General features: G+C 44.7%; 5 protein-coding genes across 8 annotated transcripts; 3 read left to right on the top strand and 2 right to left on the bottom strand.

Moving 5' to 3' along the window:
- Positions 1-5,648: 5,648 nt before the first annotated feature.
- Positions 5,649-11,559, bottom strand: LOC119466001 (adenosine 5'-monophosphoramidase HINT3-like). Of its 3 annotated transcripts, none has more exons than XM_049657154.1 (6): positions 11,420-11,559; positions 8,857-8,978; positions 8,610-8,727; positions 7,650-7,716; positions 6,811-6,937; positions 5,649-5,741 (listed from the first exon to the last, which is right to left on the bottom strand). In XM_049657154.1, the coding sequence occupies exons 1-6, from the start codon at positions 11,553-11,555 to the stop codon at positions 5,691-5,693; spliced, it is 621 nt and encodes a 206-aa protein (XP_049513111.1). In that variant the 5' UTR covers positions 11,556-11,559; the 3' UTR covers positions 5,649-5,690. The 3 variants fall into 3 exon arrangements, with proteins under 3 accessions (XP_049513111.1, XP_037582411.1, XP_049513112.1); XM_037726483.2 differs by having other exon boundaries at positions 11,270-11,540; XM_049657155.1 differs by lacking the exon at positions 7,650-7,716 and having other exon boundaries at positions 11,420-11,557.
- Positions 11,560-11,828: 269 nt separating this feature from the next.
- On the top strand, positions 11,829-14,093 carry LOC119466000 (protein SREK1IP1). The gene has a single exon (XM_037726482.2). The coding sequence runs from the start codon at positions 12,013-12,015 to the stop codon at positions 12,574-12,576; it is 564 nt and encodes a 187-aa protein (XP_037582410.1). The 5' UTR covers positions 11,829-12,012; the 3' UTR covers positions 12,577-14,093.
- A 2,158-nt stretch (positions 14,094-16,251) lies between these two features.
- On the bottom strand, positions 16,252-49,168 carry LOC119465999 (acetyl-coenzyme A synthetase). The gene is made up of 15 exons (XM_037726479.2): positions 48,702-49,168; positions 43,740-43,831; positions 41,671-41,774; positions 39,224-39,296; positions 37,681-37,756; positions 34,884-35,096; positions 32,711-32,903; positions 30,568-30,701; positions 28,476-28,608; positions 27,392-27,448; positions 26,879-26,959; positions 24,758-24,866; positions 23,799-23,998; positions 21,224-21,269; positions 16,252-19,647 (listed from the first exon to the last, which is right to left on the bottom strand). Exons 1-15 carry the CDS (start codon positions 49,064-49,066, stop codon positions 19,448-19,450), a joined length of 2,076 nt encoding a protein of 691 aa, XP_037582407.1. The 5' UTR covers positions 49,067-49,168; the 3' UTR covers positions 16,252-19,447.
- Positions 49,169-73,737: 24,569 nt separating this feature from the next.
- On the top strand, positions 73,738-99,868 carry LOC119431127 (THO complex subunit 1). 2 transcript variants are annotated; one of them, XM_049657147.1, is made up of 20 exons: positions 73,738-73,964; positions 74,584-74,666; positions 74,972-75,029; positions 75,518-75,584; positions 76,274-76,395; positions 78,087-78,135; positions 79,609-79,704; positions 80,094-80,211; positions 81,599-81,707; positions 83,329-83,466; positions 86,698-86,798; positions 89,067-89,133; positions 89,834-89,884; positions 90,061-90,158; positions 90,939-91,004; positions 91,874-92,023; positions 93,779-93,938; positions 96,201-96,248; positions 97,085-97,199; positions 99,513-99,868. In XM_049657147.1, exons 1-20 carry the CDS (start codon positions 73,908-73,910, stop codon positions 99,833-99,835), a joined length of 2,076 nt encoding a protein of 691 aa, XP_049513104.1. In that variant the 5' UTR covers positions 73,738-73,907; the 3' UTR covers positions 99,836-99,868. The 2 variants fall into 2 exon arrangements, with proteins under 2 accessions (XP_049513104.1, XP_037554532.1); XM_037698604.2 differs by lacking the exon at positions 96,201-96,248 and having other exon boundaries at positions 73,740-73,964; positions 99,513-99,867.
- A 2,422-nt stretch (positions 99,869-102,290) lies between these two features.
- Positions 102,291-107,579, top strand: LOC119431308 (ribonucleoside-diphosphate reductase subunit M2). The gene is made up of 7 exons (XM_037698780.2): positions 102,291-102,446; positions 103,330-103,374; positions 103,803-104,081; positions 104,719-104,852; positions 105,850-106,078; positions 106,616-106,834; positions 107,321-107,579. The coding sequence occupies exons 1-7, from the start codon at positions 102,375-102,377 to the stop codon at positions 107,471-107,473; spliced, it is 1,131 nt and encodes a 376-aa protein (XP_037554708.1). The 5' UTR covers positions 102,291-102,374; the 3' UTR covers positions 107,474-107,579.
- The last annotated feature ends 7,298 nt before the right edge of the window (positions 107,580-114,877 follow it).

Below are 114,877 nucleotides of genomic sequence, written 5' to 3'. Positions count from 1 at the left end.
CCCAAACTCTCTTCGTCGTCCCTGCGCATTTTATCCAGCAGCGTCTTCGACAACACACTTTCATGCGAGTATTCTTGTAAGTATGCGCAACGCTTCTATCGTATAGCTGTGCTTGTGCAAACATTTTTAAACTGCAGAAACAGTTGATTGTTGCCCGCGGCCGAAGTCTTGCGTGCGTCGAGGCATTGAAAGGTTGGCGAAATCGCCACGCAGCGACGACATTAATTATATAGCGAAATAATGTACACGCTGGATCGTTACGAAGCAGCTTCTTCGCAATCAAAAGCAAAATAAGAAAATGAAAAGAAGGCCTGAGCTTACGTGGTTGCAGCATATAGAACAGACACTCGCGCATGTTGTTGCATGCACACTGAGAAACAGCCAACACATTCTATAGACTGACACGTGTGTATACTTTTGTAGGTTGCTGCTGAAGACTGCTTGCGTTATGAACTTATGACACGACATATATGACCCGACAGTACATCTATATTACCCGCCGTGGTTGCTCAGTGGCTATGGTGTTGGGCTGCTGAGCACGAGGTCGCGGGATCGAATCCCGGCCGCCGTGCGATGGCGGCGAAATGCGAAAACACCCGTGTACTTAGATTTAGGTGCACGTTAAAGAACCCCAGGTGGTCGAAATTTCCGGAGTCCCCCACTACGGCGTGCCTCATAATCAGATCGTGGTTGTGGCACGTAAAACCCCATAATTTAATTTTAATTTCAGTCATCTATCGCTAAGCAGACAGCACTTCTGAAGTGCCGAAAGGCTGCGGCTCGGCTATGATAAAGTCGGAGACGTAATGCGTGCGGGCTACAACACTTATCATGTCTTTATCAGTAAAAGTTCTGTCCGCGCGAATGGCCACCACCGCGGTGATCGTGCGCCTTTATCGAGCGAGAATGTAGGCAAAGTGAAAAAACGCTCTTACGTAAGAGAAGTTTTGCGAAAATGGGCCTCGGTCCAGTAATGATGTGTTACATCCTTAGAGGCAGTGTATGCAGCCAATACTACATATACCTTAATCATTAGCATGCGCCTGAGTTAGCGCGTGCCCCTTTGGCCACTAAACAGTCACCGGGAAGACATCGGCTAAAGCAGGAAATTAAAAAGGACGATGCCCAACGCACACGGCCACTTTCACCAAAAAGAACAAGCCTTAAGTGTGACACTGATCGACAACCGGTCGCGGTACTTGCACAGAACCCCGGTCTCACCGGAAAGGGCGCCGTGCTTCAGAGTGCGGCTTCCCCGCTCCGGCGGCGACTTCGCGGGCTGCCCCACTAGCTCATCGTAGCCAGGCCGCGGCCCAGTTCCATGCGCAGGCCGCGCTTCGTTTCGTCTCACGCCATGGCAGCGGCGGTCGGGGCAGACGCCATCTTGGAGCAGCGCTCCCCCCCCCCCCCCCCCCCCTTGCCCCAACCCCAGGTCTACCTTCCTCAGCGTCGGAATCGACTGCGGCCGCCGCTAGCCGACGCCGGCGCCTGCCATTGGTTCTCTGATCTGGTCACGTGATGCCTTCTCTCCCCCTTTGTCTTTCATTGCACCGTTGCGCTCTTCCGAGATCAAACCGCGCGATCCCTCTTCCTTCTTTTCGGGAGTCGAAGGTGTCACGTGACACTTTCTTTCCTTTCGGGACGGAACGGATCCCGCGGCTGCTTTTCGCGCCTTTCAGAGGATTTCCCGTTTTTAGCGAGTTTGAATTCTCAACAGTTCAGCCCGCTTTTGTTCTTCGGTCGGCTATCCCTTAGATTCCCAGGTACTTCAAACCTGAGCGAAACGGAACATCTACTAAACCGTCTGCTAGATAGTCCTAATTATGGTTAAAATGAACTTTCATAGTCGTGGTCACAAAGACGACATCGATTCATGTAAAGGGGTATAATTTTCTGAAACTTGTGGAATTCCATTGAAATTTCGACACAAACATTTCACAATTTGAGTGAAGACCGCGCCATTCCTGCCGACGGGAAAGTGACCTAGTATTTGGTGCCGCAAGCGCATAACTAGCGGGCAAACATGCGGGGGAAAAAATCATGACATGATCAAGATTCCCCCAAAAATACTCTGGCATTTTATTCCACAGTACTACAAACGTTCCGCATGTGGACCAAATTTGAGAGTTCTGGAGATACGTACACACGCATTAAAGATGAAGTAGATCTTAGGCTTCTTTAGAAGGTCGGCTACTGAGATTGAAGACGATGATGGCGTAGATCGGGCGCCGAGTTATGTCGCAGCTAGGGCGATATACGACAACGCCGTATAGTTATGGCTGGGTTCGGCGGTGGTAGTACAGGCCAGAATTAAAGCAAATTAATTCAAAGACCTTGTTTGCACCGTGTGCCAATCATGCGCTGAATCTTCGCGGCGTTCATTCATTTAATGTTGTAACAAGCTAACAGAAGAGAGCAACGGACACTGACCTGACGTATGAATGCCTCGACCACTTTCACGAAGCGATAGACGGCCGCTCACGAACGATGTGGGAAGAGTGACGTCGGTTTTCAGCGTCATTGAGCCTGCCGACGAAATGCTTCGGACATTGACACCAATCCTCACTGAAGTTTATGACAAATTATCAGGTCATGAAATTGTTATGAAGATCTTACGTGTACGAGGGCACGTGAAATATGCTAGGAAGTATTCTATATATATGCAACGAAGACTGGACTAGAATTAAGTTCTACAGTGCAAGAAATCCGTTTCTAGAATTCGTTGCCAAACGGAACTTCGTCGAGGCCGCTCCAAACCTGTTATATTTCGCTTGTTCCTCACCGTCCGTGTTTCAGTTGCCTCATGCGAAAAGAACTTTTGCAAGCATGAACGACGATAGGCTCTCAAATTTATCGATATTGTTCATAGAAGGAGAACGTGTAAATATATATATGTGTGTGTGTGTGTGTGTGTGAATTTTACCACTATAAATAAATTTACAGAAGTGTACGAAGGATAACCTCTGAAGAAATTAAATATTCAGTCTTCATAACAATTTATTATAAAATACTCAACATGAAGCAACAGAGTCGAATAAATTCAAAGAAGAAATGAAGATGTTTCCTGGTCATGGAATCTAGTCATTAGTTTGTCATTGCTACGTGACTTCACGTCAGATAGTAAAACAATGTATTGTTACCACTGGCCCAGCTTCGCCATTACCATTCCAAACCCCTATACTGAGCATCTATAGTTATCGGTGTTCTGATATGGTATTGTTCGGATTGGCTCTCCACAGCACGCACCACGACAAGGCTGGTGAACAGCACAGGCCACGGCTGTCTGGCGTCGAGGGATCAAGCAGTTGTAAGGCCGTAATTCCCACGTGACAGTGACAGTGACAAGAACTTTTATTGGTCCTGAGAAACTGGCCAGGGGGAGCCGAAGGCTCCCTCAGGTCAAGTCGGTGGCTCCGCCCACGATGGCACCGAGAGGCGAAATCCCGTTGCCATGTCGTGGGCCCTCTGGACTGCCTGGAGTTGGATGTGGTGGTGGTCGCTTCTTAGGAACTCCTCCCACTGTTCCTTTGTGGCAAGCATAGAGTTTTCAATGGCTGGCATAGGTCGGCAGTGTGGGAGAACACTCACTCACACTCACTCACCATAATTTTTTCCAGGCCCCACACTCACTCGCACTCGCACCAGAGCATGTGATCGAAAGAGCATGAGTCGGCTCCGCATTTGGGGCATGACTGCGGGAAGTGCGGGTCTATCCAGGATTGCTAAGGGACCGCGGAGTGGGGTACGTGCGGGTTTGTAACATTCGGAGCGTGCTAGCTTGTGGTTTATTTAGTTTTGTGTGAGGAGGAGAGAACCACCTTCTTTCCAAGCGGTAGTGCGAGACGATCTCGTGAAAGGTGCACAATGGGTCTTTCTGGATGCTAGCCTCGTTACGAGGAGGGCCGTTGACGGCTGCGCGGGTCGTGAAATCGCGCGCCAGCCGGTGAGCCCTTTCGTTGGGGTTGCAGCCATGCGGTTCCCTAATTTTTCACAACCTTCGTCCTGGTGTCGCGCCCCTTCTCGCATTCCCCCCCCCCCCCTCCCCCACTGAGAACTCTTTGCTGTCAATCACTGTCGCACTCTAACATTCGCCTGGTCGCCTCAAACATTCCTACATTTCTGTTTACTTTGTTGAAGGCGGCGCCGCTGCGTCGACGTTGCGGCCACTTCCCCTCCCCCTCTCCCAATTGTTGTGGCTGTTTCTTGGCTTCCCTGATCTTCCCTGACCCCCATCCTTGCCGTACCCAAGTCAGTGTTCTGTCTTACCCCTTGTTAGGTGCGTTACCCGGGCTGTCGGCGTCTCCTGTCGTAATCATCGTCGTAGGTAAGCAAGCGGCTCGCGCTCGGCACGCGCTCGTGCAACTGCTCCCCCGTTCGTCGTCGTCTTCCACAGGTGGCTGCGTTGAAGCAAGCGGTTCGTGCTCGCGCTGTGCACGGGCTCGTGCCACTGCTCCCGCGTTCGTCGTCGTCGTCGCCTTCCACAGCTGGCTGCGGTCGACAGACAGACAGACAGACAGACAGACAGACAGACAGACAGACAGACAGACAGACAGACAGACAGAGACAGACAGACAGACAGACAGACAGACAGACAGACAGACAGACAGACAGACAGACAGACAGACAGACAGACAGACAGACGGAGACGGACGGACGACGGACGGAGATGCGATGGGGTAGGGAACATCGCTTCACAGGCTCCCTGGACCGCCCGGAGTTGGTGCGCAAGGTCTGAGCTTGCGATGCACTGGAAGAAGTCCGTCTCGTTGACGTGATGCTTCTTTGTGGAGACGCGTAAGCGGGGGCCCCGCCACATCAAATGAGGAAAGGTTGCGAGTTGATTACATGCCAAACAGTCAGGTGAAATGTCCGTGTATACATGGCCATGGTGGCCGGCGACGGGAAGGATTCAGTCTGGAGGAGTCGGATAGCTATCTCCTGCCTCCTAGTTAATTCTCTATGTGAATCCGTGAACTATTTCCTGTCTAGTCTGTAACGCGAAGTTATCTCGTGAAATGTGGTCCACGGGTCCCCGTCGGCGCCACCGCCACTTCCCTCCCCCGCAGTGGGCGGGGGGCTCGTTTGCCCGCGGCGGTGAATGAGTCCTCGCGCCCGAGCGTGAGACAGTTCGTTGGGGTTGGCGATTAAATTATGGGGTTTTACGAGCCACAACCACGATCTGATTATGAGTCACGCCGTAGTGGGGACTCTGGAATAATTTGGACCACCTGGGGTTCTTTAACGTGCACCTAAATCTAAGTACACGGGTGCTTTCGCATTTCGCCCCCATCGAAATGCGGCCGCCGTGACCGGGATTCGATCCCGCGACCTCGTGCTTAGCAGCCCAACACCATAGCCACTAAACAACCACGGCGGGTGCACACAGAAAGTCAGATGCGTGCTGAACGCTGATGCACAACCACAGCGGCGTCCAGTAGCAAGACGGGGCACAGACTGAGGCACGCGCGGTTGCCGTTGCTGGCACTTCAGTTGCAGCTAGGTCACGGCAACGGACCCTGAAACTTTTCTTCGGAATAACTTTAATCACAAGAGTCACTCCCGGCATCCAGTGGATGACGCCGCCGCACCAGAATACAACATGGAATGTAATCGGGTGGCCTTACTCGCACGTACAACACTGGAGGAAACAGCCTCAAAGCATAACTCGAATTAAGTAAATCTCAAAGTGATCAGGACGCTGGTGGTCGCGAACGCTCCAGGTAGGCCACGGTGTCCTCCACCTGCGGCGAGAGAGAACAGTGCGACAACACACTCAACAATCGATTTGTACCTTCTTTTTTTTTTTTTTTTTGCTCATTCGCGCGTGTGTGTGTTCAGCGCACGAGTTCAGTTTTTGGCAGTTAAACCATAACTATTGCGGTTAGAATCTGGAAATATCACGAAATTGTGTCCATACCAATGACACAATACTCAAGTCGGAGGGAAATTGGTTCTTTCTGATTCAACCTACAGTTTCCGAGATAAGTGCCCTTCCCCCACAATACTATACTCGATTGGCTTTTAGACATACCTGCCAGCATCATAACCTTAAAATTCGTAAAATCCCAGAGACACAGCATCAAGAAGGGAAAAAGAAGCGGCGAGAGGGGGGCATAGCACGCATTTCTCTAAAGCTTTGCCTGCTGACATAGAAGCAGCAGCAAACTTTAAACAGCAATGACTGACAAGCAACGCTGCTTTTAGATCACAATGAATTTTCCGGCGGCTCTGTTGTTGCCTCCACAACATGTCTGAATAAACTTGCTCAAGGCCGTCACACCTCTTGCGTCGTTTCACCAACAGAAGGTTCGAAGACTGAAGAGCAAACATTTCACCAAGAAAATTAATTTTTTCGTTAAGTTCTGGTGCAAAATTCGTAAAAAAGGCCCAAATTCATAAGCGTTACGAAAAATTTGGCAGAGTTGGCAGGTATAGCTTTTAGGTTCCAAACTGCATCTCTGTTATTAGAGGTGCCACAATGGAGGAATCCCATTGTTCTGTTGTTGCTTTTTTGCACAAGGTAGGAATGCAAGCAGTGCTGTGACCTGGAATCACACTTGCGATCATGCACTCGGAAGCAGAATGCTGCAGACATCAAGTCATATTGTAGTGGGTAAGCTTTCGTCACAGGAAGATCAAGACTCGACAAACAATGGGCCTCACACGGGAGCCAAGGTTTCGAAAAAAGCACTCATGAAGGCAAGTGGTGGTTCTAGCCTGAGACAGCCCAATTGTTTACACATTGTTGACCGACAAACTTCACGTGCACTGCAACACACAATGAACAAAATATGCTACAGGTGCACTGACCAGACTGAACCATGGCATACTAGGCATGAAGATGACACTGGCCAACGTGGACATGTCTGCCACGGGTGAAATAACGTGCAGGTGCAGGTGGGAGATGCTCGTGAAAGGAGGCCAGTGGAAGCCCATCCTGCGAGAGACAGCATTGACCGTAAGGGCTTCTTTTACAAAAATCCTATATGACAATACATTTCCTGGCTTTCGATGAATAAGTCGATTTACTGAAACACGCAGGGCCGAGCAAGGTAAAATATATTCAAATAAAAGCTGTTTCGGATCCCCCATGGGAGCCCCCACCCCATGATCACATAAGTTAGAAGGGTTGTAGTTTGGGTTATAGTTGGTTTAACCACATAAGGCCACTAACATGTTCAGGTCCACGAAAATGTAAACCACCCCACAACCAACTTTTCCACATTTTCTACAGCCCTGAGTGAGTATCCAACCGTGTGATAACTGACACAAATCATTGGGCCACTCGGTAGGTGGCAACTTGTTGGTAGCACAAATGCGAAGGGAAAGAGAGAATATGAAATGAGCACTTCGGAAGTTAACTGGAAAAGCATCCAGACGACTGCATCATCAAAGGCCATCACACAGACTAATCAATCTTAAAAACACAGTTGCATTCTCAGAGTTGTTAATAGTTCATTACTACCACAAGGACATGACAAAGTCACTATAGTTCTCTCCGAAGAAGCAAGAGCGCACGATTCTGTGGCATGTTCAGAGGCTGTATTTGATGCAAATTCAGAGCCAACATTCGGTCTTCTTACAATCAGCACTTCAATTATTTCTTGACTACAATGACCTCACATCACCACATGTAACACATTGCGTACCTTGAGGAATCCACGCTTCCCCCGCGCTCTTCCAGTACCTGCTTCCCAATCTCAACTAGGCGATTTACTGGAATAAAGTGAAAGAACAATCGGCTGGCAGTTAGAACTCTTTTTGTTTTCTTTCTTTGGGAAACTATTGCTTCAACAGACTGCAACAATGTTTCCAGTATGACATTCTCTTTGGGTGAGTAAAGAACATAAGGTGAGTAAGAACCAAGGCACATACCATGTTGAAATGTAGAGATAATGGCTGCAACGTGCCGATTGCCTTTGAAAATTCATTAGCAATGTCAAATGTCACACACACACACACACACACACACACACACACACACACACACACACACACACACACACACACACACACACACACACACACACACACACACACACACACACACACACACACACAGGATCTCCCTCGTAACTTGTACTAAAACTTAAAAATATGCGAGTGCCACGTAGCTGGACAGGATCAAGGTAACATTGTTTGCCGTTGCTTGAAGCAAGTCAGACTACATTTTGTATTTTGCCTAATTACATAATTAGTAATGAACTTCTAAAATATTATGATTAGAGCAAAATTGTCAATCAGAAAATTGTAGGCTGTCATGGTAAATTCCCGATCCATCTTTTTGTTGCTCAATACGTGCTGCATAAAAGCTTTTCCAAGCCTGAAAGAAGCATGTGAAAAGTTCCATGCGACTAGTTTAAAATTTTTCATGATGGCCTACAATTTTCTAATTTGCAATTTTGCTCTGATTATAATATTTGGAAGGTTGATTATGCTGAACGACGTACATTAAACAAGAAGCATTTAACATTGGTTATCATTAACAAATAAAAATAGCCTCCTGACAGTAAATGCTGTGATACAAAGCATGCACCCACCACTTATGTAACGCCCTCTCGGCCTTAACGATATTCCAACAAACACACATCGATCAGCGCGAGACTCACCTAGAGGAATATCGTTGTGTGTTAATGATTTAACATTCTTCACGTGCTTCTTGGGAACAACCAAGTAGTGATGTGTCGATGCAGGGTGAATGTCTGGGAACACACCATAATCTTCATCCTACAATGAAATGAAACACAGGATTTTTTGTAGCTTCTGGTCCCACGAAATCTTGAGCATTTGTGAGTGCATAACAGTATTGAATTAAGAGAAATGAATAATTAAGAATTGAATTAATATAATCGACACCTGGTAAAGAAGAGTTGCCTTCGGGTCTTTCCCTGCTATGATTTTGCAGAATACGCAAGTAGCGGCTCCACTTGCCTCGCTTTCTGCTGCACCAGTTTCAGGTGTCTTACCCCAAAAGGCACCTGCGAAATAAATGCCGGTCCACATCACTGTTTTTTTATGTATGCTGTGCATAGAAGGACTGTTTGCCCGGTCTTCCGTTTTAACGACAAAATATTCATAAAAGCATATAGTGTAGGTCGTTCAAAGTGTGCACTATATCAATCAATCAATCAATCAATCAATTTTTATTGTTGCTCATAGATTAATGACATTATTTTTATACATGCAGGACCCCAGAACTTTTTCAAAGGTTGTGGCAGGGGTCCGTTTTTTTAACATAAGTGATTACAAGTGAATATTACAAGGCAAAAAATACAAATATTACATTAGCTTTGTTACAACTGCATTCAAACCCAATATATTGAAGTGTAAAATAAGAAGCAGTGGGGCTGTGGCTATAAGAGGGAGAACGACGACGAGGGAGATAAACCTTGTTTCGGTGCTCGATTGGGTATGTTACCTCTCGCTGCTCTATCGTGCTGGTCGCGAACGCTTACTTCTAAAGTGCTTCGCGACATTCGGTGGAGGTGCTGGCCCTTTTGCTAAACTGGAACTCCGAAGCGGACGATCCCTGTCACATCTCCCATGCCTGAGGAGACTAGTCCTTCCGATCCACCCCAGGCACCGCCTCCGGTCGTCTGTCCTGGCGCGCCACGCCAACGGGATCCTCCCATATTCAATGGCACTGACGATCATGACGTAGAGGACTGGCTGTCATTATACAACCGAGTGAGTGCCCACAACAAATGGACTGAAGCTGACAAGCTTGGTTACGTACCATTCCACCTTTCCGGGGTCGCCCATTTTTGGTTCCGGAACCATGAGGCTGACTTTTCCACCTGGACAGCTTTCTGAACGACACTTCAAGAGGTCTTCGGTCGCCCTGCTGTGCGCAAACTTCGGGCTGAACAACAGCTTCGCTGTCGTGCCCAACAAAAGGGCAAAAACTTTACCAGCTACATTGAAGATGTAGTTGACATTTGCCAGCGTATCAACCCAGATATTGCACGTGCTTGCCCAGCACGTGCTTTTGATTGAGTCGGCATCAACATTTATGGACCTCTGCCAATCACATCAGACGGCAACCGCTGGGTAATCGTGGCCATCGACCATCTTACGCGCTATGCGGAAACTTCCCCTTTGCCCAGCGCTTCTGCACGTGACGTTGCCTGGTTTCTCCTGTGCCGCATCATCCTTCGCCACGGAGCTCCCAGGGAATTACTCAGTGACAGAGGCCGCGTCTTCCTCTCCGACGTCATCGAGGCTCTCCTCAAAGAATGCCGCATCATTCATCGCACCACTACTGCATACCATCCACAGACTAATGGCATGACCGAGCGCTTTAATCACACTCTTGGTGACATGCTGGCCATGTACGTTGCATCTGCCCAAAGCAAATGGGACCATGTTCTACCATTTCTGACCTACGCTTACAATACCGCCACGCAGACTACCCATGGGATTTTCGTCCTTTCTCCTGTAGGGATGCGAACCTTTTTCCACAATGGATACTATCCTTCTGTACCGCTCTGACACCACGGAAACCACTTCCGTATCCGAAGCTGCAGCACATGCAGAAGAGTGTCGCAAGCTATCCCGTCTATTTACGTCAGAAGACCAGCAACGCCAGAAGCACCTTCGAGAAACTTCCCATGCTCCTGCATCCTATGCCCCTGGCTCGCTAGTGTGGCTTTGGGCTCCAGCCCCTAGCCCTGGACTGTCACCAAAACTTGCGTCGAAGTACCAGGGCCCATACCGCGTGATCAACCAAACGTCATCCAGTCAATTATATCGTGGAACCCCTCGAGCTTTTTTTGGATCATCGCCGTCGAGGACGCGAAATTGTGCATGTCCAGCGTCTCAAGCCGTACTATGATCCGCCTGTGTTGTCGTACCATTGGTTGCCGGGACGGCTTCCTTTCCTGCGGGGGAGATAACTGTACTGTAAAATAAGGAGCAGTGGGGCTGTGGCTATATGAGGGAGAACGACGACAAACCGTTTTCTTGTTTCGGTGATCGGCTGTGTTACCTCTCGCTGCTCTATCGTGCTAGTCGCGAACGCTTACTTCCAAACTTCGTATATTCTCGCGAAGCACTTAAGTGCTTCGCGAGAATATATATATATATATATATATATATATATATATATATATATATATATATATGCGACAGAAACGTGTTGTTCGCTAAGCTGCGCCCGCATTTCTGTACTTTGAACATAAACTTAATTAAAACCCATAGTGGGTTCAGCTATATGTCCAAAAAAGCGCGAGAAAACTAAGTACGTGACGTAGTAAGCATGCCATCTTACCCATATTTTGATACTTGAACAAGTTCACTGAAGCTGCATACAAATTATTAACACAAAATATCGGAGCTATGCATGCGTGGCCGGCACTCAGTTTTCATTTCTGAAACAGGCCGGACTGCTCACTATTATTTTACAATTCTCGGCGCTTACGAGAAGTCACAGCTGGTGAGCAACGTGAAAAATAGGCTAGCAGTGGGCCCCGCAACAGGAAAACGACAGCTTCCTGAAGCGGCTGAAGCCGCGTGCGATGGCTCGCGTCTATCAAAAATCTACAAAAATCCCTCATGTGACCAGCCTCTAGGTACAGTGTACTCTAGGTACCTATGGGGACAGAATCGTTTAGGGACTTTTGAGAAGGCGCGATCTTAGCGCCAAGTGACGCCGTGGCTGCGAGTGACAAATTTGCGACTGTATTTGTGACTGTATTTACGGTAAACGTTCAATTTATGGAGATCAGTTGTTAAACCACTGCGTAAAACGCTTTTTCTGTAACTTATCGTTCAGTCATTTTAACGTTTGTGAAGTTGTTACAGACTGCTCAGTAACGTGTCGTAGACTTATCGCGAAGCTGCCTACACGAACTACGCATTCCGTGCGATCGCCGCTGCGGCAGCAACTTGCTTGATCTCTGCGGTGAGCGGCTGATCGAGAAGCCGTTGTTAGCCACTGTACCGTTGTGATGCGCAACAAGCCTTCATAATCATAAGCTGTGGTGCCGCGTGTGCAGCTAAGCCCGCCCGACCATGGAGAGCACGCTTCGCGAAGTGATGGCCCGGCTCACCAACCAGCCGTCGGACACCGTACGGCCGGCGTGCAAGAAGTGCGGCTACCCGGGCCACTTCACGTACCAATGCCGCAACTTCCTCAAGGTGAATCCAAACAAAGACATCGTGCTGGACGTGAGTAGCACGAGCTCGGAGGAGGACAGCGACGACGAGCAGTTCGTGTCGCCGTTGACGCAGCTCAACTTGGCGCGGGCGGCTGCCGCCGCGGCAACCGCGCCGTCTTCGTCCGACGCCGGTGCGAGCCGACCACGTCACCGGTCCTCGTCTTCGCATGAGAAGGTGAAAGAGAAGAAAAAAAAGAAGCACCACCACCGGTCGCGGTCACCCCGTCGGAGAAGCAGCCGCGAGGACCGCGAAGGGCAACGCAAGGGCCGCGACAACTGCCGCAAGAGCAAAAAGAGCGACCGCAAGAAGAGCAAGCACTCCTCCCGTGACGACAAGGAGTCTCGCCACAAGAAGAAGAAAAAAAGAAGTAGCAGCAGCAGCAGCAGCTCCAGCGACTCGTCTACAGACAATCGTTGATGCTTGGGTCCATACTCATTTGCGACGTGAACTCGCGTTGTGCGTCAGTGAACCTATCGATCAGGTTGTCATAGCATGTCACGCTGCAGATCTGCAGAAATGCAATGTCTGTATCCTCCTGCGCTGCCATTTAAAGCGTAGTAGTGTTCAGAACGAACTTCTGCTTGCAGCCCTTGGCTTTGGGAAAGCTACAGCGTTATATATGTGGCCTAGAGTATTGCCAGGGGAAGTGAAACACAGTCGATGGCGGCCAGATTAAGCAGCCACAGAGTGTGCTCATGGTAACTAGAGATTACAATTAGAAGTGGATGGGGGGTACCTGCAGTGAACTTGATGGCGGGAATAACAAATGCTTAAATAGGCTGTACGATCATATATGATTACATATATTTAGAAGGCTCGACGCTAAAGCACTATGGGTTGAAGCTGCCAGTCCAAAAACAAGGTCCTCGTCTTCCTTCTCATCCTCCGCTGTACAGACGCGCCATTACTATATGTAACCATCCCTGTACAGACATTATTTTTGGCATAATGTGAACAAACAGCATTCAAAATATCAACAAGAATTCGAGGATGACAAACACTGGCACTGACTCGCCACTAAAGGTTTATTTTGAAAAATGACAATTCTAAAATGATGTTTCCTAGTTTTCCTACATGTTTTGTGCGCTGTGTTCACATTTTAGAGCCACACCATCCAGCTAAGCTCTCTATCATAATAATTTTGGGCACAAAACACAGAAATCATTGAGTAGACTGGCTTGGCAGTGCAAGCAGAAGTGGCCTTTTCATTACTACCAATGCGACATTCTGTGGTAACTGATTGCTGCTTGGAACCAGTTTGTTGCCACTAAGGCTGGCAGAAGCGGATGCCAGAGAGTGGCATTAAATATTTCTTGTGGGGCAATTTTTCATACTTAGGACTGTGCCTTGATGGTAGCTCATTTGTAAACAAACATTACGAGACCTAACATTTCGAATGTCATTTTACACAACACGCAGAGTACAATCCATGGGTACACCCATTCAAATTTTCAGTGCATATTAGCCCCTTCAGGCACTGTGTACACGATGGTGTATACTGAGATACTGTGTAAGGAATTCTGATGAATATAATGATATTTAAAACATGCCAGATCTTGAAACACTTTTAATTGGATGTGTGCTGTAAGTTTAAATAATGTGTAACATGTTTTACTGTAAAGGAGTTCGGTGTTCACTCTTAGCTCGGTGTTCACTCTTAGTCTCAGTATGGCGTTGTGTAGCAGATTCACTTCTTTCACTGTTTTTCACTTTACATAGGGTATTTATCAGGTGACTGGATAGGTGCTTTACAAGTGCATGCTAGGCAGGAAATAATTTTAATACGTGTTATTCCTGCAGAGAAAGACTTCTCTCATGCAGCCCGTGTTTTGTGAACTTAATGGAACTCCTTGGACAATTGAAAATTCTTAATTCGTTCCGCAGCTGCACACTTTTCAGAGTTCTGAAGATGCAATAAATGTAGTGAAACTAAATTTTGAAAGTCCAGAATTTATTGGAGTCTGAAGTGGTTATACATGCAGTGCTTGTATTGTGTCCACAGGCAAATTTTGTCTGCAGTCTCAGATGACCACCACTTTGACTGTGGTGTGCATTTTGGTAATTCATTGTGTAAACCTTCTATTGAGTAGTTTGTCATATCTGTGTCGTTGCAAATAAAAGACATGAATCGGGGACAAAAATATGTGAACAAGTTGCTTCTGCATTCAGGGATGATATCGCATTGCAAAAGCTTGAAGCCTTTCTTTGCTGATACAAATGAGAAAAACAGCCAAAAGAAGGCAGAAGCTAGAGGAATCTGGGTTTGCAGCTGTAATTTTAGAGCTAGGAAGATTTAGTATTAGAAAAAACAGCACATTTCCACAACACTGCCAGCAAGAGTGCCAGGCTTTATCTCGGCAGGGATAGGTAATGCTATAACAAGAGCAGTCATGCAACTTGCCCTCACCAAATATGAACTGTTCTCCTGATAATTTACATAGAAATTAATGCTATTGATGTAATAAATGGTGACGCAGTGCAACAAACCACTTTATATGCAACAAGTGTAAATTTGAAAAAGAGCTGCAAATAGTGCAAGAAATAACTGAATTTCGTATGAATAAGCTGTGATGGCAGTTTAGAAGAAAGTAAATTTGTATACAAATATGCATATGAAGGCCCCTAAAAAAAGAGTACATTATATTAATGGGATAATGATTAAATGACGCATCTGCGCTTTCTAATAGTTCAGGCTATAAATTGTTCCCACCTTTATCTGTCGGTAATACCCATGCAACAAATTTAACACAGAAATGATTAACTGCTTGATGTAATAAAGTTGAATGCTGAATTCTGTATAGGGCTGTAGGTGATAAGCGAAATCAACAATTAAAATTAAATTGTGGTGTTTAACACTCCCAAAACTGCACAGTGGGTTATGAGTGACAGCTGAGTTGGGGGGGCTCCACGTTCCATTCTCTTCGAAATGCGGCCAGGATGGAACTTGTGCTTGGCAGTGCAACACCATAGCTGCTTAGCTAGCGCAGCAGGTGGAACGAAATTAATGAGTATTAACTTTAATAGGGCCCTTCGTTCTCTCAGGCTTTATACTTTCGAAATTCAGGGGGTTACAATTTTTTTTTTAGAGAAATTGGGGGGCTTTGTTGTTGGCGGCACAAAGTTTGGGAAACGTTTACAAACGCTATCCACAAGCAATAGTCTCATTTTGCACACAACCATTCTATTTAGACAAGTGAGGTCACTCACAAAAGCATGTAATGACAGAGAGCTGCTCACAAATCATGTGACGAACTCATCTCTACAAGTGTCCGTTGCGAGACATTAAAACTACATTTAAATGAAACCACATTAAAGAAATACAAATACAGAGGGGTTTGGCGATCCCTCTTTACTTTGTACCCTGAATTTTTTTTTTTTTTAAGAAAGGAAAAAGGTACGAAAAGTAGTGCACACAAGCGTGCTTTAGAGGAAGTGCGATACTTTATCTTACAAGCCCTTGTTGACATAGATTATCAGAAGCATTTTTGTGTCGATCCCAGACCTGTCAAGCCTTCATATTTGTCTATTGTCGTCTTGTTTTACTGTTTCTCAATATACGCTCTTGCAACAAAATGAATGGAACACCAACTAGACAATTCAGCCATCCTTCTTTGAATGTAACAGTTGGGTAAACACCCTCTCAATGTTGCACCTAGTGTTCGCAATGCAGAGCAATGTCAGCACTGCGGTAATTAGCTTCCTAGCGCATATACTGCCTTTTACATGTATGCAGCGTGCTGGAAACGCGATGCAATGCACCATTGTCACACTCCTGTAAACGCGGCTACTACTCTCACAGAGAAACAAAAACAGGCATTGAGCTGTTCAGTACATCTAAAGTATCATTTTCTTAGAAGAACATAGGCAGTAGTACAACAAATCCATGAAAGTTTAGCTGCATTGCAAAGCATACCATTCTGTGACCACATGCCTTCATAAACATTAACACCTGTACTTTGGTGAAGCACTTCCCGCTTGACAACAGAAATATCTAAAACAAATTTTGAAAAATCATTTTAAAAACCAGTTAGGACCTTTATCAGTTACATTAATTTGAGCATGGTGTGCTTCAGTGTGAATGAACGAGGCACATAGGTTGATGGAACATTTATTGCACTTTTGCCTACAGGGCCATGCATTGTACGCACAACAAACGAGCAAGCTGCAAGGTAACAACATTCACTGCACCGCTAATCACTCCACAGCAAATTGCGTCCACTCAGCAAGCAGTGAAAGCTGTAAACAATGCATCGTAATGCATCAATGCACCAAATACAACTGGCCGTGTGCAGTGTGCACATTGATGTGCTGACCATGAAGTTTAAGACCAGAGATCTTGATCTACAGATGGCCATAATAGTGTATTTTGCATGTATGTGTAAAGATGCACCTTTGCACAGTATTGCCAGCAAAACTTGCCTAAGCTGCGGGAGTGAAGAAAGAAGTGGGTTCCCTTACAGCCTCACGCACAACCTGAAACTTAAGTGTGCATGGAGTGCTTCGATTATCAGTTCCAGGATGGCTCCTAATGGTGTCTTCGGCTGGTTGAATCCATCCTCTGGCTCAGAGTCAGGCAGATCTGGTGCTCCTCGAACTCGGAGTCGGAGGACAAGTGCATAAATGTGTGACTCACTGTCAGAGGAGGAAATGGCAGAAGCGCAACCACACGACTACAGGAAAAATCCGATTTTGTGTGGAAGCCTAGCCAAAGGTGCCGACACTGCCAGAAAAAACGGTGTATGTGCCGATGGGACGAGCACTGTTTGTTGAGACGCCAGCATGCACTGAGTGGCCTGTGTTCGCTAGAGCATCGTCAGCAGCAACAATGCCACAGCACTGTGTTTTAATCACGTGACGGAATACGATTGCAAAACCTCAATGACTGCTCCGACGACAGGGCTCAGAGTGCCTGAGACCGCTCTACACGGGAGGAGAGTGATCGAAAAGAACCAGCTGAACGCAAGGTGCTCTCTCTCTTTCGGCCAGTCGAATAAAATTGCCGCCCGCAAGATCGGTCTAGAGTGCTCGAAAACGACAAGCCAAAGATACCACAATACGTTTACCTTTTTAAAGCCAGTCATCTGTAAACATTTGCTGGCTCACAGCACCAGAGACTTTCTGGACTGTAGCAGGGACATGTGGGAGCCTTGAGCTTATTCTGGCCTATTCTAGAGCAGCCAGCATTTGCCTGCCACAGTCCAGTCTTGCATATGGCAGCACCCATTTCAAGCTCCTCATGAAAAGATGCATGAGGCAACGTATATGCATCAGCTATAGTAAAAAGCACAGTTTAAGAGAATCGCTGCAAGATTTTTGCTGAAAACTGTCTCCGTAATGTGGACTACACTCAAATGACTGGAATGTGTCTGGCTGACATAGCGTTAAAAGCGTTGCAAGAATGCCGCATGCAGAACATTTGAGTTAATTTGACAGAGTGCTGCATGGGAGGGATCTGCAATTGCAGCATGCTGTACGGGGCTGTGCTATGGTTACAGCATGACCCCTCACAAAAACGTGGCGACTCCAGTACATACCAGACCAACCTGTGCTGGTGGGTGGCTGGATACTACCTACACAACTATGCAACAAGCTTGAACACTGCGAACAAGAAAAGTTTAACAGCCTAGACTGATTGTCTGACGCAGCTAAGGCATGCAAAAGGCTCCATGGAACACAGATAGGCCACAAGGAGAGGAGGCGACGATACTGCGCAGTTTCTCGATAATGGCTCTCTCGACCAATGCACCCATGAAACCCTGAAGATCATTTCTGAAGACAAGCTTCAGCGATATTTCCATGCCTCTGTGCTTGGGGCTGCTGGAGGTAGAGTTTCCACGAGCACCTTCTCTCTAACTAATTCTGCGCAGTTGTAGTTGCATGTCTGTGTTCCTGGAATGGCAAAAGCATTTGATTGTCGTTGTAGAGCACCACCACTGTGCAAAGTGCCATCACAATGCAGTTTTTGGCCTTGTGTGTGTAATGGGGTTGACACATGGTGAGGAAGAAAAAAAATGATGGGGCTGTGTGACTGCTGAAAAACAACTTAACAAATGCTTGTTTTTTCTGGTCCACAATCCAGTCAGTGACCGATGCCAGTTGAAATTGTTGACAGACTACCATTCTGCGCTGTCACGTACGAGTTTCAGAATGAGAGAAAATGAAAGTGTTGCAGGCCATTTGGCCAAGCAATGCTTGGGAGCATGGTGACAACATGAACGCAGCTTTTCCAGGTAAGACACGGGACTAGGAATCTGGTCACAAAGGATCTTCACATGCCACTGTTTCAACGACTAGTGTGTACGATCACATACAACTTGAAAGAGTTTGTTTTGTCTTTCACAAATATTGCACCGGGCAACAGTAAACTCTGGAGAAGCAACAACAGTCTTAAAACTTCAAAGTTCTTCACTAAACCACAACCCTGATGTGGGCGAGAGATCACCTGCTTGAGGTCATGCCAGTCCTAAGAATAAAAAAAAAAAAAAAAAAAAAAGAACAACACCAAAAAACAATGTGCCTGAGAATAAAACAGTGATAAAGGTGCATGACCTCCTGCCAATGTAACAAGTAAAGTTATATCACTAAACAACAGCAGCTGTAAGCTTAAGTAGATTCTCAGCTATAGATACATGCACTGAGCACATGTCTGGAAAAATGTCCCCTTCATCGGATTCTGCACCACATTCCATGCACCAGCTTTCAAGTGGCCCAGAATGCAAGCTAATCTCTGGAGCGCAGTGTGGTGAGTCAGCCCAATTACTTTGCCTGTATAACAAGACTCCTTGGCTATGACTGGCATCACTAGGAAAAGTTGAGCCATATGTTGAAAGATGTGACCCTGCACTGCACATGTTTTCACTGTGCATTGAAGCGGTGTTTGCAGTATGTTAGTCTAAGACAATTTGGACACCGTACACAATGGTAGCCAGCATCTGCTGTGCCACTTAGGAGAACTACTAGCATCAACAGCAACCCGACTTTTCCATGAGTAGCTTTTCCACGATGGCAGGTGCCGTGTGGTCACCTGTACACCTTCAAGCAGTACTCCATGCACAGCAACTCGCAGTGCATAATGTATTTGCATTAGCAGTGTGAGCTGTTCTCCATTTTAACAGGTATCAGCTGCTAAACCAAAGCCTTGCAGTGTTGCTTTCTAGTTAGGATCAAGTGAAAGTGTCGTTGACCAGTGGCATCGTCAGCCGTGGCACAAAGGGGAATGGGCTTCCGGTGTGACCATTAGCTTGCATTCTGGATCACTGCATGCTCTTGCTACAACGTAAGCCAGGGTCTAGGCCACGGGTGGCCTTGTCTTGAAGAGGGCTTCGACGACGCTTTCATCTGCCAAGGTGCTGAGATCTCCAAAATTGCGGTTATTCCGGGCAACTTGACGCAGCACGCGACGCATGATCTTCCCTGACCGAGTCTTGGGCAGTGCCTGTGCGTGGTGGATGTACTCAGGCGTGGCGAAGGGACCAATCTTGGTCCGAACTGGAATAGGTAATGCACACACATAATTGCTGCTTGTTGCTGAAGTTTTATGCATCTTATGTTTTAAACGGTGTTCTACAAATCTAACTACAGTACAGGTAAGAAAAAGGATGGTTGATTTTACATAATGCTACATAATGCTTGACAATGGACAATGAATTTGCCCTGATATATGCTGCCTTCTGTCTTCATAAATACTGAGCTTAGCTTTACTTCCGCTAACAACATTACCAATACAATGTGCAACATATTGAGCAACTAGACACCCTGTTATCTTTCTATGTGAATAAGGTATTTAATTTATTGCAAAATGTTCATTCTAACCTGTTACTTCAGACATCTGCTTTGAAGAGAAGTTTAGTTTTAAATCTTACACAATGATGTATAACACAGTAACTTCAGCTTCAGTGCATTCTAAGTCCTCAAACTATAACTTTGGGACAATAATCTCTTTCTAAAGCACAATACTTTTGTAGTTTGGTATCATAAAAAAAAGGCAGGCAGTTAATTTTTATGGCTTACATTAATGGAAAAATAAGAAGGCATAATTTCTCAAAGCCTTGAAGCTTAGCAAGAAATGTCCTTGTAAAAGTTGTGAAATATGTAACTGCTCGCTGAATTTGAACAGTTACCTCTTCTTGAATGGCTCCTTATTTATAGTGCCTCTGTTATAGGTTTTATTAAAAAAAAAAAAAAAGCCAGTAATGGCATCATCGATTCATCCATTTCAGGGATATTGCTTTCAGTAGATGCTCATTGGCTGAGTCAGCAAATGGAATGGCCGTCATGAAAATAGGACAGTATCTCTGAAAGTGCCCAGCCAAGAATAAAGACCCTGGCAAGCTTGTAAGAGCAAGCATTCTTGCATGCACTAAAGCCTTATCTGTTTGTGATACACGCATCTAGAAGCACAGAATTTTAACATGGTTTGTGATGTTAAAACAGGTGAGAAGAGCAGCAGTTCAAAAAACGATCATGCTAACTTTAAAAAGGCCACTCCAAAAGAGCAGTGAATTCACTAAAACTGATGAAAATAACAAAGCACCTCTTTCCATAAACATGAGACTATGTTGTGATGATGACAAGTGCAGTGGCTTCTCTCTTTTGTAAATCCGTACTGAATGAAGCGAATAGTGCAGATGTGAGATTTGCTTTTTTTTTTACTGCTATGTGGTCCTTCATCTCAATTAAGTCATCAATGGTGCCTCTTGAGGACAACTTCCATGGTGTCTGACTTCATAGTGAGCTGCAGACCGTATGTGACCTGCCATAGTGCCGCACAGTGTGGTCATCTATGCCTGAATGTTGTCATGGCAACTGAAGGGCTGCTGTATCAGCACTCATGCCTGGCAAAATCAACTGCTGCAAGAAGCTGCCATTGCTTATGTTTGCAAGTCATTACTTGCATCATGTAAGTCAATATACAGTTGCACATTGTACCGTCATGACTCACAATTCTTTCCCCCCTTTTTTTTTCTGATGAAAACCATGCTCCTGCTTGATGCGTAGTATTGACTTAATGGATCATGGATCTAAGTTCTGACACATGACCAGGTTGGATGACTAGGACACTCACCTTTCTCCTTGAGATCATTCAGCAGCTGATCATTGTATTCGCAGCCCTGAAACATAACGAAGTCATGCTAAAGCACTCGTAAACAGGCAGCAGGTATAAGTGATCTATTGTGGCGATTTTGCTCATATATAGAGTCATTATGAAAAAATGAGCCAGTCACAACTAATCCATTGCTGCTAGTGATTTTCTGTGCATCAATGCATCAGTTTCACTGCTGTAATGCCCAAGTCATGTTGCAAAAAACATTGGAACATTATTAAATATTTTGTTTATAATGTCCTTTCTGTAGAGACACAATTGTACCCATGAATAAAATGCAAAAATTGTGCTGTTTATCACCGACAATAAACAAAAGCTTCCTGTCTGCAGAAATAATAAAAAAAAGCCTTTAGCCGAGGCAGAACTGGGCATTGCATCAAGATCACCTGAAGCCCAACACTATCATTTCGTTGATAACCTTTGCCCCTTTACCTATGAGAATACATCATAAGCCACACAACACACTTACTGTTATGAGCAACCAGTACCTTGAAGTATGTTTCTTGGCCTTTTCCGTGCGCACCAAACAACTTGAGAATTTTTGTGATTAAATTAGAATGGGGCTTCAACTGTCGGTGGCAACATTTGCCACATTGCACCTATGTCAAGCCACCCAGCATGCAGGTTGAGGTGGCAAGCGTGCACAATTGAGCATCATTAGAACGAACATGCAGTTATCTAATAACTCTATCACAAATGTATCGAAACGAAACTTTTTTCGTTCCAGTTACCTAAACGGTTCAGTTCTTCAACTCCAGAGCGAAAAAGTAACAGTTCAAGTTCATTTGCGTAACCGCAGAATAATTACAGGAAAACAGCACAAATTTATTTTGTACAAGAACTTGACGCTGCTGCTAAACTGGACTGAAATATTATGCCTGTTGTTCTTCAGGCCACACATAGTTGCAAAAGAATTCTGCAGATCCAACACTCATGCTGGAACTTATGTGAAGCAAAGCTTTATTCAGAGAGAGAGGAGAATATATTGAGAAAATGCAGAGAGTCCTACTCCATCCTGCTACTCTGCTCAGGGCGAAAGGGAAGAGGAGAAAAATATGAGGACTGATTGAGAAAGATGACGACAGGCAGTAGGATGCGATTATATGCACACTCATGTTCGTAGGGCCCGTTCACAGCCTTGTATATAGGCCTGTGTTAACTAAATATTCCAAGACAGCCTCGATGGCTAGCTGCTTCATTGATATGTCCGTTCAATGGCTCAGCAACACTTTTTCACTGAAAGGCCTGTGGTTAATTGGCGCTAACAATGATATCAATGCCTGCTGTTCCCAATCATACTGGGGACAAGTCACAAGTATATGTGCTCCACTGTCTAAGGTACTCTGCACTCATCGCAGTCTGGCGAGTCCGCGGGTCGGACGCAATGCAAATATTGTCGCATTAACACAACCTTACTTACGGTGCTGGTACTTTTAAATTCACGGGAAGATGGTGTGAATTTACAAATAACGTATAGCATAGTTGAGCCACAAGTGCAGGCATTGCACAAATGAAAAGCTCCAGAAAAGGTGGCCAACCTGAACTGAAAACCGTTATTTCTTCTTTTCGGTGTAGCTCCGGAGTGAAAGTCATGTTTCAGTTAAGTTGCAGTTCGAGCAAAAATAATGTTTTCTTCGGTTTTTGGTTCAGTTCCAGTTCGGTCCCCTACTTCAAACTGCTGCATTGCACACACAAATTTTCAACATGATGTTGACAATTGTTGCCCCCTTATGTAATGTACCTGACGGGACCTTTAAGGGTACAATAAATAATGACGATGATGATGGTCAGACGCATATATTTCTTAAAATGACATCTCAAATGAACCTGCAGAAATTAAAACAGAAGTTATTATTATTTTTTTTTCTTTCTTCCATTGATGCCTCAATCTGTGTATTAAAAAATAAACAATGATGACTGTTTGAAAGTGCATGCAGCAGCTTTTGTGCAATATATGTGGGGGAATTCCCAAACCTAAAGGCTAAATGAAAGCTAGATTGGGCAGGGCCTTTGAATTTTGGTGTTGAAGTAACAACCATGTCATGCTGTCATAGATGTGCACAGTTGGTGAGAGGTGTGAGGCACAAGATAAAATGTTTCCTTGGTTGACTGATCGATCGATCGATAGATTCTAACATTCCAAAGCAATGCAAGGAGTACAAGAGACTCAGTAGCAGAGTGCCCTGAATGAAGTTTTACTAACGCAGAGTAATGTGCACCCAATGTTCAGCACAAGACTGTTCGCGCATTCTGGCCCTGCTGATGTGTGGCAGCCAGGAATCGAACCTACTACTTCCTGCTCTCCAACAGAATGCCACAGCCACTGAGCCAGCAGAGCAAATTGTTACATTTTGCACAACTGGCAGTAGCTGTGGAGTTCCACTTGGCACTGACATAAGAAGTGCATTGCACTAGAAGAGGGCCAGGTTGTGGTAATTTCACAGAGTGACCTTTCCCTAGACAGTCTCCTACACAGGCAAGCTCACTAGCTTTCAAGCAGAGTGTGCAATGCATTACAAGCTGCAGTGTAACTCACATCCTTAAGTACGATGAAGCAGTAGAGGCACTCGCCCTTTACAGTGTGCGGGTGTGCAACCACTGCAGATTCTGCCACTGCCGGATGTTCGATGAGCGCCGACTCCACTTCGGCCGTGGAGAGCAGGTGGCCCGAAACGTTCAGCATGTCGTCCATGCGTCCAGTGACCCAGAAGTAGCCGTCCTTGTCTCGGCGTGCCCCTGCAATTGCACACCAATGTAGAAACATTCCATCTCTCTGCACATGCAACTGTGGTCTTGACCAAAGGCAGCATCATAATGACCTGCACAAATATTTTACTGGTGATAGTAAAATGTGTAAAAACCCTTATCAAGTAACTGGTGTGCTGCAGGGCTCATAGTGCACATGCCGCAACAGCGAAACAATAATGTGCGCTAAAAACTTATAAGCGCAATGGAAATGAATGTGAACCAGAGAGAGTGGTTCCAGTGTGATCAGACATTGGATGCACCAGCAGCATAAGCAACATTCAAAGAAAAGTCAGAGAACACTCAAACTGCAAACATAACAGTGACTTGTATGATTCGATGCCTTTGACTATATTAAATGTACATGTGTGTTCTTCACTGTAATAAATTTCACAAAAAAATGGGGACCTTTTCAGTGCTACCTGCTGGCTAGTGAAAGGCATTTGGGCACATGTTGAATCTAAATTGCCTAGCAAAGTGTCTTCACCATGTACCTAAAGGAACACTTGTCACCGGGACACTTTATTACCACATTACAACATTCATTTTTAGAAAATTTTCTTGTTGCCAAAAGGAGTCATGATAGATATCTACGGTGATTCTATTTTTATCATCATCATCATTTTTCAGATGACAGATAATGTTGTAACAACCTTCCTGATTTGAGATATACGTACAGAGCATGAGCAAGCATTTATGAGCTACCTCATCACAAGACAAGCATGAGTCCATAAAGGGGCACCATCTCACCATCACCAGTGCAGTAGTAACCAGGAAACTTCTTGAAATATGTGGTCTCAAATCGAACATGGTTATTGTAGACCGTTCGCATCATGGAGGGCCAGGGCCTCTTGAACACCTGCGCAACAAAAAGTGAGCATCACTATGCACGTCTGCAAAGAACTTACTTTTCTGGCACTGAGCTCTGAACTAGAACTAAAGTTGGAAAGTGTTCAAACAGCGAGAAAACATGGTGGGAAAGTACTATAGATATGAGTACAGTTTCCCCACCTGTGTGAATGTAACACTAGAATGACTTGGTATGGCATTACTAAAACTTGTTATAACAAACACTGAATTTCATCAAATAGTTTGTTACAGCCAAACTCTGGTATACAAAATTATGTCATAATCTAGCTTAACACCAGTGTGAGTCAATCAGCAACTAGCCTGGAATTGAACACATACATAAACCAATCCAAACTTTTATTCTGCGGCATGGCTTTTGCTTTCTTCTAATAACGTGCGTTATTACGCTCTGCTAAACGGTATCAAGGCATTCCACTGTAGTGTATTGAAGTGCGCTTGAGTCCCAGTAAAAAAAAAAAAAAACAATTGACTCCAATTATCTTTTCCAACAGGAATCAACTGGGACCAATAGGAACCAATTGGGAAATCCCTACTTCCAACCGGTTACGATTGGGTCACAGGAGAAACCAATTGGAGTTGTCAATTGAAATGAACCGGACACAATTGGAACCAATTGGAAAATCCCTAGTTCCAAGTGGTTACGATTGAGTCAAAGTGAAACCAATTGAGTCCGATTGGACTTGCCACTTAGAATCAACTGGGCCCTTTAGGAAATCCTTACCTCCAATTGGATACGATTGAGTCAGGGATGCAACCAATTGAGTCCAATTGGACTTGCCAGTTTGAACCAGCTAGGGCCACGTTACATTCCCTACTGAGTCTAATTGGAGTACCAGTGGGAATAAACTAGCTAGAACGTAACCAACTGGGAAATCATACTTTCAGTTTATGAACACATTCAAGGAAACTGGAATGACTTATAGCTATGCATGCAGTACTAAGGCTATAGCAAACCTGTTTCTGACAGCTGGAATCCTATTTAGGTTTGCTTTGTGGGGTATATATATGTGTATTGGTATTGCCCATTGGTGCAATTGGTCATTCCAACCAATTGGTTTCAAACCAATTGGCACCCATTGGGTACAATTAGTCACTCCAACAAAAACAAATTGGTCACATTCCAGTTGGTTCAATTGGTCCAGTTATGTACTAATTTACGATTGGAAATTTTCTAGTTGGTACCAATTGGAAATTTCCCAATTGGAGTCAATTGATTTTTTTTGACCGGGGTGCACTATAATAACGACTCGTACAGGCTACGAAACGTCTGTTTTATCACTTAGACTTAGTCAGTGACTGCAACTTCATATCATCCCCCTACCTGACCAGAAAGCTTTTGTCGAACCCTTATTGTAATTATGTTCAACAGTATACTGCCAAATGTTGCCATCCATGCCAATTTGCCAGAGGCATGCCTGTTAGCTAATCAGTGCCAGGTTAATTAGAGCTTCGCAGCGGTGGTACAAGTAATGGGCCAATGGTGAAACCATACCATTAAAGATGTGTTAATCATACTCGTGCTGCTGCATATAAAGCAGAAGCTGCACGACGACAGCGTCTGGATGTGCTCATTAAAACTCTCCTGGACTTCTCACAAACAGGGCTATGCGTTACAGGATTCGGCAGAGGCACGAACTGCTGGGCTGCTTGCTTTAATCCCTCTATCGGCAGCTGGCATTAATGGTGTAGCAGTAACAGCTGTGATGGTACAAAGGCGGCACTACCGTTACCAATACCCCTCTATCACTAGAATCAGTACCCATATGATAAACAGTACACCAAAACATTCTGTTGTACCAAGCCAATATTATTCTTTCATGCATAGGACAGTGTAAACAACTGATGAGCAGGACTGGTTCGCTATCCCACTTCCAACTCGTAGCATTTGGTTCCTGCTGGGTCTCAGTGTATATGTGCAAAAAAGTGGTAAGAAATTGGGGCAAAAACCAATAATCGATCGAGTTAGACCATGCTGCACAGCATAAAAACAAATGAACTCACCAGATAGCCTTCGGCCTCTCCTTCCAGCTCCTTGCCCTGCTCATCAACAATAGCAGGCTCCACTCCAAAGAACGGAAATGTCTGCACGTGGAGAGCAGCAGATCATGGCATCAATTCTAAAGCTCACAAAAATAGCAAGCTAGAAATTATTGGTGCCCAACCCACATGACTTATCTCTTTAAAGATGCGATTATTCAAGCATGAGCAACTGATGCCAAAGTAATCTAGTGGTACTATAAATTATTATGCTCAGCATGCTAGGGCACAACATTGCAGGGCTCACTGCTGCAGATACGGTGCGATGCACTTTTCACTGATGTTGGCTCGGCTGCCTTAAATAAATTTTTAAAAAAATTTGCATAAAAGAACCGAAAGCTTTCTCTATTGATTACAAAATACACACAAAGGTGAATAGCGGAAGTCTGCAAGTGCTACCATAAATGTATTTAGTGTTTCATTGCTAAAAATATACAACGTAGATGCCGGCCTTTTATGTTTTCATAGCGAGCTTACCGCAGAACCCGGCTTGGTTGGTGTGGCTCCCGGTAAGGGTGTCAACACATGACCTCCCTAGAAAGAAGAGCAGAGGGTGCGCTACATCAATTCCAGGCAGCTGTTCACGAATAACGGACACAGATTAGCACAAATGCAACCATAGACGCACACAAAAACAGATGGCAGGACAGTCACTCTTGCCAAGAGCGCCATTTCATGAATGTTTCTTTTCCCAACAACGTATGTCACCTCATAAGAGTGCTCATTCTGTCCTCTTCTAATGAGTATTGTCTTAAATTTGCCTCAATACATGCGTTCATCACATAACCAATTCACCTGGCATCAAGTCTTATAGAAAAATTAATGAGTGGGTACTGCCCACAGTTCATAATAAAAAACTAAATGTGAATTTTTCCGCCAACGGACTGCTAGGAGGAAAGTGACAACCTCGAAAAAAGTAAGATAAGAATAAAATCTTGACATTTCTGAGTAATACATAGCTCTATGTACTAGCTCCTCCCTCTCTTGTAGCTTCATGCTGCATTCACATGCATATAAGGGAAATCATGCAGCATGCCATCAACATTACAAATCTGTGGTCTGCCCTGCTTAGTTGGTGGTCCAGAGTGCTGCATTCTTTTTCATGAATCTACCATCACCTTAGAAGATTCTTGCAGAACGCTTCTATTTTCCTTGTTTGTTCTCTTCTAGTATCCCTCATTAGCTGTATGTAGTTGCACAGGCATGATACACAGCAATTAGGATCGGTACAAGTACCTTTAGTAATATTGGCTTTTCTGTTAGATGTACATGTGATGTACATGTTATAATGTGTGTGCCCCTATTATTGCCTCCTAAACGTTTTACATCTTTCTCATATGAACTTTCTTTTTTCTCAGAATTTTTTGTTCTGCCATGTGTACATGTCCTTCCTGTTATCATCTCCCACTAGATGGCAGTATTGTTTAAATAAATAAATAAATAAATAAATAAATAAATGAATGAATGAATGAATGAATGAATGAATGAATGAATGAATGAATGAATGAATGAATGAATGAATGAATGAATGAATGAATGAATGAATATTCAGTCACCATACCGTCTCTGTCTGCCAGAAGGTGTCCACAATAGCGCATGATGCATTGCCGACCACTTTGTGGTACCAAAGCCAGGCCTCTGGGTTGATGGGTTCACCAACAGTTCCCAGAATGCGCAGCGATTTCCGGTCATGTCTGCACAGAAGAAGTACAACAATTGCCAGCTCTGCATAACCTCTAACATATTGCAAACAGTTCCATAATCTCAGGACATTGTAAACAGTTCTTGTACTAACGGGTGCTCCTGATTTAAGGGTCCCTTCAAGCCACACCACAAGAATGACTACCTGATTTTGGATATTTCGCGTGGAGAGTTCAGTGTACGTACACAGCAGATCGTAAAGCCCAGGCACTGCACTACATGTTCCGCAAAATTAAAGCTAAAGTGGCAAGTTTCTGAGTTTCAAAGGCAAACTGCCTTAATAACCTAAAGAAAAATGCATAGACAAGCAAGAATGTTTATGTACTCTTATAATATTCATGTAGGCCATCTTTTGTATTTGAAAATAAAGTTCTATTGATCAACTGATCGAAAAACAAATAATAATGACCCCTGCCGGTACTCACAAAACTCTGATGTGCCATTCATGATTGTCCATTGCTGTGGCAACGGTCTATATTATAGTGTAAATCCCGACCACGGATGATGGGTGCGCAAATGTTGGTCAATGAACCAATGCTCTTAGGAGAAATTTCGGTGAATATGAGATCACTTGCAAATGTTTAGGGTTACATTGCCATTTCCCATGAAAGCTCCCCTTTTCCCATTGACCCACTATTTGCATGAGCACATCATCGACAACAGTTGTGTGCAACAGTACAAAAAGAATAGCTTAGCAATGGCAAGCTGCACATGTGCACTCTTTCCAATGGAATAAAACAGGAATCAATCCACCAGTTAGTAATTTCTGTTTATGGGAGTTTTGCAAAAGTCCTATTCCCGAAATGTGGGCACACTTCAGAGCAGTGGTTAATACGTAAATTTTTATCCACTTTATATGTCCCAATAGATGCAGTTTACAGAGTTGTCATATATATTGCATTACTGCTGCACTACAACAGCAAACTTGATGCTTTGCTTTTCTTGCAATTTTCTGATCTTTGGCAATGTTTGTGAAAAAAAGAAAATGAAACTTATGGCCTAAACAAAATATCTGCTCCCTGAAGTCAGCAGACCCTAACTTTTACCAGCGAAGCTATTCTAGCTAACCGTAGAAAGTGGCGCCTGCTGTCGCAAAACCTCGCCGGGCTATGACATCACTGCGTTGCCAAGCAACCACCTCGCGGAGCGGCGTGTGTCGATCGCCTCCTCTCCGTGCCATGCACATATGTTGCCTTGACATGGGACGTTAAGAAGAGGGAAGGAGAGCATGCCCGCGACGCATGCAATGCTCAGGAAAGGGAAAGAGAAAATGAGAGTGAGATAGAGAGAGAAAGAAATTGTAGCAGCACCAACGAGGCAACGCGCAGAGCTGCTGCCGACACCGCCCGCGTTCCCCGTTTCCCACGTTCGCGCCGGGGAAACGCAGACAGTGTCAGCAGCAGCTCGGAAGGTTTCGACCAGCCACGGCCCGGCAAATGTGGGGGCGCAGCTTGGCCGTGACGTTACCGGGGAGATAAAGGATCGGAGCCATCGCGACGGCGGCACAACTCTCGTTGACTATGTGGCGAGTACATGTAGCCTTGACATGGGACGACCAAAAAAGATCCGGACAGCCGAAGAAGAAGCCGCTCATCTTAAAGCGCGCCGCGCGACCAAGCGAGAATCTGCGCCTCAGCGGCGAGCCGATTCGGAGTACCGTGCATAGCAGCGCTTGGCATTTCCTAGCAAAACTTGGCCAAACCTAGTAAAACCTAGAAGAAGCTAGGTCGATCACCAGCTCCACTGTTTACTCCAGCCTCGCACCACTAGTGCAAGCTGCCCACTTTTTTTCTTTTAACTACTACAATAAATTTTATCAAAATCAGCTGAGTGGACGCCTAGAAAAACAATGTCTCCAATGCCATGTACTATTTAGATAAGGGCTGCGATGTAAAACTTCCTCCGAGCTGTCATGAATATTGAGCTTGTAGCCAGAAAAAGGTGCAACTCACTTGCGAACGAAGGAGTCGCCATACTTCATGAGGGCCCGAATAGCCGTGGGTGCTGTGTAGAATTGGGTCACCTTGTACTTTTCCACTATGGACCAGTAGCGGCTTGCATCCGGGAAGAATGGCACCCCCTCAAACTGCACGTGCAGACAGACACATCACAGCCACACACTAAAGTGCTCGCTTAATATCAGAAAAGCTGGTACAAATGCGATCAGTGTTTACAGCCCTTTGTGAACAATAATCATGGTTGGCTGGACAGATAACGCCACGACTTATTTTGAGCTCTCTACCACATTAAATGCTGGGGCGTCTATGTTCCTGACCAGCTCCCTTAGGAAATCAGCACCAATTAGTAATCATTATTACATACTAAATTTGTTATATTTATTTACGCTTGTCTGAAACCTTTTTACTCCATACCCAGTGAACCACTGATATCCTATCAACATCCAGGTTTGATCCATTTGTCCATGTGTTGACATAACATCTAAAGGACGTCCTACGAACACATACTTTGCAAATACTATATCAATTAAGTAGCCGATGTTTTATTGACGTTCATTCTACTTTAGAATTGTACTCGTTATGCACAGTACATACTGACGTAGAGATGTATGCGCTACGTCATATCAGGTGGCTGCATTTTAGGTTCTCTTGAAGATTTATTTGATATGCCGAATGGTTGAGGGATGTAATTAAAGTTTTGTAGCAAAAGCTTTATATGACATGAGCTTTGAAAATGCTAAATTTCCAAGCTTTATTGCGCATGAAATGCCATTCACATTGAATGTGGTACCTAAATATTGCAGAAGTAAAAGGTGGTTAAACTCTGGTTAGACAGTGAAGGCTGATTGAGAATTTTCAGATAATTGTTGTTCCGAAACGTGGTAGCCCTGCCGTGGCTATGGCGCATTGCACTGCTCATCACATGACATCTAACGTATGTTGTAACAACATGAAAAAAAAATTTTTTTTTTTTTTCGGACCACACACGAATAGTTGCTCCATCCCATGGGCCAAACTTTCTTCCCAGTTTCCCTTTGACAGAGTCATGTTTTCTCATTTGTTCAATTTATAGTTGGAAACTATCATGTCTGCATCTCATATGTAGTCTGCCTATTTTCTGATACAATTTAATTTAAAGACTTTAGTTAAATTAATATGATCAATGTGCCACGTGGGAGGTCCAGGAAAATGAGTACGCTGTTGAATTTGTCCTTGACAGTACATCTGATGTGGCACCTGCAAGTATGACTCGCTGGCATGAACTGAAAAAATATCCGCTAGATGTTCTATAGACCTCTGCATGCCTAAAGTGATTATATATTCGAGGTCACATATGCCCAGCTGCGATATCCTTACACCATTACCGCAAGGAGATGTGGATGGGACTTAAATTAACCATGGTATGTATTTGTAATGTTTGGATAAACCTAGATATCTATAGGATGTGTGCAATGTCTAAAACATGTTCTAGAGACATATAGGGAACATAAATGGTTACCTGGGTAAAGGTCACCATGATGAATACAAGAATATGCATCACCCATAAGAAGAACTGATGTCAACTAGTACTGCATTATTAAACTTGCAGAATTAAGAATGTCTGGTAAAGTCAACAATGTCATACTTGTAATATTCATTTTCATTAGACTAAAGCAATTTTTCAATTTCACAAGCTTGATGTGTTGCAACATTTTGAGCCAGATAATAAACATACAGAAGGCCATTCAAAGGAAGGAATATTCCCTTCCTTTGAATGGTATTCAAGTGGTCGAGGTATGGAGACATGACAGATTTGCAGTGAGGTTTCTATGTGCACAATTCATGTGGATGTGCTCTGAAGATGAATGTGCATTCATGCACATTTCATTAAGTTGAACCTGTCAGCTAAAAAAGTGTGCGAAGTAATAGTATGGCACAACGTAATACCAAGAAAAAATACTTAGTTTCATATTTCGGCACTTATCATTATAGTATTTATGTTTTCCTCCTAACTTTCTTGGTGGGTTCAAACTGAAGTAGTGTATGAGCACATTAGGCGAGCTGGAGGTTATTCTGGCACAGCTGCACGCACGTGTCTAAAGCCTGAAGGGCCCATAACTGCTACTGCAGTAACGAGACTTGAAGGATGTGCAATTACCATGATGCTGGTGGCACCATTGGCAAGGACTCCGTACACAACGTACGAGTGGCCTGTGATCCAGCCGATGTCGGCCGTGCAGAAGTAGACATCGCCTGGGTGGTAGTCAAAGACGTACTTGAAGGTGGTGGCGGTGAACAGCATGTACCCGGCCACTGTATGCAGTATGCCCTTAGGTTTTCCCGTGGATCCACTGGAACACCACACACAATATTTGAATGTACTCCATTTTTTTTTTTTTTACACCTCAAAGTACACTTTGGTACAGTACTCTACTAAAAGAGTTTAAACGGTTTTACTAGAGTAACAGTACACCAGGGTTGAGCGGTGGGATAGTTGGTTCTGCATAATCAATATTTTTTCAAGCACATTAAACAAGGACGACAGCACTGTCGAGTACTATATGGTAGCCAATGGAAGGGAAACGCAGTGGAAAGCTGCAGAGAATTGGATATAGTCAGCATCCTTAGGATACATTCAGTTCATGCAGGAGGACAGGTGTGGTACCGAAAGAGGTCTTCATCCTGCTGTTGGGCTGATGAAGTTGTTGATGAACGGGTTCTGACATCACTTCGATGAGTGCATACCCCAAACCCTTTCATTTGCCTTAATGAGTATGCAAACTCAGTAAGAATGTGGGTGAGTATGTACACTGCAGGCAATTCTGAAGTAAATGGTGACCATCTTCAGTTCTGCTAAGACAGTCTGCTGTGATACGAGGTGAGCATCCAAATCGTGCTGACAGCAGCTGGCTGTCACATGCTCTGGGTGAGACTGACATCACATTTATAAAGTTTGTGCAGCAGTTTTCATTATCTACCTGTCCCATAAAAATATACATATCATATCATCGTACTATAAACTTCCCAAAGCAAACTGCTCAATGTTGAAATGTTTCCTGGTCTTCTGTGCATCGTTATGTCAACATGTGGAACATGTTCAGATGCAAGATCTTTACCATTGGATCATTATGTCTCAACAGAAGACAGACATGGTGGAAAACATCAGTATGTATATAAAAACGACCCATGAGGACATCTTTGCTCCTACATTTCATGACACATCTCCCTCAATTTGCCTACACTGCATAGCTGTATGGTGTTTGGTCTAGATTTAGAAGTGGGAGAAGGTTACACCATAAGATGCATTAAATGTCTGCAATTTGAGAAACAAAGTGCCATTCAAGGCAAGGTTACAATGCTACCAAATTTAATTATAGCAAATTTTAGTGTTATCTGCTGATATAGGGATAAGAAGCTTAAAGGGACACTAAAGGCAAATATTAAGTTAAGCTAAAGTGCTAGATTAGTGCTCGAGAATGTCTAAGGCATCAATATTATCACGAACAAAGCTTTAGTAAGCGAGATGCAGGACCTGATTAGAGACTCCCCCGGGACATTCAAGTACTATAGCCCAATGACGAAGGCACTCATTATAATTTTGTCACTAGTACTCAACCACTCGTAATAAAAACTATAATTGTACTGCATTATAAGATGAAAGAAAATGCTACTTGCCCAGTTTTATTTGATATTTAGAAAAAAGAACTTATTGATGTTACTCTCTAGAGCAACGCGGTTGGTTGCAAGGTTTCGCTTTCTCCACTCTACCCGCCCTTGCTTCTTCGTTTCAGTAGTTTTATTATCCCGTAGCACTGCGCTGGCTTTGCTGGCTCATCAAACTCGCACAAACTGCAAGCAGCAGAGAACGCCACGTCTATGTGATGTCACGGGATTCCCAAACTGTCCACGCCACTTGACCAAGAGCAGCTGCAGTAGTGAATCCAACTAGCTGTCTTGGCTCGGTTTCTCCGTGGCCGTGAATTTGCGTTTTGCACAAAAATAAACAGCTCCATCTGTCAGGTGCTATTTTACTCACCAACGGCAGTAAACGACGGTTATGACACATGCAAATGCAATGTCACCACTCCCTGCTTGGGGTGGGCGATTCGAATTGCGCTAAAGGTATGCGGAACCTTAAGACGTGATTTTTTCGTAAACCAAGTCTTTTCTTGGCATGAAACAAGCGCTGCGAGGTTTTTGCAATGGTATTTTAACAGTTCATGCAGACTTTGTATTTACCTTTAGAACTGATGTCAGGGTGTGGCAAACAGGCAATGTCAAAAATGTAGCTCACAACTTTAGGCTAAATAATGCAAAAGCAGGCAGCTGACCTTGTGTACAGCAAAAACAAAGGAGCCTCTGCGTCGAGCCACTCAGGGGTGCAGGTTGTGGGCTGGTTTGTCATGAGCTCGTGCCACCAGGAATCCTGCTCCGCATTCCAGGCCACCTGCAGCCCTGAGAAGGGCCGCTTGCCAGTGTCCTTGCGTCGCACTTCCTGAGACGTCAGATGCCGCACCACAATGGTCTGCTTCACTTCGTGGCCTCTGAGCAAAGCAGGGAAACAATTTTTTCTTTTAACTTCGCATGTAATTTGAAGTTCCTTTCACGCTAAGGCAGTTAGCGAGAAGCAAGCAATTTTGAGAAAAGGGCAGACAAAACAAAAGCTGTGTGTGATCGCTAGCACATTGACAACGACAGCTGCAGCCAAACTGGCGCAAACAACTCTTTTCTGACCTCAACTTGACTGCATTTACTTGAGTTTAACAGGGCAAGTTGGCCGATTGGAAGGGTGCCAAAGGGGAACATGACTGGTAAAAGTCCGATGCAAGTAGTTTTCATGTCAGCCATGTGTCACACGAGAAACAAAAGAGGGACAGCGAACATCCTTTTCTTGATTTACATGTCTTGCATTCAGTGGACAATACTAACATTGTTGTCCTATTCTTGCACATGGCACAACATTCTAAAATGGAGCTATGCTATGTGCTTCTATGCAGCATGTACGAGGTCTGTTAGAAAAATATCCCACCTTAATTTTTTTTTGCGAACACTTGATGTATATGAAACAAGCGCGCCTGCATCAGCCGACCTTGAACCTTTGTGCGCATGCGCAAATTTTTTCCTGCCTGCCAAACCGTCAGTCGCTGGGACGCAGCGTTTGAGTGAGGTAATGCGGAGTGCTCTCATCGGTTTTTTTCATTGCAAGGAAAATGACGGGGCGACTGGAGCAACGCTACTGCATCAAATTTTGCTAGAAACTGGCCGACAGCCAAGTGGAAACCATTCATAAGATTCAGACGGCTTTCGGTGATGATGCTATGAGCAGCACACAGATTAAGGAGTTGTACAACCGGTTTAAAGACGGCTGCACATCGGTGGAGAGCGAGCCACGCTCCAGTCGGCCATTAACATGCCGAAATGACCAGGTCATTGCCGAAGTGAACTGTGATGATGCGGGACCGTCGTTTGACTATCCGAGAAATTGGGGAAGAGGTGGGCATCAGCACTTTTTCTGCACATTCCATTATGACCGAAGATTTGGCCATGAAGAGAGTTGCGGCGAAATTCGTACCGAAGCAGCTTACGGTGGAGCAAACGCAACTTTGTGTTGAAGTCTCACAGGACATGCTGGATTCGACAAACAGTGACCCCAACTTCATGAACACAATAATCACTGGTGACGAGTCTTGGGTGTACGGGTACGACCCGGAAACCAAATCCCAGTCGTCACAGTGGAAGCGTTCCACGTCACCAAGGCCAAAGAAGGCCCGCCAAGTGCGCAGCAACGTCAAAGTGATGCTGACTGCTGTCTTTGACTCTCCCCGCTGTGTAGTGCACCACGAGTACGCACCACAGGGTCAAACAATCACCAAAGAGTACTACACGGATGTCCTCCGTCGCCTACGTGATGCTGTGCAGCGCAAGAGACCGGAGTTGTGGTCGACAGGAAATTGGTGCATCCATCACGACAATGCTCCTGCACATTCCTCGCACTTGATTCAGACTGTTTTGGCGAAAAACCAAACTCCTGTAGTTCAACAGGCTCCGTACTCTCCTGATATGTCCCCCTGCGACTTCTGGCTGTTTCCCAAAATCAAGAGGCCATTGAAAGGAGCGCGATTACAGACAAGAGAGGAGATTATGGCTGCAACGACAGCTGAGCTAAACTCAATTCCGTAAGAGGCCTTCTCTGAATGCTCCCAACAATGGCAGCACCGCTGGGAGAAGTGTGTGGAGTTCCAAGGAGACTACTTTGAGGGTGATTAGGTTTCCAACGCTCCAGTTATGCCAGTTTTTTTTCTTCAGCCAAAGGTCGGATACTTTTCTAACAGACCTCGTATAAGGCAGAAAAATGATGCATGCTCTATGGCATGTCATCTGGGCCATCTCATTGTGCACATGCGGGGCACATGCCTTGCACACATCTTGCATGCAGAATCCCACGATCAATAAAGCATTAGACCTAAGTGAGCATTCAAGTTAAAAGCCACTAACTATTATCCCAACAGAACTCCTGCATTTTTAGTAACATTGCCACACATCTTAATATTACAGTGTCCTGCAATGGCGCACCAACGGGGGGGGGGGGGGGGGGGGTTGTAACCCGCCCCCTAAGGCCGACTTAACCCCCCCTTTTGTTTAACCCCTTTTCTTTCCTTGCGCCTTTAAGTACTGCAACTAAGATGTAAGACGCGCAATCGTCTGCACACTCGCAAACTTGCGCAAAAAGCGAATTTTTTTCCCATTTCCCGTGAAGAAATTGAAATTAGTGCTGTTTAGATGGTGTTGGCAAACTAAGGCAAACTGTCAACCCCCCCTTGGCAGAGATCCTGGGTGCGCTACTGGTGTCCTGGTTGCGTTTTCCCCTCTAGTTCATGTATCCAATAGCCTTGAAAGGTAAAATTGTCATCCATCTGACTGTAGCGCAAAGCTACAAAGAAAACCCACACAGATATCATCCTCATTTGTAGCTTTGTGCTACAGTCAAGTGGATGCCAATTTTCTCTTTCACTACCCTTCCTCCACATAGAGCTTCCACAGAACTGATAGGCCACTAGTGCTACTCTTCAATTGCTGCACTGCATGAACACATATGAACAACAAAAGCTGTGCACTGAGAACACTTACTGTTCCTTGGCCTTGCTGACAGCATGATCCACTATCTCCTTGAGGTTAATGAGCTTTGGCCCACGCCAGACACCATCTGGAAGACGAAATGAGAATGCGATATGCTGTTTTCATTACAAATGTGTGTATGCAAGAAAAAGCACTCGTTTCACACTCACAGTTGCCCAGTCAAGACTCAGTTCAACAAATAATGCAATAAACATCATTGAAAAAATAGCTAGCAATTCACCTCGAAGTGTAGCTAGCACTTTGTAAAGGAGATGGGCAAAAAAAAAAAAAGATTATTGAACAACCGTTCTGACATTCTGCCAATTCTTCAACATAAATGATCCACTCCTTTATGGATACACATCTGCTAATCTGGTACTCAAACGTTAACTCTTTTTTTGTTGCACGAAGAAAAATGACACATCAGAACTGTGCTTACATTTAGTTTCATATCTATGTGCCCCTTTAAAAAGCCAAGAAAATATTTTTTTCTGTTTTCAAATGTTTATTTCACAAGATACGGAATGTCTACTACAGTAGACAATATGCGCATTAACTCCTGTGAATGTAGGTGCCGACAGTTTTTTTTGCTCTAACAGGCAAAGTTCCTACCCCCACATTAACAAATGTTAGCTCGAATAGGAAAGTTTGAATGTGGTGCACATTACTCTGCTTTATGAAATACGAAAAAACAATCATTTTGCCGGTAAAGCGCAAATATGCCTTGCTGTGGTGTAGCCAGTAATTTATGTAGTGGGGGGGGGGGGGGGGGACGCACTTGACCAGGGAGAGAGTGGCTGGGCAGGCGAGTGTTGTCACACATCACTTATGCCATGTATTCTGATTCGCAGAAAGTCGGGAGGTGGGGGTTGTGAGGGAACAAGAACACACACGAGTTGTTGTTCCTACCATGCACGATGTCCACTGCAGTCGACATTTTAGAAAATGTGTTCCAAAGAAAGACCTTGGCTGCTCTCAGCCACAATATTTACAACTCTTGCCTCCAAAGGATTCTTCTATCCCGTGTAGACAATCACAGTGCCAAACCGCAATGTCACAATAGTTACAAGTGCGGGGATGCACCTGACTTACCCGCCAGCACCACACGACGCTCTGAAGCCAAGTTCGGGGAAAACAGTAGTTGGTAGCACCTTCTAATGCAGCTATATAAAGTTGTTTTCCACTGAAGTTGACATTATGCACAAGAACTTCTCAGAAGCACTAAACTTGCTCCCAAAATCGGCAAAATTTATTCACTACAGTGGACACCATGCAATTTAAGTGTTAAATAAACATTAATAAGATAATAAGAGCACATTAACACATCACTAGAGACCCCTGATAATGTACCTCGAACAGCTGTTGCTGTAAGAAGAAGACAGCACATCTGCACTTTCCCCAAGTAAGCTCTCTTGTCACTTGGTATAAATCACTAGCTATAACACTGAAGGCAGAGGCCACGTCATCCCCACAAAGGGACAACATGTGTTTAACATGGGTCCCGATTACGGGACATCAATTGCTACTGCCAGAAGCAAATGACGCACTCACTGACCAGCTGTGATGACAACCTTGCACTTGGCATCCTTGAGCCTCTCGCCCAGGGAGTCTGATGAGAAGCCTGCAAACTATAAGTGCAAGGTGTGAGTACTCACGACATTGCCAATGCAGCCATCATTACAACAATCACACAGAGCAAATGTAATGGAAATTAAGCTTCGATTCACAACTTTATTTAGCAGCGTCATCAAAAGTACAGCTTTTATAGAATGTGGCCACTAAACAGTCAAAATTTCAGGATTTCCATGATCACTTGGAAAAGAAAAAACAGAGACGAGGCACTCCCACAACTTGAACTCTTTCGCTTTCAATACTACAATTTGGCTATCACAGTTGTCATCAATGCCATCGATCATAATCAGTGGCAGCAGCAACTGTTTTATCATGACCACCGGTAAAGTTACATCCTACATCTATTACTACTATATTGCCACCTTTGCTTTGTTGCAAACATTTTCATCACCAACTGAAAACTGTACAAGAACAAAACTTGAAATGGTACAAGCTGCAGCGTATAGCAGAGCAGAAGCAAACATGATACTACACCCACTTTCACAAATTTTTCATGGCTGGTTTTACTTGCACGCATCTACCTATTTATCCTTCAAATTATGCATGTTGCAGAGTAAACGCTCATTATCTGTTTGCTATAGCCTCTATATGCACTTTTATTTTGTTTGCTGACTTGCTTGCCTTTGTGCCTATATATTGTGCTCACAGCAATAAATACATGTAGCTAAAATATGGTGTCATGTTCATGTCCCCAGTTTCCTACATGTACTGTTTCAAATGTCTCCGCCTGTAATCTCTGCCTTCCCTCTTTTCATTTCGTATTCCCAAAGAGCTGTAAAATACTTCTATTAGAACAAGGTGAATAGTTTCACTTATTAATTACATCACCCAGAACTGAGCCTGTTTTTGCAAGACAGATAGCATTCTTCACCCGCCTCTTGTGCTTTCTTGCTCTATAAATGATAAGTTGACATTTATTCTCGCCTTGTTCAGTCTCTTTGCATGCAGTCAAGTGTCGAGGTTGGCTGGACTAGCAGAGTCATTCAGTGAGTAAATATCTTTGGGAACATGAAGAGCAACCTAATGCTATCACCATCCTTGCTTCAGCATAAGATGGTGTTGTAATCAATGATAGCTACCAGCATTTTTATTTTCTCTCACCATGAACCCCTTAAGTGTTATTATTTTGAGTGAAAGTGACCTTATTTAGCTTTTTTTTTATTTTATGGCTTATTTTCAAACTTCACTCCATCGAAAACCATTCCAAAGCTTTTTTAACCGATTTGATTCATGCTTTAAGCCGGAAAACCTCATTTTACCTCTTCACTGCAATATATATGTGCACTTGTCATTGCCACAAATGGTACCATTATAAATTCCGAATGAGGTTCGGTAAGTGTGTGATTCCAAAAATGCAGTATTTGAGCGCTGACAAAGTGCTGCCATCTATGTAGTAGAAAACAAAGGCTTCAATAAATTCGAGCAACCAGCACTGACAAAATGGCTGCCTTCGATGATGTAGGACATGAAGACTGAATCAACACATCTGAAAAAGCTTTGAGATTTATGTATAAAACAAAAAAGGACAAATAACCGTGGACTTCAAACACTGGCACTGCATCGGTCCATGCAGTAGAAGAACTATGTGAACATGTTGAGTTCGTCCAAATCACTTTGAAAACCGGATTATTACTGTTGACAAGCTGAGCTCGTCCAAAGCAAGGTTAACCAGGACTGCGTTGACGAGCTGAGCTCGTCCAAAACACTTAAGGGCTTAAAAGAAATGAGCAATCCACCAAAACATGCATGTAAATATAAGGTACATCTATTTTATTGCAAATCAAGTTCGTCAAGAATCCGCAATGTGGAGAAAGATTCACTTGTCATCCACCCGAGTGTGCACGAAGCAAGAAAAAAAACGAAGCAAAAAAAAAAAAAAAACACACACACACACAACAAGAACACATAAGTTGTCCTGCATTGATCCTATGATTAAGGCCTTTCCAGAGCAGTTGCTGTACCATAGAGCTAACAGCGAGGCTAGCAGATGGAAATGCGAGGCCGAATTAACCAACAACTGTGAGGCTTTCTTTCTGTGAAACCTGTATGGGTTTCTCTGGTAGCTTCACAATACTCTCAAGCGGATGACAAATTTTCCACTTTATACATCCATTTTAACAACAATTCACACTGATTTAACATTGAAATTGCACTCTGACATTCTTGTCTGGTGTGTCCTATCGTAGTTATATGTTTTACTCAGTTGTACTTGGTTACTCAGTGTGTTTAAATTACACAACATTACACAAGTTATTCAAGTGTAAGTTATTTTGAGGTAACTGTATAACCAAAATAAATTTCTAATACATGTTTTCTGCAAGACATGGACACGATGCCAGCTTTGAGTACAGGCACAACAACTGTACTTACCACAACAGAATGAATGACTCCAATTCGGGCACATGCCAGCATGGCAACAACCAACTCCGGGATCATGGGCATGTACAGGGCAACTGTGTCTTCTTTCTTGAGGCCTGTACAGCGTGATATATGCACACAACATGTCACAGGCATGCGACAAGTCACTGGCACCTTCAACAGTGATAGCTAGCTTCATGCTGCAAAGCCATAAACAGTATACCTTATACCTGCATGACTGCCTGCAATGCTCCCAGTGGGGCAACCACAACATACAGCGAAAATTTGCAAACTAGAGAAAAAAGTGGACCTGTGTAAATAAACTTGATCCTGTCAGGAAAATTAAAAACTTAGCAAAATCTCTGAAGAATTCTAAGAAAAATTCAGTACTCTGCTAACATGATTTCTCAGATAAGTCCAATAGATCATGGGGACATATAATCTTGTTTCCACATAGAGCTCGCGCACTTCTATTAAGGCAAACCTTTCTAGCATATATTTAAATTGACTTTAAGGATAGCCTACTACACAGATTTAAATAATAAGCAAATAAGTTGTGTGGAAATCTACAAGGAAATAAAGTTTAACGATATGATGAAAGGGAATGCTATTATCCACCTAAATGTAGAAAGAAAACTGCAAATGAATTCCTCAGAAAGAAGTCTTTGCATTTGAAGAAACATTCATTCTAGTCTGGGGATCGAACTTAGTTGGCTATAGGACAGTGCACGACCAACTGAGCTAACAAGGCCAGCAGATGGCAGGGTGACAACTTGAAGCACAGGAGAAACAAACCATATCCTTAACAGTGTTGTACTTTTTAATATGGATGACAAGTTTCCTTTTCACAGCAGGAAGCTTTGTTGAGCTGGCAACAGTCTGAGGCATTTATATGCACCAGTTTCAGACATTCACACACACTGTGTTTCAGAACCAGTTCACCACTTTGGCCCACATATGACAAACAATAATCAATGATTGTTACACCCAGTGGTATGAATAAACTAAACAGCCCAATAGTTGATGACTCCTAAAAAGTGCAACACATGCCAGATAGCTGCTCATGGAGAGGGATGGAACATGTCACATGTGCCTTATGACAGCCTGAAAATGGTCACAGAATCAACTGAGTATTCCAAAGGCACCACAATATGTATTTTATATCTGCAAGGTTTTGTCATTCTTCTCCTCCATCCTTCCCTTGTTGTCTGCGTTTTGCCTTGTTCTGTACATGTCACAGGCCTAGTCCATACTAACGAGCCCAATATGCTGTCTTGCCTAGAAGCCTCCCACATGACAAGCCTTGTTTCTCTTGATGACAATTTGTCAAGGGAAGCTTCATTCCGACATGAGCATTACTGCCGACAGGACAGGATAGGCAGCTACACTTGCATGGGTTCACACATCGGTGTTGAATGCATAGTGCATAAAAACAAAGGGCAAAACTACACTGCACACAGTGACATGCATGCAATTCTACAATACCAAATCTTCAATAAATAATACGATTAGTATAAAGGGCTGTTCTAGTTGAATAACTGGCTCATCTGCCCTCAGATTCTGCACAGGTCTCATTTCACACTGTATATCACTCAATATCGTGTCTGGATGCAGAACATTGTTTCATTGTTGCTTCATTCCTGGGTTAATGCATAGTTTATCAGGCACTGTCACAGATGGCGACATACTTCTGATTTATTCTACATTCAAAATGCCAGTACTGCGATTGAATGGGTATTAAACAAAATACGCGACGAAATGCCACCTCTGTACAAAGTCAGAGCGTGGGCGAGTCAGCAGTCAAGCCGAAAGTGCTTTCCATGCAAGTTTCTCTTAACTATGCAACACTTGGCATTTTGCGCCAATAGTGCAGGGCGAGCGCCCCATCTCAGTACATGCTCGCGTTGGCAGTGAATTAAGGCGCGACTACTGTGCACTGTCGACGCAAGGCTGGTATGAACTTAGGATCAACCACCTGCAGAATACAGAGAGACCATTCACTATAACGAAAATATCGTCTGTCGAGGGGTGTTTGCTCGAATACAGATGTGCACTGTGCCACGGGCGTGAAATGCCCTCACCTCGGCTCTTGAGCACATTGGCGAACCGACATACATCATCCAGCAGCTGCTGGTAGGTGACGGCACTGCAGTCTTCCGGGTCGTTGCCTTCCCTGCGCACACGTACAAGTTAAACTGCTTTGTAAACTGGGGCTTGTTTGAACATTGCGTCGAAACCACAGCACTGGTAGTAGATCATGAATTTTCAATCACTCATACACACCGAACATTTTGACACCTTTATAGGCATATAAAGGGAGCTTGGTTGTCCTATGGCTAACACCCTCACGTTTAAGGGGTAAAATCTATCATTGGTGAGGACAAATTAAGTTTTTTTTTTTTTTGCAGACTTTTTGTGGCAAGTAAAAATTATGATAGCTGCAACAGACAACATGAAAAGTGCAATAAATAAGCTTTCACAACTATCGCTGTGAAATTCTCGTGTCAGATACTTCTGCGCGCCCCAGGTGATCAGAATGTATAAACAGTTTGCAACTACGCCTTTTCTCATCACATGTGTTGTTTGAGCTCGCTGCGTGTGCAATACTTTATTTATAGCCCTAAAGGTAAGGGTGTTAGCCACGGAACAACCCCACACCCTTAAGGGTGTAAAATTATTTAGGGTGTATATCGTTGTTTTGGCACAGCAAATGTTCTTGAGTACTTTGTTCCTTTAGAAGACGCCATAGTTCATCTTTAGCCTTAAAGGGGTCCTCAACCATCCTTTGGGCTTGGTGAAATAACCGAGTCTGCGAGTGGCATGTATACGCTGCTGTGAACATCTCAGCCAAATGTTGCTTTCGTACGCGGTGCATGCATGCATGGAGCTCGCAAGCGGAGCGCGAAGTCATAAAGCACATTCCAATACGCGGCTGCTATTGGTCGCTGCGGTCGGCTACACCGCGGCCGCCGCGGGGTGCCGCCACGAGTCAACTGGCTAAGCGCACTGCGGCTCGCTGAGGACAACCGCGTTTGGCTTACGTTTACCACATCGTGGGCACCAAAATCGGAAGTCGTGGCTTCTACGTTAACATCCAAAATTAAATTTGAACTGCGCGTCACGGTGGCATTCCGAAGGCGGAGCATTGTGGCCCCGCCCCATACCGCCGTAGCCTTCGCAGTGCAAGCCATTGAAGAAGGAGCGGGAGCACAGCGGAGGCCGTGTTTGACTGCCAGTAACTCCGCTTCTGCTGAACGCATTGAAATACTTTTTGTGGCAAAGTATTTCTGAAATAGCCTATTTTCACTTCAAATACCTTTCTCCACTTCGATAAAAAGTGGTTCAAGGACCCTTTAAACCAATTAGCTCGACCGGCGCAAATACTCGCAAAATCAATGCCGCCAAGGCAAGCTTGTGTGGAAGCATCAGGGCGCCCCTTTCCTCTACTCAAAATGTCCGCTTTGAAGCTTAACTTACCAGCAGAGCTTAACATTCCTCGCTGGTGTCCATTTAGAACGTTAAGCGTAAAACGCTATGCTATGCATCCTGAGCATCAGCAGTGCATCGCACAAACCATAGGTATAGGTTCAAAGATTTTTTTGTGCGAACTTTTGATCACATTCCGTGTTAGAATTTTATTTCTTCGTCTATAGAGAATTATTCTCATTGTTAATGCACCATTTTAGATATTCACTCAGCTGTATCCGTTTCTAATTGCACCTGCTACAACGCACTGACGCTTTACTGTATGGCGGAAAAACGAGCGCAATGCGCGGAAACCAAAGAACGCAGGCTGCACGGAAGGAATGCCGGTCGGCGCGCCTACTCTAGATGCGCGAATTGGTCTTTCATTGGTTCTTTCGCCTAATTAAGTTGTATAAACCGAGTTGGGAACATTTAAAAGGAAAATGCAAAGCGCAAAAAAGAAACCAAAGAAAACAAATGACCGATTCAGCAGTTAGAGGAGCTAGAAGAAAGTTGGGAGAATCCAGGTGTTCGGTATACACATTCGCCAACAGGAAGAGATGTGTTGTGCAGGGACAATAAACACACCACGTACCGATAAAAAAAGAAAAGAAAACGCACACCATTTTGCTCGAAGCAACGTCCCTGCAGTGAACTTCACATGTGTGCAAAGGAGAAGAAAAAAAAAAAAAAAAAAAACGCCGCCCATTCTGAATGCGTCATAAAGAAATTTATAAGTGTAAATCGCGCGTTTAAGAGAAAGTGCTAAATGTGAAAGCACTGGAAGCACTAATGTAGCCTTTAGTATTTTGTCTTTGGACAAATTTATGCTGCTGCATAATGGATAAAGCGGGTGGGGATGTGGCTGTAACCTTTGACAAAGAAGCGATCCGACGCGAGGTGTTAGCCACAAACCATCATCATCATCTCAAGCTATGACCTTTGCATTTCAACTATAAAGCATAAATTTCAACCGAACCTGCCCCGCAATAGAAGTCACTAAAAATAGATGGATAACTATTTTAGCACAAGAACGAGCGTGGAATGCAAGCGTGAAAAGCGTGTTCCGTCTCACGCAACTTTAGGGCAACATCTATAAATTCTACCACGAGCCTTACCAGGTTTCAATACCATCAAGGAATCCACGTCAAATGCAAAATATTGTATCAGCTGACAAATGTGAGCGGCCAGCTTGATTCCTATGATTAAAGAAAATACATACTAAATAGTTTGCATTGTCATAAAAACGTAGTGTGAAACAGTTTCAGTCATGTATGAAAAATAAATAGTCAAACGTTCACAGAGAACGAACACAACGATCTATGAAGGGTAGAGACTTGGGCGTACGTTGGTAGTTCATGTTAAAACAAGAACAGCGCGATATACACGGCCAAAGGAGAAAGACACACACACAGCGCTGACTTCCAACAACTCAGCAACGATCTATGTAACACTTGTCAACACTCAAACTTTGCAGCGCTCATGTGCGTTGAAAGGGTGAAAGATAAAAATATGTACGACAGAACAAAATATTTTGAACGTGTGGGAAGTTGGCGCATAAAATAAACCGCTGTATCGTTTGAACTTGGTCTGCCTCGGAAGCGAGACAGAAACCGATTGAAACGTTTTAGTGTCCCGCACACTATAAAGCAGAACGCTTCGGCATGCTAGAGTTTCCAGCGTCCAAAGAAAGTTCAGAATGGCGATGAAAGGGTCTATGCTGGTGGCTGGCGATACTTTATTCCTGCCACATGTACTTCGTTTGGGTTTCGTACATAGTGCAAGTATACATAGAAAGTATGTAAAAAAATAAAAAAAAGCCAAGGTTGCCAGAGCAAACTTATCTAATTTTCGATGCCAAGCGACTTCCGCTACCACCGACAAGCGGGCTTCACAGCACAATTACTCTGATGGCGGTGAAGCGCACTTCGACATTGGTCGCCGCGTATCGATCGCGCGCTAATTTCGTCGCCTGCATGCCATAGATTGCTGCACATTCTGTGACAGCGTCTGACAGTGGAGATCGTAGCGTGCGTCTACAAGGCCGACGTGGATACGCGTAGAAAAAAAAAAAAAAAGTTAACGCCGCGAGCGCACTTTAGCCCCGAGCAGCGACAGCTGCAACTGCCATATACAAACTACAAACTTCGCGACTAATCGCGCAATCTGCCTCTGTGGTGGGAACACAGGTGACAGGAAGCGCTGCAGTCAGAACTTTTTTTTTTCTTTCTTTATATCACGGGCGCTCTTTCCGAGCGGTAACACGTGGTCGCAACTCAAGTCATATATTCAACCAACGTTCACACGCAGGATGTACCCCTATTGAGTAAACACTAATCACTTAAACTAAAGCTACATTTGCGTCAAATCACTCGATAGTGCTCTCGTATGAGGGCGAGTGCGGACGACTAAGATGTATACGCAACGAATTTGCGATGAGGTGCGGCTGTTGCTCGATTAAATATGAGATTCACCGAGGGAACGTCAATCCGGCACGCAGCCAAAGCGGCTTTTTTATCTTTTTTTTTTCTTCTTCTTTTTCGTTTTAATGCAGGGGAAAATATAACGTTCCTGACGCCGGTCACAAAAGAGAAAAATCGTTAGATCGTTTCATTATATGCCAATGCTCACTCAGTCGCACAATCACCAGAGCGGCATTTCCCCCTTTTCTGGCGTGACCACGCATCGTAGAATTAGACAACGTTTTCGTGTATACGCTACGTTTTCCTACGGAATATGGAACAGGCAATGTGTCCACGCAGATTCTTATGGCACTGGATTTACTCCGCAAATACCTCGATCGCTGCGTGCTGGCGAACTGCCCGGCTGATCGTTCCCAAATCAACCCAATCGACGTATATATGTGCGTGCGGTACCGTAATTGAAAGAAGCGATCGATTGATCATCGCGAAGGAAACGGGAAATACATCATTCATATCCACGCGTGGGCCAGAAGAATGACTATAATAAGACTGAAGGAAATCGATCCCATCACGAGTAGTTCACGTCATCGCCACGGCTGTCACAGCCGAAAGGACGCGCCGCGTGACATCTGCACCGATTGTTTCGCAAAGGAAGCGACAGCACGTGCAACAAAGGCAAATGCTATACGGGTAGCAACGCACGGATGCACGGCGGCGAGCGAGGCTGTTGTATATACAGTGGTAGAAATAGCGCGAAAGAACGAAACACGTGACACAGGCCAGCGCTGTCCTCCGTTAGCTGTACGTGTCTCGATCGTACTACCCCCCCCCCCCCCCCCCCCCATATCATAATTCCTTTTTTTTTCCTGTACAATTTTTCATTCGCACACGTCCTTTGGCGATGAAACCGCAAAACTATTTCATCGGTTGTGTATTTCCTCGTCAAAGATGTTTTGATTTGTACGCAAATAAGCTCGCTCTACGTTTAACGAAGACAAGCAGCAAGAAAACCGAAAGTAACGATAGCATAGGGATTCGAGGTGAACCGAGGGGCTCGATTTTTCGCCTTTCGGAGAATTTCGCGGAAACAGCGTGCCTGCGCATCCCTGAGGGCCAGCTCCGTTGCGGCGCGCGCTGCAGTGCAGCCCACCTTACCAGTAATATGCGACGGTGGCGCCCAGCCCTCGCTCGACATTTCGGTCGAGCAAGTTGTAGGAGATGTTGGTCTTGGCGCCTTCCATCCAGCGGATGTGCACGGGGCCCTTGCGCACGTCGATGTTGAAGTCGACGAACTTGCCGGATTTCGGCGGGTGCTTCCAGTAGAAGTCCTGCGCTATGGCTTTCCAGAAACCTTCCGGGTCCCGCAGAGACCTCTGGTACATCTCTTCGTACTCGGCCATGCTTCGGACGTACGCTTTGTCCCGCACCCGCGCCGGTGGAGGGTACAGCTCCGCGGTTGCCGTGCCGTTGGCCGTCGGCGGCGAGGACGTTGCCGTCGTCGAGGGCGTCTCGTTCGTCATCGCGATGACCGTAGGTACTGCGTCAACGACGCACGACACACACTACTCCACCAGTTCAGCGAAACCGCGACTCCCCGCGATGCGGTGTAGTTTTCTTCACGCCGCCGTTGCGACCCCTCGCGGTTGACTTGGGAAGCTTCTCGACGGAGAAACCTTTAAGTTAACTATACGTAAGCTACAGTTGAAAAACCGACTGCACAGCCCATATATAAACGCAACATTACCTTCTTCAAATTTTAAAACTTACGTATTGTTGCGCCGCCTATGAACAAAAAATTAAATAATTTTTTACATTTGCATTTGTTTTTGAACAAATATTATGACATTATACTGCTCAGAGACGGCATTTGCGTTGGTTAGTACTCATTTGTTTGCCGCATGACAGTGCCAAACCTTTTTGTCAAGTGCCCCAGCTAGCACGAATAAAGAACTGATAGGAAATTCTCACGATGTGGTTTTCCCAGCTGGCGCCACCGTTTCGTGTTTCCGCCGAACGCAGAAGTGCGTCAGTGGAATAAATTCAGCTGTCGTCAATGAGAATTAGGTATTCCATCTCTCGCCCGTTCACAAAAGGATTGAGAAAAGAACGCACAATATTATTTAAAAAGCCATTGCTGCTGCCGCGTTCCAAATTCAGAAAAATCAACTGTTAAACTATTTTTCGTCTGCTATAGCTTTCAACCTGTAGCTCTCTCCCATGGTTTACAGACATACATTAGCGACAAAATTAACAAAGAAAGAAAGAACAGAAAAACCGTGGTTCGGGAGCTATGGTATTTATTTATTTATTTATTTATTTATTTATTTATTTATTTATTTATTTATTTATTTATTTATTTTATTTTATTTTTCTAAGCGCTCGTTAAGAAGATGCGCGATAGTCTAATAAATGCTGAACTGCTGTGGGAAAGCTATTTGACCTGCAGTAGGTTTTGATCGAAATGCGTGGGATGTTTTAATTAAACTTGGGCGACGCGTTAGCATTCCTTTCTCCTTTATTTTCTTCTCTTTTTCCCCAGCCTACAATGCCCCCTCCTTCCTCCGCCCCGCACGATACCATTTTTTTTTTTCATTATTTCTTTATATCCTCTTTTGGCAGCACGCAGTGAACTCACTGTGGAAGCAGCCAAATCATTTATCGAGGTCGGTTAAAGCGCTGCGAAAAAACGCTCGGGAATTCAAGAAGAAAGAAATGTCATCCAGCCTGTTTGACCTGGTGAAATTGATGTCGTCCCTCGTTTCGCGACGACCTTCTCCGGGTCCAGAGCTTTATGCTGGCGGCGTCTGCTAGCACAATGCTCTTCGCCATTTTCGCTCTCCTTCTCTCATTCTCTCGACCGTGCAAAGTAATTGAGAGGATGGAGGCAGATATCTTGCCCGCACGGCTCTGTACAAAGAAGAATTCGGTCTCATATCCTTCCGCATTCCATCTATAGAATGAACTCTATAACACCATCGAACTTTTTTTCTACATCCTTCTCACTTTTTTTCTCTCTCTCAACCTCTCCAAGTACACTTTCTTCCGATTCTTACGCTTCGCCTTTTTTTTTTTCTTCCGCGTGCATTCGCTCAGACAAGCGCAGTGACGCAAGAAAAGGCAGTAAATCAGCTCTGCTTCTGGCTTGCAGACGTGACAGACGAATGTACTATGGCACAAAGCGTCGATCTTTCAAGCATACTGTGCGTAGTTATTGGCGCAGTGACGTTTCTGCTCACGATTCCCCCCCCCCCCCCCCCCTTTGTTCTTCTCAAATTAATCAGTTGATAGAAGTGTTTCATCATTTGTGCTCGTGTTCACGATGTGCGTCCGCCTTAACTCTGCAGCGTTGTATCCTCATTATGTTATACCAACTAGCCCCAACGCAAGCCTAAGTCAACTTTATGCCGTAATTAAGGCAAATTGCTGGGCGCAGCTGATTGAAATAATTTATCCGGACCCTCGCCATCAGGTGAAGTAGAGCAAGCTAATTTTGTGTCTTCAAATATGGTAAGGCGGTCCCCAAAATGATTCAATGCATGATTTAAGCTACTGCGAGAACTGCCCGGCAGCGCCAGCCTTCACGGCAGTGCGCGTTCTCGCCAGTCCGCTAGGCATGAAAGACAATCCTCGCTGGCCAAGAAGAAAGAGATTACTTTCGTGGGCACTACATATATCCAGAAGGAAAATGTGGCCTCAAATGTTGTTTTGTTGTACTTGCCAGGGTGGAACTGAAAGCGCCCGCTTTCCGAAGTGGAGGGGCAAATGGCATAATCTTCACCCTAGTTTTAACAGTAGAGGGAGGCATCCCCCCTCGCGGTAGTATACGTCTATGCTTGCGCGCAACGTGAGCACAGCACGGAACTGGGCCCGCTTTCGTGCCCACATGTGGGCACAGCTGTTTGAACATTTGGCACATTTTGTTTCTTTCTTTCTTTTTACTTCCTTTTGCGCACAGGTATACTGAGCGAGGTCACACAGATACTTCTGTAAGTAGGATCGAGGTCGTGGGGTCGACCTCGGCCCCACGCGCGTATAGACTATATGATCCACGTGTGCCAAACGCCATCTTGAAAATGCATTTTCAAGTTGGCTTAATTAACTATATAGACGCCGTATCGATGGGTATATAAAGCATTTCCTTTCTGTTCGCCCTTTTCTTTAACCCAACGCTGTGCAGCTGGCTAAATTACACCGCTTCAGGTCGACCGCATCTCGGCCTTTCCGTTACAGTTTTCAAGATGGCATCTTGGAAGTGCTATAGCTTTCTCTGGCTGCTGCACATACCGTATTTGCACGTACATAACGGGACCACGAATATAACGCGATGACTTTCGGTTTCTCAGAAAAATATAACATGTATTACGATTATAACGCTAAGTAATGCCGCAAACGTAGAGGAAACGACGCGTAACAGCTGACGCGGCTTTATTAATAATAAACTTCATGATTGCTCACTATTGCGGCAAGTTTACCACCCTACCGGTCACCGATGGGTCCCAGTCGTCCCTCGCTCACTTCGACTGCAAATTTCACACGCTTTTCACGACGACGCAACGGCTGGCCACTTAGGATTTCATAAAACCTACAACCGCATTAAGACTCGCTGTTTCTGGCCTGGCCTGTCTACTAGTGTTGCCAAGTACGTCAGTTCGTGTGCGTCACGCCAACATCGAAAACGTTCGACCTCTCTTCCCGCCGGCCCTTTACAACCATTGCCGTGCCCGTCCGTTCCCTTTGAATTCGTGGGCATCGACTTATACGGACCCCTTCCGCTTACACCCGCGGGTCACCGCTGGATTGTCACCGCCGTGGACCATCTCACTCGCTACGCTGAGACGGCAGCTCTTCCTTCTGGTGCGGCCTCTGAGGTCGCCGAGTTTGTCCTGCAAGCCATTATCTTGCGCCACGGTGCGCCTCGTGTTCTTCTAAGTGACCGTGGCAAGACATTTCTTTCCCATGTTCTTGCTGAAGTCCTGCAAGCCTCAAACACCATTCATAAGACCACCTCTGCATACCATCCCCAGACCAATGGTCTTACCGAGCGTTTCCATCGCACTCTGTCCGACATGATCTCCATGTATGTGAAACCCGACCACACAAACTGGGACACTATACTTCCTTTCGTCACGTTTGCATATGATACTGCCGTTCAACGCACAACAAACTACAGCCCCCTTTTCCTCGTGTACGGCCGTGCACCGTCTTTTGTTTTGGACACCACCTTTCTCTCTACGCCTTCTGTTCCATCCACATCTCTACCAGAGGAGTTCGCCGCCCGCGTCGCCCACTGCCGCGAAATTGCGCGCGCCCACACCGCGACCATTCAGGAGAAGAGGAAAGTCCGTTGTGATGCGACCCGTCGTGTCATTTTGTTCCGACCAGGCGACGAAGTGCTCCTGTGGACACCTGTTCGAGTGCGAGGGCTCTGTAAAAAATTTCTTCACAGGTATCGCGGCCCAAAAGAACATCTGCCGTGAACTATCACGTATAGCTCCTGTTACCTCGGTTACTGACCGCCGTTGCCGCAGCACTGAAATTGTTCACGTCTCTCGCCTGAAGCCGTATCTTCGGCGTTCCGATCGTTTCTGACTCGCTGCCTTGCCGGCCGCTTTCGTGAGGGGGGGGGAGTTAGTGTGAGCGCTAACTGTGCAGTTCATCATCGTCTTCATGTGTATACACCCATCCTCATAATCATCATCATTTTGTCGGGTTGGTGTTCGTGGGCTGTCTCGCGCTGTGCGACAATACGAGCTCTGCCTTCGTCTCGGGCGTCGTCTCACAATATATATATATATATATATATATATATATATATATATATATATATATATATATATATATAACTTTCCCGTCTCAACATTAATCCATTTGTACTATAGACTGGATGCGTAGCTTTCTCACTAACCGGCAGCAGTTCGTATTTGCAAACACGCAGTCATCTAAACGATCTTCTGTACTTTCGGGTGTACCACAAGGCACAGTTCTCGGACCACTACTCTTTCTAATTTACATTAATGACCTTCCTACTGAGATATCTTCTAATATTCGATCGTTCGCAGACGATTATGTAGTTTATCGACGCATAACAAACACTTCAGATATGGATTTGCTTCAAAATGACCTAACACGCATTGAATTATGGTGTAACGAATGGTTGATGTCTTTAAATACTAAAAAAAAAAAAAACCGTCACTAGTTTCTTTCCATCGCAGACAGCATCCCCAATCAGGGAAATACACCATATACGGCTCTCAAATATCATCCGTTGACCCATATAAACACCTTGGCATAACCTTTTCAACTTGGCCACATCATGTCATTAACATAGCCAATGCCGCGAATCGAACCCTCGGTTTTCTCCGCCGGAACCTAAGACTTGCTCCCCCATCAGTAAAATTATTAGCTTATGTTACATATGTCCGCCCTAAGTTAGAATATGCATGCTCTGCCTGGGATCCTCATCAACATAACCTATCTAATACACTTGAATCAGTTCAAAACCGTGCAGCCCGGTTTATGTACTCTGAATATTCTTATCATATGCAAGCGTGTCTGAACTAAAAACCCCTGCTGGTTTTACTAATCTAGAATCACGACGTCATATTTCTCGACTGTGTCTTTTTCACAAATTCTATCATTCACCACTCCAGATTTCAGCTATATTACCAGCCGTGTATCCTCCCCCGGCGCAGACTACCTCCCATCTACGATCATTTTTTTGTGAAAACCGCAAGGGACTGGAACGGTCTGTCTGCCGACGTCACGCACCACTCCGTCGCACATCACTTCAAGGCTGCTCTCGAATCACTGTTTTGTTAAACTAAGCCCATCCCTCATGTAATAGCCCATCTCTGGGGCCTTTGAGGTATAATAAATAAATAAATAAATAAATAAATAAATAAATAAATAAATAAATAAATAAATAAATAAATAAATAAATAAATAAATAAATAAATAAATAAATAAATAAATAAATAAATAAATAAATAAATAAATAAATACTGCTAACTGCCGTCACCAAATCAAGTGAAAGGACGTCGAGTGCATGCTAACGCCTCTGTCAGTGTCGGCAAGAACGGCGTCGTCCTTCGTAACACCCACCAAGGTTATTGGGCACACAGCAGTGCAGAAATTCCCGCGACACAAACGCCAACACGGCCAACCGATTGCACGGTGAAGCACCGCGCGACTTCGAAGTCCGCTCGCTTGACGCACTTGCACAACAGATCGTCTTGCTCAAGGTTAATACGGCGTAACCACATTGATGCGGCACTAACTGCTTTTTAAATCAGAACAACACAGACGCGAAGCTCGCCGCTCTGGCGCGAGGCAGCAGGCACGGAGAGCACGGCGAAAAAGAGAAACGTCACGAACCCGAATATTAAGCGAGGCGTGTTTGGAGGCCATAAATCTCAGGGGGAAAAAAGTAAGAAAAAAAAAAAAACTTGCTTATAATTGGGCAAATACGGTATTGTCAAGTTACTGAATACACGTGCTAAAGGAGGGCCATATAACGCGACTCTATAAGAACATTTTGTGGTTGGTAAAGTTGACGCTTATATATATATATATATATATATATATATATATATATATATATATATATATATATATATATATATATCGCAGTGGTGCACCGACGGGGGGGGGGGATTCGGGGGTTGTAACCCCCCCCCCCCTGAGGCCGACTTAACCCCCCCGTCCCTTTTGTTTAACCCCTTTTCTTTCCTTACGCATTTCAGTACTGCAACTCAGATGTAAGACGCGCAATCGTCTGCACACTCGCAAAAAGCGCCTTTTTTGACAATTTCCCGTGAAGAAATCGAAATTAGTGCTGTTTAGATGGTATTGGTAAACTGTCAACCCCCCCCCCCCCCCCCCTTGCAGGGATCCTGGGTGCGCTACTGATATATCGTCCTTGACATGTTTCACCTCAACGTTATATAGTTGAAATATGACGGCGTGTATTTACGCGCGGAATTACCAGGAGACGAGTTCTCTATATGGTCGATCGCTACTGCACTACAGGTTCACAAAGATCGAAGACCTGTAAATTTGACCATGTCGTGGGATCAGAACAGTTCTTGCTATAGCTTCCTGTATAACATGCAATAGATACAGCGGTGTCTTTGTGTCCAAATTGCTTTGTTATAGCACGATGCGCGTGTAAAAAGAGAACCACTTTTATTTTTCGAGCAGCTCCTAAAACCAGTACAAACTCCTATAACGGACTAAAATCTGCGCAAAGCCAGGTATTATCTCGTCCTGTTATTTTGCCCACACGACGGGAGCATACGTATGTGCAATTCAGACGACGCTCATAATTGGGCCAAATTGCGCGGTACTCGCAAAGCCATTTTGCTCGTCGGCTGACACGGGCGGCGGAAAGCGCGCTCGAGGAACTTCCGCCCAAGATTTGCCGAGTCTTCCTCATCGGACTGTATACGAAAACTGCGCCCTCATCAACATGGCGTCTTCTGCTGCGCTCGGACCATAGCTCGCCCGTTGTTTTTCTTCTTTTCTCGTTTCTTGACGTCAAGCGAGCTTCTCGCGCTGTGGACAACCAGCGTATATCTCCAAAGCGACGCGGGAGTGCGTCTGACCTTGTATACACGACAGAATGGAAACGTGCTCGCTTCGCACGGCGACGCCCTCTCGGGCGAGGGAAAGTTTTTCTGCTGCAGATGAGGGAAGCCCCTTCGTCTTACGTCATCAGGCTGGGCTGCGTGCCGACCAACCGGTAACGCAGAAGCAAAAATAAACGTGAAAAAAAAAATGGAGGAAGGGAGATACGACGTATGGACGTCGTAATGACGTCACTCTCTCTCTTTGTGAAAGGCCGGGGAAAGGAGAGAGAGGAGAGAGGAAAGCAAAGGAGAGAGGGAGCAGCTAACACGCGACTCCACGAGTGGCGCGAGAATGGGAAAGGCTGTCAGTGATCCGACATCGGTTATCACAAACCGAGAGATTAAAGTGCACACGGCGGTTGAGTCTGCGAACGACGTTCGTAGGCGTTGCGACATCAATGCTGCGGTAGCCGAGCGTAGGTGCAGCGTGTGCGCGTCAACTCCGCGGAGTTTCCTTTCCTTCGGCCTTTTTTCTATCTTTAGCGACGCTGTTGTAAAAGTCCTTTCCTCGATCGTCTCCAGGCCTCGAGAAAGTAGCGTGGGAAACTATTGATTCTGATAATTTCGAACGTGACGCCATGGTCAGAAATAAAGCAAAAACATATATGATCGAGAGGGTGATATAATTACAGCGCAAGTTTGAGGATCCTTCAGGCATCATCAAACTTTTCTTTGTCTCTCTCTCTCTTTCGTACTTTTATTTCTGTCCACTCTAGCTGTTTGCTCGTTTACGCGTCTCGGCTGCACGTGGCTCGGCATTATCGTCGCGACTCCGCAGGCGCGTATGTAATCGCCCATCTCTCGCTATGTATGCGCGCTACTTAATCTGCTGATCACCATCATCATATCTATTCATCTTCAGCCTATTTGTGTCGAGCAGTAGACGTAGCGCGTTGCGCACTAGGACAAACGAAAGAATGACTGGCGTTAACTAACAACAGCTTAGTTCCCAGGGTTCATAGCGCGCGCGCCAAGCAGCAACAATATCAAAATAATTAACTTTAATAATCTTTAATCGCACTGACATATTAACGATCAGAGCACGCAAGCTGAAAAGTCACTTTAGCATATACGCTAAAGAGGGTCACGGCGAAAGCCTGCGCGCTCACGAGACATTCATTAAATTCTTTGACATTCTCATTCGAATGCGTTGTTGCTTACTATTATTTGTTTTCTCTTGACTTGTTTTTCTCTTGTTCTCTTTTTCGGTCGCCTAGACATCGCCGCTGGTTCTGCGTGGTTAATGGCACGTTAGAACGGTCGTGGCTTTCTCTTTCGTTGGTCTGCTTCCTTCTATAGAGCAGGCAGAATGACGGGAACACGGAAAGGCACATTAGACAAACGCATAGCGCTAGCTTTCAACAACAGATTTATTTACAGTTCTCTCAGGCGTAAATCACATAGGGAAAATTCCATTAGAAATTTCTGTTGGTCTTGTACACGAAATATACAATATAGGTCCAATAGGAAAATTCATAGGTCCCATAGCAGTATGTACAGGTCCCGTAGCAAAATGTACAGGTCCCATAAATCTTTTTTCCAGTCCCGTATCAGGGCAGTACAGTGTTCATAGGACAAATAAATGCTTTATGTGTCCCAATTGAAGCAGTAGAAGTAATGATATGAACTTTTATTGGACAAATAAAATGATTTATAGGTCCCAATAGATGCAGTAGAAGCATTGACATAAACTTGTATTGGTAGGATTGCTTGGCAAGAAGTCGACCAAGCAGACGCGCCAAACATCAAGAAAGAATGCAAGAAAGGCGTCGCTTTAATAAAGGGCATTCCAAGCTGTGTTCTACTGAGGATGTACCGTTTGTTGTTTCACTGCGTAATTTCGTAGAAATCAGAGCTGGCCGCCAGCACATATGTATAGGGGTAAAAAAGATGGGGCTACGATTCGTTGTGTAAGTGGTGTCCTGTGTGCGTGCTTTTGTGCAGGGCAGCAGCAGCAACCACGATCAGAAAAGTCCGGGAGGGTTCATGTAGAAAGATTCACTTTAGAACAAACAATTAATACACCTTTGTAGAACAAACCCCTTTGGTGAACAGTGCTACTATCTACACCGGTTGTAAGCTAATAGACCAATACAGGCTATCGGTTTTATCAGTGTATCAGGCATATTATTTTATAGACCAATAGAGGCTATCAGTTTTATTAGTGTATCAGGTCTATCGTTTCATAATCCAATGATAATTAAATATTAAAGAATAAAATATTTCTATTAGAATTTTTCTAGGGAATTATACTCCTCAAAATGCAACAAGACACGTATACATTGCTCGGCAAATACAGGTATGAACGGAACCGGGCAAACCACACGCAGACACTTTTGTCGCCCCACTGATTATTTAGGAGGGTGTCCGTTCAACGCGAACAGAGGTAATCGATCTCTTTTATTGATAAAGAAATTGATGGCGCACGCGTCACCAAATGTGGCTTCCATAGTCATTTTGAACTTGCTTCTACTCATGATAGCAGTTTCTTTAATGTGTCTGAGACGTCACTTGAATTTTGTTGCCATAACGGCGGACGGTCGTCGGACTTTTCGACCCACGTGTGACGCCATACAAATTTCATGCGTGCCCATTGCAGAGGACGACGGTCTCTGAAGTGCCTCCGAGCGGTTGCAGTGGCGTTGAAGGTGTTAGTTTAGGTATCTAACAGTTCTAACGCTGCGCAGAATAATATTGGTGGCCCTCTCGTCATTCATATATCTGATCACTGCATGCGCCCACTGAGCTCGCTGTATATCGCACACCACTCCTGCTGCCACTGTATGCACCCTCGAGAGGTCTGAGAGAGAAGTGGACTTACGTTCTCGTCACAACACACATTGTGAACGAGAAAAAGTTCTGAGGCGAAAGAATTCGTATTTATTTGTAGCACGTGTCAATCAATCAATCACATTTTGCCAGTATGTAGTAAACATCCATGGACACACACACACAAAAAATGAGACTTCCGAGAATTTAGGTTTATATAGTTGGTTTCTTTGAGCATGAAATTCAACTATATAAATATATTTTGAAAGGAAGGAATTGTCTGACCCTTCGTGGTTAGCTCAGATGGTAGAGCGACCGCCCCGGAAAGGTATTGGATTATTAGGAGGAATTTTTCTTCAACTGCGAGGCTTTGTTTCCGAGAAATGGGTTTCCTTTGTGGCTATACATCCGGGTGATTTGATGATACGTACTTCATGCACCTTGCGGGATTCCGCACAACTGATTTGCATTAGAAATATGTTTATGCAACAGAAAGACATAGCACGACCAACAATGCTAATATTTTGTGCACGAACACAAAAGCATGCTTTTTATATGCTAACCATTAAGAATGTAAGCAGGCTCTGCTTCTTTTACCACTGAAGTTGCCCACACTTTGTCTTACATTCTTTACAAAGTTATTCCTCGGAATTTTGAGAATGACAGCCCACAAACAAATGTCGCGAAACAAAACACCGACAACGCATGCCTTTTATGTTAAATCTTCTCAGACTGAAATATTAAAAGTGCGAAACAATAACAGAACATCGGCCCTGGCAAGAGGCCGCGTTTCTACTAGAAAGCACGCCTTCGTGCATAGCGTTCACCGCCAGCGTTTCCCCTTACACATTACATAAGCTGCAGTTGCCGGGAAGCGTGAGGAGGAGGAACAAACTTTATTAAATAGGTGAAAGGCTTAACGGCAGGTCTGGGTGGGGCCCTCAGTCCAGGGCTCCACTGGGAAGCGTGAGAAGCAGTCAGAAATATTTGAATGCTATCGCGTTCCACTCTTAAAGGTGAAGCGTACTCCAAGTTTTTTTTTTTTTTTTTTTTTTTTTTTTAAGAGACAAATAAACTAATAGCATACGAAAAAAAAGGGAGAGGGTGGAAAAGTATATAATGACCGTTCCTTTTTATTTTTTATATTTGTTTTAAATCGTATAAAATGACATCACCAGTGTTTCGGGGGACAACGAGAGGCGTGCCATCACCGCAAGTGGTCGTCGCATGTTTGTCCTAAATGTGGCGAAGGAGACCGTGTGGAACCGCGTGGTCATTGACACGACACACCTTGAGCCAGCTTTCGTATCCGTGCGAGGTTCAACGGCTCCAGACACGCCGAGACCGTCGCGTACACACACACCTGCACACGAACGCGCCGCCGTCGTCCTTGCGTAGACGTTCGAGGTGACAGGAAGGCTCCCCTTGGAGAGCGGCTGATACCGTACACTCGCGCGTGCAGTCTAGACTCCCGAGATTCTGACCTCTGCTGTGCATATATATGCATATAGTTTCCCCTCCTTTACTCTCCGTTATCATCTCTCCCCCGCTGCTGAGGTGTCAGCCGACAGCATTAAACAGTTGCAGTGCGGTTGGCAATGATTTTCTTCTCTTAATTTCTTTTCCTTTATTTATATATCTATTTGTATATAAATAAACTACCAACTACTACTACGACAATGCATGATCTTAATATTGTGACGCAGATATCTAGTACATCCGAATCTCTTAATGAGGTCCCTTCGCCCTTCCCACGCCAATTGTATGTAATTAAGATCGACCAGTGCCACCTCATTTCGTCGGTAGACATTTATACAACAACAACAACAACAACAACAACAACAACAACAATAATAATAATAATAATAATAATAATAATAATAATAATAATAATAATAATAATAATAATAATAATAATAATAATAATAATGTATTTCCCATGAAAATAATTACATGGTGGGATTCTGGGTAAAACGTTGCGCGCAGGCAACTTGACCAGCCCAAAAACCCATCAAAGGCAGCAGAGGACATCGGGCACTCACATGTGAGTACACAGATGGATAGGTGTTAATATACAAAAATACATATGTATACAAACAGGAAGCAATACACTTTAATAATTAGAAAAACAAGTAGTCTGCGTTCACAAGGAAATGTGAAATTTATACATGAGCATTATAGAAATTACGTAAAGAAGTGTTGTGATACAAAAACGAAAAAAAAAAAAAAAAAAAAAGACATAGCATAGCACTATAGGGAGTACAGCACAACATTAAAAAAAAAAAAAAAAAAAAAAGTTCAGAAGGCCCACGACATCGCGACGGGACTTGGTCTCCCCGTCCATCGTGGGCGGAGCCACCGAGTTAATCTGGGGGAGCCTTCGGCTCGCCTAGATCTCAGTTCCTCAGGACTCAAATAAAGTTCTTGTCATGTCATGTCATATACAGTATATATGCACAAACTTAATAAACAAGAATTAGTTGAGCTGAAAATAGTTTTGCGCAAGCTTCATAAGGACAGAAGGTCTATTTCTCGTAAGCGAGGTTGTTGAGTAAAGTCGGAAGTGTATGTCGAAGCATTTGTTGACCATAATTCGTTCTTGAGTGCGGAATGTTCCATTGTTCAGGTGTCCTATAGTGTCATATAGGCTCCGACATGTTCGTGTAAACGTTCCGATCGAATACCATGTACCGCGTGCTTGAGCTCCTTACGATACGTCAGTGCCAAACGGTGTTGAAAGAGATTTTGAATTCTAAGTTGATTAAGTGTTGTGAACAGTGGCTGAGTATAGGAGCATCGTACGGCTTATTACATATCAAGCGTGTTGTTTTTGTACGCGCTGATGCCGCGGTGAGTACGTTTCAGACAAGCTGCACTCGCCACGGCACAGCTCAGTTATTCTAGTCACTATAGGGCTACGAACTTGCGGCGATGATTTAGCTGTGTCAGTGGGGAGTGGATATAGTAGACCCCCCCTTGCCCGCTCTAAGAATATCGCGGCAGCTGACACGCGACCGTCGGTGGCTACGCTGCATCGAATTCGAGCGCAGTCAGCGCTTGAACCTGTGCAGTGCTTGTTGTGTTCACGGGGCGCCTATAATACGCTCGAAAATGCGGTAGGCGGCAGCTCGCGCTTTTATCGGGATTGCACACGACAGGCGATATGGCGCGCCACAAGACGTGCGAGCAGACGACCACGATTCCTAGCCCGGGACGGATAAGCGCGCTCTTGGTGCAGCCGACGACATTCGAAAGTGTTATTTATATTTCTGTCCGGACACGTTTGCGAAATACGGATAAGGCGTGCAGCGACAGCGTCACGTGGCCGAGGAGCGCGATAGTCCTGCAGAGGGGAGTTTCCTGACGTCCTAATTAAACGCTATGATCGGCAGTCCTATTTACTCAAATAGACCGTACTGCCCAAGTCTTAATAAATCATTAACTCGCTCTCATTGTCTGTTGAATGAAAATCGGTTTATTATAATGTCGCTATATTAAAGGTGAACGCTAGAACAAGGTGAGCGCCCTCTGCCCGCACTCCCCTTGTTTTCCCTATATTAAAGTATAGGAATTACAAAGGTGTGTATTACGCAGAAAGCGGACCCGCAGTTAAAAACGGAATCAACACCTCGTGCAATGTGCATGGTGACAATAATTATTTAAAAATCACAACAGTGACAACACACGAAACACGTAACTATAAAATCCTATTGAATGTTGGAACATACAGATAATGACGTTACAACGTGTGGCTGGGGTCCTTTAATACTTTTAGTATAGAAGGACCACAGCTGCTATGACTAAATTGTTAGCAATAAAAAAACTCAAGGGCACCCATATTTTAATTTTAAAAAAAGAAAAGAAAAGCGTCAATGCAAAAATGCATGAAACGAAAAAATAAAGACGTGATGAATTAAGTGTATCAGAACAACCAGAGAAATACAATTAATGGTAGCGAAAGTTAAAATTGAGATGTATATGGCTAGGCGAAATGAGAAACCGTTCGTCCCATGTTTCGCTAAACGTCTCCATTGGCTGCGCCGTTAGTTACGTCGTTCTCTACGTCGCACCCAAGCGCGCACGCCATTGGCAGCGCCGTTATTGACGTCGTTCTCTGCGTCGTACCTGCTCTGCCCGCAACGCCGGCACCTCGGCTCGCCGTTGTCGCATGCGTTCGATATATCGAGTTAGCTCGGCGTCGTGGTTAGCAGCATCCGCCCGCCGTCGGCGCTTGCGTTCCACTAGAAACATAAACATATGTAACCAATAATTAAGAAACGCTTCAATACAGCGTCGGGATTAACCCACTGCTAAACACCGGAGCCGCACGTTTCAGCTTCGCTGGTTAACCATCTGTACGGAGTGCTTGGGCGGTGTTTTTTGGTACAAGTACGAACGGATATCTCAAAAGCGGTATTATACTCTAGTGAGTGATTGGGCTAAGTGGATTGTGCATGGGTCCGTTATTATCAAGGTTATAATGTGAAATTGAAACATATCTACCTTGTAGTCCGTGTAATTAGACTTTAATCAGTGACACTTTGTTAACTAGCAAATCAATCACTGCAGTATGCGCTGTGCAAGTATAATGTCCACCCTTGAATTGAGTTGTATTCTGGGATTTTACATGAAGCACAATTTGATTATAAAGCACACTATAGTGGGGGACTCCGGATTATTTTGACCACCAGGGGATCTTTAACGTGCTCCCAATTCACGGACACGGGCGTTTTTGCATTTCGACCCCATCGAGATGCGGCCGCCGCGGCCGGGATTCGATCCCGCGACCTCGTGTTTAGCAGCGCAACACCATATGCGCTATGCCACCGCGGCGATTATCCGCCCTTCCGGCATATAATAAATAAATAAATAAATAAATAAATAAATAAATAAATAAATAAATAAATAAATAAATAAATAAATAAATAAATAAATAAATAAATAGTTCCCCTGTATGACGGAATTTCACTAACAATTACCATGCACCGGTGATATTTAAGTACCCGTCTTATATAAGTAAATAAAAAGTAGATAAGTAAGCAGTAAAAAATACAGATACGTTATATATGCATTAAAAATGTTTATTAATAAATAAATTCATAGCCCTTGGATTACTGCATGTGAAGATGGAAACCAGTGAAGCCGTGACTATGGTGGGTCTGCTGTAGTGAATATTGCTATAGTGAATTTATATATTATCATTGTATATTGAGCGTCTTCGGCATGTTAGTCGAAGAGCAAGGACACCGGCGTCTCGTTTTCGCCCGGCGCGATGGCCAAGTAGTGCGGCTGCTGCGCCAAGTCCGCCCCATCGTCATAGACTAGCTTATGAGCCGCAGAGTTCATAGCCGCGGCACACTGCACGGCAGCGTCAGGTTCCTGTGAGATCTCCCCGCTCCTCCTCTCGGCGGCTCATACGCAAATATCCAACGTGGGTATGAACCACACGTGATTTCTTTCTTTCTTACCTCCCTTCTTTCTTTCTTTCTCTCTAATACCCCTGTCACACGGGCACTCGAAAGTCTTTTGAGCAAAAAGACTTCTCCCGAAAAAGAATTTTGCCCGCAGACACACGACAGGGAGCGATCTCTTTTTCATAAGCAGTCTTTTCTGGAAGAGGAGTTCGCCGATCTCCTTTACGGCCGAGAAGGAGTAGCCTCGAAACCAGTGGGCCCTAGTAAATATCATATATTAAAGAAAGTAAGCAAATGCGTAATTTTCTGTCGCTTAGACTCATCATAAAAAATAATTTTATGTCTCGCAGAAGGTGTAGTAAACCCAGTAATGCTCATTTTCTTCTGTACTCTCATAAGCAGGTCGAACGGGCTGGGGATGTCACGTGATGACGCTCTTTAAACTACTACAATAAATCTTTATATTAACGTTTCTTATGTTAAATTTATTTGAAAAACGTGTAAACAATAAGTTTTCACTTTATATTTCGAGATACATAAGTTAATTTTGGCCGATATTGTTTCGAACGCTAGCGCCACGCTTTCAGTAGCGTGTACAGAAGGTAACACTAAAAGGAGATCGTCAGCGCTGTGTGTCTGCTGCGCAACACCTCTTCATTCAAAAGCCTTTCAACTTGGTGAAAGACCGGTTGCGTAAAAGAGTTTTTGCGTGCTCGTGTGACAGAGGTATTACTTAATTTCCTTCTTTCTTTCTTGTCCCTGGCTCATACCCGCATATCCAATGCGGGTATGCGCCACACGTGATTTTATTATCGTTAATCGCGACGTAACTGGCAAGCATGTGATATTATTATTGCGATAGCAATTATATGGACACTCAAAAGCAGATTTCTGCCGTCGCCGTCGCCGTCGCCGTGAGGTTCCGTATGACGTCATTTGGAGAAGAAATCGTCGCCGCGCGCCGAACGCTGTATGTGCGAGTGAAAAGGCGCGAGGGGCGCGTCTTTCACGGGGAGTGAACGCACGGCGGAGAACAAACGCGCGTTCTGCGCCGTGCTCGCTTAAGGGCTGCAGAAGTAGGCGTCTCTGTTCTCCTTCACAATCACCATGTATGTAGAGCAAACGCGCCTTCTTCCGACGAGCGAGAGTCCATGGGGGAGGGGGTGGGAAGGGAGGCGACGTTTAGCTGCGGCACGCAGTGCCTATTTATATCAGAGGCTCCGGCAACAGTCACCAACGCCGCACGCATTTTGAGCGAACGCGGGCAAAACGCCGATGGCGTCGACAACAGTTCTGCGTGTTGCCGATGCTGCTGCATCTCCAAGTTTATACAGCTGATAAAGCTAATATCATTACTCCGTATAGCTCTCTACAAGTTTGCTATCGCAATTGATGCTTCGCCTTTCAGGTGAAACTGCGACAACTTTTTTTGATGTCATGACCTATCAGTCATGTTAGTCATCCACTGTGGCACCTGTGCTAAGGCACAACTGTCGGAAAACCGCCATGCACATGGAGCCGAAATGCTGCTGCTGACAGACAGACAGACAACGAACTTTTATTGAGGTCCTGAGGGACTAGCCGGCGGAGACCCGTTGGGGCCTCCGGCTTGCCGCTGGCTGCTCCCATGTCTCAACACTTTACCACATGGTATGGGCTTGCGCAAACACACCACAGCTAACACCCATAACACACCCCACCACACGGCAATGGGAGGCAGCGCTGTCCAGCTCCGACTCGACGGACCAGCTCAACCTGGTCAACCGAGCGAGAAGGGCAGCTAAGGCCGCTGGACTCCTGGACTGAGGGGACCACCCACTGCAGAGCGGGGGAGCTACCTACGCTCGCGTGCTTTTTTTATTAAAGTTTATTCTCTCTCTCTCTCTCTCGGAATCGGGAGGCCAAGCCTCTCCGCTCGTTCACGGGCCCTCTGGACGGCCATGGACTGGAGCTTGAGTTGCTCCAGTGCTGCTGCTGATATATATTTTTTTATCCACGCGGACGCGATCCTGGGGGAACTAGCCCTTAACAGCTTCGCTGCAAAATTTTAGTACGCATACATCATGAACAATGTTGGCAGACACCGAACGTCCGGAGGGCCACAATTATCATTTCCAGATACAGCAAAAAGTTTCTGGCAGCTTTGTTCTTGGCAAGCATCGCGAAAAAAAAAAAAAAAACAGGACTTTTATTATGTTTCACCAGAAATATGATTTTAATGTGCCATATGTTAAATAAAATGTGTATGAACGCCTGCACGTAATGTTGAAAGGCATTCCTGGTGCTTGTTTTCATCAATACGGAACATTTATTTTTACCTCTCAGCCAGGTCCGTTTCGTTGAAGTCGGAAGCAATGAGGAAGCATGTTCAGAAGGATATATAGTAACAGCTGCGTGGTCTTGGATTCGGAGCGTGGGGCTTGCATACTTGCAGTGGCAGCTATAGAGCTGGTCGCATAAATGCCCATTGTGCACGATGGCCTATTCGTGGAAGGAGCAGCGTCAGGCACTTGACTGCTTTGCGGGAGCAGGTTTATATACCGCTCACCTCTCAACGACTTTTACCAACGGCTCTGCTGTTCGTATATCATCCATCACAGTTATAGCGGACACTCGATTCACCCTTTTAAGCACAAAGCAATCTAACCGGACATTTATAGAATCTCGTAATATATGGAATTTACAGAAACCGCGGTAATTGTGCCTCTGAGATCATGCTCCACTAAATGCATGTATAGCTGCGACGCAGGTTGAAGAGCGCGTGTTGATCTCCGAGCCGGCTTTCGCTCATGACGTTCGATCATTTAGGACACAGCGAGCATGCGTCTTTGCTTGTGAGAGTGCGTACACTAAGAAATTTTGGACTAGGTCCGCCAGAATGCGACCACCTAGCGAAAAAAAAAAGAAGAACTTGCAAAAAGACAGCGCATTTATGGGACCTTGCAGGAACACAGTCCAACTTCCAGCAGCGAAGTTGTTCCTTTCGAGCTATTGCATTAAGAACTTCGCAGTTGCCTGTAAAATAACCACACACTTTAACAGGTTGCCGGCGCACGTATGACTCAGCCGTGTAAAAGGCCGTGTATATATACTTCACTCACAAGACACATTCATCTTCGCATGCACACCAGCGATAATGTTACGCCCATTTTCACAAAATTTCACCTCGGTGCTTGCTATAGTTCTTCCAGGACAGCGAGATAAATTCTACGCCATTCACAAAACGCACGAGCGCTTCCATAATTAAGGGATCTACTATATACGAAGGCCCACAAACTTTGAACTTTGCCTACACAGTGCACATAATTTCGTGCATGCTCCCTATATTTCAACGAAATATAAATAAGACTCGTTTAGTTCACCGAGGACAACACGGGTGTCTCGCATGGGAATTCGGAGAAAACGAGTGTTCAGTAATTACTTGCAACTAATATTTTAGTTAAGCCAGAAACGTTAAAGTTTCGCATCACTCTTAAATTGACATGCCCTTTGTTTGCACATAATGTGAACACGCGGTGTGACGTAGCGTTAATTAATTGGCCTACATTGGGAAACATTGCCGATAACAGTAGTACGTAAAGGCCGTAATTTATACCCACACACATTCACCTTCGCATTTACATCAGCCATGATATGTACACCCCGTTTTCAGGAAATTTGATTTTGGTATATAGCAGTTATAAATAGTTCTCAGAGGACAGCGTGCTAAGTTCTACGCCATTCGTAAAACACACCAACAACGCTTTGGAGCGCTTGCATAAGTAATTAACTGCAACACCCATAATCAACTGATGCTCTTGAAACATTGCCCGCACATCACACGTAAGATTGCCCCCTATTCCCTCAGACATCAACTTTCTGGCAGGCTGAGTTCTTTCGGGACATTGGGCAAGTTTCCTACGCGCGCGGTTCGTAAAATACTCTTCTAACGCTGTGTAACGCTTGTACAAGAAATTTCCTTCAAAGGCTGCAAATGGCCAACACAGTCTGAACGTTGGTCGTACACAACCCAGAAAGCGCTCCCTATTTAAACAAAATATATGAACAATGTACCTAAATTGTTTTGTTCACTGAGGAGGCGGAAAACCAACTACGTGCCTCGTATAACACATGGTAACTGGGAGAAAACGAGTTATCAGTGATTATTTTCAAAGCTCATAATTAACGTGCACACTTATTCAAACTTTCTGGGTACATATATATACACACATATATCACCCCCATTCTCTCCAAATATACATTTCTGTCACATTTGGTTCTTCCAAGGCTACCGGAAAACTTTCGAATCGTTTCATATGGCGCCTATAAACAGGCAGAAAATGAGGATATAGCAATTTTCATTTTGCACTTAGTTGAACATTTACCTTCATATCTCCCCAGCATTACCCCCCCCCCCCCCCCCGCCCCATTTCTTCTAAATATAAACTCGGTGAATGATTCAGTCCCGCCAGGACGTAGTACATCGTGAAAGCACGCATATAACGTTTTCGAGCATTTACACTGTACACTAACTGCTTAGTTGCAACTAAATCTGCTGTAAAAAATAAAACAGAAAATCACGCAGGACTCGCTTTAGCTACGCCTAAGAGTCCTTAAGGCGAAATCTTTAGTCATGCCATAGTCCCTTAATAGTATGAGGGACTATGGTCATGCTCATGACTATAGCTTCGACCTTTAGCCTTTTCCTTCACTTAGCTAGTACCACACCCGAACCCATTCCATTGGTTTTATTGCGAATTATATGGACACTTTAGGTGAATTTCTTCTTCGTCGTCGTCGTTGCCGTGAGGTTCCGTATAAAGTCCACGGGCGGTAAAATCGTCGCTGTATGTGCGAGTGAAAGCACGCGGCGGTGAGCCGGCAATCGCGGCTCGCGCACGCAAGGGCGGGAAGGAAGCGTGAGTCTTCCAGTCGCGCACAACGACTGATACAGCCGACTGATACAAGATATCTTGAAAGTAGAGTGTACTACTTGAAAGCCATCTGTGGCGCGGGCAGAGTCCGCCCTTCCTGTGTTTTCGTGGCTAAGATCGTGTGGATGCCAGCGCCGGCACGAAGGTGAATTCGCTCGCAGATGCACTGTGCGCTAGGTTTTTCCTAACTGAAATTTCTACTGAACCGTTTTAAAGTTTCCGCCACTGGTTCGTACGTACATAGTGCTGCCATGCAGCGGTTTGAGTAAAGATTTGTCAGGATGTGGTTAGGATACAGTGCATGTTGCTAAATTTTGAATATTATGAACTGCCAAATACGCTCGGGCATTTCTAATATTCTCAAATAGGAATTATTGCCTCATTCCATCATGTACCTTCTCATGGATAAGTTGTTCATGGCATAGTTAGAGAAGAGTAACGGTACTTTACCTTCCACAGTGGTACAGTGGCTAGAAAAGGCAACATGATGCTGGATATGTGTGAAAGGCATGACTTAGTTGTATGCAACAGTACTGAGAAGTGTGAAGGGCACATAACATTGTCACATAGGATGCAGGGTAGGCTAAAAGTAATGAACATAGATGAATATGGCTCCAGAAGTCTAGGTAGTGATCACAAACGTATTAAGGTGAGTTTTAGAAGAGAAATGAAAGTAGGTAGGAGGCAAGATGAACAACCAGGTGGGATATTTTACTCGGAAAAGCAGCTGGAAATAGGAACCCAACAAATTGAGGAAGTAATTTCAGAGGATACTAAAAGAGAATGAACATATGCAAATTTAACAGGCCTATTTGAGCTAGAGCTTGCTAAGGTACGAGTCACGCCCAAATGGAACAGAAGACATAAACCCAAGAGCTGGTGGGATGAGGAGGTTAAGAAGGCCATAGAGAAACGTCAGGAAGCATCCAGGGAACACAGATATTCAATGCAGAGGGGTGAACCAGAAGCTGATGAGGACAGAAAATGGGATAACTTCTTAAACTGTAGAAGGGAAGCATCCCATTTGATCAATGAGAAGATTAGAAGAAAGGGGACCCAATGGTTGTCAGAAGTAAACAAAATCGATAGAAAAGCAGCGAAGAAATTTTGGAAACATCTCAACTCCTCGAGTAATAAGACTAGCCTAGAGCAGAGGTTTATAATTACAACTCAAGGTGTTCTGCTAGAAGGAGATGAGGCAATGGAACATATAAGAACAATGATGACAGAAAAATTTAAAGAACGAAACATAGCATGTGCTCAATCTGGTGAGGATAGACTGGTTAGTGCAGTGGCTCCACTTGAACAAAGCGAGTGGGAAAGGGCAGAGAAGAGGGTTCCTAGTAGCACGTCGACAGGACCTGATGGCATCCCAATTATGTTAATAAATACATGGGGCCCAAAATCTAAGAAAGCTTTAAGAGAGGCAGTGAGCAAAACGATAATGGAAGGTAAAGCCCCCGACGGGTGGAGACTGAGCAGGATGAGCATTATATACAAGGGAAAGGGAGACAAAGCCGACATAAACAACTACCGTCCCATAACAGTGACGTCAGTGGTTTACAGGGTGGTGATGCAGATTATAAAGGACAGACTGCAGGCATGGGTGGAGGGCGAGGAGGTGCTGGGGGAACTACAAAATGGGTTCCGGAAACAAAGAAGGTTACAAGATAATCTGTTCTCATTGACGCAGTGTATTGAAATAGCAGAAAAGGAACACAGGCCCCTATGACTCACATTTCTGGATATCAAGGGAGCCTATGACAGTTTAATCCAAAAGGATTTGTGGGACATACTGGGCACTCTAGATGTGGAAGATGGAGTAAGTAATCTTTTAAAAGATATCTATAAAAGTAACAAGGTGCTTATAAAATGGGAAAACAAGGTATCTGAGCCTATAGAGATACAGCAGGGGCTTAGGCAGGGGTGCCCTCTGTCACCTTTGTTGTTCATGCTGTATTTACAAGGATTAGAGAAAAAATTAGAGAGGAGCGGACTTGGTTTAAACAGTCATTACCAGGACTGATGTACGCGGATGACATTGTACTTATGGCTGACAGCAAGGAAGACTTGCAGGGATTAATGGACATCTGAGGTAAAGAGGGAGATAGCTTAGGTTTGAAGTTTAGTAAAGAAAAATCGGCAGTCATGATTTTTAATGATAATCAGGGCAGTGAGCATATGATACAGGAGATAACACTGGAGGTAGTGGATAAGTACAAATATCATGGAGTGTGGATAAACAATGGGGCTGAAAAACAACGGAACATGAAAAAAAAGTACACCATCTTCCCGTAGGGGAACCCTGACAACCCTGAGTAGTATGCGAAGCAGCCATGGGGTCGACTCAAGTTCCCATTAGTTTTCAGTTGGTCGTTTCCGTTAAGTTGAGGTACATTACTACCGGCGCTGCCGTTTCGTGGCAGCGGCTCGAGCCTTCTCCGCGGCGCTGTCTACGGCGCTGACACTGGCGTTGACGCTGGCGCTGTCCGTGGCACTCATCGCGGCGTTGCGGGAGGAGAATGAAAGGAGCGGACACCGCGAGCTACAGTGGCGCCCCCCCCCCCCCCCCCCCCCAGCGGAGTATGCAGCGCCTACCGTCGCGCCTCTAACCTAAGCGCGCGCAGCCGCAGGTGATAAGTGGTTCTTGAGGGAAAGGGAAAGGTTGGCGCTATCTTCTGCAGCCCTTGAGGGAGCACGGCTCAGCGCCAACGGGGAGGGGTAAGTGGGAGCGAAAGAAGGGATAGAGTGGAGTCGCCATGGCTGGGCGAAGCAAAACCGGCAGGCATAGGCGGCACGTATCAGGCCGAGATGGAAGGCCTTGGTGTGCTGCAGAGTCTGCAGGGGTGTTGTGCCAGGCCGGTCAGGCCCGGGGTGGGGTGGGAGGCCGTGAGGCCTTCCCGCTTGTAGAAATGTCCTTAGAGGCGTGCGGAGAGCCCTGACGAGTCAAGGAACTCCACGACGCCTCGAAGTGCAGAAAGGTGGTGTCGGCCGGGGAAGAGGAGATCTTCCTCCTTGCCAGAGGGGAGGCCCAGGCGGCGGAACTCCTGCAGGTGTTGCCATTCGTTGTGCAGTCCGGAGAGGAGAGGAGCGTCGGAGAGGAGAGGAGGAATGCCGAGAGGAGAGATGAAACAAGGAGAATAGACGAGGGGGAGGAGGATGCGCATGAATGCTGAGAGGAGATGAGACAAGGAGAGGAGGGGGAGGAGGATGCGCATGCGCAGTAGGGATGTGGACGCCGCACGGCGGATGGATGGATGGATCGAGGGAGGGAGGGAGTGCCTTAGCCCTGACCATAAGATGCTTCACATCTAAAATATGTAACGACTAAAGGTAGCAGGAATGCAACTGTGATGAAAAATAGGGCACTGTGGAATTACAATAGTTACGAAATGGTGAGAGGGATTTGGAAAGGTGTGATGGTCCCTAGTTTGACTTTCGGTAATGCGGTCCTATGCATGAGATCTTAGGTTCGAGCAAGGTTGGAAGTTAAGCAGCGAGGGGTAGGTAGGCTTGCTTTGGGAGCACACGGAAATACACCAAATCAGGGGGTAGAGGGTGACATGGGATGGACGACTTTCGAGGGCAGGGAAGCTAGCAGCAAGTAGAATTTGAGGAGCGATTGTGAGAAATGGCAGAAAAGCGGTGGGCAAGGAGAGTTTTCAGTTATTTGTACATAAGGAATGTTGACACAAAATGGAGGAAGCGGACCAGCAAATTCTCAATCAAATATTTGGACTGCAGGAGGGGCGCAAACCAGGAAACAGCGGTTAAGAAAAAGGTTAAAGAAATAGAGAGGGGTCTATGGAAAACAGGGATGCAGACGAAATCAGCACTGGGAACATACAGAACTTTCAAGCACGAAATTGCCAAAGAAAATATCTATGATAATTCTAATGGAAGCTCTTTGTTGTTTGAAGCCAGGACGGGAGTATTGCGGACTAAGATGTACCGAGTCAAGTACCAAGGTACAGACACGTTGTGCAGTGCGTGTGAAGAGGAAACGGCTGAACACCTCATACTTTTCTGTAAAGGGCTTAACCCTATAGTTGAAAACAACGGGGCTGATTTTTTCAAAGCATTGGGGTTTAGGGACAGTGGAGGCAAAATAGACTTTAAGCGGGTAGAAATAACCAAACGGAGGTTATCTGATTTATGGCTAAAATCAAGGCAGGGGTGAAATTTCACCCTCCACACCATAGAGTTTCACACTACTCTATGCTCCACACAGTACAAAATATGTTAGTAGTAATGGCATAGAGAAAGAAAAAAAAAAGTTTTTTTTTTTTCTTTCTCTATGGTAATGGCTAGGTGGCGTGTGTCACCGCCCGATTTAAAGGGTTCAGCCTCATTAGGGTGGCTAGAATTCTAGCCACCCTAGCCTCATCCATCTATCCATCCAGCGTTAGAGACTTGTGTTGGCTAGTGTTGACTGGAGGCGTTGGTCGGCTTTATTTAGACGTCTGATGCATTTTCACGTCTTGTTTTCTATGGTAGCTGTCTTCGTTTGCATGTTCGTTTGTGTGGAGCCGGCGAATCTACAGTAGTACTCAAGTTGCGGTGTTTGTATCGAAAATCCGCCATCCTGTAGATCAGTTTTGATAAATGCATGCATATTAGCTTTCGCACATCGTAACGATGGATGATTCTGTATCTGACACGGGTCCTTTCGCGCACGTAATCAGAAAGATTGAAGTAAGTGAACGCGCGTCGTTGATTTCCGTGATGCTTCCAATCACATTGCATTTCAGACTACTTTACGTGTTTCATAAGCTCTCTCATCTCAGAACGAGCTCACTTATATCACCTTGCATTGGTTACACGAAATAAGGCATGCACTGATTTTATACTTTTTGCTTATCATTGCTAATGAAGACGAAGATGTGTGCAGAAGTGCGGCACGCAAGTGACATGTTGGCTGGAGAACAACAACAAGCGGGCAGTCAAAAAGATGATCATCGGCACGCGTGCATGTCCTCTAGCAGCGTGCAGAGGCGAAAGGTTTTGCTCGGTGCGAACCTTCCTGCCATACCTGCGTGCCTCCGCGTTTCTTGGTTGAAACAATTATTAGCCACCTTTAAGTCAGGGTACTGTTGTGAGCGAAAACAAAATCAGAGTCCGATTATAACCTTAGCACTGTCATGCTGTCTTTGCTTTCATTAACTGCTCCTGTTTAGAGGCGTTAAATGAAACGCTTACAAAGTTTCCCTGCTGCCATCAGAGAAAATGAGGGTGATGTGTACCGAAAGTTAGAAGTGTGTAGTTTAATAATGCCCCCCCCCCCCCCCCTTCCCCCCTTTGCTTCCTTCTTCAGAAACTCATCAGACGCTATCTGGAGGGCGAGTTGGCCATCGAACATGTCGTACAGGGGATAAGATCGATCGCAATACAAGAAATGTAAGTGTGGTCTACTTCGTTGTTGCTTTGACTGGATGTAAGGACTCCCTTTGCTTACGTTAGAAGTGTACATGTGGCTGTGGCCAGCGACAGTAGCAACTTGTAAGGAGGAGCTGCGTCCTTGGCGTCTGTGATGCTGCCGTAAAGCTAGATTATCATTTGGCACCGGCTTTTACAATATCTAAAAGGCTGCATTTGTATGCACCCTCCACTTAGTGATCAGCTAGCAGTAACAGTGTCTTTCACTGACTGTTGCAATTACACTTGGAACAAGGGGACACAGCTGCCTTTATTGTTTCACGCAGAGACAATCGGCGGCAGGCTGTCGACTTGGCCTCGAAGAAGATCCTCTCAGTCCTCCTGGCAAGTGCATCTCTTTCTTCTCTCACTGGCTGTGTTCCATGTTAATTTGGTACAGGTTCGTAGGGCAATGTAGGTGTTTTGTGCTACTGTAACTAACGAAGCTGTTTTGGTTCTTCATCCACTCGAAGCTGAGCAGATGTTTCACATTTGCAGGCTGCCTGTGTACCTTTTCACATAATCTAATGTTTTGGTGTCTTGTTTCATTCATTCATTGTGTGATAAGCTCAACTGTGGTATATGAATCCAGGCAGTGAAACATGGGTGTCACTTGCATGAGACAGGATATGGTGAATGTTTTTCATGTTATCCTTGTATTTTCTATTTTGCTTGTGCCACTTGAACTGCATATATTTGCCTATGTGTCTTACCTTGTGTATATTTCTAAAAAAATTCTCCCATATGTGATCGCTTCCCCAGCCGTTTGTGTTGAAATACATACGTAAATAAATTGTCACCAACGGATTCTACCGCTTTCCAACTCATTTCAGTGTAGGGGATTGAACAAGGACACAGCCAATCACCTGATTGACCTCTCCATCACCCTGGCAAGGGAACGTAAGCTCTCTCAATGTGTTGCCTGAATAGTGAAGAGCATTACTGAATGAGTCAGCAGGACACACGAATGCTGGCAGTTTTTATGGTTGAGCACCCATGAACAACGAGAGAAGATGCTGTTTATCTGCTTGATCTCCAGCTTTCTAATTTACAGTGAATTTGCTTGGTTGCATACCAGAGATCCTTGGAGAATTGAAGCCTTTCACAACTGGAATGAAATCACAGAAATAAATTTTTGTAACTGGTAGGGCCGATCAAACATTGAAAACTTAGAATATTCGATACACATATTAGAAAGGTATGGGCTTGAAGGATAGTATCCAATGCAGAATATTTTTTGCTTTATGTGTAGAAAGAGAAAAGGTGATGAAAAGCAGTCTGTTTTATTTCATTAATACATAAATTGGTATTTAGAAGCCCGTTGACCAGGGGCAGCTTGTCAATGAACAAAAAGGGAAACGTGAGCCTACTTTCTAACTGGCGTCGAACAGGTGTTTGAATAAGCTAGTGGACCATATAGATAAGCCGTTTTCTATGGTGAACCAGATTCAACAGTTGTACTAGCCCCTAATTCTTGGCTATAAACCTTTGAGGTAGATGTGTTCAATGCGTATTATAAACTTTATGCTTACACACCCCTAGTAACAAACGTTGCATTTTTCTGAATATTGTATTTCATCTGGGCGTAGCCGACCTCTGCTCGGGCAGCCTGCCAGTGCTCCTTCTGTGTGACGTCTTCGATAGCCTGCCCCTCAACGAGAGTGAGGAGTTTTTCAGCCTTGTTGAAGATAAAGTCAGCATCTGGAAAGAGGTAAGCAGCATTGCATTTTTCTCTTAATGTCTCTGCAACAGTGACTTAGTATTGTAAGTAAGAAAAGCCTTGAGTAGGCAGTTTGATGAACGGTCACAACGCAGCTTGCAACACTGGTACCAATCCTCTGACAGCAAATATGGTTGAGACACTTAACGAGTGTGTTGATCACTTGATGTTGATGTGTCTCTTAGCAACAACATGCTTGAGGATAATGCTAGTTTGAAAATTGTGGGATTTATTGCCCTGAAACTACACAGTGGGTTAGAAGGCACGCTGTAGTGGAAAACCCCGGATTAATTTTGACCACATGAGGTTATTTAACGTGCACCGAAATCTACGTACATGAGCGTTTTTTCTTATTGCCCCGCATTGAATTGAGGCTATGCTGCTAGAAATGAATCGTGAAAGGACGTTTCTAATTCATGTAATGTAAAGACATGCAGCTCACAGTGTTACAAAGAAGTTTAGGGGAAAAAAGCGGTGCTGCCTGCCATCTGCTGGCATTAAATTTGAGATGTTTCTTTTTTTTTTTTCTCTCTCCTCCTGTATTTTGTGTGTGTTGTGCCATTCACTGAGGGCTGTCTGTGCATAGCAGTGCACTTTGCAGAAATAATCACCAGCTAAGTGGGTGGCATTCTTTTGCATGGTGCTGTTTCTTAAGAGGTGTCACGGCTGTTACAAAACTGTGAATCAAGGAGTGAAAGATGAGCTTAAGGTGGTGTGTAACCTTCTAACTTTAAGACGGTTATTTCCTACTTGGTATTCTACCCAAGCTCTTATATCACTTGTTGGGCTCTGAATTTATAGGCCACTGGGCTTTAGTGTGCTCCCGGTCTTATATCTTGCCATCACAAACATTCTGTCTTTCTTATTATAAATATAAACACTACAGCATATAATCTCTACATAAGCATTTGCTACAAACATATACATTATTCATACAGCCATTTTCTACAAATCATGAATGCTTCACCTTATGTAGACGTCAACTACACTTGAGTCTGCCAAAATTTTAAAAATCAGTTTTAACGAAGTTGGAATATACTTCTTCTTTCTGGGGTTTTACGTGCCAAAACCAGTTCTGATTATGAGGCACGCCGTAGTGGAGGGCTTCGGATTAATTTTCACCACCTGGGGTTCTTTAACGTGCACTACAACGCAAGCACACTGGCGTTTTTGCATTCGCCTCCATCGAAATGCGGCCGCCGCGGCCGGGATTCGATCCCGCGATCTCGTGCTCAGCAACGCAACGCCTTAATTGATTGAGCCACCGCGGCGGGCAGTAGGAATATGCTACTATAACAGAGGTTTTGTTGATGCAGGGCAGTGTATAGATAGTGACAACTATTGAAGGCTGAGTATCAAGTGAAGTCTGTACATTATAATTGTATATAGTTGATGTTTTGGTATTTATGGGATAGTCAAGTTTAATTTGGATTGGCCCTATAATTTTCTTGCAAATATTCTGGTTCACTTAGGCGAAACTCACTTCATTGTGTAGGTGATGCATCAGTAAACTCACCTGTGCTTGCGTGTAGGCACGGCATAGCATGGTCTGTGATATCTATGTTCAGCTTCACTACAGTTGCAACTTAGGTCTCCCGTTGTTTCTAAAAGGACAAAAGTATTTTTGCTCTTGCTGCACTGTGTATGTGCGAGTGTCAGCATTCCTTATTTCTCATTTACAGGATATATTCTTCAAGTGCTGCAAGAACCAGCTGCTGAGGACATGCAATGGTATGTCCTCTTGTGGTGTCATCGCATTGCTTCTGTATTCTCCCTGGAGTGCTGTGCTGCTGAACTATTGAAAAATAGTGCAGGGCCGGTATTTTGTAGCGATGCCTTATGACTTATTCAATACTAGTCTTATCATCCACCGCTCACTGCCGGCTGATCCCGCTGATAACGCGAGCGGACCACTGACAAAGCGCGATAAGCGCGAAAAGGCATTAGCACTGGAAAGGCATTGCTACAAAATACCGGCCCAAGTTCATGATGAGGAAAGAAAGCTAATAGCTGACATGGAGAAAAATATTATAAAATGATGGTCATCTATGAGAATCTGTTGAATCATTGTAATTCAAAGAGTGAATTATCACGGAACCTCATTGATATGTCTGTATTTGTTGCATTCTTCAGGCTCTTGGGCTCTGAAATGCCAGCTCCGTTTAGTTCCCATAGGCACTTGTCTATTAGCTTTCTGTTACATAATTTTTTTCTGGTTATTTGTAAAATCTCCTATGGCACACCACCAATGCATCATTGTCTGTCAGCGGCAATGTTAACTGCCCGTGTCGCCGTTTAAAGAGGTTACATTGCAGGGAAGTAGGTGCGGGAGCTTGATGATGCTATGGCACAAATAGGAGCCCAAGTCGCCTATCGAGAACACAAGTGCTGCGTTGATGGCTTCGAGAAATCCAAACCACGAAGTGTGCAGAACATCATCTCCAATTGCAAGATGGCTTATGACATTGAAAACAAAGAGGAAATGAGCATAGACAGAAGCAGTGGCTGCACAACCACGGTCAGGGGTGCTATTGTGGCTTTCAATACCTTGCGTAGCTATGTTGATACACACGGTTGCATGGAAACTGAAAAAGGGATACTGTGGCTTGAAAAGAGGCTGTTATTGAAATAGATTCAAGCGCTAGATTGAAATCACAAGCTTCATTTAGTATGATCCAGTTACAATTGCTTTCAGAAAATTAAATAAATAAAAATTGAGAATAGAGCACATTTTTCTCACCACCAGGCAGTGATAGTGAGCTTGACTTATTGGGTTTTCAATAGTATGGTTGCTCTCTGTTCAACTTCAGATAAAATTTTTTGTCAGAACAGCTGCTTCCCTCATCTGCAGTGCGCTTGCAAGCATTATCATATGCTGGGTTTTCTTTAATCATGCATTTTTTTTTCCATGCTCCGGTAAGCAAAGTTCTACTGTAATTTATTTCTGCATTCGAAGGCTGCGCTCTGCATTGGAGGGCTGCTGATTATTTTTGTTGCTGGGGTTTTCTCACAATATCCTGAGACCTCAGTAGATGGGTGCTCTTGTACTTGGCCCTGTTGTCCCATTGCTCAGCAGCAGGAGTACGATGCTCTGAGCCACCACACTAAGCAGTTGGCTAAAAAATGCAAGGAACTGAACATCTTCTCGTGTAGTGTGTGCACAGTAATTGACACATTTCTTATTTTTCCTCCATGTGTTTGCAGACTTGCTCCGAAGGCTGTCAAGATCACAGAACACGGTGTTCTGTGGAAAGATCCTTGTTTTTTTGGCAAAGCTGTTTCCTCTTTCGGAACGTTCTGGTAGGTGTGCAGCCATTGCAATCAATTTAGTAAGTGTAATTTACTGCTAATTTCTTCATGGCCTACAGCCGACGACTTCCAGTGCTGTCATCTAGAATTGTTGTCCTTCTTAGTGGGTGCTGCCTCATTTTATTCCTGTAACTGTTGCGGGTTGTTCTGGCAGTAAAAGTTTCCATCAATGGGTTGCACTAAAACATTGTCATCGTCATGTCGCCATAATGAAGCTAAAATAAAGAGACAGTCAAGTATTGGAAAAAAGAAATGAAGGTGTTGCACAAGTAGTTTCAAGGGAACCATCATGTCTGGTCATGAATTAGAAGGCTTTGTTCTGAATGCATTGTAATATTCCGGCCGGGAACTCTGTTTCTCATGTAGTCGTTTTTTCCCAGGTTTGAACATAGCCAGTGAGTTCAACGCTGAGAACATCACATTGTTCAGCTCAGAGGACTACAAAGGGCTTTCAGATGAGAGTTCGTACCACGAGGAGTCTGAAGAAGGATCTGCTAGGTAAACTGTCCCCCACCCCACAGAAGTGCTCACTGTGGACTATCCTCCAAAAATGAGTGTGCACACAGGTGTGACTAACGAAGGCACATGTTGCAGTCTTTCTGTGTCCCAAAACGAACATGGCAAACTGCCCTGACAGTGCAACTCCAGGAGATACAAACAGAATACATGCGCCCACATTTTGTCCGTGTCGCCTATCCCACTGTCTGCACGGTTTGATGTGTTGAATAAAGATCAGTTCACCAAGCTTTGAACTCTTATTATGGTTTGATGTGTTGAATAAAGATAATTCGCCAAGCTTTGAGCTCTTTAAGTAATATAAATCTAAGAATACTTTCAAATTAGTCATCTTTTGTATCAGTCCTTGTTGCACTCTCTTTTCTAAAATGCCAATTTTTAAATTTATTCTTGTGAAGTACCTGTTTGTTACATCAACAGTAGAGATAATTGAAAGAGGGGGCAAGTCACCATAAAGATAGGCACTGAGCCAATCTTGTGGGTAGCAACACTGCTGTAGCCCATCATGGGAATGACTGTGGACTAACTCCAGGCAAAATTTAGAGGCAGCTGTGTGTGCCGAAAAAAAAAATAAAAAGGAGTGAAAGCAATGACGATATTTGTAATTTGCATTTCCTGTGAGAACTTTCTATAAAACAGTGCAATCAATGCTGCTGTAAGCACACACCCATATATAGAATCAAAAGCCGTGCTTTGCATACAAAATGATGAAAATTGAAGTAATGTGGCAGAAGACGATGCTGGCCATAATTGTGCTTATCTGCATGTTGTTTGCATTTCTTGCAGTGGACTGGATTTCATGATGTCGCATCTGTGGTCATTGAGAATGCCGAAGCATAATAGAGGCTTGTGTCAGCCTTGTTTATATTTACTGAAGTGTCAATGTTTGCATTGGGATGTTGTGGTATATATTAGTGGCCATGGTGGGTGTTTCTAAGCTCAGTGGGGTACATTTCATTCTTAGCTGTAGTAGCTTTACTCAGTGGCAGTGAAATACAAAAATGCTTGTGTACTTAGATCTAGGTACATGTTACAAAATTAATCTGAGGCACTCCACTATTTCATATCCTGCTATAATAGCCTGTGTGTTGTTTTGAGATGTTGAGCCAAATAAAAAAATCTGCGAGTTGATTTTTTTTTTTTTTTTTTGGAATAGACAGAAACTAACTAGAAACAGCTGTGCAGGTTACTGCTTTGTTTTTAGGGAACATTGACAACATGCATGCGTGGTAGGAGGATCTGAAATGCTCGAGTCGTGATAGAAAGTTTAGATTTTTGTAACATGAAGTGTTGCACGCTATGTTAAGCTTACCTGCATTTTGCTTTTGCCTGAATTGGTGAGACAGTCTCCTGCTCTGTGTCACTGCAGCTCCGTGCCCGTTGACTACAACCTGTACCGCAAGTTCTGGTCACTACAGGAGTACTTCCGGCAGCCTCTCCTGTGCTACAGCAAAGTCCACTGGCGGCAGTTCACATCGGCAAGTGCTGCTGCTCTTGCTTACTAGCACGGAGAGGCACAATGTGGTGAACTTGAAAAGGGTTTACAGCCTTCACTTAAAATTTCCTCCGTGTTTGGGGCCAGGATTAGATTATTTTACTACTTTGACTGCTACGCAAAATCTTTACCAATTTTTTTTTTTTTTCATTCATAGTTATTCATATGTCTGTTGGAGACAGCAGTTTTCTCCATCCTTATTTTTCGAAGAATGCTTAAGAATTGGTCTTTCTAGGGTTGCAGTAAAATTATCAGCAATCTGTATACTATGTATTGTCAAAAAACAGGAAGCACTCTCTCCTTATTAAGCAGCGGGGCCTTGTCTCTGCTGTTGCTTCTATGTGTGCATGCAATTGTAATCTGGCTCTGTTTCTATTCTCTCTATCTGTCTAGACATGCTGGTAAACTTGTCTCGCAAATCATCGAATAAACTTGTGTTGGAGAAGAGGGGGAGTAGTTGAGGATATGGGGGAACATCCTGCTACATGGACTACAAGTAGTCTCACTCGTTGCAACCACCTGAACAATTAGGTCAGCACTTTTCTCCCTCCCAAGGACCTACCCAAACACAATGCTTGGTTCAGTGATCTTACAGAAACTGACATTTTTGACAAGACATCATCAATGGACCAAGTGGTAAAATGTTTATGCATGTGCACTTAGGAAAACGCTGCAGAAACATTGCACTTTCCCTTTATTGATGTGAAAGCGTCAAATGGCCCATTGAGCGAAAATGCCGGCATATGTCGTCTGTAGCAGCGAAACGGCGCCTAAACTGTCATTGCTGTTGGCTGCGATGCCATGTCACGAGCTGCGCCTCGACGGAGCAGAGTGGGCAGCTGCTGCTGCATTGGCACACCAGTGTTGCGTGAGGGGAGAGGTCATCGCCACGTCACCCTCGCTCTTGGCATGAGCACTCCTCGATGGAGCAGAACCAACGCCTCCTAGATAGCAGGCCCGTGCACTCCGCTTTATGACGTCATGCTACTTGGACCAAAATTTCCACTGTCAAGCCCGGTGTGATGAAAGCGGTGACATCAAAATCACCGCGGCTTACACGGGAGCATCCCCATTAGATCCTATGGTCAAGGTAGCATGACATCATGGATCAAAGTGCGCAGGCCTTGGCAGAGTGGCTGAAAGGGTACGCTTGCTCTGCGGCGTCAGCGTGCCAGGTGTTGCGTAAGGAGAGAGGTGTTGCGCATCGGTGTCGGGCGGCGTTGGCACTGCAGGCTGCTGCTGCTTGCTGGCTCAGGCAGCACCGACTGCTAGGGTACATTACTCGCAGTGAAAAACTCAAAGGACGGCTCAGTGCCGTTCAATTGGACCTAAATGCTTTCGCATTCACAACTCATAAGAAGAGCTTAGGTGTCCTCGGATTTAAAAATTAATCTTCCTCTGCCTTGCAGATTTTTGCAGAACTCATTAGGTTCATCGAGGGACTACTGTTAATATTTTAGAGAAGAAAGGCTGTCACTTTCCTTGCTTGTTATTATTTTCCTGCCTCTCTAGCAAAAGATGACAGCAGATCTGGAGTCACACTGAGTTTAAAAACATTTTATTTCCTGCTTCACAGAATATGCTGCGATGTTTCTGTCTTGCAGTACTCGGCAGATGTGCTATCAGTGTTTGGCAGCTTCAAGCTGGATGACATCAAGACAGCACAGTGGGCACTACCAGGCAGCTCAAGCAGTCCATCCGGGAAGTCGGTGTACTTTGCCAAGTACTTGACCAGCCAGAAGGTGCGTGCACTTTTGAATTGTGCCTGTAATAACTTGTGTCATGGTAAACATGAATGAAGTTGAGTAGGTGCACACCATATCCTTAGTGCAAAACTTTCCCCTGCATCTACACTGAACCTCCAGCCTACAGCTTTTGGATAATCGAGGTGGGGGGGAAGAAGTGCACATATCCTGTGCAAGTAACTGCATGTGGCATTAAAACAGTGATTAAAGCAGCCCAGTGCAATTGTTGCCGCATCGTAAACCTGCAGAAATAATCTTGGTTTCTAGGTAAATACCCAAGGATAATCTACTAGATACAATGTGATTTGTTCTACATTGGCAAGATAGAACGTAAAAAAATAAAAAAAAATCATGCAACTTCAGAATTAACTTAGAAGGGTGGTTGTTTGGGCTAGTTGGTTTTCCATAATGTTAAGTGGTGCAGTGCGAAGCAGGACAGAGGGACCCCACTCGTCCTCGTCTTTTCTGTGTCCCTCTGCCCTGCTTCACACTGCACCACTTAACATTCAGAGTTAAGTCTGGAAAGGCTACACAATCTTGAACAAGTTGGCAGAATATCGTATAATCACCAGTTGCTGCATTCACTAGGATTCTGTTGTTTTAGTCATTTGGCAGCTTTAAAAAGACATCTATATTTATGTGCATTATAAGAATTTCCAGCTAAAAACACACTACAGAAGGAAGCAAGTGGTTAGAAAGACGCTAACAGGCACAGGAAAACCACTTGCTCCAAGACGTAGAGCGTAGATGCAAGACGGACCCACAATCGCTTGTCGAGCTGAAGTTTTTTATTGGATTCCACTTTCTTGTGAAAAAAGCTACGTCTGTCAAGCTGGCCGGTGCTTAAACAGTAGGTTGAGAGAGCAGAGGTGCAACATAGAAGCGATTGCAAGCGATTGTGGGTCCGGGACATTTGGCAGATCATTGCCGTATGTGCCAGTGTTGCCCCCTTTTTGAGGCCACACATGTTCTTAATCAGTTTAATAAAGAAAGAAGGAGGCTATCATATGAAGCCTTCTGTTTAAGGGAAGTAATTGTATCAGCCTCCCCTCCGTTGGCATGACACGCATGCGTAGCGGTGTGGTCTTGCTTTTCCAAATATGTTTTTTATTTATTTTTAAGGTGAAAGCATTAAATCTCAATGTTTCAAGGTCGCTGTGAGGTACAGAAAAAGTGAGCGAGCACCTCGCACTTGTGCCACTGCTCGCACGTTCGTTGTCTTCTTCCACAGCTGGCTCTGACGCCGCTCATCAGGCCAGCGTTCCCATACTGCCCCTCGCGCTTAATGCCACATTGACGGAAAGGGCAACAGTGGTGCTGGGGAGGAGGAGGGAAATGTCAGCAGTGGCAGGGAAAGGCGTTGACAGAAAGGGCAGCAGCGGTGCTGGAGAGGAGGAGGGAAATGTCAGCAGCGGCGCAGTAGGGCGTTGAGGGCAAGTGCGGTGGCAGCGCTGGGGAGGAGGCGGGAAATGTCAGCGGCGGCGCCCTTAGAATGTTCTGGTAACGGCGGCAGTACGCTCGCAGATACGTTGCCGCGTGGGCTCAGAGATTCATTCCACATCTCTATGGGTCTAACTAGGCTTTCGCCTTCACATTCTTAAAAAGTTGTAAGCATCCCCCGTAATTTTTTTTTCTGCTGTTCGTACTTTGCTCAACTTTCAACCGTCAGTTGATAGCCAGCGTCTTTCCGTAAACTTGGTTTCTTTCTTAGTGTTTTTGTTGCTGCAAATTCTTGTAATGCATTTAATGCAGAACCAACTCTAGCCCAACCTTCAGCTGTATATCTATATTTGGACCTAATTTGAGAGCTGTTATGTATCCAATCAACCATGTGCAGGGCTATCTTGCGAGATACTACTTTACGCTCGCACCCGAAACATAATTACATAGTCGGGCACTCTCTTTGTTGAGAAAATGGAAATTGTAGTGGCTCCAAAAGGCTTTGTTCTTTAAGCTTCTGTTTGAGTAAGTATCCATTTTATTTTCTACCATATTCATCCATCACCGCTGTCGCCACTTGCTGTTGAATCATGGCGCGGCTTCACGCCAATGCGCTTTGTAAGGGCATAAAGCTACCTACGAAGTTAGCGAAACGGCCATGAGAGCACCAAGACGTAGGCGGCTGTTTCATGACCTACATGACACGCATTCATGTCATGACATATCATTTGTGTTCATCGTATACTCTTATCATAGTATGCCAATTTTGGTACATACCAAGGTAACGAAACGACCGTGAGAGCACAAAGACGTAGGCGGCTAGATAGATAGATAGATACTGTCAAAGTATTCGCCAAGAAATGCTTCCCATTTAAAAAAATATTAGCACTCAAAAGCCACTGAAATGGGTTCGGACGTGGGTACTAAGTGAAGGAAACACTAAACGATGATTGTAGAAGCCATAGTCATGAGCATGACTCAGCACAAATGACAATGACTCAGTGACAAACAAGATTAACACTCAAAAACCATTGGAATGGGTTGGGATGTGGTACTAAGTGAAAGAAAAGCTAAACGTTGATGGTCGAAGTCATAGTAATGAGCATGACTAAGGCCTTAAGATCTCTTAGGTGTAGCTAAAGGGATTCCTGAGGACTCATGATATTGTCGCAAGATGCGAAAAACGGCACACAGAACGACGGTGGTGCGACAGCAAACACAGGCTCTATATTGAAGGCCCAGCAATAATTGTCCGCGCCAACTTTAACTTCTTCGGCGAGAGAGATGCTTGCGCTCGTGTCCATCCCTTCATTGTCTTCTTTAGTCGTGACAATATGAATGTCATGACATGCATGTCATGTAGGTCATGAAAGAGTCGCCTGCGTCTTGGTGGTCTCATGGTCATTTCGTTAACATGATAGGCTCCCCACCCCTGCCCACTGCTTCGCATAACACAGATTCCCACAAGGCGTGGGATCTGCCAGCTTTTTGAATTTCACTCTAAAATTTCAGCTCGGCACATCAGTGTGACATCGTGGATTTCGATGTGTTTTCTCATATTTGGGCCATTGTGGCAAGGTCTGGCAAAATCTGAAAAGCTTAACCTTAAGCCCTTTTAGAATACTAGACAACGTAGTGCACCATTAGAAAAAGCCCCTAGCAGATGGCGTCAACATCCATGGCGAGGACTTCAAAGTGTCTAGGCCACCTGTCTTGTGAATCTTTTCTGATTTATTGACGAGGCTCCTCTCAGGTGTGTACGGCTTAGCTTCTGTCGCCTCCTTGCAGCTGCTGGAGCTGGAGCTGAGCGACAGCAACTTCCGGCGCTACGTCCTGGTGCAGTTCCTCATCCTCTTTCAGTACCTGCAGTCTACCGTGCGCTTCAAACTGTTAAGTGACTGCATTTCTTGCAATTCATATGAGATGAAGGGAACGGCTGTGCTAAAACTGAGCTATCCATGTTGCACAGTTCCTAAGGAGTGAAATTGTTTGGTTCACTGTCACAAAAACTGCCTTTAAGCGAAACATATTTGTGTCACTTTAGGAGCTGGGAATTTATGCTTGAGGCTCTGAGGCAACATTTTGCTGTAACAGTGTGCTTGTACGTATGTACATTGAGATGTGTTTCGAGAGATCATTAGAGAATCCTATAGTACTAACCTAATTCAGATATAGGTATTTTGCATGTTACTGAGAAAAAGCAATCAATCTTTATCATGATTATCTTGTTTGAAATGTAATTGATTTTAGTTTAACTACAGTGGTAGAATAGTTAGAAACTAGTAGTGTTATTTTTTTCCAGCACTTTCACCATAAGCCTTTTGTCGCAGTCATTGTTAGCAGTTCTCCCGTTTCATTAAGGCACTAGATACAAAACTGAAGATATCCTGTAGTGCATGAGGGATTGGTGCCTCTAAAACAATTCAGGAAAACAAAGCTTGTTTCCAGACAAAGCTGCCCTATTGAGCTACAGTAAAAGCTTGATGATACGATCACGGCTAATACGAATTTCCGGATGATACGAATTTTTCTGTGGTCCCGGCCGAGCCCCATTACTTTGCAACGTGCTAGAGAACGGTTGTTACGAATCGATTTTCAGCCTGCGTCGGTTGATACGAATAAACGCCGCCCCACTGACGGCCGCGAAAGAGAACAGCGCGCAGTCACGCGCTTTCTCTCCTTCTCTTTTGGTGCGGAGGCGCGGCGCCGGACAGCGCGGACTCCGCGACTGGGCGCGAAGAGTTTGAAGCGGTGGCACTTCAAGAAATAAATGCTTTTTACGTACATGTGCCTGAGTGAGTTCACCTCTGACTCTTTAATTTAGCTACAGTCGAATCTCGTTAATTCGAACACGCTTACTTCGAACATACCGCGTACCGACAATGCTCTTAGCAGCGCGCCAAATAACGCGGCGGCGCCTCCGACCGGCATTGCTCCGACACCGCCATAGAGCAAAAGCTCAGGAGAGACCCCTCAATGCCGCGCGCGAAGGAACGGGGGGAAAAAAAAGAACCCGAACCTGCGGCGGAAATTTCCCCCTCTCTCAAATTGCAAGGTCGCCGTTTCTGCATCGCGCCGGAACAAGCGTGTACGTGCCGACTAGAGTGTTCTAGACAACCGTATTCTAGCACACACTAGTGCCGACGTCTCGTCTCAGCCACGCGGATAAAATGGCAGTGAGCCCTTCTCCTCTATTTTCTAGTCACATGTTGACCTTGCACGCTGCGGCAGCAGCGCAGAGGGAAGCAGCGGCGGAGGCACAGTCGGGCCAACGAAACTGCCACGCCCGCAAACGCTCGCTTCCCGATAACGGCAGAAAACGAAACTTCAGGGGGTGGCTAAAATAAGCTGGCGCCAGCACGGCGGCGGGCGCGCACGGAGATGTGCGCACGGAGTCGAAGGTGAGAGAGCTACGAGGGAGTTGAGAGGGAGGGCGAGGGGAGCCACCGAAGCGGCGGAGTTGACGCGGCCATATCCGCTTCCCTGCCGCCCTCCTCCCTCACCTTCGACGGTCTCCGCGCGCACCCGTGTGCCGGCGCCGCCCGCTCGCTCCCTGAAGCTTCGTTTTCTGTCGTTATAGGGAAGCGACCGTTAGCCGGCGTGGGCAGTTTCGTGGCCCGCGCTTGCTATGCGCTTGCGCGCCGCGATATTTCACGACTCGCACCGTTCGTGCATCGCGCTATGGGGCACGAATACTTCAAAAATACGTCCTTTTAATTCGAACAAATTTTCGGGCCCCTTCGAGTTCGAATTATCGAGATTCGACAGTAGTTTTAATTGTGTTTCGATGATACGAATTTCGGCTAATACGAATATTTTTCGTGACCCCGTGAGATTCGTATCATCGAGCTTTTACTGTATAACTATGATGAAATTGGGCTATGTGTAACAATGCTTTTTACAATACCATGCTATGGTATCCACTTGCTGGAAAAAAATAATTAATTGAACTGTTTTACTGTTGAGGAGACATAACAAGCTCAAAATTTATGAAATAATGTACTTGACTATGCTTCATGTGCAGATGTGACTCTGATCTGCTGCCATTTTTCTACCTGTGATGCTTTTTAGTTACTTTGAATGCAAAGTCAACTTTTTTGTTGAAATCGTCATTATTGCCTAACTTCTGACATTTGCTGTTTTGTTACTCCTACCAGAGACTCGCACGTTTTAACAGAGGAACAGTCCGCCTGGGTGAAGAACACCCTGACACAGGTTTACAAGGTGAGTGCGGCACTTGCACTTGCCAAGGATGTATCGCCAAACATTTGATATCAGTTGGTAAACTTGCCCGCAGTTACACATTTCTTCTCTGGTGTGCTCTGAAAAAGATGCCACAAGCAGATGCTAAACTGCATCAAACGTTTGTCAGGAGGGCAAGTTGGCAAAACACACCTGCAGCTGGAGATATATGGCACTGTACTGGCTTTCTGCTCACAAACAAGAGTACACCGGAAATATGCTGTTTGTTGTTCCTGCTTAAGGGTCTTTTTTTATTCTTATCAGACATTGTTTGTAGAGAATAATTTGTCTTCGATGTCCCAACTTATGGCTGCAAAGTATAATAAGTTCTATGGACAGATGTAAAACAGTGCATACAAATCAACAGGAGAGCCTAATGAAATGTCACTTTGGAAGTAGAAAAATCATGGTAATTAAAATATACGTAATACAGTGTGTGGTAGGCAACCTGAGTAATGTTAATAAACAAATTCTTTAACTTGTTCAAAAATAAACCGAGTGTTGTAAAAAGTTTTACATGACTAATAACATTACGCCAACTTTACCTTTCTGAGAAATTCTATAGTAAGATGGCCATAGGTTGTGTGTGAAAATAATTTTACTCTGAAGATCTTTTTGTTTTGAGAGCTTGCTCATTGGGGGCTACTGTGGAATGATATTTTTCTTTTTTTTCTGTTGCCAGCTGCTTGAGGAGACGCCACCTGATGGGGCTGGCTTTGCCACTCGCATCAAGGTAACCCTTGTTTTGCCAAGCCTTGGAGGCGACCCGTGACAATTTTTCTATTTGAGCAGTAACCTGTGGGATGTTCGGGAAAGTTTTGTCATTGTGTGGATGCGGTAGTAACAACGTCTGATTGCACTGCGTTTTCTTGAAGCGGCAAACGTGTGAGACGGTGACTCGCTTTGCAGCACATTCTTCAGAGAGAGGAGTCGTGGAATGCGTGGAAAAACGAAGGCTGCCCAGACTTTAAGGAAGCCCGGCCCGTAGAACAAACGCGAGAAGTTAGGTGGGTGCCTCACAAGCATTTTTTTTCACGGGTTTCTTTTGCCATCACTTGTGAGCACAAGTGTTGTCACTGCACCTCTGTTTGAGCAATGCTTTAGCAAACTATTTCTTCTGTGGTAGACTCTGTTGTTTACTTTTTGAGATTATAAGCATGGTGTTACTTAGTGAATGCATAAGTATTTTTTTTTTCTTTCGTTAAGAATAAAGTTTTGCTTACTGTAATTTCATTGAGGGGCAATTTGGAATTGTCAAGAGGAGCATGTGGCCTTATCCCATTCACTATTATTGTGATGAAATTTTAGTCTGGAGCAGTGCCACAAAACTATTTAGGATCAAGTTGTGCAATGCTTTTTTGGTTGAAGCCTTGTCTGTGGTGGTGCCAGCATGTTCCCATCAGTCGTCCACTGTTGGCTTGACTTGGAAGATTGTTTCTAGCCATGGTGAATGCCTTTCTTCGTTGTGGGGCGAAAAATGGGTTAGAGCAACCTCACTTTCCTTCATTTCATGTTAACATTCATTAAGCGTGTCATAACCTGTTCATCACACAGCTACATTTGAAACTTCATAAGAGGGAAGAGGTCGAAATTGTTGATGTGTGATAAACAGCACTGGGTTCAATATTATGAAAATTGCTGATGCAATCTAAACTAGCGAAATTAGGATTTCTAGGTATTCAATTGAGCTGTCAATCCATCTTTTTTGTCTGCATTCAGTCCGTAGATCAAAATTCAGTGTTTATGGATATTTAGTGTTAACGGTTATGACTTGGCGCTTTCCGCAGGCCCAAGAGGAAACTTGGAGATGAGGTGAAAGCAGCACTGGCCAGCAAGAGAGTTGTTCTTGGCGAGTACGTGGGTTACTTGTCATAATTTTTAGCTATTTCATTTGGTTATTGTCGCTCGCACACTTGAACCACCGCACCCTTTTTTCCAAGCTGAAGTAAAATATGGAAGGGAAGGCAGCGGTCATTTTTCTAACAGAAAAGCAGTAGCACACACCAAGAAGAAACTGGTAAACGTCATTGTAACTCAAGTCAAAAGTGGACCCAGATAGGACATTCAATGTTAGCACCTGGACATGTTGCAGTAGCACCTGTCGAATAATCTCAGGAACTTAACTGAAGAAATCGTTATTCCTTTGGGATAGCTGCACTTGGTGCATTGTCCACAAGGGCAAATTTGGCTGACATATTGTCCTTGTGGAGTGAAAACTATTGCAGAGCTATCTTACTGGGCAATTTGCTGCGTCAAAATAGTTGTACTTGCATTCAAGCCTTGTTTAACTGAGACATGTCCTGAGAATTGAAATGGGGAAAAAAGGGAAGGTTATGACTTGTTGCGCTATGGTGTGGTTAGGTGCAAGGAATGATCATGAAAAATTAAGTTGTGTAGTCCACACCATGGACTGCTCGTGCTAAGCAATAATCAACATTTAAATGCTCACAGTCCATGGTCTTCAGTCCAGAACAAAAAAAAAAAAAAAAGCCTCTACACTCCAATGGCTTTGAGTAGACACGTGAGTGTCCAGTGACCACCTCAGTCAAGAAGTGTGCCCCCCACTTTGTGGAGCCAAGGTGGAGGAATGTGTAAGGATACAGGAATACACGTTGATGCCAACTGTCAGCAAGAGAATAAAAGAAAGTTGAACTACCTTGGAGTGATGAAACCTTGGATTTTCAAAGCTGCTAGTCATCAGTGATATCCTGTGCACTTTCAGCACTGAGATGAACCGGCTGTGGAACCTGTGCCCGGACAACTGGGAAGCATGCTCATCGCCTAAGCGGGACTTTGTTCCTAGCTTGGAAAAGTTCTTTGACATGACAGCGGACCAAGGTGACCCTGTTGCTGGTGCCAAGAGCCGAGCCAAGTACGAAAATTGAGCCATTCTTATGCATGCTTAAGCAATTGCCGATGCATTTCAAGGTGTTCCAAATTGCAGTGATCCTGGATATGTTCTTAAAGGAACAATGACAATCTTCATAAAAAACTGAACAGGTATGGGTGGTTCATGAAGACTGAAGCTTCCCAGCTGTTTATTTGCTTACCTGTTCGTTTTAACACAAGTTCAGGTTTTTATTGTAGAAAATTGCAAAGGTGATTGTGAAGCAAACAAGCATCAGTCTTTACCATCCCCCCCCCCCCCCCCCTCCTTGTAGTTGTCACTAAACTGAGGCATGGAAAAATTTTCACTAAATATTTCTTCAGTGTTGATAAAATTGTCGCTAGAACTGTCGAGGAATTTAATATAATGTAGGCTTTCCTGGAACATTATAATATAGGCTAACATGTGTAACGCATCTACTAAAAGTTTCATATTCATCTAGTGTCTGTGCAGGTGAAGAATAAAGAGTGAATTTAGAAGCAGGGTCTAGAGGACTTCACTTATTTATCAATATACAATTAAAAATTTATGGATGATGACAGCTGAAATCCTGTGTTTACCTTTGGATTCTATGATGAAACATTTAGCCCACCGAAAGGTTACGTGTCACCTGATTCTCCCACCAGAAGGATGCACTTGGTCCATGTTATGCTGGGAAAAAAAACTAGTTCTAGGCGCTTGAGAAATGGGTAAATTATGTGACACAACTTTGGTCATTGTGTTTATATGGTGTTGAACATTATGTGACCTACATACAGGCCAAATACTATGTTGCTGCCACTTGATCCACCTGAATGCTCTGTGCAGTATCTATTTGTCCAAAATCCGTGAGAAACAGAGGTGGTGCATTGATTTGTATGAACGAGCCCAGCCACTCCGATATGTATGCCTTTCTACAGTTCACTTGTCCTGTTATTCACCTGCTGCTTTCTAATCCTCACCATAACATTTTAATAAGTGTTGTAATAAATTAATAACATAAGTAAATTTTGATAATTTAATTTGCTGCTATGCTTGTGAACTTCCACCAGCTTACTTAGTGAAACTGCAGCACCTGCAGCATTAAGACCTTTTCTAATGGGTTTTCTAAAAAAATAAAAACAAAAAATTTTAAAGCCAGCATTTGGTGAGCCCAATTTGAAGCCTGTTTGCCTCAATGCACTTAATCGTAACGTACGATTTCCCCGAGTGCAGACCACGGTTGCGTCATATCATAGTCACAGAGTCTACGCACTGTACAGCCAGTTGGGGTGGTCTTTTTCTAGCTTTTGAATAGTAAAGTGTGTTCTAGAAAGTAACATAGGAGCAAATTTCTTAACGTTAATGTCGCTAAAATGTCGCCAATTGTTCTGTCATGTTGCTAAAAAATGTCGTGGGTTGTTCTACACAAACATTTGTCGCTAAACAGACCAAAATGTCACTGAATCTGGTGACAAAATCGCTAAGGTGGCAACACTGACAAGCATATGGTTCCTGTGCAGAAATGACAAATGTTGAGTGCAAAGTCTAATGAAAGCAATGAAATCTGTGCTTTCTGAGGAGGGTGGTGGTGGTAACATGTTTATTTTTTCTTTTAACGATACGATCGCCCCTTGACCAAAGTCATACGGGCGAAAGGGGCACTGTTAACAGTGTTGGGGTTATAAAGATTTAGGAGGTGCAGGTATTATAGGCACCATATTATTGTTTTGGAGTTGTAGGTATTGGCCTCATGTTGGCATTTTGTCTGGCCTGTTTCAGGATCATATACCAGAGCAATTCGGGGTGGCGGGCTTTACGCCTGCTGTCCCAGAAGTCACCACACTTCTTCACAAGCAGCAACCAGCCTATCAAGAGCCTGCCTCTCTACCTAGAGTCTATGGTGATGCGCCTGGCCAAGGAGTTGCCCGTCAATACACAGGTATGCTTGCACATATTAACTGCGTATTAACAATCTCACTGGTCTTAAGTTGTCACTTTTAAAGTGACAGCTTTATTAAGGCCCCGTTACGCAATGAGCACAGCGTTGAGCATGAGCAAAAACTCTCTAGCAATCCCAGCACAGTGCATGCCGCGTTTCTACCAATCACAAAGCACCGCGCCCTGTGCTTTCTACAAATCATAGCACAGCACTGTGTTGCCAGCCAGCCAGGTGGAGAAAAGAAAAAATTTGGAGGGCGCTGCAGCTTCGCCTTTAGGAACGGAACACAATAGCATTCAAAGATCCCTGACTGCTTGTCATGCTTCCCGGCAACTGCAGCTTTCTTTTTTTTTCTCCACCTTCACCTCCGCGCGCTGCTGCCGTGGATGCGAGTGCCATCTGGATGGTGTTGTTGCAAAGAACTGAGCGCTGCGCGACACTCTGTAATGGTAGAAACACTGGAAAAGTGGTTTGTGTTTGAGTATCCGCGTAACAGAATTATCTTTTCTCATATATTCAAATTACAATCCGACACTATCATTTCTGTAGGTTGTGTTTTAAGTTGTACTTTACGATTTTTCTGACGTATTTTACTTTGAGAAACTCAATTAGTTCAGTGTTGCCTCTGTGCGACGCGGAGGGCCTGCGTGGTTGTGGTTCGGAATGATTTTTTGCCAAACGACGGTTGGTGCAGACACCGGGTTTTTTGTGACACGGGGGCCTTTAACGTGCCTTCATGCGTAGCTTTCACCGCCAGTGTTTCCTGGTAAACATTATGGCTACAAAAGCTGCAGATGCCAGGAAGCGTGAGATGCAGTCAGAGATATTTTAATGCTATCGCGTTCTACTCTTAAAGGCGAAGCTTAAGCGTCTCCCAGTTTTTATTCTACCCCTGCGCAATGCAATCTGAACCTTTTCGCTTCCAAGCGAAGGCTGTGGGACAGGCACTTTGTCTTTGCTTCTTCATCCGCATCCTTTTGTGTCACAGTTAATCATCTGATCCTCAGGTGACTGTCAGCTTTGCCCACTCAAACTGGCTGCTAAATCTAGTGCGTGCCTTATATATCAGCACCGTTACAGTTGACTTAATTATATTGTTTCCAAAATTGGTTTATGTCAATACGTATTGAGAAATCTGTCAGTCGTCAATTGGATGCCTAAAGTGCATTGCTTGCGAGTGTTTGGGCGTGTGGCACTGCCACCTGCTCAGGGAGCATGAGAGCCAAACAGGAAGAGAACGAAGCCAGCTTCTATACGGTGCGGCCACAACACAGGCATCGTCTTCTTTCATTTCTCCTCGAAGTAAACTGTCCCAGGCAAACTCGCCGTCTCCACAAGTGCATTCATTCTGAGTGTCTTAAGAGCACACTTTATCCTCCGCAAAATTACGAGCCATAGACATGCAGCTGGAAGTTTTCCAAGGCCATGGGGGCACTGGATGCTTGAAACTCAGAGAAAGCTGGGTAATTTTGGCTGTTATGAGGCTTTCATTTCTGCTGGCACTTTATAAATGTAAAGTTTCACTGGAATACAAGTGCTTTGCTTACCTTAAGAATCTGTGTATAATATGTTTTTTTTTTTCCTCTTCAAATTTTGACACGCATATTTTTCTTTTCATATTATTATGTGTACTATTTGGGTTCCAAGACCTTCCACGTTATTTTGTGCATCTAGTGACAGTTTCGGCTGTGAAAATTGGTGCATGCTGCTGTCGTCATCAGGCCCCGCGATGCATTAAGGAATGGAAGTGGGAAACAGAAACCACGAGCTCTCGTACCCACCACCTGCAATGCCAAACCATTTGCCGAGGCCTGCATGCCATGTCGGCCATCACCCCTCTCGTCAGGTGCACGATGGCAGCACACCGAGGCATCAAGTGGAAAGTAATTTGGGCGGCCGTAACTACCAGCAACAGTGGTGTGGCACGACAGTTCAGTGCAATTGAAGGGAGTAGCCGAGGCTGGTGGCGACAAAAAGTTTTTTTAAGCTTTGTTTTGCACCATGCGGGAAGAGACAACAACGTATCCGAGGTCCCGAGTAAGGTGGCTTACATGAAGCCTATGCTATGTGAAGCAGCAATGCTCTCTCTGTCTTCCAGTGAAGGACGAGCTATCGTGCCGCACTTAAAAGCGCTTTTCCAGTACTTATGTTATGGAACATGCGAATTACTTCCATGTCTTTTGCCACACTGTTGTTGTGCTTGTTCATTTAGAGCATCACAGCATTGTGATGTGTGCCTGAAACCAATATCTTTACTTACAGCGCGAACGAACCAACAGGGACAAAGAAGAAAGACGTAGCACGAGCGCTGTAAGTAAGTAAAGGTGCAGTTGTATCGACTCACCCAGCTAGCTACCGTACTGAAACCAATAGGCACTAGATGAGCTGTTTTTTGAGCCGTACAGACTTCTCATTGCATCGGCGCACTTGTTGTGCGTGCCTGTAAAGAGTGCGGAATATAGAACGATCTGGATGGCACAGATGAGCGCCTCTAGGTGGCAATGCGTCGTCCGAGGAAAGTGAGGGGAATGAGCCAGCAGTGTGGCTTTAATAAAGAAATATTGAACTACGGTAAGTGTCCATGATAAGTATTATGCGAGTAAAACATTTTTCTTCTTTTTGCAGACCTAAAATCACTACTCGTATTATATTCAGGCTTTTGTAGTACTACAGAATTTGTAGGGGGAGTGCTAAAATCAAAATATATATGTAAAGAATTGTTCTACGGTTTAGATTACATATCTGCAAGAAAAATATGAAGTTAACATTGCAATGGCATGAATACTGCACTTTAAAATATCACCAGCACTGGATCTGTAAATAAGTGAATGGCTTGTGGGCAAGAAGGCAGATGAAGAATGGTAAGTGCTTGATTCAAACTGCTTTTGCCTTGTTTTTATTACTGACCACTAATTGTATGGTTCCTTTCAATCGTAGGATACACATGTCTTGCTTTTGCTTAATCTAGCAGCCACTGCTTGTCCCTGTATATTTTTGTCTTGTTTGTCATGGTCTGTGAAGTTGCTGTATTGGGAATGTGCGTGAAGAAAATATAAAAGCAAAGTGGCTAGTCAAGCTGAGGCTCCTCTGGTTCTTGCACTACTTATGTACAATTTACTGAATGATTGAAATAAATTGAATTTCAGAATTCAGCCCCGTCCCAGGCAGCTGATGAGAAGACAGACATGGCTGACTACGGAGACAGCGAGGATGAGCTGCTCAAGAACCACGACGAAAGCAAGGAGGCAGCTCGGGACACAGGTATGCTCGGCAGCGCGAGGCTTTGCCGGCAGTTTGGGTGCTTGACAATGTGCTCTGCATTCCTGAGATGCCTTGTGTACCTGTTGTCATCGCTTGCTTTGCCAAGCAGCAAGCCTAAGTCACACCTTCATTTTATGCCAACATTTTCTTTCTTTGAAGGGGATCATGCATGTGCTTGCCAGTCTATTTTCTGACCTCGCAGTTTTGTGAAGTGTGACAGCAGGTGTGCCTTGCATTTTTCAGTATGAAGCAAGGAATTCTCCCTTTTCTCCTTGAGCTTTGCCTCATGGCCAACTTCGGTTTCCCTATCCCAATAAAGAAGCACGAAATAATATGTAGTATACATGGAACCCAGAAATGCTCGCATTTGGCAACTGACAAACTGATGGGAATGAAATGCAAAATGTAAACGTAAAGAAAAAAGTTATACAGTCAACGCCAGATTTTTCAGACATGCCCGATAATTAGGACGCCTTCGCGGCACCTCATAGAGTCAATGTATAAAAACAAACATCTGAAATTTTGGACGCAAAAAACCTTCGCCGGTCCGATTTTCCGGACTTTTTGCCATGACCGCAGGTCCGAAATGGGATTAATCGTAGCCAGCACCGCCGCTGTTTTATCTTGCCTCGTTGAACAGGCTCTCTCGCACTCAGATTCGCTGGCAGCCGTAGCCACCACCGCTGCAGCGCTAGGCCAATCTACTTCGACGTTCGCTACCAAGCTTCTTTCGGTTATGTGCCGTGTTTTTCATTGAAATAATTCGCCGCTGTTAGCAATGGCGTCAACTCCGCCTTTGTAATCCTCGCCAATATCCTGGAAGCTCGGAAAGCACGGCGCGTTGCGTAATACCGGTTCCCAAAGATCAGCTTGGCCTCAATACAGTAGTGTTATGCAGTGAAGTATATCGAAGAGTGGGAAGGGGCAATTGGCACGGGGTAATTGGCACGGACATGGTATGGATTCCTTAATCATACACGTGTGCACCCGCCGTTTCCTATCACAGTACGAGCTACGATACATCTAATAAGCGTACTGGCAGGCCTTAAGAGCTATTTCGAACGTGCCTGTGGTGATTTGAGCCCTTGGGGGCAGTAAAAGGCATGCATTCATTTTTTTTTTTTTTGACTGCCCGATTTTTCGAACGTTTTCGCGGCCCCTATTGGAGCCCGAAAAATCGGACGTTGACTGTATTTTAGTGACTGTTGAAAGGAGGTATATGATTTAAAACATCAGATGTCTTTAGAGATTTTCAAAAACCAGCAATTAAAGAATTGAAGCACTAGGTTAAAACTTTAACTCCATACCATTGACAAATGTCAAAATTGTGAGAAATGAATTCACTAGAGCTTGTAGAACAGATAAATCTAGCGCACTAGTTTACGATGCACATGGAATTGTTGCTTTCTTTTTACATGTTTTGCAATAGCCATGTTTATAAATCATTGCTGTATTTAATCAAGCGCAAAATGGTAATATATCAAGTTTGTCTGCTTTATTGAGTTCATATATTTTCATTTATGGCAGTAACAGCGTTCCAATATTTATGCTTGAACTTCAAACTAAAAAACATCGTGTTCAAAGGGGCTGGTTGGTTCAACATTAGAAAAATACAGAAACAGCGCGACACAGGACGAGTGAACAGGAAGAAAACACAGGAAGAGCACAGGACAGCGCTCTGTCCTGTGCTCTTCACTCGTCCTGTGTCGCGCTGTTTCTGTATATTTCTAAAAAAAAACATTTTCCAATGATTATAGAATAATTTAGTACGCAAATAAAAAGATCTGCTATTAACCGTTGCTAGAATATAATCTCATAACTGCAACAAATTTTATTCAGATTGGTTCAGCAGCGGCCAAATAATACTTTTTTGTATACATTGGTGAGCAAAGCTTTGGAGACCACAGTTTCTGCTGCTAAAATAAATTAGAAAAGGTTTCTTTGTTGTCTGGTTATTTTGTAAGAACTCTTTTCTACCTGTTCTATTCTTATCCTATCATTTGGCGCATTAAAGGGCCCATCACGGCAATAATAGAGGCATAGTGTTATGAAGCCAATAATGAAAGTCTAAAAGGATGGAAAATGAAGACTGATCACGAAATACAGTTTGAGGACATGCAGACTAAAATCGGGTGCTGCCACACACATGTGCATGTTCAGCCAGCACAGTGCATGTCGTAGTTACGTGCTGCACAACCACGCTCGAGGAGAGTTGAAGTTCTTTGCTACTGGCCCTTGGTCTCCAAACTTCTGTTCGTGTTCTTAATAGGAAGAGCTAAAGATTCCTCGTAAGGTATTTGTTGTGTGTTACAGCATTATCGGGCACCGGTGGGGGTGGTGACTGTGGTGGCAGCGAGCCAAAGGACGTGCTCGGCAAGGATGAACTGGCAGTGCTGGCCGGGGCGCTGGGCGCCGACTGGAAAAAGCTGGCGCCATTGCTGAGCTTCGGTGAAGACGAGATCTTGTACATCGCCTCTGAGCACGAGGGCGACGCGGTGAAGCAAGCCTACCAGGCGCTGCTCGTCTGGCTAGAGCAGGAACCTGAGCAGGCGACTCACGGCAACCTTCTGCAACTGGCCGCCAGGGCGGGGCTCAAGGGCAAGATGACGTCGCTCTTGGCCACAGAAGCACAATAAAAGAAAAAGACAAACTTGGCGGGTAGTTGCTTCCTGTCAGGGTGTCGATTTGAGCGAGGTGGTTATTTATAGTGAGCTTGTTTAGCACCGACAAGCATGGACAGAATTATAAGAGGCACAGGACAAACAAAGCGCTCCGTGCATATGTGTCCTGAGCCCCTTTATGTGTTCATTGTCTGTCAGCACTAAAACAAGTTCAAAATTTGGTTCCTGACGAGGGATCACTAAGTTAGCCAGACATAAATATATGAGAAAACACGTAGAAATTGGCGACGTCGTTGACGGGCAATGCTCTGGTTCTATGTGAAAGTCGGGCCTTCGCTTTTGTCGTTGCTGAGCTACATGTTTCATTGAAAAAATGCAGATTCAGAGAACGTAGCTTACCTAGACGTGTTTTTACGTTTGTCTATCTGAAGACATTTATCAGCTGAATGCTTCATCGGCAGCTCTTTGATGCCGCGCCCATAAGCTTTGGTCATGATGTGCGGAAAAGCCGCACTAGCATAACGTTCGCACGTGTTTAGCTCGTCTCATTGCTGAATTACTGAAAAATAAACACGGTTTCCGGGAAGGCCCACATTGTGGATGTATCATGACAAGCAAAAAGAAAAGTATGATGTCTGTATAATGCTAGCATTTTCACGCAACGAATTACGACCAAGCTCTGCCAAGAAACCAGTAGATCATTGCTTTCTTTTTTTTCTTCTTTTTTACAAGACAAGCTTTTCTGAGCCATAGTTGCGAAGTCCTGAACTTTCCGCGTTGCTCGCAGATAGATGAATCACGGTCTTCGGATTTCACTTCGTCAAATTTTTCGCGTCATAAAAGGCGCTCGTGCGCCTTCCTCGTTGTACAGGGTGTCCCAGCTATCATGCAGCACGATTAAAAAGAAGAGGCCTGAACAGCGTTACGCGAAGCAAACCTAGTGTGTACTGTTTCCAGTACAGTGGAGCAGCCACCAGTAATTTTTTTCGTTACCAAGATTTAATTAGGTAATTGTAATTAATTATCTAACTCGAGAAGTACTGTCCTAATTATCAAAGTGTCAATGAGAAAGTTGTAGAGCAACATGAAAACTACTGATACAGCTCTCTGTTGCTACAGAAATGCGTTTTTCCGAGTGGGAAAGAAGCCCACAAATACACGCAGAATTGCCGCGCGACTGGCCGCCCGAGGCACTTTGCGTGCATTTGCAGGCTTCTTTCACGCTCGGAAAAACACTTTTATGTAGCACGTATTGAGAAACAGAAAGCTGTATCGGTAGTTTTTCTTGTTGCTCTACAACTTTCTCATTGACACTTTGATAATTAGGACAGTACTTCTCGAGTTAGATAATTAATTACAATTACCTAATTACATTTTAGTAATGAAAAAATTACTGGAGGCAACTCCACTGTATTGGAAACAACACACACTGGGTTTTCTTCCCTTAACGCCGTTCCTCTTTTTTTAAAAATCGTGCTGCGTGATAGCTCGTGCGCATGACGAAATGTTTTGAGTAAAGCGACGAACTAGCGATTGTCTGGTATGAGTAGCACCAAGATAGCACCATCACAGTAGATGTCACTCAGACTCAATGCTGGCGCGTCTGCTGCTTGGCGATTTGGAAGTAAGCACGTTGACTGCAAGAGTTGTGCTGGCTCATCACACCTTATGATTGGCCAAATGAAATTATTTAAGCAAAACGTTGCGACCCGATAAAGGCGCGATACACCGAACCGGACGCATCATCGAACTTTTAAAAATTACCTCAGTCGCGAAAGAACTTAGTAAGGGAGTTGGGCGACAGAATAAGTTTCCTAGTGCAGCAAGCATACGTGTAGTAAAGAGATGAAAGCGACGTCAAATAAGGTATTGGTGTAGTGCTCATTTGCTTCACTGCCTGTTTTGAAAGGAAGTGGACTCATATGGCCCATAAATGTTTCAACAGGCTGCATCGCTGCATTCGTGTCGATGGAAAGACGAGGAATGTCAATCAAGCTGAAAGGACAAGCCCCGCTTAAAACGTGTTTGTCGGTATGAAAGGAAGCGACAGGGCACCCTTTCTTGCTTTTTTATCCCCTCCGTGTACGTGCGTACGCGCACAAATGTTTACACCATTACGTACATAAAGGAGGCATTGCACATACATACGAGCGCGAATGGCCCTGCCTACGTGAACAGACATGCCTGCGTTTTCGTGTCTGTTGCAAGCTCCGCCCACTGAGTGTTCGGCTGCGCATGTCGCGACCTCTTTTCACTGCAAAATTTGTTTAAGTCACTCCGCTGTGATTCGTTTTGACTAACACGATTTTTAAAAACCATAAGAACAATTGTTTTAACAAGAAGATAAATAATGTATCTTTTTCTACGCAAATTAGAGCTTAGGATGAAGAAAGCGTAGGCATCTGCGCGAGTTTCGTAGGAATCATTCGTTTTTGATTGGACGGCTTTTCCAATAGAGGGAAAAGCTGGTTCGCGCCTGTCCCTTGGCGCCAATGCGCAGTTGCGCGCGTTTTCTGCTATTGCTCGGTAACGTTGGATAGACTGCTCAGCGAAAATGTCTCTTACTACGCGGGACATGAACAAGATCAACAACCTGAAGATTTCTAGCCGGGACAAGGAAAACCACGTGAGTGTCGAACGCATGTGTTTAAAGCCATAAAGCGGATTTGGTGGTTTATTACCCCTTTGGCGGCAGGCCAATATCCGTCATGCATGGGTCCTCAAAAATGCAGCCCCAGCAGTTGAATGCCTCGTTCGAGGCGTTGTCTACCTTATGAGCGAGCATGAGTCGTATGGCGAATGCTAGCACTGGTAGGGAATCCTTCTGTGCACTGACAATTCAATTCAATGATAGTCGTCTGGTGCTGTGGTACTGAGCTTTCTGTGCTAGTCATCTTTGGAACGTTAGGAGGCGATGTAGAAACACATATTACGTTATCGACACTAAAACCGCATCTGCTAGGCACTTGACCCTCAATTAAAAAAAAAAAAAGTGATTGAGACATAAATGAGCGGGTCAGATGTTTGACCGTCATTCTCCCGCCAAAAACGGCGGGCGCATAGCCCTGAGGTACTTTACGTTCACTGGATTTCACAAGTTTCACTTTTAGTACCTTTACGCAGAGCAGTTCTTGAACTTGGGCATCGTGAACTGCGGTCTTATTTGCCGACTTTACTCGCCAGTCAGTGCCGTAATGCTATTTTCCCCTCGGTCTGTCGCCCCGGCCAGAGCATAGAGGCCACGGCAATGATCCCGCCCATATCCGTTGAGTCAAAGTTTACCTATTTTGAGCATTACTAAAGTCTGGCAGATCGTAGCAAAAGGAATAGCTAGCACTTCTAAAGTGTGAAAAATTCAGCTCATCAGCACATCTATATGGTTATCGCAGCAGGTACTCGTAACCGTAATGTTTTCACACTAAATGCAATTGATCAGCTGATCGCTACCTAGTGGTTCCGCATTTTCACGTGCCCGCTCACGGTGATCACGCCCGTTTCCTTGCTTGCAGGTGCCCGACGCTAGCATCGCCGACGCCGCCAGAGTTGAAAAAAAGGTGAGTGGCATGCTGCTAATTGGCTTGCAGCCAATTACTGCGGTCTTTCGAACTTGCGAATCCCCTTCCAAACTTACTGAAATTGTGGCCTCGATCGGTACGCGTGTAGATTAGTTTGAAGCTTTGACAAAATCCACTACGCGCTCGCCGAGGTGCTGGTGCTGTGCACACACGCGCGCACACGCACAAGATCACACACACACACACACACACACACACACACACACACACACACACACACACACACACACACACACACACACACACACACACACACACACACACACACACACACACACACACACACACACACACACACACACACACACAGTCTAAGCCGTACTCTGCAGGCTGTATCAGCACAGCGGGGTATGTATATATGCACTGTCGCGCTGTGAGCGATGCCGCCATGAAGTAATGTTTTTTAGGCGCTGCAGCAGACATCGCCAGTGGCGCGGCGGTCGACATCCGTGGAGGACGAGCCGCTTCTGCGCGAGAATCCTCGTCGGTTCGTGGTATTCCCCATCGTGTACGAGGACATATGGCGCATGTACAAAAAAGCCGAGGCCTCTTTCTGGACCGTGGAGGAGGTGGACCTGTCCAAGGACTTGCCGCACTGGGAATCGCTCAAGCCCGAGGAGCGGCACTTCGTCTCGCACATCCTCGCCTTCTTCGCCGCCAGCGATGGCATCGTTAACGAGAACCTGGTATGAACTATTTTGAACTCGAGGGGATTTCACTAGCATCGCCCAAATTCATCTGGGCGGCCGCAATTCATTTAATCCTGCCTCTTGTCCTGCTTGGACCAATTCTTGGTCTGTAGTAGGAAATAAATAAAATAAATAAATTACTATTTTGTTCTTTCTAGTTGTGTGGATTCCTCTGTGCCCAGATGGCATTGGCAGCTTTACAGCAGAGTGTGGTAAAATTAAACATTAGCCGGGATGTAACCCGCATTGCCTCATTACTAATTAAACGGTTGGTGATATTGCCGAAACGAATGGTAGCATGAGGACAAACTTGACTGAAATAAGTGAATTCCCGCAAGTGAGCTTCATTGCATGGCTATAGCTTGCTGGAGAAGCCAACTTCAGCCATCTGCTACTAGCTGTAGAAGGACTTAACTGCTATTTTCTTTCATACCTCTTATACATTATTGTTATGAAGCCTTAAGGAATGCGTTTGCCATACAATAATTCCTGATACTGCATCATCTTGATGTAGTGGTGTAAACCTTTTAATAGTGCATTTTTAAACGTATCGCTGTGATTGCATCCGATGGTGCAGTCAATTGTTTGGTGTTGCAGCCATCCATGAACCAACACTACAACTGCTTCTTCACAGGTGGAGCGCTTTAGCCAAGAGGTGCAGGTGACAGAGGCGCGGTGCTTCTACGGCTTCCAGATGGCCATTGAGAATGTTCACTCCGAAATGTACAGCCTGCTCATTGACACTTACATCAAGGATGCAGCTGAGAGGTGAACAAATTCCTAAGCCTTGCAAAGTATATCACTCATATGATGACATTGCAGCTGAATTTTTGACAAGAGTCTGCTTCAACATCTCATCCGTTTGTTGTCTTTCCTCCTCTTCTCAGTCCTTGTTGTCTAAGTGCTGTTGCAGCTCCTGTCTTATTAATTGGCCAACCCCGTGTCTTTGTAATTCTTCTAAACAGTTCACAAATTCAAAGGACAAGATGTGCTGAATTGATCCACTTCATGCACTTGTGGGTAATGTCTTAGTGACAATGAACTGAACTGGTAGAATGCACTAGGTACAGAAATATATACAGTAGATTTCCTTTAATTCGACTTTGATTTTTCCATTGATCCCAACCAAAGGTTCTGGCTGGTTCCCATGCATTTCTATGGGCCAAAACTGTTATTTTGATCCCAAATTGGCTTTTGCCGGATGATTCGAACTTAAGCAGGTCAGCACGCACGTGCCTGACCCCTATGGTGACCCCTTTATTGGCGTCTCTCGACGGAGCTTAAGGGACAGCGAATGTGTTGAACACACATTGTCTCGTGTTGAAAAGGCTCATTTTGGCCTGCCTTAGGAGAATTTTCAAGCTAACCGTAGCTCGCAATACAGTATTTACTACCTGATTCTAACGTGCATCTTCATTTCACAAAAAAACAGAACTGCCTTTGCGGCGTTCATATGCTTCCCGCTTAACACGGATGTATTGCGGCAAAGCTGACATTAAGAAATCACCTTAGATTGTGCACCACATATTAGACCCTTGCCCATTTTCTTGCTAAAAGGTAGGGTGCGTGTTAGACTTCTACTGTGTCAGTGGCAAGATTTTATGCAACATCTTTTGCTGACTGTTGTTCTTTTCAAGAAATCTTCTTGCCCAAGTTAGTAAGACCGTTGCAGACAGCATAGATGCAACCTGTCTGTAGGAACTGAGTGTACTTACTGTAATGTGCAGCCTCTCTGACAAGATCGTCTTTTTCCCGACTCTGGCAGAGATATGCTATTCAATGCCATCGAGACCATGCCCTGCATCAAGCGTAAGGCAGACTGGGCACTGCGGTGGATCGGGGACCGGAATGCGAGCTTTGGGGAGCGTGTGGTCGCCTTTGCTGCCGTCGAGGGCATCTTCTTCTCGGGCTCCTTTGCGTCCATATTCTGGCTCAAGAAGCGAGGCCTCATGCCAGGTCTCACCTTTAGCAACGAGCTCATCAGCCGTGATGAGGTATGTTGTCGAACTTCCTCGCCAGGGTTTAGGTTCAGCCACCTGGTGTCACGTCCTTCCTGACCATGTGTTCTTGCACTCTAAGCCCCATGAACATCAAGGTCAAACCTCAATTCTTGCCCTGGCTTAGCACAGTGTGATGACTGAACTGTGCAAATAGCTCTGAATAGAGTTGTCATGTGTTGCTGCCAGGGTTTAAGTGGTGCATCCCAACCTATGGGCATCATCTCCATAAGGCAGCAAAAAGTAAATACTACCCATGTTATTCAACTTCTGTCTTCCCCATGTGATCGCAGGAGTCAAGCACATGGGTACATGTGTTCTCCAACAGATTACATAAAGCTTGAGCCAAGGGCCTCTTAAAGGACTCCAGCTAATCTGCAGTGGCAGTACTGGCTGTTCACCATACTATGAGCTGGCTTGTATTTTTTGCTGATCGTGCAGTGAAGCTCAGCTGGCTTTTCAGACAGCGTGCATGTGAAACTGATCATGGTTGTATTTGACGAGGCCTGGAACTGCGTGTTTTTCCCTGTACAGGGCCTGCACACAGACTTTGCCTGCCTCATGTTCAGCCATTTGGTGCACAAGCCATCGGCCATGCGAGTCAAGCAGATAGTGTGTGATGCTGTTGTCATAGAGCAAGAATTCCTGACTGAAGCCCTGCCTGTGGCCCTCATTGGCATGAACTGCGAACTGATGAAGCGCTACATTGAGTTTGTGGCCGACCGACTGCTCGTGGAGCTGGGATGTGAAAAGGTTAGTCACTGTTCCTCCGAAACTTGCTTCAAGTGTTTCCTAAAGGGCCAGCTTCATGTCATCATGCTCGCCGTGCATGTGCATGGCTTGTACCAGCAGTGTGGAGATTTGCAACATTTATGGTTCCGCTGACAACCTCTGCACTGGCTTCTTGCGCAAGGTGTAGAAGACAGCAAAATGTGATCAAGAACTTTGATCCCTGTTGGGTTCGATTGCTATCAAAAGTGCCCCATGTGACCGTGATGTGAAGTGTGATTGGATCAGTAGAGAACTTTTATTTTCTTGGTGCCATGCTAGGCACAATCTACTGCTGGCTTCAGCAAAGTCTGCTTTAATGAGCACTGTTATTCAGTCTATAATACTGTTTCAAATGTGCATGCGTTTCATATGTGGCTAGCAAATGTATTGAACATGGTGCAAAGTTGGGTCTGGTTGAGATGTGTTCTCTGCATTGGGCTGACTGAGTCTTCATTATTCTTTCCTCAGGTTTACAATTCTGAGAACCCATTTGACTTTATGGAGCACATATCACTGGAAGGCAAGACCAACTTTTTTGAGAAGAAGGTCGGTGAATACCAGAAGGCTGGTGTCATGGCCAACAAGGAAGACCAAGTGTTCACTCTGGATGCCGACTTCTGAATTCCTTGTGCATGCGCTCTTATTTATATACAACATGCGCATCGATGTATTCGTGCGCTCTACATGTACATAGCGATACTGGTGAAAATAAAGTGTTTTAATGATTTGTGGTGTTTCGTTGCTTAGTCGGCTAAGTGCACTGGCTTCCTTGAGAAAAATTGGTGGAACTCTTGCCTGGCAATGTGTTGAGGCTTATACCCGTGCCACACGGGCAAAGTAAAGTGCACTTCAGCGTGCTGAGTGTCACTTTGGCGGTGCGCTGCTACACGAGAAAGCAAAGTTTTTTTCAAATTGATGGCAGTGGCGACCGGGAGCCAGACGGGAAAGTTTATATTTATTAATATAAAAATGTGTGCACGAAAACAGTTTATTATTGTTAGAAACAACATTTACTAGCGCCGGCAATGATGGCAACTTGACCAGTAACAGTCAAAACGACTCGATCAGCCAAACAACTGCGCAGCCGTTACCCGGTGTGTTCGTGAACAGCCCGAGACCGAGAGTAGTTTTTTGCAGTGGCACATTTTATTATCTTGTAATGTTAGCAATTTAAAACAATGTTATTAAAAATTACTCCTGACTCTTCTTTCAATAATACTTATTTTTTACTCATTGCTAACGAGGTTACACAGTTCGCCGAACGCACTCGCCGGCAAGTGCGCTCTGCAGTGAGTGTCGCTACGCGTTCCGGTGGGGCAGCCTGCGAATGACATTAGCTGCGAAGTGCACTCGCTCAAAGTGCACTTTGCCTGTGTGGCACGGGTATTAGATTACTGGGACATTGGGTACGCAATATGTGCAGCAAAACTTCAACTGTGCCTTTAATAAAGGGACTCTAAAGGACACTAATATTAAGTCGTATGCGAGAACGTCTAAGGCGTCAATATTGCAAATAGAGCTTGAGTAATCAATAAATTGAGGTAAATGCAGGACACGGTTAAAGACTCTTGGGACATTCAAGTACTAGCCCAATAACAGGCACTCCTCATAATTGTCAATAGTATTCAACCACGCATTGTAAAGTCATCATTGTATTGCATTATAAGACGAAAGAAAACGCTGCCTGTCCAGTTCTACTTGGTTTTTAGAAAAAATCAATCATTGGACGTTACCCTTGACAATGACGCGGGTGGTCGAAAGGTTTAGTCTTCTCCACTATGAGCTTTGGTGTTTCAGTAGTTTCATTATCACGTAGTGCTGTGCTGGTTTTTCTGGCTCGTGAAACTCATAAACTGCAAGTAGCCTCGAATGCCACATCCATGTGATGTCGTGGGATTCCCGAATGATCCCCACCACTTGACCAAAAGCTCTGTCTTGGCTTGGTTTCTCCATTTGTGTTATGCACAGAAAACTGCAGCGCCCTCTGCTGCACAATGTTTTGCTCACCGACCTTCAGGTACAATTTTTTCATAAACTAAGTATTTTCTTGGCACGAAATGGTATTTTAACAATCCACATCAACTTAGTATTTGCCTTTAGTGTCCCTTTAGAGATAACCATTCTGGTGGAGTTGCTGCAGTTTTGAGCCCAGAAACTCTAGCCATGATCTGACAGTGCCACATAACTTTGGAGAATAATTGGAGATTTCTACTTGGCTGCTGTCTTCTGAAGGAATGGAGGCTGGAGAAGGAGAAAAAAAAAAATTATCTGTGGCCACAGTGAAGTGCAGCTGCATTGCTTTAACAAAAGACCACTGTCCCACAATTCTGCCTTAGACAGCACAAATCCTAGGCAATCTAGGTGGTACAGCTGAAACTGGCTAATACAAGTTGAACCGCAAAAACAACGTGTATGGCATTGCTTGAATGATATTGCCTGCAGGCTGCCTTATGCCTGCTGCAATACTTTCACAGCCTTGTAGGCTAAGGATTGCAGCATTCTAAACAGCTGAGCTGTTGATAGCTGCACTGTGTGCTTTTTGCCTACATGCACGGTAGAAGCAGCCTACTTGCGATTACTTTGCTGCTGTGGTTCTGGCTAATAATATAGAACGTGAAATTGTGAACATTTGCTGCTGTTGGATGGAAGTGTAAGGTAGAGAGGCTTTCCCACAAGCTATTGGCATGAGTTTTCTTGAGACACGAAATGCGTTGTAAATGTCACTCATTGAAGATTATTGTTCAAAGTGGCAAGTAGTGCAAAAGAAGCCAAGTGGGCTATTTTTGTCAAAACTATGTGTTCCCTTCACTTACAAACATGCAGCTTATCTATTCAGGAGACCCTAACAGGCATGGGAGATTTTGACTTTACGGTCTGCTTTCTCTGGCAGCGCTGCTGAAATATTGGCTCATGAATGCACCACTGATATGGCTGCGACCTCTGTGCAGGAGCAATCTGTACTGATGACAAGAAGCTGGTGTGTAGCCTTGATTAGCACAAGTAGAGGGCACAGTGCTGCACCAGAGACACCAGCCAAAAGTGAGTATATCTCCAAAGGTGATCTCTTGAGAATATGGACCCATGACTCCTGTAGTACAGCAGGATTCCAAAACAGCAAGGCAAGGAGCACTGTGTGCCTCTTAACCACATCAGCATATATTGCAAGATAGATAAATAGTATGTTTATTCATGTCAGTTTGAATACAATAATAATCAGGACGAGAGTATACATATATTGCCACGCGCCTTCAAAGGGGGCTAACGACGTTTATTTATGAGCAGCTGGGCTCTGGAGAAAATGGCGGCGAGAGCTAACCATCGAGCGGGGCGGTTAGCACGCGCACTTCTTTCTTCTTGCGCCTCTGCGCTTGCCCTATTCCCACTACTACAGGTGACAATATATACAGTAGAACCCCGCTGTTACATTCCCGGGCTGTTAGGCCGTTTTCAGCCGGTCCCGGCTTGACCCAATACATTGCAATGCATAGGACCCAATGCATTGGTAAGCACGCTGTTGCATTGCAACTGTGGGACCGTTCCCACATCATGCGTTGCGAACATTGCATCGCTCCTCACGCCACCGTTTTAACAGCGAGTGTCCGCGCTCATCAAGTGTGATGTGTTCATGTTTGCCTGTGCATGCTGACGCCTGCTTATAAGCGAATGTTTATAAGTTTATACGGACGATAAAACTACTATCCTTACTTTGTATAGCCGTTTATTAATTTCCTATCGCAATCGATGCTTTGGCTTTTGGGCGGAACTGCGACTTTTTTTCAAACATACGAATTAAAATAAAATTGTGTGCAGTTCACCACTACTATCATTTCTCAATTTTTCCTGTTTCTCGGCTCTTGCGTTTCCCGGCTCTTACGGGGTTTTTTTTACGGTCCCGTGAAAGACCTATGAGCGGGTTCTACTCTATATATATACAGGGTGTCCCAGCTAAAAGTAGCCAACGTTTTAAAAACAACGGAGTGCGCTAGGAGGCGCAAACCAACTCAGTGGTGTTGAGGATCGCGTGTCCTAGTGTGCGGTATATTTTTCGTTTTGCAAAGTCAATTAATTAGTATAAACCAATTGCCTAACCTTTTAAATATTGGCTTCACCCAGGAAATGCCAATACGAAAGTTGCAGATCACATTTAAAAATGGCCGACTGAAGTGTTTGCAACTAAGTACCATTGATGGAACTTCTTGTAATTGCCTTTAAAGAAAGCCCCCGAAATAAAAAAACAAGCGCGTGACAGCGCCACTATTTCAGCGCCCTCAGACGACCGATCAGTAAATGACATTGTTAGCATGCTTCTTTCGAGACTCACAGAACACCTACTCATTCGCGTGCCCTGTCGTGATCGGGCGCACAGAGCGAGCGGTGGTGATGAAGGTGTGTCGCGCTCGACGTGGCATGGCATAAGCGTATGATTCGCTCCCCTTGTGAAATGAAGCCCGAACACACAAGGCAAGGAAAAAAAAAATAAGCGCGGGCTTGAGTAAATGTTGACCGCAGAACTGTTTAATCGGGAAGGAAAATGCAATTGCCATGTTCGTCTGTTGGTTCGCGATCATGTCTTACTAGCAAGATTTGCTGGCAGGTACCTTGCGGCCACCGGAAACGCCAAGCCTGTCCTGGAACTGCTGTAGAGATATGCTAATTTTGTTTCTTGATCGGTCGTCTGGGAGTGCAGAAATAGTGGTGCTGTCACGTGCTTGTTCTTGTATTTCGCTGGCTTTCTTTAAAGGCAATTACAAGAAGCTCCATGAATGGTACTTAGTTGCAAACACTTCAGTTGGCCATTTTTAAATGTGATCTACAACGTTCGTATTGGCACTTTCTTGGTAAAGCCAATATTTAAAAGGCTAGGGAATTACTTTATACTAATTAACTGACTTCGCAAAACGAAAAAAAAAAAAATACCGCAGGCTCAAACCAAGTTGGTTTGAGCCTCCTAGCGCACTCAGTCATTTTTAAAACGTTGGCTACTTCTAGCTGGGACAACCTTGTTGCATACGGACCCTTTCCCGGAATCACTCAAGTTTCCCCACCACCTCAAAAGGCCGTCGCATTCCAATTATGGTGCACCGAGGCGCATCAACCATGCTACCGGACCCGTCAGACAGGTTGGCAACACCCCCCCTCATGCGCCTCACGTCAAGCTATTGCCTCTCATCCTGCTTGACTCTTCCCGAAAGTGCAGTGGGAGAAGGGCACGGTTCCAGGTAGGAGGCCTTGGTCGAGAGCAAAGTGGTTTTGCAGCACTGGAGGGTCGCTCTGAGAACACCCAGTCTCCTTCAGCCGAGCGCTTCCAGGCGAGGAGGCAACGCCGGAGGCAAATCAACCATCGGACAATGGAGCCCTCGGAGAGTCCCCATTGGCCGAATATGGCAGCACTTGCACGGGCCAATACCAGGGGAGGAAAATGATGACACCTGAGCTGGCTCGACCATTAGCCAAAAATGACGGGACCCCGAGGGATCTCAACGGACTTCGAGGAATTCTGAGAGACCCCGAGAGACCGAAGGGGTTAAAAAAGCGACAAAATTGAGGAGAGGGAGATTCCTCTTCTTGCCACAGGCCGCAGTGTCCAATTTGCTGCCGGCTGTCGATCACTGTACGACTGTTCATTACTTTGTATATTAGCACTCTAAATAATGTAAATAAACCTCCATTTCCCAAAGTCTGTCCTCGACGTCCCCCGACTCCCGCACTCAACGGCAAGATCTAATACCCTGTATATATATACGAGGTGTATTTAAAAAGAAACCGAACTTTTGTTATAACACCTTTACTGCTTATGGTACAACATTTTAAGTGCTGTCCCCTTCAATGTAGTCTCCTCTACTGGCAGTGCACTCTTCCCATCTTTTCTTCCATTTTTGGAAAGCCTCCTGAAACGCACTTTCTGAAATTGCGTGCAGGTCTCTTCTCGCATTATCCTGGATCTCCTCTACAGTTTGGAAACGACATCCTTTCAAGGTGGTTTTCAGCTTCTGGAATAGAAAAAAGTCTGCTGGGGCTAGGTCTGGAGAATACGGTGGGTGGGGCACAACAGGAGTGTGGTGTTTCGCTAAGTAGCTGCTGACAAGGAGCGATGCGTGAGCTGGGCCATTGTCATAATGCAACATCCAAGCCTGATTTTCCCACAATTCAGGCCTCTTACTGCCCACAGAATCTCTCAAACGTGCTAGGATTCCCTAGTAAACTTCTTTGTTTACTGTCTGACCATATGGCACGAATTCCTGATGGACAATGCCTTTGCAGTAAAAAAAAAAAAAAAAAAAAAAAAAAAACCAACATCACCTTCATTTTTGACCAACTCATGCGTGTTTTTTTTTTTTTTTGGGGGCGAGGAGAACCTTTGGCCACCCATTGCGATGACTGCACTTTCGTTTCAACATCATAGCCATAAGCCCATGTCTCATCGCCTGTTATGATGTTCTTAAGAAGGTTTTCATCGTCATTGGCAGCGGCGAGCAGTTCCTGGCTGATTTCAACACGGGTCTGCTTCTGTTCGTCAGTCAACGAATGCGGCACGAATTTTGCACTGACGCAACACATCCCAAGTTTGTCACTCAAAATTTCATGACCATGATCCTACGCTGAAACCCACTTCGTCAGCGATTTCTCGAACAGTCAAGCGACGATTTGCACGAATCACAGTTCGAACTCTCTCGACGTGGTCATCATCTGTGGATGTGGAAGGTCGTCCAGGCTTCGGATCGTTACCGACCGACATTCTTCCGCGTTCAAAACGCTTGAACCAATCATAGGCGACTCATACAGTCCTCCCGCATGCTTGGCTAAGCAACTGAAATGTCTCTGTGAAAGTTTTTCCAAGTTTGTAGCAGAACTTCACACACACACACACACACACACACGCACGCACACACGCGCACACACACACACACACACACACACACACACACACACACACACACACACACACACACACACACACACACACACACACACACACACACCACTGTTCTTCCAATTCCTTCATTGTCACTTTGGCACCACTCCGAAGAACAACTTGTTCATGTGCTCACTTCAGCAGCTGTAGCTCGCCAACTAACGGTCAGAGCGAAACGCGGCAAATGGCAGTTTGTTGTCTAAACCTGCTGCAACATGCGCTTAATAGCCACAGTGCGCTCCCTCTGCCAGTTGGCACACTATTTCAAAAGTTCGGTTTCTTTTTGAACACACCTTGTATATACAGGGTGTTTCACTTTAGCTGCACCAAATTCTTAAAAATTGCCTGTGGCAGATAGCACAATTAAAATCCTTGATCTAAACTACTCAATGAGGCGGCCATTACTTCCACGAAAAATCTAAATGCCTAATTGGATAATTAACATAATTATGTTAATTAACTTCTGAATTATTTTACGGCACATCTTTCAATCCACGAATTATAGCCGCTGAGTTTGCAAGGCGTATCCACTTGGAACAAATTCTCCGGACTGAACCAGTTTTGAGATATTAAGTCTACAAGTATGGCTTTTTGGGCTAGTTGGTTAGATACATCAGAGGTGGTCATAGCGCTAGAAGACACGGACGAGAACGGGAGAACAGGACGAGCGCTCGTCCTGTTCTCTCGTTCTCGTCCATGTCTTCTAGCGCTATGACCACCTTTGAGATATTAATTTTCAAGGTGTCCGACGAAATGCATGGGCGTTTCAGTTAACTTTGTGCTTCAATGCATAAAGCAGCGTTTTCCTCAAAGCTAACTGGAACGCCCATGCATTTCGGAGGACACTTTAAATATTAATATCTCGAAACTGGTTCAGTCCTGAGAATTCGTTCCAAGTAGATACACCTTGCGAACTCAGCGGCTATAATTCGTAGATTGAAAGATGTGCTGTAATACAATTAATTAAAAAGTTAAATAGGATAATTATGTTAATTATCAATTAGGCGGAATGCATAATATAACCTGAAAATCTTCAAGTAGCGGCAAACAACATTACCTTGATTCTGTTCAGCTACGAGGCATTTTCATATTTTTAAATCTTGATGCATGAT

The sequence above is a fragment of the Dermacentor silvarum genome, chromosome 10, assembly GCF_013339745.2.
Source record: "Dermacentor silvarum isolate Dsil-2018 chromosome 10, BIME_Dsil_1.4, whole genome shotgun sequence".
NCBI classification, from domain to species: Eukaryota; Metazoa; Arthropoda; class Arachnida; order Ixodida; family Ixodidae; genus Dermacentor; species Dermacentor silvarum.
Note: the sequence above shows the minus strand (reverse complement) of the source record. Positions and strands in the feature narration are given on the sequence as shown.

Excerpts from the sequence above, each read along its gene's own strand:
- LOC119431308 (XM_037698780.2), top strand. The coding sequence starts at position 102,375 with ATGTCTCTTACTACGCGGGACATGAACAAGATCAACAACCTGAAGATT. Across the intron at positions 102,447-103,329 it reads GCCGGGACAAGGAAAACCAC|GTGCCCGACGCTAGCATCGC; the intron begins GTGAGTGTCGAA and ends CCTTGCTTGCAG. Across the intron at positions 104,853-105,849 it reads ATCAAGGATGCAGCTGAGAG|AGATATGCTATTCAATGCCA; the intron begins GTGAACAAATTC and ends CGACTCTGGCAG.
- LOC119465999 (XM_037726479.2), bottom strand. The coding sequence starts at position 49,066 with ATGACGAACGAGACGCCCTCGACGACGGCAACGTCCTCGCCGCCGACG. Across the intron at positions 27,449-28,475 it reads CCTTCTGGCAGACAGAGACG|GGAGGTCATGTGTTGACACC; the intron begins GTATGGTGACTG and ends TCTTCTTTCTAG. Across the intron at positions 19,648-21,223 it reads GAATGATCTCAAGGAGAAAG|TTCGGACCAAGATTGGTCCC; the intron begins GTGAGTGTCCTA and ends TACCTATTCCAG.
- LOC119466000 (XM_037726482.2), top strand. The coding sequence starts at position 12,013 with ATGGAGAGCACGCTTCGCGAAGTGATGGCCCGGCTCACCAACCAGCCG.
- LOC119431127 (XM_049657147.1), top strand. The coding sequence starts at position 73,908 with ATGGATGATTCTGTATCTGACACGGGTCCTTTCGCGCACGTAATCAGA. Across the intron at positions 83,467-86,697 it reads AGTACTTGACCAGCCAGAAG|CTGCTGGAGCTGGAGCTGAG; the intron begins GTGCGTGCACTT and ends GCCTCCTTGCAG. Across the intron at positions 89,885-90,060 it reads GCTTTGCCACTCGCATCAAG|CACATTCTTCAGAGAGAGGA; the intron begins GTAACCCTTGTT and ends CTCGCTTTGCAG.
- LOC119466001 (XM_049657154.1), bottom strand. The coding sequence starts at position 11,555 with ATGAGGGATTTTTGTAGATTTTTGATAGACGCGAGCCATCGCACGCGG. Across the intron at positions 8,728-8,856 it reads AGGCAACTCTTCTTTACCAG|GATGAAGATTATGGTGTGTT; the intron begins GTGTCGATTATA and ends ATTTCATTGTAG. Across the intron at positions 7,717-8,609 it reads ACACAACGATATTCCTCTAG|TAAATCGCCTAGTTGAGATT; the intron begins GTGAGTCTCGCG and ends ACTTTATTCCAG.